This window comes from Gavia stellata, chromosome 7 (genome assembly GCF_030936135.1).
Source record: "Gavia stellata isolate bGavSte3 chromosome 7, bGavSte3.hap2, whole genome shotgun sequence".
Lineage (NCBI taxonomy): Eukaryota > Metazoa > Chordata > Aves > Gaviiformes > Gaviidae > Gavia > Gavia stellata.
The window spans coordinates 10,276,027-10,420,205 of record NC_082600.1 but is presented as its reverse complement, the minus strand read 5'-3'; the positions used below and the strand labels follow the sequence as shown (position 1 = coordinate 10,420,205).

Sequence of the window (144,179 nt, the reverse complement as noted above, 5' to 3'; positions counted from 1 at the left end):
CAGCTTAGAGGTGAGGAAAAAGACCTGGGGGTAGATAGCAGGGAGGGAGAAAGTGGCTGGAGGCAGCTGAGAATGCCAAGGAAGTCATGGAGGATCCAACAGGCTTCACCAAACTGCCACCTGGATCTGCTGGTCCCCAGCACGCGATCCTGAACTCTGGTGTCAGCGCCAAGGGAAATCTTTGTGGGAGAAAGGATCATGAAAGCATGGTCTGGGAGTCATAATTGCTGTTTGACTGCGAATTCTGGCAAACCCTGATGTCAGGGCAATGGAACCAGGGGAAAAATCCCCATTGGCTTTGGCTTGGGCCACACTGCCACTCTGTGCCTCTGTTTCCCCATCTGCATCTCTTTTCCCAGGCTCTGTCTGAGCATCTCAGTTAATGCTCACAAGGGGCAATGAGCCTGGAATAATGGTGACCCAGGTACATCACAAGCATAGTGCTTTTAGAAGAAAAAAGTGCTTCCTTTTGACAGTCTTAGCGACAAATTCGCTGCCAAAACATGTGTTTGCTGGACGGGAGCTTGCAGACACTAAAGCCTGACCTCAGCCATGATTATACAGGACACTGGTGCAGTTAATATCACTGCAGTTCACAGCAATCAGGCAGCAAATTAAATCTCTGTTTGCATAAGAGGCTGCACATTTATATGCCCCTATAAGCCAGGGACATACCGATTTTCCAGCCGGAGTAATTTCCAATTGAATAAATTACTACTGAAATGAGAAGAAAGAAGGTTGCTCCCATTCAGTGCAATTGCACACTAACACCGGGGCTCAGCTGGCAAGCCGGGATCTGCAAGGTGGTGTTATAGAGAGCACCACTCCAGGGTACACTTCTCCAAATTTTGAGGATTATTGCAGGTCAGATCTGCTCAGGACAAAGCAGAAAGGTGCGTGGCCTGAAACCCGGGCTTGAACACCCCTATCAAACCACCTACAGTCCACATTTCATGGCCACGGCAGTACCCTGCAGCAGGATGCACTGAGCACCTCTGGGTTTTCACCTCCCTGCAATGGCATACGCAAACATCTGTGCGAAGAGGTGATGGAGCCAGGCCCTTGGAAGAGGCAAAGTGACTGGACAGGTTTTAGGTAGCAGAGCATCCCCATGGCATCAAAGTTCACATGGCATTAGTAACATTTATTCATTAGCCATCATTTGTGGATTATTTGTTTTTTTTCCTAACGGTCCCTTGTTTGTTTTTTTTTTTTTTTTCAACTTTATTAAGTAAGTTATGCATGTATGGCGCGATAGACATTTAACAGGATGTTGGAAAAAGGGAATTAAAGATTTCAGAAAGGAAAATCAGCTGGAAAATTACATTTGCTCTTTTAATTGAGACAAATAGGGAGAAATGAAGAGATGTCAAGTGACGGTGTGGGGCTGGCAGGGAAGTGAAGATAGAGGCACTTAAATAGCACATGAAGTTGTACAGATTTGCTTTTCTTTGAAAAAAGAAAATACTGGAATGTTCTTCAAGTTTTGGATAATTTTCTGATAAATGCAATACCTGATTTGGCTTTATTGTTTTTTATAGCCAATGCACCAGGTTTCCAGAAAAAATGTATTTCTGATCCATGTGTCAGGTTCCCGTGTTGTCATTGCAGCAGCACAGCCTGTGACAGTGTCTCTGCCACATTACAGAACACATCTGCTCCGTGGTCTATGATAAATTCACTCATAACTGCTTAGAGGTTATTCTTGCTTAAAACATTCTCTTACATTTCATAAAGTGTCCAACTACATCCTGGGGGATTTTAGAGAAATAACATCTATAATATTACTAAATCGGATTTGTATTTTTTTGCTTAAAATGCTCTTTCTGCCCTAAATTTGGAATTTACGTGAAAAGTTTTGGATTTTCCTAAATATAGTATTTCTCAAAAAGAATCTCCTTTTCTGACAAGTGGAGAATTTTGGGTTTACTTTTTTTTTTCTTTCACATTATAGTTTGTCTTTGTTTTATTCTTTCTTTTATCCTTTTAAGTCCAGTCCTATGCAGTTACTGGAAAGTCACAGATGACAGGACTTGTCACCCTCTTTCTTCACTGTCTTAGAGTTAGAAGTCTAGTGAAAGCTAAGCTAAGCCTTTTGCCCCTTCCTAGAGAGCGTGGGATAAACTGCCAGCTGGGTCTCTCTCTGCCCACTGTAAAATGAACCCAGAAGACCAGCTCGAGTGAGTAGCTAACTCTCAAATGGCTAAAATTGCGTCAGATGATTTGCACCCAGACTGACTAGAAGAGAAACGAGACACGTGCAAACAGATGATTGTAAAAAAGCTGAAAAGAAAATGCAGCCTCAGATACTGTAAAACCTATGTGACATTGAGTGACAAGTGAGGAACAAAGGGACTTGGAATGAAGAGTAAAAGGGAAGAAAATTGTAGTTTCAAGCATTTTAATAGATCAATAGCAATATTTTAAATTAATTTTTTTTTAATATAAAACTCAATATTTCTCATAGGTCTATCTTCATCATTTTGGAGCTCATTTCTGGTTTTTTCCAATCTCTGACATTTATTGCTAAATAAATGAAACCCCTGTATCTAGCAGAATACATTCTGGCAGCACAAACAGCTTCCTCTGTCTTTCTCTGCTTCTCTTTTCCAGCTTCAGCTGTTATCATCTGCCTTCATACATGCTATGTGCTACTTTTCCTAGTTCCAGATGGCCAGAAAGAAGACAGTCAGCCAATACAGTGTGGGCATTACAGGACATCCCCACCAGTCTATAGAAGGGAGAATCCATTTTTCCTTTTCTGGAGTTGCCCTGTTAAGTGTTTCTTGACCGTGCAGGACACTGTGGCATGGTGTAGCTGATACTGGCCCTTATACAAGGGATTATATGGGTAACCCTGTCCTACTGCTTATTCCTGCCATGCCCTATCTTTGCAGCATGGAGCATGGCCCCATATGCTTGCATCTTCTCATGGCCTCTTGCCAGGGCATGCAATGCATAACTTCCATTTCAACCATTCTGACTGGCAACAGCATGACCCTGGTGCTACTGCAGGTAGTTTGAGCTGAAAAAATACGTAAAAATTATTAGTGTCGGAGGGTCATCACATGGGCCCAGAGGAGATCCAGTCCCAAATGCTATGGAGCATGGACACAGTCAATTGGTGTTACTGGGTGTCCCACAAATGTTCCCTGTCTTGTTTTAGGTATTAGTGCATTTGGGCCAGCCCCAGGCTTCCCCGTGGGAAGGAGCACCTTGTGGCTGTCTCTGCCCATGCATCTATAGCCCAATGTACTATTTTTTAAGCCTCCTGCGTGATGGGAGACCCAAGGGAGAACTGCTAATCCTTCCATGACCTTGCATAACGCACAGGTCTGGACAGGACTTGTAGCTGGAGGGAGGGCAGCAAAGGCTTTGCATGAAAAGTCCTGCTGATCCAAGAAGTGAGGGACCATGACAGATGAAAATGGAGCAGCTCTAGTAAGGGTTGTTCTGCAACATGCCACACAGGCAATAGTGCCGCAGAGAAGTACCTGTACCACTGGTACCCCACCGTCCATCTGGGCCTCAGTTGTTTACTGATGTCTCCTTATTTTTGAGTAGTCCCTCAGGAGCCCAGGAGTTCTCTGTCATGTGAGTAAGCACATCTAATGGAGCCCATCAAGTGAACAAATAGCCTTTCAAGACCAACCTCCGTTTTCCAAGGCAACCTTTATGGGTTTTTCACTGTTTCATTGGTTCCCATTGCTTGGTTTCCCTAAGGTTGTGGTAGATTTTCAGGAAGTTGCACCGTTTGAAAGGGTCACTGGACCAAAGGTTCAACTTGTAGATCTATCTGGAAGACTAAGTAGAAAGTGGACTTCTAGGCCCATATGGAAAACATGAGCAAGATGGACATGATTTCATGTTGTGCCAACAAAAATGAAAATCCCCCATCAGCGTTATGACTTGCCATCCTTCATAGTACAATGAATTTGGAAGCTGAAAGAAAAATAGGGAACTTTGGAAGTTACTGATAACTATTACTGGAAGTGGTATAGCTGTAGTCAAACAAATGTGTTCCAGTTCAAACATTTTAATATATTTTGTCATTTTTCTGGAAGAGGCAAGAGGAAGTAATGAAAATTGGGTTTTACTTTCCATTATTAATTTCTAGCAGCTCTAGTAATATCTGCAGAAAATGTGCTAAACCCAGCCACATACACACACAGAGACCCATATTGGTGGTATATTTAAAAATATTTCAAGCCATCCCACAGGTTATATTAGCGTTATGATACCTCCTACAGACACTAAGATTGGGCACATTGGGGTAGCCCTTGAATAACTGTATGTTGAGAAGCAGTGCTTGTGCCACACAACTGGCAGCCCCAGTAAGAAAGAGAGTTTAAAGGTGGGCAAGGATTAAGAAGCAGTGTCCAAACTGGAGTCAGACAGTATAAAGAGACGAAAATAAAATCCAGGTCTAAATACACTTTCCCTCTGGCATACTGGACCAAGTTGCCTACTCTCTTACATTCGTAAGTGCTATACGCCAGTCTGCCATAAAGTGCTTTATCCATATCTTCCCTTTGAAATGGATATAAACCCAAATACCAATGGACTCCTGCAAAGAATCTTGAGCCATTTCTGCTGGCTTGGTAACTTCTTCTGATGTACCAATGAAAGCAGCGCATGACTGATTTGATTTGGTACTAGCAGCCAGTGTTGCCATGACTCTTCGTTTTGCAAACTCTTTTCTTCTTTTCCCAAAGTCAAATATGGAAAATCTGGGACAGCAGCATGAGCAAAAGGATATTGGAAGTAATCCTCTTCATTCAGCCTGCATGCAAGATTTAGTGGTGCAGTAGCATTGCAAGGATGATTTCCATGCATCTGATAACACTGTGACACCCTATAATAAAACATATACCTTCTGTTTCATTTTATCCATTTAAGCCCTTTGAACAACCAGCAGTTGTTGAGTTTCCCACTCCTTCTATTAATAGTCGGGGCAGACCATGTCTGCCTACTTAGATTTATTACATTTTAACTAATCTTGATTGAAGTCTTCATATGTATAGGCTCCAGAGCACTCAGTCACCAGGGTTACACACAACACACACACACACACACACCATTTTTCCTGAAATTAGCTCAGTAGATCTTATGTAAAAACCATTTAATGTGAAAAAACTGTTTCTGATTCCCCTTTTTCCTTATGAAACCTGGACAACTAAACACAAGAATCACCTCTTTCATCACCATGGATGAATTCTGGACTTTACCCATGTGAAAATCCAACTGAAGTCTATGGGGAGATTTCCCTGAGCGGGGAAACTTGTGCGACTCCATAAGTTTTGCCTTTACCGAGCAGCCACAATTCAAAAGAGATCCCATGCAGGAAGACACAGAATTTCCTCCCTGATACTCTATATTTTTTGCTGAATATTTTTGATAATAGGCTTTATGGTGAGGGATTTGTCAGGGACATGTGAAAATCCACTCGGGAAAATTTGTGATGCAGTTTCTCAGCTGCAAGTATGAGCTCTAACAAGCCCTGTGTACGTGTTTCACAGGGATGTTGCAAAGGGCAATGCTCTCCCCACGGCTGAGAGGAGGGGGTTTGGAGGCTGCCACATCCCTGTGTCCCTCCTTCCTCCCCCAGGACTGCATAAGTAAGCTGGGTGCCTGGATGAAAAAGGACGGCTGAAGACACTCTGAACACTTTGCTTTAAATGCAACATTGCAGTCCCTGTAAGCCAAAATATTTTGTTTAATTTTCATTTTTCAGTTTCTATTACTCCAATATTACTTCCTGAATGGTATGTCAACTTCCAACGTTTCTCTGAGAAATGTCCAAAACCTAGAAATAAAATAAAATGAAAATACTTCCCATTCTGGGAAGGACAACGCCATTCTTAAATTCAACCTACCGTGAGTGGTTCCAGAAACTGAATTTTCCAGTTAACAGGCTCTGGGTGAGCTGTGCAACATCGGGAGCTCATTCCCTGGGAGAAAAGGCTGTGTCCCTTTAATAATCCTCAAGCTACCATTTCTTTTCCTTGAAGCTGATTTGCCCTGGATGCCTCTTGCAACTGGTGCTGGGGGCAGGCATAGGTGCCGCGGCTGCTGTGGCACAGTGCTGGATGGAAATGGGGAGGCAGTGCCCAGCGCCACGGAGGCACCCTGGAGCCATCTGCTATTATCCAGACGAGGGAAAACTCAATTGAGCAGGATTTCTTGCTGCAGAGCTCCAATGTTTCCTGAGGCAAAATTCCCATTTAGGATCCTCATGAAATGCCCAAGTTCAGATGGGTCTCAGCCACCAGCCCGGGCTCCCCTGGATGCTGGACAAAGCCCTGATCTCCAGAGTCCCTGGTGGGTAGTTAGCAGCTGCATTGGCCTTTCGCTCTCTGCTGTCCTCAAAGGACACGGCTGATAAGGTGAACAGGCATGAGCGTTGCTGTGCTTTCCACACATCGAAGGCATTAGCTCCTCAGCATCCCTCCTGGGTTAGCAAATGCTCCTGTTGCAAGAATAGGATACATGTCTTGGGTTCTTAAAGACTTGCTTCAAAGGTCCTGCAGCTGGGTCTACTGGTGGTCTGCAGCTCAGGCAGGGCAGTGGGTTTGCCCCAGCTGAGAACAGGCAGGAATCTGGGCAAGAAATGGTGGGTATGGGCAGAGAAACTGCGCAATGCAGGGAGGGTACAGCAGTGGTGCCGGATGCGTCAGGCTCCTGGCGCAAGAACCACGCAGGAAATCACGTGGAGCTTTCTGACCATATACAAATCCCCTCCAGCATCTGTGCACAGCAGGTCCAAGGTGTCCAGGGTACACTCAACGTATTCTACCACATGCTGCATGTACAGCTTGAAGGTGACCAAGGCTAGCCTGTGGGATCTGGGGATGCTGTCAGCACACTGCGGGCCCCTGTGTGCGAGTGCACATAAACTGCAGAGCCCTTCTCACCTATTTCTGGAAACCGTAGGAAGAAACCTGGCTATGGCCAAAACTCTGCATTTGGGGAGGGGCAGCAAGAGACTGATAAGAAACTGTTTTCTTGCCAGTTCAGCAAAAATCCCAAGGCGACTGATAACTAGGGAGGGGCTTGGGCAGTCTGAGCTTTGGTAATGGGATACGCCTCAGCAGGGACATTTCCACCTATTAAATCCCTCCTATTGTCTGGGCCCAGGACAGAGGTGACAACTTGTTTCCTCTTGCTTCCTTCCTCTGGCGCTTTGGGGTTTCTGGCCTTCCGTTGGAAATGTGTTTTGGGTGTTGAAGACAGCCCTGATCCTGCACTGCATGGCTGGGGCATAGAAAGGCAGTGCTGGAGAGCTGAGTGATGCTCGCACAGTTGTGGAGGCTGGACTGGATGACCCCAAATGCCTTCCTCTACTGCGTTGGGTGGTATCTTCTACATTGAACCACTGCTTTGACCTGCAAGCTGAGGGATGGACATTTGTGCCTGGATGTGGCAGACAGGTAGAAAATTCACCCTTTTACTGATCTTTCTGTCCTTGATTGTGCAACGTACCTCTGCCTGTCTGGCCAGAGAAGGAGCGTTTCATAGAGAACTGGCAGCTGGTGGCATTTGTCCTCAAGAACAAAGTAAAAGGGAGATGTGGGAGTCAGTGTTAGGTGTGGAAAGGTGATGTGGACACTGCTCCAACACTTGCATGGATGCTTTAAAGAGAGCAACTGGGTGGTTCAGTGATTTCTGCCAGGAGTAGCACAGTGTGTTTGGCTTGTGACAATGGCATACACCATACGTAGCGAAAGGGACCTCCGCAAACCCACTTGAATCGTACAATCATCAGCTGCAGGGGATTTGCGTCTAAAGTCTTTCTTGGCACAAACAGGACCTCCCCACCCCCAGCAACCAAATCAGCCCCTATCTGCTTTTGCCGTAATACGTAATGCAGATTAACAAATCACCACCATCAGAGAAACCTAAACATTTCTATAAGCGATTTCATAAAAACATGCTTCTCTGAGCCCACATTCAGCAGAAGCTGAAACAAGAGATACAACATAGTGACAAATCCATCCATCACCAGCAACGTGTTTGGGAAATTTCATGCCTTTCTCCGTCTCACGCACCTATTGCAAAACTCTGTATCTTATCAGCTGTTCTAAACAGTGTCCAGATTTCCTCTGTAAATAATTTTTAATTCACAGCCATCACTTTGTAACTGTTAATGACATTATTTACAAGACATTTTTACAGTTACCAGCAGCTTGATATATGTATATATTCCAGTGACAAAAATAATTGAGCAGCAGACCAAAGCGTGGAGATTAAAATGTCGTGTTAAGACTATTGAGGCACAACAAGGAAGGAAGCAATTCTTGGTGGGAGAAAGAGAAACCTCGGCGGCTGCCTTGGACCAAAGTCTTGGGGCCATGGTTGGGGTCCCTGCTTGCCATGCCAGGCTGGGGAATGGGCTTTGCTGTTTTCAACCAGCTGGGAAACCCTTTCCTTTTCCCTGGGCATGGATTTTCCTGAAACAAGCCTCTGTGACTACAACCTGTTCTCCCAGGGGTTTGCATTGAAGGCGCGAGCACGTGGAGCGATGCTGGTGAGGCAGCCGCTGCAGCCCTTCTCCAGCGAATGGGCTGCCCCAGTCTGGGACGAAGCATTCACCCCTCGGCGTAGCCCTCAGGGACATGCCAGCAGTGCCGAGCCCATGGGCAAGCCAGACCTTGCTTAGGGCTGAGCACAGCAAAAGCCCTCCCTGGAGGTACATTCCCGGGCTGACCTCAGCGTGTGGTCGGCCCACAGTGAGGAGATGTGCATGGGAGAGCAGAAAGGGAGGGGAAGGATAGCTTTGAGGAAGGGGAGAAGCTGAGAAGGAAAATCTGGGAGCACCAAGAGCACGAAGGAAGAGCCCCAGCGGGAAGCAGAGGGAGCAGAGGTGCAGAGGCAGGTCCAGATCCTGCAAAAATGACGGGGAAAGGCTGTTGCAATCAGGGAGAAAGCCCAAGACCTGGCAGAAGCGTTTGTTTGAGCCATGCTTCTTTGACGCTGCTGTGGCCAAAGTACATTTGGCCACAGAAAAAAAAAATCCCGTTTAAAAGAAAATGAAGGGTTTAACGGAGTGTATCAATTTGGTAACAACAACGCTTATAAAACCCTCTGCTCCCTGCTGGCCTCCGATGCTTCACTTAGTTACGAGCAATTACGTAGTCCATTTTGCTTTCTAAATAGCAAGAGTCCCCTGCAGAAAGCAAACTCAGGGCTGATTCTTGGGAGACACCAATATGAAGTGAAGCAACAGCCCAACTACTGAAACCCCTTCTGCAAGCCAGCACATCGGGGAAGGAGAGCGTTTCACTCGGCTTCTCCTTCCAGGAACCATTTTGGAGGAAGCCTTCATCACGAAGCCAGAGAGTGCCCCCAGCCTGGGCCCGCTCTTTTTAAACGTCACCCCTTTCCCCAGGCTTTGCAGAGGGCTTGGGTGGGCTCAGCTGAGCCTGGCATGACAGGAATTTCTTAAAAAAATGATCTGCATGCCTCCCTTGAGCCTCCTCGTGCTCGCGCTGCCCCCGCCCTGGGGAGGCAGGAGGACTTTGCGAGGCTGCCGTGGTCCAGACAGACTTGAAGCAGCCCCACAGGCATGATTGATGGGCACTCTGGTGGTGGGAGCGCCGAAAATAATCCCAACACATGTTTCCCAGTAGCACCTGGCAGCCAACCAGAAGACAGCACTAGCATTTCCTAAATACTGGAAAAATGACTGTCACCGCAGATGCCTCACTAAATATAACCCCAGTGAGGTGGCAGCCTGTGAAAGGCTGGAGACGGGCAGCTACCCAGGGACGTACGTACAACTCTGGTCCCATCTGAGCCCTGGCTGTCATCCCTGGGCTGCGAGATCTCCAGCACTTCTTGCTGCACAGGCTTCGAAGTCTCAGACCTGATGGGGAAATGTCTCTCAAGGAGTAGATGCCAATAAAATATTGGAAATAGAAAACACAGAGCTATCTGAGCAAAGCAGGCTCTTACTGTCCATGGGCAGGAGATGTGATTTTGGGTGTCTCTCCATCTCTGAGGCTCTCTAGGAGGGGGTTTGCCCCCTTTGAGGCCAGGCACTTGAGACCATGGGATGTGTGGTCCTTCATAGTGCCTATTCTCTGCCTCTGCAGAGGGACCCAGGCGAGTCCCTTCAGGTGGCACCTAGCTAAGAGCTGGCAGCTTGCACACCTAAAATTTCCTGGCTTTTGTGAGTGTTTCACAGAGCAAAGTGCTACCCGGTTTCAGAATGGTGGAACACAGCTTTTAATTTTTAAAGGAGATGGGGATTATCCTTCTCAGCGTGCCCCTCTCCCCTTTGCCCCCCAGCCTCACCTCAAGGATTAGTTTACCAGCAGAGTCCAGTGGTTCCTTGGGTGACGGCACTGCAAAGCATCAGTCCTAAGACCTGCTCTGTATTGTGTTACAGGGCGAGTCAAGGGGTAGTGCTGCCAGTGTTTGCTTTAGCAGCTTGCTGGGCCACCATATGCATACAGATATGTGGTCCTGACTCTGATACGTGAGTGTCATTTTCCCAAGTTGGCTTTCATAGGGGAGAGTAGAGTTGAAGGGACCTCTCAGGTCATTCTTGAAATCTGGCCTCTGGGACAAGCCCCTGTCAAGATGTTTCATGCTTCTGAGACTCAGTATCACTTTAAGAGGAAAATGTTAAATAATGTGCCTAGATTTGTGCTTCTAAGAGAGAAGAGTTTGTTTGCAGAGGTTTCATTTGCTCTTCAGCCTGCTATCACCCACCAGCATGAAGTGCATAAGGTCAGCCCTGGGCATGGCTGCTCAGCTGCAGACACAAACCTAAGGAACGTGTATCCTACCAGGGTAGAGCCAAAGAGCGGAAATCAGAATTTTAAACAAGTAGTATTTTTCTTTGCCACTTACTCCCACCATGGGACTTGTGAGCCATGGGGGGTGACAAGCAAGGTGGTGGAGGAGAACTTTCAAATCAGGAAGCACAGAAAGCCCCCAGTAAGGAGGAGTTATTAGCCAAGAGATGAAAGCCTGGGTGAGGCTGCAGAGCAAGGCGGTCACTGTAATATGCCCAGTCTGTTTTCATCTAAGTAGCAAGAAGAACAGGGCAATGAAAGCACCATGGCCCTGCTTTTACCTGGCTGTTACTCAGGTCCCCAACAGGTTTGTTCTCCTGTTACTTGTGCTTGATAAAGCTCATGTCACGGCATCCTTGCTAGAGATGCACTAGCAGTGTGCTAACATGTGCATCAGTCATACTTCATCCTGCTGTGTGGAAAGACCCACAGATAAGGCAAAATAACTTCACCCATTAAAAAAGTCTTTTTCGGGTTTTGTACTCCAGGAAATTATGGGAATGTCTCCTAGGAAGTGACAGGAACAATCTTCTTAGACACTAAGCCCAATCTTCTAGCAAGCATTGCCCAAGAACAGTCCTCTGCCAGATAGAGAAGAGCTAAACAGCATGTTTCCAGTCTAGATGCTGTAGTCCAGGCTGTCGTCCTTGGTACAGTCTAGGGGCATTTGTCTGTTGGCCGAAGAAAGTTACACCAATATTAGATGCCACTGCTGGAGTGTTTGCTGGTGCAGCAATCTTTGATTGCTTTTACAATGTTGGATGTTTGGCATCTAACACTGCCAGAATTTGAACTTCATGTTGGACCTCAGTTTAATTTCAGCAATGCAGAAGGGTCGTCCAAGGGGGAGATTTGTTTTTCTGGATTTGGCCTTGCCCTTTGATTCTCAGCTGTGTGAAGTGGCAAATAACCTTTTCCCAGCTCTTATTCACGAGCAGAATAGAAAAAGAATAATGAGAAGAATAGAATAAAAAGCCCATCCTGTGATGTTACTGTAAACTCTGGGCTGTGTCTTTTCTATATGTTTGCATAGTGCCTGCTACAGCAAGCCCAGGGGTCCTGGAGACTTGTGATCAGACAGGTAGTTAACAAAGGAAGGCAACTGCAGACTTTCATTTCAAATCCGTCACATAACATGCTGGCAGAGGGGAATTTTGGAAATTGTTATGTGAAGCTGCCGTCTTCTAGATGCAACTCGCCATATGCAGTTCGAACCGCTCTTTGGAAACTCTCGCTTGTCCCCTTTTTTAAATGACTCAGGCTTCAGCCCATCGAGATGAACAATTAATTTCTAAACCAAGGAGCGTGGGTTTTCAGGCTTGCAGGTGTTCTCTCTAATAGGAGCTGTCATAGGAACGGTTCCTACAGCAGAGTAGGTAAACAAACGGATATAGAACATAGTCCTCCAAAGGACAGCTGGCGAGAAAAGCTGTAAGGGCAGAAGTGTCATTTAAACAAAAATATCTAATTTGGGATCTCCTGTACAGGACACAAGCCCTTATGAGTTGCCAGTGTTTGCCCATACTAAAGTGAACGGTTATGGCTGATCCATTGTTGTCTCCAGCATTATCTGTACAACCCAGAATGGAGCATGTGAATTTTTTGATGCAGTACTTTACAAGAAATGGGCAAAACCAATCTCAGTAAAAGGGATGTGCAGCTTCATCAGCACTGCATGCATTTCTCAGTTTCCTTTTTTGCCGTGCACTTCCCTCCAGCCTGGCTGTCTGTGTCCACCTGTTGCCCCTGCTCTTATGTTTCGATTGTAAGCGCTTTGGGATAGGAAGCGTTATCTTCATGTGGGGCACTTGTGCAGGGCCCAAGCTGCTGGCCTTAATGCTCTGACATTATATGTAATGGTCTCCTATAGCACTATGGAAAGACTTAGGAGCTTTCTATATTCATAACCCTATAAAGCTCTGTCTGCAGGTACGTACGAAAGCGTGTGCTCACACACATGTGCAAACTGTTTGGTGTGGCATTTCGTGACCCCTGGAAGATGGTGTGTGAGCACATGGGAAGTGTTGGGGTGGGACTAACAGGCATGGGGCTGGATGCAGGGACTGCTGAACCACCCGCATCCCAGCTGGGGGAAGGGACATATCCTGCCCACAGTAACAACTCCTGGCTATCTCGTGGCTCAGCTGTGTGTCCAACCTGGAGCATGGTATGGTGCCCTCAGGCAGGCTGTTGGGAGGCTTGCAGTGTGGGGCAGCCTGGGGATGTGGTCAGCATCAGTGGGGATGGCGTCAGCAACTCCTGATCCAGAGTGAAGAGTAGGGTCTTTGGGAGTGAAGCTCTCAGCTGAGGCATGAGTGATGAAATTCAGTCCCCTTCCCAGCATGTCATAGGGTAAATCACCCTCTCAGGGCCTTGCTCCCACCCTCCCATTTGTATCTTCCCACCCTTCACCTCATCTCCTTCCAGTGTCCACCCTGCAGAGCCAGTTGTGTTTCATACCCATGTTTGTGGCATGTGGTGGAGTAATGAGAAGAAAAAGGGGTCCTTCAGCCCACCTTTTTGGTTCCTCCCTGCCTCCTGCACAACTGTCCTGCAGGCAATGGGAGCAAAAGCAAGTGGGTCTGTCTCCCAGCAAATCATCTGAGCTTAACTCTTTGAGACTTCATTGCACCAAACCTCATAACCATTAAGGAGATTTCCCAGGGTTCCCCCTCACTTCAGCATGCTTGAGGATGCTCTCAGGTGGTTTTGGAAGAGCAATCCTCCACAGCTGAGACTAAAAGCTCTGGGTCTCCCCACTTCAGCTGCCTTCCAGTGGGATGCTGGCTCTCGAGAGGCATTAGAGGGCATGAAGTAAAATCAGCTTATCAAAGGCTCCCTTACTCATCATACTCATCTTCTTTAGGAAGGCCCATTGTGTGTCTTCCATTCCGTTCAGGTATTAGCAGAGTTAACAGGCACCTCAGGAGCCATTAGGATTTTAATATTCATACACTTTCCTAATTGTTAACTTCCCAGTGCCTTTTCTTCCTGCTAGGAGATGATAATGTTCTTTGCCTAGAGCCAGATTCCTCCAGCTCCCTGACTAATTTTCCTACAAATTTTGCAGCAAAAGCAGTTGGCTGGTAGACCTGTTCAACACTTAAATGGTACCTAGAGAGAAATTAATCTGAATCTCCCTAGCTCCGGGTACTTCCATATAGCTGGTTACCATCTAGCCTGCTGTTGTCTCTTTAGAGTCAATGGCTTCAAGCGGGATTTATCTCATGCTAAAATAGATGCCCAAAATCAATTACATCCATCCTTCTCTAGAACGTATTACACGACTGTGAAGGGAGCTCTGATAAGACAACAGTGTTGTAAATGCCTAAAATACTGTGAGATGAATCCTACTCTTGTGCCACGAACATTGTTCTCCAGAAATTACAGTTGGTTAAAAAGAATGTAAGGAATTATGAAAAACCCACAGCTACACTGAGAAAGTCATCAAAAGATCCAACTTTCTCATTGCTCCAGATGAATAGTTCCTACTACCTCAGTCCCAAACCTGAACCTCCCAATCCCAATGGCAGGCCCCAAGAAATTTATATGAAGCTTCTCTATCAGCTTTCTGGGTGCATGCGCACAATTTGTTATCTTATCTGTAATGAAGTGTCCCTTTCTGTAGCTGAACTGCAGGTTTAGATACTGGCAACAGCAGCTTTCCAGTTCTGTAGCTGCGAATTTAGGGCAGACTGAGGAGCTGTACATGTGCTTTGCACACCTATGCCCACACCAAGACAAACACGGGCAAAAAGAGCCCTAAGTTCTCCTGAAAGCCTCCGGGTGGGGAGGAGAGAAAGTTTCACTTTGGCCATGAATTCTGCGTTTTCACTGTTCTCAGTGTCTATAAAAGCTTGTAGTCTTTAATTTAGTGGGACTTTGGCACATGCCAAAAGGCAGCCACCTAGTGAACTTCCCTCTTGAATAAGGAGACATTAAACACCAGAGCCCTTTGAACAGAGCGTTAGTGTTTATTTTAGGTCTTCGGGCAGAAGTTATGCTCTTGCTGTACGGTTGTTCAATGAACTGGAGACTGTGAGTCTGCAGATACACACATGCACAGACATACAACTGGTTTGCAAACTATCAATTACAGCACTAAAAAAGAAAGTTCGATATCTGCTGAGACACCCAGCTGAAGAGGAAAAAAAATTAAAAAAAAAAATAAAAGCACAGAACTGGCAACAGAACTGTCCAGAAGTAATAAGTGAAGTTTTTAAGCTAAGTTTGAAGACTAGCTGCAACTTGCCACACAGGAAAAAACAGAAGACAAAAGCACCATTATGCTTTCTTAAAAATGTAAGAGTACAGCACACACATTCCCTGACAAGGTCATTAAACATCGGTTCAGAGACCCACAGCGGCATATGCCCGGGTACAATGGGTGTTTACTCTTTGATTCAGTGAGGTGCTGGTATGCATAGGGGTTGCTGTCACCTGAAGAACATCGGTTTTGGCCCCATGTGGATCGTAACTGCTTGGTTTGGTTAGTGCACAGAAATGCGGCTAAACCCACCCCTTCAGATATCTAATTTGTTTGGAATGACAGGCATGTCCTGACTAAAAATTAATTCTGCCAGGTGATATAACTTGTTTGAATTTGCAGGAATTTGCCATTTGGAAAAAGGAAAAAAGAAAAACATTTAATTAGGGATGGAGCTAAAGCAGCTAATTTGATCTTTCAATGGAAAAAATAAATTACAGGTTAAAAATGAAGATTAGGTGCTCTTGGTGAAGCACGCTCCCTCCTTTCAGGTATGCTTTGATGAGGCTTCTTCCCCTGCTAAGAAATGCAGTGCACGCTTCTTTCGAAGTAATGGCAGTTCTAACTTGATCTCATTGTTTGTTATCCTCCTGCCTCGGTCCCCGAGCAGATGACCTGGCCATGCCAAGGATTTATCCGGGGAGTTTCCCTCTGCCGTTCAGCTCATTGTGCCATGCAGCACATCACCCATGAGGAGGGGAAAGGCAAAGCCGGCTGCTGTGGCTGTGGAGAGCAAACCTGCCTCTCCAGGGCTTTCCATCCCATGCATCGTCCTGGCTCAGCCTGTCCCCTCTCCTTCCCAGGAATGAGAGCCCATACACCCCTTCCTCTTCCCTGGAGCTGGGCAATCACTTTTATCCACACTGTTTTATCCCACCAAGACCCCGTGACACAGCTCCGGCAGGAGAAAAGGTGCGGTGAGGAGCCAGACTCAGGTGGGTACAGCGCCGTTGAGGTCTGAGCTAGTCCAAGCATGGCCACGAGCCCACTGCCTATGGCTTTGCTGTGCTCCAGAGAGACCCAGGGCAGCCCCGAAGGAGCAGAGGGGTTTGTCACATCGCCAGAACCACCTTGACCCTGCCCAAGTGCAAAACAAGCCTTGCAGATGGGCTTTTCCTCAAGCCCGCAGAAACCTGGGCAAGTTTCCTGTTGACTCCAGCACTGCAGATTTTTAATAATAGCACCAAGGACATGTCCCAGAAGCAATGGCTTTTGGGTTTGGGATTCCTGCTGCCTCCCTGGGACACCCAGCCCAGGAACACGATTCGGGAGAGCTTCAGTGCCCACGTTGGAGCAGTTTGACTGCAGATGGGTTCAGACCCACCCTTCCCGTGGCCATGAGCAGATGGTCTAGACCACTAAAACCACGTTTTCTGGAAGTAGGTTCTCAGATGGAGTCACTTCCTAACAGACCTCTTTGTCTTTTATCAGGAGGAGCGTAATCTGAAAAAGGCTAATTATTTACTGGAGAGTTTGGGGTTTTTTTAAAATCTTTTCTCTTTTCTTATTAGTGTCCTTCCAGTTTATTACTCATCTGTGGCTTTTTTACAAGTTGTCTTTCAGGTGAGGCGCAGTGAAGTGGTGTTACATTCCATACATGTAGGGGCTTAGCTGCAGTTTCATTGTGTATTCAACCCTATAATTAAGACTCAGATGGAAGACTTTATGCCTTTAAAGCAAAGAAATTCTAGGTTTCTTGGCAAAACATTTGGCTGAGTACATAGAGAGCACCTTAAGTACTTAAATGGTCTCTACGTGAGGAAACCTGATGCCAGAAATGATGTACCTTAAAGGCAGGCTGTTGGGAAAAAGCAAACAAACCAATGCTAAAACGCTTGATGTCTTGAGGTGCATTCTTCCTGCGTATTATTTTTTTCTTGGAAGATGCTCTGTGAGAGGGATTGTGTTCTCAGAAACGACTCATTGCTGGCACCCGATTGCTATTAATGTGAGCCGCATAAGGCGTGGGAGTCAGCAAAAACCACCCGGATGGTTTTCAATAAATTATGAGGGACTCGAACATTGCCTTTAAGAAAATCAATACAGCGCTGCTGCGGTGTGCCAACAGGCAGGAAAACTCAATGGGAGGAAGCCGGTGTCTTTCCTAGGGCATTACCACATATGGCCACCATGCCTGGCCCCTTGGAGGGGGAGGATGGCTGGAGCGAGGCACGGCGGCCGTGGGACTGTGGGATGAGGCATGCACAGGTCGGGTTTTCGGGTGAGTGTGGGGCATTGGCACAGGAGGGCTTTACCCACAAGAAAACCCCTGCAGGGAAGAGGAGCAGTGTCTTCTCCAGCCTGTAGCTCTGCAGGGGACACCCAAGGGCTGTGCCCCTGCCCAGGGAAGAGCCAGTGCGTCCGCGGGCGGGAGAAGAGGCTCTGCTGCTGCTGCTGGTGTTTTCCCATCAGGGCGTGCACCCATCATCTTCCCCCGCCTCTCCTCTCTGTGTGCTGCCCTGCAGACTTCGCTGCATCCCTCAGGGCCTGCGGATGTCTGAACTGTACCTGCTGCTGGAAGAAAGGCTTCGGAGATGGGGGTCGGCAGAGGAGCCCTGTGACCCACTACTCCATGGGGAGCACAGACCAGTAGGTCTTTTATTTTTTGTCTCCTGCTGCAAGGGAGTGCAGATCAGTGCAGACTTTGAAGCTGGAAACAGTAGGTAGAAAGAAGAACACAGTCATTCGGCTCAGGATAAGCAGCACTGGTCACATCTCCCCATGCAAACAGTGTCACCCTGCTTTTGCAAAAGGGTGTGCTTGTTCTCAAACCCCAGGGTGGTGCAACATGGGCTAGCAGTGTTAATAGCCACCACAGCGGTAATAAAAGGCAATAAGAATATTAATGCTAACAATAATGGTGTAGAGTTCAGGCAGCTTTTTTTCCACCAGTCAATCTCAAAATACTCCAAAAAGGGATCAATAACATTTTTTTATAGATGGAGAAACAGTGGCACAGAGCAGTGACCTTGTCACTGTCATCCAGCTGGCTGGCGGCAGAGCCAGCAGAAGAATTAAATTCACAACCCGTGCTTTTCTCAGCCTAAAACAAACTCAGCTTTGCCTTTTTGACTTTTCACAGTGCCATTCTAAAATTTGACAGAGAATCACCTCCCCTGTGTTTGGGGCCTATCAAATGTTAAATAAAATGACAGAACGAGAGCAATAAAGATTTCTATCAATTGGGGACCTCCCACTGCACAAGGAATTTACTTAGTTTGACCTTCAAAAGTAAGTAATTTGCCAAAAGTCAGCCCAAGCTTTTTAGGGGTATCTATGCTTTTTTCAAGGAGATGGCCTGCGTATCAGATGAGGCAGAATCCTTTGGGATGTGAAAATTACAACAGCCTCTTTTTCTTTCTTTTTTTTTCTTTTTTTTTTTGTTTTTAGGCATCAGAGTAAATAAGTATAAGCCCTACACGGAGCATCTTGTTGGGGCATACATTGTATATGCTCCAGGGCGCAAATATTTTACACACCCTGCCCTTTGATTTTTTTTAATGGAATATGCAAATCGTGCATGTTTCAGCTGGGATTGTCTCTCTTTGATCTGACTGTTCTCCATCCTGGAATTTCTCGCAGTGGGGAGAAACCGAACCGAGGCATGCAGCGAAAGGAAATTTCACCCTGCATTTTCTCCAATCCCGTCAGGAGCCAGAAAACTCACTACAAAGACCCTGGATGATGGCAAAAGGTTTGGAATAAAGCCCTTACAAAGGAAGAGCCAGAGAGCACTGTCCCAGGCCATTGCAAAGGATGAGCAGAAGGGCTGGGGTACCTCCCTCCGTGCGAGGATTCACCTACAAAGGGGACGGTTATGTGAAAGAAAGTAATGATTTGCTTTGAGTTGCAATGCTTCTCCTCAGAGTGAGATGGTGAAGGCACCGGAGAGCCGGGTCCCATGAGTGTGATGGGCGCATGCTCATGTGCAGCAGGATGGAGAGCGGCGTGTGGCTCTCCTGCCCAAGCGAAGAGCTGCAATGGCCAAATCCCTGGTGGCACCTGCGCTTAGTGTCACTATGGGGACCGCTGCCTTTGCCCAGCACCTCTTGGCCTGGCAGTGTCTAGAAAATAATGCAAGGTGCAAACTGTCCGGTGGGAGGACCTTCAGGCATCCTGCTGAGCAGGACATGAGCCGCTTCATCCACAAGCGAGTCACAAGAAAATGGTTTTAAAAAATGCACGGGGGGAAAGGCTGGCATGAGAGCCACCTGCATCCAGCCGGGAGGCCGGGGCAGGCGCCGCCAAAGAGGTCAGCTGAAACAACAAGCGGTGCCTAGGCTACGCTGCCAAAACAGCTCGCGCCGGGGCTTGAATTACCGCCTTTGTGCAAACACCCCGCGTGGCTGCCGTGATCAGCTCCCTTTCTTTGATGAAGCAGATAGGGCCGAAAGTAAAACAGAACAGGGAGAGAAAGCAACATATGGCGATATGCGTGGATTTGCCGGACGAAACGCGCTCCTGCTCCTGCTGGAGCCTGGGGAAGTTTTGCCTCTGACTCCAGTGACAGCAAAAGAGTAGCTCAGGAGACTGGAGGAGTGTTTTGGCACACAGGGAAATGAGCTGTCGATCAGGGACATATCCATGGCCAGGAAGACCGGTCACCTGTATGCCACTCTATGCTGCAGTAAACCAAGCATGATCAGGAGCTTACATGTTTTCAGAGAGAACGACTTGAGCTCTCTGGAGAAAATTATACTAATACTGGGGAAAAGAGGGAGGGAGGGAGGGTGTCCTTCCTGAATTTGGAAAGTATTCCTGTTTATTTCTGCTTGCCTGTGGGGGAGAGGGCAGCATAATGAATCATCCCAGCCACATAAAAAGCATAACTAAGATTTTACCTGAGCAAGAAGAAAGCTTCATAAATGCTTATTGATTTGTCCTTTTCTATTCGTGTGCCTCTGCATTTCCAGGAGCACAAGTGGAAAAAAAAATCCCTAAAAAACCCAAGCCCTATTAGCAGAGGTCTGACCCTCGGCCCCTTGACAGCGATGAAGCTGTTTGCCTCCAGTGATGGATTTGGTCCACCCTCTGCTGACAAAACCGAACCAGCCCCGGTGCGTGGAGCCCCTGGCCCGCAGCAGTGCCCTCCTGTGCTCCCAGCTGCCTCTCACCTGCACACATTCGCCTTTTCGGGCAAGCCCAGGACACTGCCAGGGGTCAGCTGGGGGGTAGCCAAGAGTTTGGCCCGCAGTGTCTTGGGGCTTATCAATGGACTGTTGTTCAGCTTGGGATTCCTGAGCTCCTTAGTCACGTCTTTGCAGGTAACTATAAATCACCTTCTGCAGAGCCTGGGATTTTGCAATACTTGGCCCTTTGCAATTTTGCCTCTTCTGCAAATAACAGGAGTGGCCATTTTTGCTCTGCTTGAGAAAGGCTTTCAAGTTATGGGCTCTGGCTTCACAAAGAATTAGTTGGGCTGATTCTGCTTCCTTGCCAAAGTTACTAAATTTCACTAAAAGCAGATAGAAGCACATTAAGTTTTTCTATGCTCTTGTTTTCCCATATAAGTAATAGTTGCCATCGGGCTGGACAATTGGCAAAAGCATCCATAAAAGCATCTCTAAACAGGCTTGGGAAAAGACTGGGAAGGGATCATATACCTGGTCAAGCTTACACCTCTAGTCCAGTTTACATCTCTGGTCCAGGACCTCCACTGGTGGGTGGCCTTTCCCCACAGGCAAGCTCACAAGTGTTTGCTGGTTGAAACCTTCCTGCTGTTGCTGTGACAGTGATGAGTTGGGCAGAGGCGGGTGACTTCTGGGGTCCCCCCTTCCCCCTCCATCAAATCCCATCCACCTCTATGGGTGATGGAATCCCAGAGGACAAACCCTGCACCCACGCTCTTCCCCTGTATTTCATGCCATGCAGTTTCACAGTGCAGCGGTTTGGCTGGGAGCACGGCTGCAGGGATGCACCTGCTCAGCTAAATGTGGGTCCCAGGATAGTCTCGGCTGGTGGCTTAGGAGTGCTGTGCCCATGGCAGGGCCCTGCTTGGGGCAGGGGGCCCTGCCACCACTCCCAAATGTGCTTCAGGACCAAGGGGGTGTGCTGCCTGGGGAGCCAAAGCTGAGCGGATTTGCACCAGCCATGGTGTCCCCCAGCCTCAGGTGCCAGCAATACCACCCCAGGAGCACTTGGCCAGGCTCGCAGCCTGTACATCGCTGTATGGGATTGCTCCACTTCTGTGGGGTTTGGCTCTGGGGCAGCTCATGCAATGGCAAAGTATTCCCACTCCCTCAGCCCTCAGCTAATCAGGACAGAAACAAGAGCATCGCAGGCTTTAACGTTTACTGCCTCATTTTTCACACAGGCTCCTTCCCTTTCTAGGAAGTTGCTAAAATCGTGGAAAAACCCCACACTATTGCAGCAAACCATCAGCATGGCTGTCATGTCTCTGTCTCATGTCCGGTCAGTTCTGCCCGTGAAAGCAGCTGCTGCATCAGCTACTGAGGCTGCTCGGGGTTGGACTTTTTTTTTTTTTTATTATGCGGATCGGTTTGACTCTTCCCCTTTTCAGGTTCACTCACCCTCTGGTTGGTGTCTTTCCCTCTCTCTGAGCTCACTTAATAATGCATGACAAGGAGCACAGGCTGCTTGCTGTGCCACAGCAGCAATAATGCAGCGCATAGCCGCTCCGTGCGGGGTCAGGTTTCTGCCGCTCGGGAATTCGACAGATGGAAACGCTGGGATTCTTTCCATGGCCCTCCTGCCTCCCAGGCCCCCAGGATAGCAGAAGATTATCAGGGGCATATCCCAGCACAGTCGCCAGCATGGGAGAGGGAAGACCTATGGTGAGGGCTGGGGGGAGGGAGAGGTGGTAGAAGTCGTTGTTTTAATTAAACTGTTGAAGAGGAGACCTTTTCCTCTGCCTGGGAAGGCATTGCATTCATAAATGTATTGCTAATGAAATCAGATTGGGTTCTTTAAACTGATTTTGTTTTCACTATCATGACCCAACTAATTAAAAAGTTCAGAAATAAGGTCCCCTCACCTCCATCCCCAAAGTGATGCTGGTGTTTCTTCTCCTTTGTTTTCTCTGCACCAAGTCAGGAGAAGCCCTCTGTTCCAAGGGAGTCTGAAGAAGATGCCCTGACAAGGGGGTCTGCCCAGACTCCCTCACGCAGTGGGGATGAGCCTGAGTGCTTCTGCATGAACATTGTGCTGCTGCTCCCGAGCCTCTGCTGCTTCTTGATACCCACTTCTAGAGATCTGGGGACTTGCCCATACGATCAGGCTCTTCCCCTGTTCATGCAGGGGACTTTGCTTTCAGATCAGTCCCATGTGCACCAGATGCCCCACAGGTGCCAGCCTGGTACAGCAGAAGAGGAGAGGGAATTTTGGAAGCCGCTCTTGTGGGGAGAGGGATTTATATCTTATTTCCCTTACCATGTCTGTTGACTGTGAGAGCTAGGGTCTTCAGGTGATAGAAGATGGGACAGAAAAACCTGGATTAGGAAGAATAAAAATACACATGAGGTCACTGAAAAGAGGAGCAACCGAGAAGGTGTCACAGCCAAAGCTAAAAAAGAACAAAAAAAGACAGCTCATGTGAACAAAGCAGCAGTGGTGGCTTTCTGTGTCATATGTCTCTGTATCTTTTTTATGCTGAGGAGCATGGACGGGAGCAGCAGGGTGCACAAGCCAGGGATTTCGTGATTTCAGGATCAAGTGTCAGCCCGTGCTGGTGTGTACGCAGGTGAGGACATCCTGAAAGACGGGCTGAAATCCATGCTCGGCCTTCAGCCCTGAGGCTGCTTCCCATCACCTCTTGCATTCATCGGCATTGTGGCATGATGATTTCCAACTATCCTTTCTATTTGGGGAAAGACCTGGGCTGCTTTGTCCCCAGGAGTCATTTTTCCTTCCAAAAACCATCCCCACCTACCTTCTGGATTTCATCCCAGGTTGAATGGACACTTGTTTCAGCAAGAGCCATCTGTACTGTAACAAAAAAAAAAAATCTTAATTGTGTATGAAACATTGCAAAAGTCAAAGCTGGTTCTATTGTGCAGTTATGGTAGATCTGGCTGGAGCAGTCTCACAAAAATGGTGTTGCTGTCAGAAATGATTGCTGGAATATGAAAACATCAGTGTGGCAGGTATTGTGGAGTTTTGGGGACCATTCAACTGCCTCTACAGGTGCTTGCAGTGGAGAAAGTGTTAAACAGGAACCCATTACTTAAAACCATACAATATCAGCGTGTACCTGGGATGCTCAGTTATGGCAGAGTAAGCACAGTGAGAGCCGGTTGCTGTGCCTGGGTGCGCTGGGTGCATGCCCTTGGCCGGCGCCGAGCCAGGGGCTGCCTCCCCAAGGGCTCCTCGGAGGGCACATGCTGTGCTCCTCCTTCTGCGTTTGCAACCCTCATTTCAACTCCTAACACTGCCCCACACAGCAACAAAGAGGCTAAATATGGGGCTTAGACATATCCATAGTGTGAAGTCATTGATGTTTGTCTCTGCCAGGACACGCATGGTGCTCTGGTGGCTGTGGGAGCGGAGCAAGTGGGAGCGGGAGTTGCAATGCTCCCGGGCACTCGGGAGGGCTGGTGCAGCCCCAGGTCTCTGAGACCAGCAGAGCAGGGAGGGGAAGGAGGATACGTGTCAGGCTTTCGCATCCTCAGCTCCCGCTCGGGGCGGCAGGGATGAGGTGGTGCGGCACAGCAGGGCTGCCTGGGGCCTCTCGCCGGCGGTCGGTGACGGACAGCTGGCGGGCAGGGAAATCACCGCGGGACACTGCGAGCCTTCCCTTGGCTCCGGGGAGGAGAGGCAGGGTAAAACGCAAAACATCAGGCAGGCGTATCGTTTGACTTTATCCCTTCATGAGGCCACTTTGTGGTCTCTGTCAATCCTGGATGACAAGATATGTCGATGGAAGCCAGCATTTGCTCGGTGTCTCAGTTTGCCCGCTCCAGCCACGTATGGAGGCTTAAAGCGCCTTGAGAACAGGGACAGAGACAGCTCCCGCACCAAAATATGTCACTGCTGGCTGACGCAATCCAGGCAAGAGACAAGGGGACTTAAGACAGCTCATGAAAAAAATGCCATTAGACTCGCCTTTAAACCTTGCCTTCAGGCTTTTGGACTTAAAAATAACACACACCATTGGCCATTTATGTTTAGCTCACTGGGGGCTTTCTTTCCTGCAGGAATGCGAGGATTAGATGGTCTTCTCCGCTTGTGCGGTGACTCCACCAGTGCCCTGCGAAGCGATCATGTTCTCCTCTCCTAAAGCCTGGGATGGATTGGCAGCAGCGGTGCAACAGCAGATGCATGAATGAGATTCCAGCGCGCCACATCCCGTCCAGGCGGGAAGAAGGGGACCGCTGTGCAGGACAGGCTCCGTGATGGGCTGGAGCAGGAACTTCAAGTCAAGTGAAGACTCTAAGAAAAATGTGGGCAGCGTTCAGCTCCATTTTATAGGCAACAAAACCTACTGATGGCAATGCCCTGATTTCTGAGGGTCAGATCCAGCTGCCTGGCTGAAATCAGTGACAAGCAACCAGCAGGTTTCAGGGAGTAAAGTGACTGCGAATGATGGTAGCAAGTGGCTGCAGAGGTTTGTTAATCAAGAAAGTGTTAGAAAGGCAGGTACTTAGCAGAATGCAGCAAAATCATCAGAGCAGAGGAGTGGAACACTGCGCTGCAGTTGAAGCTAGGACTGGAGCTGTGGCTGCTGATGTTGGGGGCTCAGAAACCTCAGTCTGCTCTCAGAGTTGAGTCTGAGCTCTCTGCAATACACCAAAATAGGGTGTGGGGTAAAACAAGGTATGGGTCCAGTGCTGGCTCCCCTCCAGTTCTTCTGCAGGACAGACACCTGAATCTGAAAGATGCAGCCTCCGGCCTCAGTCTAGGCAACAACTTGTTCTTTGATTGAGTGGTGAATATACGTGTGCAGTCCTGAGGCACAATCTCTCAGTTTGACAAGACAAAGCAACTGAATGCAATCTCCTCCTGCCCCTCGGAGAAGAGGCTACCCAAAACGGGCAGCTCATTTCTGGGCAACCTGGGCAGGAGCCAGCACGTTACACAAGGGGCAGAACAAGGTCTCAGACCCCACTGCCAAGTGCCTTGGCTGCTGCTAGCACCTCCGCGTCTCTCTGGTGCGCACCTTGGGGCCTGGAGAGCTTTCATTAGCCAGGACATTTCAAAGCAAGAAAAGCGTTTCCTGGGCTCACTCGCACATTTATTTTTTTTTTTAATATATTTTAATTAAGCAGCTTTTTGACCAAGTAACAATTTGGGGAAGGTGGGGAAGACAGGAATAAAAGAGGAGGTGTATTAGAAGAGGCCTAGAATTAGCATCCACACAACCTGAGAGCAGGTTTACTTCTGAGAGTAACCCTGAGATGCAGGCTCTGCATCACAGCAGAAGACTACTTTGGCACAGGGAGAGAGACTTGTGTCTTCATCCCTTAGGGGACGGATGAGTGATGGAGCAGTGCCCCAAAGCAAGGCTGCTATGCCTGGACACTGTCTTGCAGATACAGGGAGATAAATCTTGTTTAGAAGGAATTTCGTTAGCAGGGACAGTGATGTTGGACTAGGTGCTGGCTGCCATGCTGGGTACTGATATGCTTTCCCTCGGCGGTACCGGCCCTCTGTCCTCCTGCAGGAGCAGTCCAGCCAGGCAGCCAGCGGGATGCGGCAGCAGACACCGCTGAGCGCTTCAGGATATGATTCACAGAGGAGCTGGGTTTCCCCAGAGCTGGGGAAGTGGTTTCAGCCCAGATAATGCAATACCTCCCCATCCGTCACAGCAGCTCAGGACATCAGCGTTGCCTGTTAGAGGCTGCTGAGATTGCCATGACTTTCTCCTTCAGACAGTTTCAGGCTTCCCTAGTGCCTCCTTCTTGGGTCATTTCACCTGTTTTGGGGTCTAGCTGAAACACTTCTGTGGCTCCCTTCACACTAGTGCCTCTTAACACATTTGACCTCCAGCTGTGAGAAGAGCTGATGCTGTTACCTTTGCTTCACAGATCCTCCTAAGGTGCACTGCTTTTGGAGGCTCTGTTACAGTGTCACTACTACACATGGGTAATAGACACCTCCAGACCACGGGATTGCATTGAGATAGGCAGTCTTACTCCAAAGCTGTTTCAGCTTTCTAGGATCTTTATGGAGCAATTCGTTATATTAGGTGTAGGACATAGCATAGGACATCAGGGCAGTGGTCCTTAAAATGTGCTTGTTAGAGAAGGAACGTTTGCAAAGGTGAACTTGAGGTGAGAGGAGCACATAGCTCAAATGTCAAAGGCCATACTGAAGAAGTGTTTGGTGGTGAAATAAAGATTGGCAAACCCTCTTGTGATGGCTGGTTTAAGAGATCAAATATTGCCTTCGGGCTAACTGTAAAAATGTGGAGCATCTAAAGACACATGGGGGCTGGTGAAAGAGAAAAGTGGTGGGTGATTGGTGATACCAATCTAATAATGTTGGAAATAATTTGAAACAAATTAGCGGTGGAAAACAGAGTCAAAAAAAAAAAAGTTAGGAAAGAACAACCTGTAGGTATTGCTAATATTTCTTGTCCTGTATGAGCGAAAAGTTTTTCTTGTGAAAAATTGGACTCTCCAGCCAAGTGAGAACGTACAATTGTAATTCATGTGGAGAAGAAACAGTTGATTGTCATCATTAGTGATAATATATTAGTACTGGATGTTCTGATGAGGGCCCTCTATGGTCAAGTAAACACCTGCAAAGCTTAGCTGTAGTCTCTTCCTTTTAGAGAGCACCGAATTACATCTAGAGACACCTATTGCACCTTTAATCATGATGAATTGTCATTGCTATTCTTCTGACACTAGAGTTGCCTATCTGCTGAGCACTGGTAGAGATCAGGAGACTTGGCAGGTGGTTTCTTAGTAAAGTAGAAATCACTACCACCATCTGAGTGTACCATTAATGTGTTTTATTTCCACACACCTTTTCATCTCCTGGGTCTGAGCAGGCCAAATGACACACACAATTTTCTTTTCTTCTGACCTCCCAGACCATTGCCAAGATGCAGTTCCCAAGAGGCAAAACACCAGGAGATTGTCTACCACAACCATTGACCCGACTCTCAGGCTGAAAGGAGGTAGCTCACCCAGCAGGTCTTCACAGGACTGAGCCCGCCATGGAGATTCATGAAAAAGCCTATGTTCAACCATTGCACTTCAGGACAACTGTAGAGGTATTTACCAGAGCACATTCTCTGGTTGTGAGGGAAGAGATCATCTCTGCCTCATGGCTCCTTTGCAGAAACTAGCTTGAAGAACAGCAAAACCTCCTGGTGATCCCTCTGTATTTATGCAAATTAACTCTTAATGGGGAAAAAAAGAACTTCAGAGTAATTTTTCTGGTCACCTTTCTGATTTGCAGCCACAAAGTTTTATCCAGTGGTACCTATTAAAATGTTTCTTTAGAGCCGTTGGGGTGGCACCGTTCAGGCAGGCCAGGAAGCATTCAGAGAAGCAAACTGTCTCTCTCGATGTAAATGAGCCCTCTGAGATAGCTGGAAAGCTCTTTCTTGTGGGCTTTGCTAAATACCGTGGTCTAACGGGCCGTTATTTGCTCCTTTGTACTGACGGTACATGTTGAATGCACACCCTGGCATGACGTTACGCTGTTTGTCCAGACTGCAGGTTGGGCACTAAAATTAGATGAGCGCAGACGCACTGAGCTTGCAAAAACAAGAGGTTCAGAAACCACTTTCAGCTGTACACCAAGTCACACAGGTATGGGCCTCGCTTGGGCTGCATTTGCCCTTGTTTTCCACTGGCGTAGCCCCGATGACTTCACTGCTGTATAAACAGGGTAAGAATCACACGGTAAGTGTCTATATGCTTACAGTAGGACATGAATATATAATAGTAGTGCAATATATCTGCTTCTAAAATCAGATGTGTTTCCTTCAAGCAACTGTATAGAAGGGACTGCAGAAGCACAGTCCTGAGTGTGTCTGGAGCTCTCTGCTTTGGTCTGCTGCTGAGACAGCAGCTAAGCAAACTATAAAGCACCAGAAAGCACTTAGCTCACTTAAAAGGAAAGCGATAATCCCTCAATGGCTAGGGAAATCAGGCAGGCAAAACCCTGTCGGTGACGTCCCAATTCAGCACAGTCTCACCCCATGGGTCAGCACATGGTCTACCCTAAAATACCAATACCAGCCTGGCAATGATGCGCCTAATGTCGAGTATTCCCAGCTCAATGCCCATGCAAATGAACAGTCCCACAAGAAAAATGAACAGTCCCACAAGAAAACATCGCTGAGGGTTCCTCAGCCTTGCTTGTCCTGAGAGCAGGGACTGCACCAACAAGGCTTAAGCCAGTCTGCCAGCCAGGTTCTTCTCTTGCAGCCAAGCCAACAAAGCCCAGACCACACATGCAAAGCTGCAGAGAGCTTCTCCATGCACATTTCCGCTGGACAAGGTGGTCAGGCCATGGTGGTTTGGGGCTAGCTCAGGGCATGCTGGACTGTCACACTAGAGCAGTTGCGGCATCCATGGTGGAGCTGGGAAGAGCTGGTGGACTGAAGAACATTTCCATTGCTGTGAGCCTCAGCTCGCCTATAGCATCCAATTGCAAATTGCAACTAGGCAAAGAGAGACTCTTTCTCTGCAGTCTTAGTTGCTTTTTATCTTATTTTCAGCATTGGTTCACATCCTGTTCTCTTTCCACTGTACGTTTGAACTCCCCTCTCCCTGTCCCTTCCAAACCCGATGCAGTGAGGATGCTCTGCCCTGCCAGGACATTTCCTTGGGAAATCTCCCTGCCCTGAGTCCCTGAGCCAGCCCCCTGCATGGGGTGAGGGTACATACATAGTGATGTTTATTTGCCACAGGGCAGCAGGGCTTGCAGCTCTGGTTTGCTCCTGCTTGCCTGCACATTCCCGCCAGGGATAGCAGTATTGTCTCAAGGAGCGGCAGGCGTAGGTACGGGATCAGGAAACTTGTTTGGTCATGCTGTAATCACAGCAGGAACTCTCTTATCTGGTCTTATCATGCAGTGCTACAGTGTGGCTTCCCTAACGCAGCGGTCCCTCCGAGACCTGGCCAGTGCCGAAGGCTGCCAGAATGAGACCAGAGACTCCGGTGCAGCAACACTACCCAGAAATGGCTCAGGCTATCCTCCCTGAGCTAAATGGCCACATTTGGCTTCCTTGGGGATCCCAGAAAAGCATGTAGGGAAGGGAAAGAGTGCAGGGGGAAACCCGTGCATTCGTTGCAGCTTTCCCCCCGGCTGGCCACTGCTCCGAGGCTGGGGCCAGCCTCTCCCTTGCAAGCAGTGCTGCGTACAGATGCTGCACCCGGCCATGCTGCAAACCCCAGTGAAAGGGGTTTTGGCTACCCATGAGCCTGTACGGGGAGCATAAGGGCCTCCAGGAAGGGTGCTTTGGCATCCAGCGCTTTACTCTAAAGAGCACCCATCGGCCAGGAGGTGCCTGTTCTGCCTTATCCCAGCTTTCCTGTGCTTGTGTTATCTGCTTATGAGTGAGATTTGAGAAGGATAAGCCAAGGTTTTGGGCAGCTTGAGGGGTCCAAAATAAGACATAAACTTCATCACGGTGTTTGCCACCCCTCCAAAGCCCGGCTGGTGCTGCCTGCCTGGTTTCCGATCAGCAGCAAAGGCAAGTGCCAGGTCTGCTCTGTGCTGCAGCCCTTTGCACAGAGGATGGCCTGTTTCAGGCAGCAGCAACTAGGAGCAGCTAATTAACCCTGCCCTTATTTGAAATAATTGCTATGCAAAACGGATGCACACCAGGCTGGTTAATGCACATCCTGCTCTGCGGTCAGTCCTCTCCTGGTGCTCCTGGACGGCTGGGGTTCCATGGTGGTTCCTCTGGACCTCTCCTCTGTAGGGGTTTCTTCCATATGGAGGAGCTCCCTACCGCCCACCCCGCACACGCGTGTCATGATGAGGCAAGAAAATGAATCAGGAGTGGGGATTTCTGATGGCATTTGAGCAGAAGGAGGGACTGGTCTTTAGAGACTCTGGATTCAGGCTCATTTCTGCACTGCCTGTTCAGAGGAAGCGTCTCCAGATTTTTCCAAGCCAGTTAAAAAAAAAAAAGCTGGTGAGCTTAGCAGCCATATTTCAGCATTTTTTCTCAGACCTTGCTCAAGCAAAATACTGCGATACCCAAAAATACAGAGGCGAGCCAGTCGTCGCAAGCCTTGGAAAACTTTGGTCGGGTCTGAGTGTGAGCAAATTGATCCTGGGCTGCTGCTGTCAGAGCTCCAATTCTCTCTTCCTCACTTTGGTGCCATTGGGGCTGCTGTGGCTGACAGCATCTTTACTGACCTCCCCCAAATCCAAGAACAAACAGAACTTCTCCATGATGTGAAGGCAGCTGTGATTTATTGCAGCATAATCTACCAAAACGGGGTGGAGGAACGGGGCAGGACAGGGAGGGGGTCATGGTGTCCTGAGCAGGGGCTGAAAAAAAATGGGACAAGAAGCTTCAGTGCAGAGCCAGGACATTGAACCAGTACAGATGCAAGACGTAAGCCTTAGGTTCAGCAAAGAAAGCTGCTGACTTTGGTTTTGGGCTGCAGGATCGAACCCAGTGCAATTAAAATATTGCAGAGGAATGGGCAAAGACTGTTGTGGAAAGTAAGGTACCATAGCTTGTTTGTTTTTCTCCCACTATACTGCAAGGAGCATTAGAAGCTAAGCAGCATCTCATGGGTTTGTCCCACATGTGAGGCATTGACAACATCTATAGGCCCTTCTTGTATATTATCTTACAATAAATCACAGCAGATCTTCCCCCGATGGAAACTCTCTGTTTGTTCTTGGATTTAGGGGGAGAGGCATGCTGGGGGCTGGCCAGGCCAGAATTGAATGTGTTTGCACATTCCCTCCCCTTATAGGATTGAATCTCTGTCAGCCCAGTGATGGATGCACTGCTGAGCCAGTATATCTGATAACCAGAATCATTAACTAAATTGTTGGAGGGTCAGGGGTCGGAGGGCCAAACACCATTTTCGCTCCTGGTTTTACAAGGTTCCTTTGTCGCATTGTGAGCAAGCACAAGTCGCGTAGGCAGGGAAAGCCAACACAGAGCCCTGCAATCGTGGCCGAGCCACAGAGGGATGTGGCGAGCAAAGGACAAGCTGTTTGCACAGGGATGGGGAGAAAATTGCAGGGCTTGGGTCGCTTAGCCACCGGATCTGCCATATCGTTGGAAACGAATGCAGGATTTCCCCACTCTCGCAGCTTTGTTTGAGAATGGTGTTTGCCTTTCCTCTCTGCAGAAGGAGAAAGGGCACTGTGGTTGCACTGGCTTCCCCCACCCGCCTTCCTCGCCACCCTCCCCCTGCTCCTCCTCCTCATCCTCTTCCTCCTCCTCCTCCTCCTCCTCCTCCTCTGGGAAAGGCCATTTATGGGACACAGCCTCTCTCCCCACTCCATCAGAGCCTCCCTGCAATTTCTAGCTGTCACACACACGCCCAGCAACTTTTCTGGAAAATTGCCCTCCATTTACCTATGTCTGACGCACAAACGCGTGCGGATCCTGGGGAGGCAGCTACTTTCCCAGGCAGAAGTCTCCAAGTGTTAAAATAATAATCAGCTGCAAGCTGGGATGCTCCTATTCATCCTGGAGGGCAAACTGCAGTGGAAAGAAAGGGATGTGCCCATCTCCTGGCTCTTTATGGAGGGTCTGTTGCTTAAGAGACTGTTGAATCAGATTCAATACACCACTGAGGCATCTAAGAGGGGATTTAGGGACTTAAAATTTGCCTGCGGGCACCGTACACACTTTGTGAAAAAATGGCTGTGATCCCTGAAGAGGTTATCAGGCTGCCAAAAAAGAGGGAAGAAGCAATCGGCTCAGGTTGGGTCAGACAAGAGGGAACAGGATGAAATGGCAGCGGGAGGTTCAGAAGAGCAAAACCCCCAGGATGAAATTCCCAAGCAGAGACATGCGCTGCCCAGCAGCTTTGGGAAATACTCTGGGAAAAGTGCAGAGGGAAAACGTGTGATATTAAGTACATCCACTTCAGTGACCAAAAATACTTTTGCTCATTATTCAGTGTCACAAGAAGACATTTTTGACATGGCTTATTTAGACAGCTGCCTGCAAATATTCAGGTTGAGGCCTTTTCTGTCAGGAAAAAAAGGAAAAAAAAAAAAAGAAAAGAAAAGGAAAGGAAAAGAAAGTCCTATTTCTTAAAAAAAATTGAAACTTTCTGTGGGAACATAGAGCTTTCAACTAAAAGTGACTTTGCAAGAAGTTACACTGGCACTTTCCTGCTAAGGTCAAGATATTCTCTCAGCCTTTTCCAAGAGCCTCTTTCCTTTTTTCTTTTTTTTTTTTTTAAAACAACTTTTCATTAATTTTTAATGCATATTCTATTACAAACAGCAGTGCAGTTCAGGAAAGACTGAGCCTGGAATGAGGAGCATTGATTGTATTGATGGAGAATGTTCTTCTGACATCTGAAGTCCCACTTGTACCTCTGGAAGGAGATTTCAAACTTTTTTTTAATTACATTTTGGTTTGGAACCAATATTTCAAACTCAGATAAGTTTCAAAATCACATCAATTCCGCCCCCCCAAAGGAAATTCTTGTCCTGCGTAGCCTTACTCACTTCCCCCGCAGACCTGCGAAATGTGTCATCGCCAGTGCCGCTGCCAGGCGGAGGGGTGAGGAGCTGCAGAGCTGGCAGAAAGCCACTTACGGGCTATGGGGAATGGGAAAGCCTGCGAGAAAAAAAAAAAATCAACCACCTCCAAACGTGGACGTTCTTAAATCAAAAACTGCAGATATCCAAACACAGAGCAGAGGGGATCTTGCCCCTGGTGCAAATATATAGATACCCACTTGACTTGGCATCAAAATGATGGCAGAGAAAATTTCTTGGAGAACACCTGTGAGGACCGTGAAAGGCAGCAGGTTGTAGTGATCCTGTTAGCATCCTCCGGTGAAGGGGTTTCTGCAGGCAGCACAGCAAGGACCTTTTCTGGGTTTGATGCCAACAATGTCTAATGCTGTTCATGGCCTGGGCTCTGGCTCAGGTGGGCTGTGCTGCAGGTTTGCGACTGTATTAACACTCCTTGCTGACCTTTGAAAGGAGACAACCGGGCTGCAGTCCCTGGGGACGTGCAGGCAGAAATGGAAACAGGAGATGGCTGGAGACGGACCCCAGGGGATATACAGCTTCATGACACACTGCGGTGGGGAGCAAAAAATGCTGAAGAGCAGAATATGCAGAAGTGCTTTTCTTCAGCTGCTCTTGGCATGACTCCACTCCCAGAGATGTCAAAGGGGCATCGGGAAGCCCCGCTGCAGACTGCCCGGCACAGTGACACAATTGCAAGGAAGGACACTCTCTGCAGAGGGGATAACTGCTGCAGGACCAGTGCAGGCACGCAGTGGAGATCAGATTAGAGGGGACCCAAATTCCTGGGCCATGGAACACTTGCCAAACAGGTTCTCTCATCTGCACCACCAAAATTTGAGGGCTTCTGTGGACATGGTGGCTGCATACCTCAACATTTGTGGAAAGCGATGCTGCACGGCCACGGCCCATGCCAGGGGCTGGTCTCACACCAGTAGCACTGAGCTGGGCATGCTCTGTGGTCAAAGACAGGCTGGGCATCCCTCTCCCATGGCTGGCTCCAGACCCAAACATGAGCCCAGACCCAAGGAGCAAGCCTGGGAGCATCTCTGTGTATGGGCAAAAACCAAGCTGGTGCTCTCAGAAGGTCTTGTTGACTCGCCATCAAGTAACTCAGCTTCTGGATACACGGGGGAATGGCAGAAGAAAGAAGCTGCACTGAAGACTGGCCTCATGCAGTAAGTTTTTTGCACATTTTCCTCTCCTATGACATTCTCCCTCTGAGGTGAGATCCTGCACAAAAAGCCCTTTAGCTGGCTTACTCGACAGGAGGTTCACAGCTGGATGGTGTCCCAGTCCCATTTCAGATGTGTGGGTTCCAAACCCTCCGCACTTGACTCCCCATTTGGGAAACCACCTTGAGGTCACTTGGGAAATTTGGCACCCCGAGGTTTCAAAACTGTAGCTGACTCAGAGGTGTGCAGAAGTTGCTGCCGTGAACTTGGTTTGTGAGACGACCACACACATCATCTCCGACATGAGAGCTGATTAATGCCATCTAGGCCATTGCTGGAGCATTTGCTGAATCACTGAACTCCTCTGCCTAAGATGGGTCTTTTTTGTTATTTATTAGTCATAACAAAGACAGGTTTCTCGTGTTTGTAAGCCATGGGCTGCTCTGTGGCATTCAATTAGCTTTGCAGGAGAAGACTGCTGGGTCTCCTGTCCAGATGAAAAGCAACAAATTTTAAATGTTCCTCCTTCTGAAGACTGAGTGATTTACAGCAGGGTAGTAGAAAGGTGTGACTATTCCTGTGTGAAGACTTTATATTTTAAAGGAGTAATGATTTAATAACCAAACAGACCCCATGCTATGACCCCTTTTAATGACATCATTGTGTGGATGGGTGGATGAAAGGGTAAATTGCCCATCTCTGGAGTCAGCCAGCTGTGGGAAAATGATTCTTAAATTGTCATCTGAGACGCAACACTGCACAGAGGGCAAGAAAACACTTACTTCCAACCAAGCTAATAATTCCCAGCAAGGAATTTGTTTGGTGAATGTGAATGAGGTCCTTCTGAATTCCTTGGAATTATTGACCACGGGCTTGTGTTTTTCTTGGTGCATTGTAGGTGGGGAATTTTGCTGGGGTTTTTTTTTGGCTCATTGTCAGAATTTCAGGTGCATTCTGATGGGAAATGCAGGCTGTGGCACATGTTTCTCTCTCCTGATGAACCGAATAAAACTCCGCAAAGGATCTGCATTGAGAGAGGACTTTCTGTAGCAGGAAGGACAATTCAGTGGGGTTCAATAATTGTTCCCGGGGGATTGAAATGCGGGATGAAGTGAGCTGCTTGGGGCCCATGTGGAAGAATAAAAAGAGAGAAAGAATAAAATAATAATGATAATAATAATGCAATGAGTTTAGTTTCTCACGCAGTCCTGCATGTTTATATGAAGTCACACTGTGCCAAAACTGACAAGCCATGAGTTTGATGGTCCTCTGGTAAAATAAGTATTACCGTGGCTCCACGGAGGGTTTGGTTACAGCTAGCTCCAGGACTTTAGCATGTCATTGCTCCAAGACACTAGCATGCCATTGCTTCAGGGTGTCAGCATGTCATTGCTCTGGGACATTGAGACATCATTGCTCCAGGACATTAACATGTCACTGTTCCATGAAGTGAGCAAAGCCAAACAGGCTACTATCAAGTGAGTCTTAATGGGATATGCAGGCTCTGGGGTACGTTTCTGTTCTGTGATGAACTAAACCCAGCTCGGGGAAGGAGCTGCAGCTGGAAAGTGATTCCTGTGGACAGAAGGACAATCCCAGAAGTGTGGCCCACGGTACAGAAAGAGTGTGCTTTTTGCCTGGATTCTTACCTTCAAAACTGGAGGTGAGACCATGTGTTGCCAAAACCTGGGTCCAGACTGAGGTCCCAGGAGCCCTTTGACCTCTAATTTTTCTGTCCTCATGGGTACCAGGCCAGGCACTAGCTGGCCAGGGAGCAAGGGGTCTATTCTCCCTGTCCCTGGTGCAAACCACAGGTGCTCCTGGCTCTTCTCCACCCCGGGGCAAAGCTAAAGACAAAGAAGTGAGGTGAGCACAGCTCTTGGGCTTTGCCTTGGGATGGAGAGAAGGCGGAAGGTGGCCGTCTGCTCTGCACACCACAGGTTGAAAGCAGACGGAAGGGTGTATGGGAGGCTTCCTTTAGGTGCTGAGCTAAACAACATGTTGTGGAAAAGAAACCTCTTTCTCCAGTGAGCAGCTCTGGTAGTCAATGTCCTACATCCTGAACTTCCTCACCCCTGCCTTCTCTCAGAGCTTTGGGGCCTAAAAGTATTGCCATAACCTGGCATGAATACTCCAAATTTTAGATGGTGACTCATTTTTCCTCCAACGTTTGGGTGCTGTTGGTATTTTTCTCCTTTTCCTTTTTAAGGACATCTGAAAAGCCCCTATCTTAATGACTTGAGCCTGCTTCTCTTTCAGCATTTGAGTCAATACCCCTCCTTCAGCATGTGATGGACTCAAAACACCACTGATTGCTTCCCACAGCACTACCATCAGACCTGTCCCGGCTGGTCAGGGATCCCATCCGGGATGCCAGCCCCCATGTCCAGTGCAGTACCGGGCCCTGAGTTGTTTCTCTGCCCTCATGTTGTGTTTTCATCACCTTTATCAAATCGTGCCATCTCTGAACAGCACTTGGGTATTTTGTCAGGCTTCACATCGATAAGAGGCTGTTTTTCCATCTTTTAAAATCCATTGTTTGTTCTTTATTCACTTCCTTCTGCTGATTCAATCTGCCGCAGAAATTAGCCGTTACATGGCAGCTCCTCCGAGCTTCTGGAGGAGCCGTGCACTTGGGCAAGGTGCAACCGTGTCCCCCACCCTCCCACAGAAACCATCAATTTCTTGTTCAGTGGTGGTCACCCCCCATGGAAGTGCTTTCCCAGGATCTGCTGCTGGGAGGATCTCAGCCACAGGAAGGTCTTCAGTTAAACTCATCCCAAAGCACCTGGTTTGGTCACGGGCCCTTCCAGAGCCTGAGGAAAAATGAAACATCCTCAGTTTTGGAAACTGTTTGTGGGAGACCGGGTTTCCAATGCTGAATGCTGGGGATATATGTTATCCATCATGGATGTAAGAGGCACAGCAGCAATACGAGGACAGGGGAGGAGGGCAGACCTTAGAGGCAGTCTCCTAAGAAACTGAGTCTCTCCTTAATTTTAGCAAAGAGGACTGAGAGACAGCCTGATATACATGCTTGGAAGGGTTGAAAATATTCAGTGCTACTGGGATCTTTAAAATTACCAAAGACATAGGTGGTTTGAGAGTTAAGGACAAGCATATTTGAACCAGAAGGAAAGCACACGACTGAACAACAATGGTGACCAGTTATTGGGACAAAGAGAAAGAGGGACTCCATCTCCCAGGGCCTTCAGAGCAATGTGGGCTTTAGTGAAACAAACTGCTGAGCTCCAGCGATTGAGTGCAGTGATCTGGGTAAATCCAGATTTAGTAATTCCTTCTGGCCATAAAAGCTATGACCCTGCTGGTTCTCACAGTTTACCAGTGGGAAAGGGCTGAATTTGGTAAACTCAGACATATATGTCATGTGCTATATTTATACAAACCAGTGCGGCATTCTCCTTGTAGGGGAGCAGCCCTGTCCCTGCATGGAAGCAGTCACTCTTTGAAGGGTGGCAGCAGGTCTGGGATGGGGGGCCATCCCCTGGGAGGGCGGCTGGAAGCTGTCCACAGCTGTCCCGGAGTAGCGGTGGTGCTGGTATCCCAGACCGCCTTCTCCATTCCCATGGAAGCTCAGAGGTAGAGAGGGAGGGGTTTGTGCACCCAGAAAAGCACCTCTAAGAGGTCCAATGTCGGAAGCATCCTGCAGTGCCTGGACAGGATCCTAACACAGAGGGGTGTGCTGTTTCTGAAGATGTCAGATAAACAGCATCTGCATTGCTGTGACCAGATCTGATGATGGTCTGCTTCATCCCGCATTCATATAAATGCAGTTCTCTGGACACTCAGAGACCCCTAAGCTTTACCAGCAACCACAATAGCCCTAGCCCACTGATCCCCGCCGCAACAAAAAACCAAATGGGTTAAAACACTGCAAAAAATATAAGCTTTGTAACTCCCCAAACCCAGTTTGGTTCCAGGATGTTGCTCTTGCAAGACAGAGGACAATTTCCAGCTTTTGCCTGGAAGACAGCTTCACCTCCTGTGCAGAAATCCCTGGCACCAGCCCTCCGTTCCCCCGCAGGACATGCACACGGGTAACCAGAAACTCTACCCCAAGCCCAAAGTGGAGCTTGGGCACTAGTTTATTGTAAGACTCGTGGTATTAACCAGGCCTCCTATGAACGGATCTCGAATATGGAGGGTAATGCGGGCAGCGGCGTGAAACCCATCTGGGAGAGTAACCAGAGCAGCAGCATCGCTATGGCAATGGAGATAAGGGGCAGCCCTCACACCGCAGCTGATGAGTGACATGTTTTCTAGCCCTTTCAATGCCTTGAAGTGTTTTCCTTCTTGACTCAAACTAGAAGTAGCACAACTTAAAAACAATTAATGTCCCCTTGGAGAAAAAAAAAAAAGCAGCAATTTTTCCTTCTATTTTTAAGTCTCACTTCACCACAATGGCTCCAATATTTCACTCCTGACTCAAAGGCGAAGTCCGAGGGAGCAGGATATGCTGTGGGGTATCTCTCTTGCCACACTATTCGTGTTATTTTCAAGTTCCTCTCTCCCGGGTTGATCTTGGCAGCAGATCACAGCACCGGCGCAGCACAATGTAAACCGGAGCCATTGTTACTCCATCTCCCGCTCCTCATCTCTGCAACAACATTTCCCCACATGCCTCCCAGCAAATTGTTACTGTGTCCCGTCCCGCTTCCCCCCCACTCCAAAATCCATTAGGCTGCTGCAGTCCAGCTATTCATCTAGCCCCCTCGGAGGCACCAAAATAAAACGGTTTCCCTTTGTCGGCTGACATTATGCAGGGCTTTGACGAATGGTCTCGGTGACAGCGGTAAGCGACTGTGCTGCAGGGCTGCCCGACGTTTCATCTCATGTGTGCCGAGAGGGCAGAAAAGGGTAGTAGGGAAGTGGGCAGCTATCGAAATGGCCTTAAATCACTTCATCCCCTTCCATCACCTGGCAAAGGCCCAGCAGCGGATCGGATGGAGGGCCGGGGAGGTGAGCCCTTCACATGGGATCGGCCCGTTGTGCTGCCTGAGGAGCGTAGCGGGGTTTGGACAGGCACAGTCAGGGGTGGCTTTTACTGATGGAGCCAGAACTGAGGATGAGTTGCGATACCAATGGAGAGCTGAGGGCCTCAGTCTTCATCAGTGGGGACCAGTCAACTGTTGGGGCTTTTGCTTACAGATTGGTGGCTAATGAGGCCCTGATATACATAAATATGATGTATATATGTGTATGCACGTGGGCTCACTCCTTCAACAACACAAAGCCAAAGGATGCTGCACAGCATCAGCATGGTGCTGAACCTTAGCTAACCCACCTTGCTTCTAATGGGTGCACATTACCCTGGCCCCAGCAGCTGCAGCAGAAGGATGCTCAACCACCAAAGCCAGCCGCATCCCCGCAGAAACCCTCACAGCCACGCTCTGCCCACGCTCTGCCCAGGCTGACGGTGGACGGTACCCAAGATGGGCTGGGAGCAGCGATAAAAGTGACGTCTGTGGGAGTTCACCATCAATTTCAGTGAAGCAGGATCAAGTCTTCTGTCACTTGGCAATCCGCTTTATCAACGTGAACTTGTATCTCTCTCGGCTGCTGTTTTTCCAAGGGCTATTCATGGTTCAAAGCTGTAGACAATACCATTCCTTTCTTCACTCACTGCCACCTAGTTATCTCTGGCAGAGTGTGACTCTGGAGAGAAGCAATTTGAGAGAGGAAATACACTGGAGATGGAAATAGCATGGAAGATACAACAAGGGCTCAACTTTCTTGTTTCTATCTTACTCAAGATTATGTTTCCTGACTGCATCCCCAAAGTCACTTGAGTTGGTCTAAAAATTATGAAAGGCACAAAAAATTTTTTTCATGCACACTGCAGGAAATCCAGAATGATTCTGCTGAGTCCCACGGTGTGGAAGTGGGAAACGGGGGTCAGCACTTGCACCTTGGCTAAAGCATGAAATATAGGGAAGGTCCAGGGGCATGGAAGAAAGAGATGCCATGACCCAATCAGATGCCTACATGGGAACCTTTCTGTCAGCATCCCATTTCATAGCCCATCGGAAAACCCTTCTTGGTCTCTGCAATCATTCAATGTCATAAAAATTCATTAGGTGGACAGAAAAATATTAACATGGAAACTTCTACAAATAAGACTGTGTAGGACAGGTTTAGCTGGGACAAATGACTGATGAAACCGAAAGCCATAGGTGTCAAATCTTGGGTGTGCTCCCCTTCCCTGGAAGTCTGCTGGATCAGTTCACCTGTACAGCAAGGGAGTTTGTCTTCTCATCCTGGGCTCACCCCGAGTTTCCTAAGTTTACATTGGAAATTGGCTAAGAAGCTCTCACATTGTTTCATTGATGGAAAGGTGAAATGAAATAAGTGCACACAAGCACAGGACAATTTTTATAGTAATGGCTTTGCAATCTCAACGAAACTTTTCTTGAAAGGCTAAAGTTATCCTCCCATGGGTAAATCTGATCTGATTGATCTGATTTTCTGAAAAATGTATACATAGATATCAGGTAATAAGTTTCTAATGGATTAACAAAAAGGCAAAATGAAGAATAAACAGAATAGAAAGAAAATGACAGAAAAGTTGTAAAAACAATAACCTTGAGAAACAACAAAAAAATCCAATCAGATTTTTCCCCACTTAGCTGACCTGCAACGATTAAAGCTAAAAGGTCACCCAAGCCCTGGCGGGAGGGCGCAGTGCCGCTGCTTGGAGCGGTCCTCTGAGGCTGGAGGGGGCTCAGGGAAGCACCCCATGGGGCAGAGCTCCTGCCGCTGCCCCCCCACCTGGGACCCTTGACACTGGCCAGGACACTGGTCTACAAAGTGGCCCTGGGACATGAGCTTATCCCCTCCACACTTCTGGGGCCGTGTGTCGGAAACCCTCACCGAGAGAGTGGCTCTGAAGAGATCCCAAGCTGCCAAAATGCCCGAACTGAAACTTTCTGTCTATTTTGATCAAATCCAGATTGATTGCAAAGCTTTTTCCTGCCTGATCCCAAACAAATTTGCAGACAGAGAAATTTATGAGAAATAAACAGCTACAGTTAAACAAACACATGCAGGCCTCTGGCTATCCTATCAGGGGAAAAAAAAAAAGAAAAAGAAACCTGACAGCAAATATTAGCAACAGATTTTTAACAGGTGGAGGAATTATCGTATGTATCTAGGAAAGAAAGCAAAACAGGCACTCCTAAATCACCAGCACTGATTTAAACATGAGCTTTTAAATACAGTGTGTGAGCAGCAAATGAGTTCTAATTGAGGAAAGCTTGTAAACAAACAACAGCTTTCATCTGCAGCATCACGTGCAATGCAGGCTTTGTGCTGGGGGCTGGACCGTGCTGCCAAAGCCCAGGCCTGGGAGTCGAGACTGGCACAGGCTGTAATCCCCTTAATGAATTTCGAGGGCAGAAGCATCCTGGAGCAGTGAGGAACAGCAAACCTGGACTCACACTTCTCAGGGTGCAAAGGGAGCAGCGTCAGGTCAGCGACCAGGCACACACAGGGATCCTGGGGCTGCTCCATCTGGTCCAGGTGCTGCAGAGAACCAGAGCAATGTCTGGGGGCAGGCTTGGAGCAGTCAGCCCGCGATGAGAGTCACTTCTTAAAACCACCTTTGAGAGATGTGGTTTGTCTTGAAGTAAGAGAGTTGAGGGCCCCTTCCAGCGCCCGTGTGGGCATTTGATCCTTGCCACGTTCACTCTTCATCTCCTGCTCTGGGTAAAGACTTGCCTCAACATCCAACATCTATCGAGCACCGTGAAGAAGTATCTGGAGAGCAATCTGGGAAAGTGGGAGTAGCAGAAAGGAGGGAACGTGGCTGGAAGCAAGCCTCTGAAAGATATTTGGGGCCGTGGTCAGGAAAGAAAGGTCTGTTGCAGCAAAGCATGCAAAGTTCGTGCTCAGCCTGTGGTGCAAGAGCAGGGGAGATACAGCATGTCAGGAAACGTCTAAGCAGTGCAGATACAATCAGGCTGAAAACACACAGAGCATGCCAAGGAAGTAACCTTGAATGTCTGCTGGTATTTTTCTTTGGAAAGCAGCAACAGGATATTACAAAGGGACAGAAACATGGACATGGTTGCCAGTGCTTACCTAGATACATAAATTACCTGCGCTGGAAAGGAGCATGAAAGGGAAAAGTGTTTATGCCCGGTTCCAGACCAGGGCTCCTTAAAAGGCAAGTGCCGGCTCCGCTGGCAGCGGTGCCCCACCGAGCTGTCGCAGCCAGCTGGAGGTTTTGACAGCGGGATGGTTGCGTTCAGCGTTAGAGCTCAGTGTTTCCACCGGGTCTGCAGGGGACAGGCCATGAAAAACACTCCCGTTGCAAGAGAGGTGGACTGCAGTGCCTGAGCTGTGTGTGCACGAGGCATCTGCTGCTAGGAAAAATTAGTCTGCCTTAATTCAGTTTTTATTTCCAGAAGTTTTAGTCGCTCTCTGCTCCAATAAATGATTAATCACTCAGATGAGCTGAATCAGAAACTGGCAAATCAAAGCTGCCCGTGTTTTGAAAACATTTTGCCCACAAACCCCAGTTTAGCAGCATAACCCACAGCAGGAGAAACACAAACCCAAGCAGAATATAGCACCCGCAGCTCCCAACCCAAGTACCCAAATTTAGGCATGTAGATAGAGCAGCTTAACCCTGAGGATTGCTGGGACCCATATAGACCACCAGAGTCAATGGAAGCAGCAGGTGCTTGGAAACGCTGCAAATCAAAGCACTCATTTAGGGCACTAAATATAGAGCAAAATTTAAACACCCAGGCTGGAAAATGTTGGCCATGTAGTCCCTCTGCTGCATTTCGCTGCGGGTCCCACGCACCCAGGCTGCTGCCGCATGATGCCCGTAGAAGGTGCTGGGTCTCCGCTCCCACCACCACTGCTCATTAACAGGTTTTTATCCATGGTGACACAGTGCAAAGTAGGTTCTCCTCCTCACTTTTTTAGAGGATATTGCTGCACTTGAGATAACCTCACTGGTTTATCTGTACTGAAAGCGATGTCAGCAGGCTGTCAGAACACCTCCCTGCCGACCCCCCGCATCCATGGCACCTCGGGGCTGTGCACGAGGGCTGTCCCCGTGCCACCACGCCAGGGACCCTCACCAGGCTGAGGTTTGCATCCAGGCACCCCCCAGCAGCCCACTGGGGTCCGGGGAGCCAAGGCAGCACCCTTGTGCTTCCCAGTGCACGCTCAAGGATGTCGCAGAGAGAGCAGAGCTCTTTGCTACCATTTTTTTTTTTTTCCCCCTGTCATTTTATTTAAAATAAAGAAAAGGGAGGGGGGAGATAAATAGAGAAGAGAGCCTACTGATCCATCCTCACCTTTTAACTTGCCCGAATGTTCAACTCCAGCAATGCTTTATTTGGCCTCCTGTTGAGAAGCTGCTGCACTCACCATTTCCATTTGCTTTTGGGAAGTGGAGATTAGAAAATGCTGCAGCAGTTGAATCTTCAGTGCCCTGTGGAGGGGTCAGCCCTGCCCAGGGGAGTTTCAGCCCCACGGAAGGCAGGCCGGGTCAGGGATGTCACCTTGGCCAGAGCAAGGGCTGGCTTGCGCATCTCCTGCACAGGTTGACTTGGGGTTTTAGCACCGAACCGCCCTTTCTCACACCCCTTTACACCTCCTTGTAAGTAACACACGGAGAATTTTGGAGTGTAGCTCAGTTACGAAGACATACATCAGTGAAGGGACCACCAAAGAGGGATGAACTAGATAAGCCACATGGCAAAAGGAGAAACAAATACAAACTGTCCCTGAATTTCTAAACCTGACCTAGAGAGGTCAGGTCCTGGGGCTGCATCTAACAAGGGTACGAAAGGAGGAACAATCCCTGTCTCCGCTACAGCTATCATACACTATTTTAAAACGATGTAACTCTTACAACTTTATATAAAACTACAGGTCCTAAATATACAAAACTGTAATTTTGAGCCATTTCTGAATGGAGTTGTTTATGTTGCTGCTTTTTCCAGCACTGGCAGGTACCAGGACCTAGAAAAGCCCTGCCAGCGTATTTCCTCTGCTCCTAAAACAATGAGCTGTTTGCAGCAGTTCTTAGACACGGGCAAGCTTTTAATAACAGGCAGCCCAGTGATGAACAGGAGCTGCCGCTTGCTGCCAGATAACGGTGTGGAGAAGCCGCCCAGGCTGCTCTCCTCCTGGTTTGAGCAACCACGTGTCTGCCCAGGGCTGGGCACAGGACAACAGCCACCAGCCACCCAACCCTCCTTCCTTCTCCCTTTTGCCTCCCCAACAGCAAACCATGAGTGCTGGTGGTACCACACGAACATGGCCATTTTGGCCTCACCTTGGAAAGCATGGGGCTGTGGACACACCACTTTTGAGAAAGACTGTGCCAGCGGCGACTTGTTGCACAGCTCTTCAGCAGCAGAGAAATCAAAGAGAGATGAACCAATGCAAGGTGGTACCTACCCGACTCTCATCTCTGGATCTTACTGATGTAGCATTCCCCAAAACATAGTCCTCTTCCACAACTCACTGATGCCCATGTACTTTTCAGCCTCCTCCCTGCTGGGGAGGCTGCAGAGTTAGTTCTTTTACTAGCCTTGTGTGCACAACCCCTGGGCATTGACATATTCCCCCCAAACAAATAGGATCACAACATTCAGGCCCAGCGTGGACCCCCTCACCTCACCTCCCAGCACTGCTCTTTGTAGACAGTCATGGGTAGAGTGAGCTTCTCCAGGGACCCCGGCACTCAGAGCAGCTTTACACCCTCGTTCTAACAAGAACCAGGCACATACAGAGTGTCTTGAAGCCAGCAGGAGCCAAAAAGTAACCAGCCCACCAGGGACTGTCAAGAAAGGATTTGGAGGAAGTGGAGAATAGCGCTCATCCGTGTGAGGTGCCCACACATTAGATGCTGTTCAGTTTGGTTATCCTGACTTAAAAGTGACAGAGAATAATTTGGAAAGGCACAGGGCTCATACAGGAAAAACAGCTGGAGACATGGAACAACATCTCTGCAAGTGGAGACAGAAGATACTGGGACTCTGAACCCCAAGACTTAGGGAGAGGAGGGTGTCTGCACTGTAAATCCCAAATGTTGTGGAGATGCTGGAGAGGGAACGACTGCTTGCTGTATACGTCACCTTATCAAGGAACAGGTTCACATCAAACAGAAGGAAGCATTTTTCCACCCAATTCATGGTGCAGTTGTGGAACTCATTGCTACAGGATGTTGTGGAGGCCTAAAGCATAAAAGGGATGATATGATGGCATGGAGAAAAGGTATCTATCAAACATATCTGGCTCAGGAAGCCCCGAAAGTACTGATCGACAGAAATTGGATGGCTATGAGAAGGGCTCACACTGCAATTTGCTGCTTTCTCGCACTTTCTCTAAGCATCTGCCACTGGCCACTGCAGGACAGAGGATACTAGACTAGATGGACCTTTGATCTGCACCAGTACAGCTCGTCAACTTCCACCCACAGGTAGGGCTTTGTTGATTAATAGGTGGGGTTATGCCCAGAGTTATGCCTCCAGGCAGATGGCCAAATCTTCAAAGGGCCTGATGCATGCCGCTGCCGCAGCAGTTTCCAAACCTGCTCCACAGCTCCCTGCTCAACCTTCTTTCATATGTAGCCTATCGGCACAGCAAATCTGCCACAGGGAGAAGTCCCCTCCAACCCAAGCCTCCTTCAGATGGGTGGGAGAAAAGATAGGATAGCAGCTGAGAAAGATCTACAAGTTAACAAGTCTTTCCCTACCAAACAGGGCTGAAGGACTTGCATTTGGTTGGATTTGTGGGTTTTTTTGACAGAACATTTGAAAGCAATAGTCTCTCTTGGGAGCCCATAGGCCAGAAAACAGTGTGACTCCCTAGTCATGGTCTTTCATCCTTACAGGATTGTCACATTTACACCTGCAAAGTGATCCTTCTGCTTTATCCACCACTGGAAAAAAAAAAAAAGAAATCTTAGTCTGATTTTCAGAAAAGCACACATTCTTTGTGTCTCTGTGGTTATAAAGAGTAATACGGATTGAGTATCATCAATATGAACAAAAGTGTAAAACCTCTTAAACACTGCTGGTTTAAGGTTTCCATGATATTTTTTGCCCATCTAGAAAAATCTGAAGCAGCTTTGTTGCCAGGGAAAGAAACTAACTGAAGTTCCTCCTCTGAGTTTCTAAAGACCTGGGCATTCTTCACTCAAGCTAGTGGATTTACATACTCCTTTCATAAAGGTATTGCAAAGTACCCTTTGAGAAGATGTGCTCCATCTGCATAGTTATAGGAACAGGTTATAGGTATGAGCTACGGGACTCGTTGGCTGCAAGAATCACCAAGGTAGCGCTGTTCAGTCTTCGGGAAATCACATGCCTTGTGCAAATCATGCTGATTGTCTGCAAATAACCTGGATTGTTAACTTCGAGGCAGGAGAGTTGGGTCCCTGTCCAGGTCAGTTGTAAGACTGACTTGGTGCTATGAATACAGACACCACCCTGTACAACATCTGTTTCTTCTTGCTCCACAAGTAGTATATACAGCGTAAAAAGGATATTCATATAAACCACACAGATTTTACTGGCTTTTGTAAGGGAAAAGGTGACCTAACAAACCATGAAGCTTGGTGATTCTTGCAGAAATAATAAAGACATCCTATTTAAGAATATTACCTATGACATTCATTTATAAACATTTGATTGCAAGCAGATGCCTACAATCAAGTGTTTGAAGAGAGTTTTGCACTTAGTCTGAGTCCCTGTCAAGCTGAAAGAAATCACTTGTATACAGAGAAAAGCAAAAAGTTCCACATATCCATATAGAAACATTGTGTGCATGAGAATGGGTGCTGTAAAAGGGATGAACACGGGAAGGATTTAGCCATACGTCATTCCCAAGGGGACTTTCTGTTCCTTTACTGTTTTGTAAGCCCATTCTTTATTCTACCATCTGTGATGAAATAAGGACAAGAGGCTAGTTAGGGACTGCTTTGCAGCACAGAACAGAGCAAGTCTGAGATTCATGTAATTTTTCCAAAGCAAGAGCAAGATTCCTACCAAGAGTGACTCAAATACCTTCTTTGCTGTTGAGGAAGGAGAAAAAGCAAAGCCAGCCTCTACCCTCCCCACTCACAAGCAGCCCCCCAAAGGTCACAGCTAGACTGCCTAACAGAAGGGATGCTAACTGCCTAGGAAGGCTCACAAGCTACTTGAACTCTTCTTCAGGTTCATCCTTTCTCTGTTGCATCCAAAGGACTACGATAGCCCATCAGCACTCGAGAACAACGAGACGGAGATACCACGTGTGACTGAATTGTATCCCATGCAAGTTAATTCCATGCTACCCCAATCCCTTATTGTCCAAGCTACCTCACAACTAGCATTGCAACTAGAGTCCTCTGCAGCTTTCAAGGCAGTGACTAAAATGCCTTTCAACTTCTACGTTGTTCTTGAAAAAGTACAGGGCAGCAGTACGTTATTTTGCTATACGAACTAACTTGCCATCCAAGCACAGTTTGACCTCAAGAGGACTAATTACACAGTCTGCTGGAGAACAAACAGGACAACAGCAAATGGCCAAAAGAATCAAGCTCACAAAGTGTTTCAGGCTAGCATCAGATCTTGAAAAGAGCATCAGAGAAGAAAAATTAACCTGGAACTACTCATTGCTTAGGAAAATCTTAAGGAAGAGCCCATTTACTACTTTTCCTCGTTACATAGTTCTTGTAACAGATATGATTCAAAAAGTAACATAATGCTTAGCACATGTGCACCAGCAAGAAGTTGAGATGTAAAAGTTCCACATTTCACGTAAGTCAAAAGGAAACAAAACTACTGAATAAGGGGATGTGGAACAAGTAGAGAAGACATGCAATTAATTTAAGAGGAGCATAGAAATAAAATCTGTATAAGACAGATGAAGGTTAAACCATGCAAGTCAAAAAGTTTACTTTCGCACATCCTCCTTTTCTATTCGTTTTCATGTATTTCAGTCTACATAACTCACCCTTGGTCATCACATGAATGTGACATAAAATAATTCTTGGTTTTGGCAGGCAAACAGCACTACCAAGTTGAACACTTGTCCATGCTGGTTTTGTAAATCCCGAGGACACGGTATCAGCCATTGGGGAATGCACTGACCCTTTGTTTTCGGCAGTGGATGATGACCACTGTTGCAACCTTGTTACTGTATACACTCTTTCAGTAATATGAAGAGCAAGCACCTTCAGGAGCAGTGAGCCAGCTCACTGTTGCACGACTGAACAGCAGCAGCCTTATTCTTTATGTATATAAAAATCTATTTTTCCTTTTGCTTAGAGCAGCAACACCCACTGCATTTATTTGTATTCATGTAAAACCTCCAACACAGAGCATTCTCTCAGCTATTTTAAGTCCATTGTAAGTATCAGAATTTGCTCTCTGCAGCAGGTACTGACAAATACTGCAGTCCGAGAATAGTGCCTCTTACAAAAAGACATTTTTCTAACTTGGCACTGTCCTGAATAGTTATAGCATTGCTCCCACTATTCCTGAGGAGCTAATAGCACCCACTAAGTTTTCCCAAGGCACCATGGAGTGGATTTTAGAAAGTCATCATTGAAAAAGCATTGGTTCCTTATCTCAGCTTTGGATTTCCCCTCCCCCATCAGCCTTTCTTCAAGGGCAGAAGACAAGATTGTTGAGAAGTGGACAAAGATAACTATAGAGTTTAATTTTGAGAACTGACTTATAAACAGCTCTTAGCAACATGAAAACAAGCCAATACTCCAAGGAAAATAATAACGAAGTAACTGTATGATGACTGGAATAAAAACTCTGCTAGGATCTAGAATTCTGCTTTGGAGGTTGATAGCTACTAGGAAAACTCAACTTTTATATTCCGTATTATCTTATGTAAGAGTTCACCTTTCACTACAGAAAATAATCTATACAAAAGCCATTCAAGTCACCATAAGAAACAGGCATAGACCTTCTAAACTGAAATTGGAGCATGACAAGTAAAAGGCCTGAATGGCTGCAGAATAGAGGAGGAAGGCATTACTTAAAAATCCAACTCTATTTGGCAAGAACACCTCAAGCCCCTGCATGCTCAACAGCCCTCTTTTCACCCAAGGAAGCAAAACGATACTGCTCAGACAAGCCTCTGCTCAGCAGCTGGGAGGAAAACTATTTCAAAAAAGGCGCATCGTGCACACTATCAATAACCATCAGTAAAAACAGCCTTTGTCCTTTACAAAGAGGCAGTGCAGGAAGTCCCGGTTTAGGTACTGAAGGTGTCCACGTCTCTAGGCCACATGTGGGATAGCACCTCCTGCGCAAACTGTCAGTGGTGCAGTAGTGGGCAGGGGACAAAGCTGCCAAGCTGGCTCAGGAAGTATCAGCACTCGGATGCAGACCGCGAGCTCAGGTTACGGGAAGCACTCTGTGTGTTACATCAGGACTTTCACTCCTCCTGCGTTTAGCCTCACCATATCAGAACTCCAAACACTTAGAAAGCAAACACAATCTGAAGTATCTTACACACAATGAGGGAATCATTTTATTAGATTATGGAAGACAGCAGCATTACAGTACAAAAAGTTACAAGAGTAGCAGGAAAAAAAAGTGTTTTTGGTTTAAATACTCAGGATTATACTGGGGAACATGAGAAGGACAGTACCCTTTTCTAAACTAACTCCTAACCAGGTTATCAAAATAAGTTTTGAATATTTAGCACAAGTAAAAAAGTTACAACAAACATCATTATAAAATGCTTTAATAAATAGTTTCTTTTCTGAAATTTTTTTTTTTTAAGAACATGTCAAACAAAAATGTACTAAAACAGAAGATCCTGCAAAGCAAATCCTGTGTTCCTGTATAAAATAACTGGTTTCAAAACATTCATGTTTACATTTTCATGGGCCAGAGTTTATACTCTCAAACATCCGCTCCTCTCACTGGTAGGGTAACTAGGTGTATGTAGTATTACGCTTCTTCAGCAATTAAAATAAACTTATAGTTTGCCCAGTTAATAGCAATAATAAAGCCTTTAAAAAAAAAAACACAACGCATAAGCCTTCCATTACAAACAACCACTTCTAATGAGGTACTCCCATCTTCTGAGCTTGCCAGCCTTTTTTCTTTAGAGCGAAAGATGAATAAAGCACAACAGAAACAAGATTGAGGAAAATATTGTTCCCTTCATTAGGCCTGTATTTAAACGCAAAAAAGTAATACCACATGTAATTAACATATTCACAAAAGAAAAAAACAATGCCTCGCTATGTTGGTACTGTACAGTAGATGCACCCATTAGTGTTCTTGAGATGGGCCGAACATGGGGATAAACAAACATTTCTGGATCTATTTACACATAAGTGGTTATGTTCCTATGTAAATACAAATGACCAACAGATTCCTAACATTGATTGTATTAACATCATTTTCTAATCTGGACATAATACCAAAAAAGTGTTATAAACTGCCATAAAACCTCCTTTTCTGCAACATAAATTAAAAGGAATGACATGTAAAAAAACCAAAATATTTAAGTTATTAAATCAAATATACAGAGTGATTCATTTAATATGTACATATTTACAAAAAAGCACTTTCACTATTAGAAAATAAACTGTGTCAGTTGGGGAACCTAGAGTTCTCACAATTTTACTATATTGATATGGCAGTCTTTGACAGTTGCTATAGAAAAAGTTTAATCTCAAGGCACTTGTCACATGCTTCAATACTGCAATTCTAAAGTAATTAAACAGAAATAAAAAGGCCACTTTTAAACCACAGTTGAAAGATCTCTGATTTTTTTTGTTCCTATTACAAAGTGTGTAAGGCAAATTTGGAAAAAAAAATCTTACAGAAGCTACTAACGTAACAAGTGCAGTGAGCTGCCATTAATAGAGATTCAAAGTCAAGAAAGCAGTTTAAAGTTCACACAATTTCCTCAACCAGGAGGTTTTAAAGCCACCATTAAATTAGAGCACGTAATAAAAAAGAAATACATTCTGTAAACAGTGTACAGTCTTTTGTAATAAACTTTACACATATTGAAAATACAACCTCTCCTCTGCCACACAGCGAGTGTATTATAAGTAAACTTTACAAAAATAGCAACTATCAAAGATTACTCATTTTTTATCTGACAGTCATTGAATAATTTATACAAGGCTAAAGAAACAAAATAAATTTTATTTATTCTTTTTATTTATTTATTTAATTTTTTTTACGCAAAATAAAGAAACTATGAACATTTGACTCCAGATATTTTTAGTCCTTGATGCAAAGCGGAGATGTCAATTTTACCCCTCCCCAGAAAGCGCAGGCACAGTCTGCCCACATTCCAAATACAGGTTAGTCTCTACTGCCTTCAAAGTTTGATGCATTCACATTTTTTACAGATCTGTTGTCCATTTTGCCTATTTGATGGGATTTCTTTACTGGACTGCTCTCTGACGTGTCAGATGCCTTTGTCGGCAAAGGCTTTGTGAGTTTGCGAGAGAGGAATTTGTCCATTTCCTCATCTCTTTCCTCCTCTTCATCCTCCTCTTCCTCATACTCTACATACTCCTCTACTGCATCACAAGTTCTTTTTTGAGGAGATATGAAGTTTTTGCATTCATAACGAATGTCTTTGTTACTGTAAGATCTGTCTATAGGATTTCTTATGGGATTTAAGGGTGCCCACTGGTTATTGGCACCCTCTTCTCTGGGAGGACGACTTCTCTCTCTCTCTTTTCTTCTCTTCCGAGTCCACCACACGCAGACGATTATACAAGTCAGCCATACAATGCTAAATACTGCACAAAGAATTGGAACCAAATAATCTAGAGGGGAAAAAAAACACCAAAGTCTTGAGTTAACAGAACTAGATATATAGCACTGGACATCTGCAGAAGTATCCACTGTAACTACAGGTGAGCCCTAGAAAGATTTTTTAGGAAAAAGGAAATAAGACGTCATTACAGCACAATGATAACTGTCTGAATGCACTAGTCTATGTAGAAATGCTCTTTACTAGTTTAAATTAAGTTAGAGTTTTCCCTGCTTAATGATGATGGGGGAAATGCTACATTTGAGATGTTTTTTCCCCTCCAACGGACAAACCCGTTATATAAGCAGGTGCTTGAGAAAGAGATGCTAAGCTAAGTTGGCCCAGAAAACCTCAGTAATTACTATCCTTGCAGGAGGCACACTATGAAGAGTACTATGCCTCTAAGTTGCTCTAAAGTTACTAGCACTTGCATCAGAAATATGTGCTGTTTACTATTAGAAAGAAGAGTCCTTTACCATCAAGTCCACAGACAGTTATGTATCAACTATCGCAAAAAACATTCAGGTTAGAGCTATGGAACCAACTCAATCATGCATTCTTTAGGATGTTCCAATTTTACTTCAGAGTAAAACACCAGAATATCATCACTAGAGGTAAGAGTCTTCACTGCTCAATGAATAAACAAAAGGAGTTGAGACAATGGCTTTTCTCCACATTCCCAATCACAAACCCCACTAGTGCTCTCCCAGCCTCAGAGACCGAGGTTCTTTTTCTAGGAAACCATTCCTGAAATTTCCCCTCCTCAAGGGCTTTACTGCTAGGATAGGAAACCAACATTTTTCTACTCTTCTTGATAAGCAAGAATTCACACGTGGTCAGAGGCAGTAAGACATGAGGTGCTTTGCTTTTTGTAGAGACAGCAGGATTGCTCAAAAGCTCTGCAGACAAATGCTGTCAACCTACCACTCCAAAGTCTGATCCAAATGTAAATTCCCTTTGCAGTTTTAAGACAATTGCTTACAGAATAACCTGCTAACGGCTGTACAAAAACAACCGACTGCTTCAACACCATGGTCATTCATTCTAACATTGAAGTGTCTTCTGAAAATATTCTTACGTGTAATATGAGACATTCTCAAACATTTCCTTCTGGTAAAGGGGGATGAATAAACTGTAAACATGGTTGGACTCAAGGGATGTAAAAATTGTATTTTAGCAGTTTGGGGAAGGATGGTACTGCTATTCTCTCCTCATTTTTCATAAGCAACCTAATACTAAGCCATGAATGGGGGGGAAATGCTTCAAGGAAAAAGGAGCTCTTCATACCAGCTTCTCCAAGATCAGAATACAAAGCTTGCATTCTCACTGCTATCACATCTATTATTTTGTCATATGACTGTGGATCGAAGTTTACTTAATAGAAGGTTCTTATACAGAGAGCTGTCTGTATATAGATTCCAAATCCAGAATATTTTTTTCTTAAAGCTAGAGGAAATTAATGAAGTGTCTAAATGATCATCTCCATCTACACACTTGAGCATCCCACAGAAATGAGATTCTCAACACAGACATAGAGCTTTACACCACATTTTGTGATAAGTTTCCACCTACCTTACCCAATTAAGGGGTAACAATAAAAGAAATCAAATCAAAGAACATGGGGTCCAGGCTCAACTTAATTCATAACAACTCCACTTAAAGAACTAGGAGCCACTGGTCATCCACTCATCATCCATATTAAAAGTGGATGGAAACCATTCTCTAGCACTAGCTGCAAGAGAAATCAAAGTCTCTCCACTTTCTTAGGAGAATCTTTGAATCATATTGAGGTGGGATGCAAAGTAATCCCCATCCCGTTCGCCCTAGCATTTAACACACAATCAGAAGAAATAGGCTGAGGTATGTCAGAATCTCAGCTCAATTCTTTATCATCTACGCAATTTCTCTTCAAGGCAAGAACAAAGCTGGTACACTCCTTCAGGGCAGCTGAGGAAATGCTACATTTGCCAAGGCTTTAACAGATGAAAGGCATTCCCTAGATGGGAAATGCAAGGGAAGTAGAACCAGGCAATTCACTAATTGTTTGGACTATGGGTGGAAGATCTTCCAGAAGATTACATTGTGGAGGTCTAGGAAAAAGTTGGGAGAGTCTACCATTGTAAGATTTCCACTCTGGGGCTTTGTTGAACTGAAGCCTACCAAGGGTCTTCCACAAGACAGTCTCCTGCCTCCCCCCCAGGCAGGAACACAAGCACGCAAAACATAGGAAAATTGGAAAGAATTTGAACAGCACATGAGAAGAACTCCTGATATTGTGAAAGGTATGCTTAGACTGGAGAATGAGGTTGGAAGTCAGAGCCAAAACAATGGCAAGGGTACATGGGGATATTATGTTAGGGACGAGGTTAAGTTTAAACCAGCACACAAGCACAGAATCTTGATTTTTAAAGCCACTTTCTCTTCCGTTAGAAATACCAATTAAAGAAACAACCCGACCTATCATTTTCCCTAACATGTAAAGAAAGATAAGAAAAGACTGACAGTAAGGGAACAGAAAATGCTTACACCCACACAGAGCACATATGCATTGGGAACCTTACCTGATGATGAATTCCCAACAACGATGGTCTCTACTTTGACTTCAGTTACTGCCAACATAACAGTGCTGTTTTGCCGCTTAGTGATTGCATTTACTATTGTATTAGCAGCATTCTGTATGAGACTATTATCTTGTTCATCTCGATGCGGGACAAAAGACTAAAAGAGAGTGAAGGGGAAAACCAAAAAGTTATTGCAATCACCTAAGCATGGAAATCTACTTTTTAAAGCCTGCTACATCTTAATTGAATTCACTAGGTTGAATTTACCTTACAGTAGTTACAAAAAGAACCCTAGAAGTTCACTGTAGCAATAGCATGGCTGGCTCTATCCGAACTGCAGATGCAGTGTCAGACTTGGTGGGTAACACACCTACTTGCTAATCTAGCATACCTCAAATAAAAGGCAGCTGATTTCCATGTTACTTACACTGCTAATCTAAACTTAGTCATAGTTTGGAGCACTTCAAGACTTGTGGATTACCTAGGTAGAAGCTGGGACTACTAACAGTCTGCTCTATACCATACACTTTGCTTCCTGCCTCACAGCTCAGCATGTTCTTTATGGCACTGGTAGACACAGACAGTCCAGCTTCTGCCTGGAGAAATGCTTTACTATGAAAATTAACTCTTTCTTGGAAACTAAGCAACAGGTAAGCATTGAATAATTGGGCTGTAAATGCCTCTAAAGCAAGTCTTTAGCTCAGTAGGGCAACAGTTACTTTCATCTGATCAACATGCACGTTCTTCCACTTCCCACTTAGCACTTAATGTATTTAATGAACTACTGAAGCAGCCATACTCTAAATGCATAGCAGAAACTTCTTCACAAGATCCAATCCAGCCACCTGCAACTGTATCTCCTTACTGAGGAGGTCAATAGACCAAGTTTTGACAGAACAGATAGGCACTTATTCACTAGTTTGGGCTGAATTAGTCTTTAAAGTCATTTATCAGGAGGTTGTCTGTCTGTTCTGTCATTAACAAAACCGGCAGTTTCAGCTATCTAGCATTATAGGAAATTGTGAGATCACAAAATGGCTTTGCAGTCAGACTAAGCCACAGATTACACTACCTGCACTGAAGTGAAACAAGCTTAAACCACCTCTTCCCGAGCTCAAACTATTAAGAAAAAGTTTTCCTATATATATTAATACAAGTGGCATACTTACAATAGCAACTTCCACTGCATTCTCTGTGGAGTAAGACAGATCACATAATATTATCAGAGTTCTGTCCCTAGAAACAGTTCTAGTAGCTGGTAAATACCGGATTTCAGAACAGATATTTTCAGTTGTAGTGCCCTGTTAAAAGCAAAGGAGATTGTAAGACTTTAGTTCAAGTAAAAAAATGGTACATAAAAATCTTCAGAGGTTTTGCAGCTACTGAGACCTGATGAAGGCAGCAAGAAAGGGCAGAAAAGTGAAGAACAGGGTTTTGGAATGATGGACAAGAAACTGAGCTTGCATGACTATCCTAGTACAGTCTGAGCCCATCTTGAAATGTAAGAAAGTAGTTCTCCGAGATTTAAAAAAGAAAATACAACATTCAGTACAAACCCTAGTTTTGCCTCGCCCTTTAGACAAAGCACAATTAATAGCAACAGAGGAATCTAATAGTAAATTTTGCAAGTTTATGGCAGCAAGGAGTCGTATTACAAACATTAATCTTCCATGCTTTGACATGGAATATATCCTTACATATATTGCCATACTTCATTAATAATCTGTTCTCACCTGGGGGACTTTGTCTCCATTAAAAATTAAAGTAATTCTAGCACAGTCATTGTCCAAGTATCCAGAATTAGGCAGACACTTGATATTGGCAGGCAGAGGTTCAGAGGCACTGCATTCTCCCCAGTCTGTGCATGGTGGCTGAAAACATTTCATATACTTCTCCTGGCATTCTTGACCCATGGGACACTGGTTATTTGAATTATCCCAGTGTTTGTGTAACAGACAAGGTTTTTTCCCACACCACACCTAGAAATTAAAAAGAACAAAGTACTGTTACAGTTAATTGCTCTTATGCATCAAATCAAAACAAGCAATTCACATAAGATGGTCATGATCTACTACTGACTGAAAAAAAATCCATTATTTCAATACCGCTGTAGTCCCAGTAATAGAGGGAGCTGCTCTTTCACAAAACAAGGACATTTTGTATGGACAAAAGAGTAAAAATTGTGCAAAGATTACCTGAGACACCAATGACTAGGCATACCTCCTTAGACACTTACAGATTTGTCCCACGTAACTGAGTTATACAGAAGTTTAAGCATTTACTTTAAACTAGTCATCTAGGCTTCTATAATCTAGAAAGAGAAACACCTCCACAAGGATTAATTTCGCTTCAATATTTATACTGAGATCCTTGCCACAGAATGCTGAAGATGTTAAGAACTGATGCACACTGGTGATAAGCACTGTCACTTCAACCACTGTCCCAAAAGAACACAGTATGCTGGTATCCCCACGTTGCTGAGGTGCAGCAAGCTTCCAAACACAGCTCCATTTCATGATGTAACTTTTAAGATTCTATATAATACTACACAGCTATTAGTTTTGGAACTTACGGATTTCTTAAAGCACAACTGTCAGCAAGAAAGCATATTGTTACATTACAAAAAAGAACCAAACACCATATATGGATAAGCTGCATTTACCACACCACCATTTCTGAGATTCTAGTTACCTTCACGTACTGTTATCTTCTGAAGACATCTCAAACTTGAAATCACAACACCATAAAGGGTCTAAAATAGCATTTCTAACTAAGTGCAAGATTTAGTTATTTGTCTACAGTGCATATCTAGCTAAACAAATTAAGATTAAGGCTGGATAGGTTAATAAGACCCAGAGTTTTTTAAACTGGTGCTTCCAGTGAAACGTGGGAGAACTGCTGTGTGAGGCAATGTTTTAAGTGCTATTAGTGCTCATCTGAAGCCACCCACCCAGCCCTACAACTTGTAAGCAGCACTGATCTTGTCTCTCTCCAGCTGTGATGTAAAGCTGCACAGGTACCACAAATCCACTGAGAAATGCTATCTCAGGAGGGCTGAAAAGCCAGTCTTACTTTTTCTAGGTCACAACCACCAGGATATAGTCTGTAATAAATATACAAAGGTTGCAATTTTCAATTCATAAACCTACTGAAGGACAATACAAAAAGGCGATTATTACCCACTGAAGAAATATTTCTTCCTACATGCCCTTTACCTTGGAACTAACATTTCAAAAAATTAGGAGCTCTAAAACAGTGTTTGCAAAGCTTTGGCAGAGTGTTTTATTTATCCTTTCAAGGATCATTATTCCATTCCAGTTCATATTTCCTCTTCTGCAAAAAATGCCTGTCTGCTTCTAAAGAGCTTGTTCTAGCAGGTAGAGAGCAGGACAGTAGCTTATGATTATAAAGACAATCCCATAAATATTTTTTACAGGAAGTCATTAGACACTTTTTTTTTCCCCAAAGGCAGTTTGGGGGAGACCTATACAAGAGTCTAGATGGAAAAAACCAAAAATTAACTTCTGCATGAAGAACAATAATAGGTTTGTTTCAGCCAGAAGGATTTAAGAAAATAGGTCAAAATGCCTACCTTGGTGCAGTCAATACGGCCATCCAAACAGTGGCAGTTGTTGCATTCTTGATCCCACCTGCTGCCATGGGGAAAGGTCATTCCTTTATGCCAGCAAGGTTTTCCAATTCCAATAACTAAGAAAAAAAGCACACTCAGACACTTCACCTCTTCAAGTTACTGAAGCTATACAAATTTAAATCAAAAAAATACTAGCTACTGTTCCTTACACAGACTACTGTATATAAACTCTATACTGGCTACATTGTACCCTACTGTTTTTTGGGTAAAGGTTCATAGCAGATATACCTTCTTGGCACCTCGGACCAATTCTTCCAGGGGGACAAGTGCATCGGTATCCATTTATTTCATCTATACAAGTGGCACCATATCCACAAGGGGAAGACTGGCATTCATCAATATCTAGACAGAACACAGGTAAAACTCAATAGCAAGGACATAGGACATGGTAATTAAACATTTATTGAGATGTAAACTGACAATACCTGCTTTCTTAACAAGCAAAGGACAGTTTGGCTTCAGAATTAATCTCCTAATTGGATAGTTCTACCATTTCAGCAGTAACCTCTAACAGATTTCTCATAATTGCACCCTAATTGAAGTTCTGGTCATCAAAGCAGCAGACATATGCTGACTCATCTCACAGAGCAGAGGTGTCGGACAGCTGAAGGTGCTTATGTCTTCTCCACATTCAGCTACAGAACTGAAGTCCCATAACCTGTTCTGGCACTAATCTCAGACATTTAGGCTTCCTAGAAAAGCACATGCTTTCAGGAAGTTAGCACAGTGCAAGAGCTAAACAATGAATTGGCTCAACAGTGCTCAAAAAAAAGTGACTTACTGCAATACAATTCACCATAAGAGTAATAGTTTAGTGTGTAACAGACATTTGATATTACTGTTCTTAATAACCTTGAAATACTGAGTAGATTTATTTAGTACATACACTCTTAGCACAGAGGCCTCTTAAAAAACCCAAAGGCTTCGAAGATTTAGAGACTTAGCCACAGAAATCTATTGAAAAAGGCAGGGAAGCATGGTCCATTCAGATGTGTAGCAACCTGTTATTTGTTATCCTGGGGAAGTGACCAACACTAATTTATGCAACAGTCTACCAAACGCAACAGAAACCACCTGTCAAGTTGTGAGCCACAGGCACCAACTGCTTAATTTTCAACCATAACCATTCTCTTCCAAGACATCTTTCAAAAGGTTTCCATTGTAAATGAATGCCCACTTCAACCCCTCAGAAAAACTGTTTAAACACCAGTTCTCGACTGATGCACAGTATCAACTCATCTCCTGTGTTTAAAGGGCTGGACTTAGAAAGTGAATATCATAAATGGTAGTAGTGACACTGTTACTCATATAGGCAATGGAAAATACCAAATGAATGTGAAAGGGCTTTCCGTTCTATTCTAGCTTCCTTCAGAAGTGCTCCAAGATGAAGTTTTATGCAAATACAAAAGTATCTAAACTACTACAGGGTTTAACTACTCTTTCCTCCTCTCTTCAAGCTAGTTGGTTTAAGATTCTCTAGTCTCTGTATGCTGAAAAAAAGCAACTGTTAACTCTATTTTTGTTACTGCCATAAAAGGCATTTTTGTCAGAGCTACTCCTTTTTTTCTATACCAGTCTAAACAAGAAAAAAAAAAGAGTCTGCAGTCCCATTACAAATGCACAGTATTTGCCTTTGACTACAAATAGTCCTCTCTGCATTTCTTGTCTGGAAAAGGAAAACTCAATATCCCTCACTGCATGTCTCGATCTATATACATGATTACCTGCCATCCCTGGTTCTATATCCAGAGATCACTAAGTTGACGCTACCACAAGTGCTACAGTCACCCTCTGACTAGAGGTGTTGGTTCATTTACTATCTGCCAGAATGAGGATGAAATCTCAACCTGAAAGCACACCACCATACTGATGGAGTGGAAGGACCAAGCCCAACAGCCTTGAGGCTACAGAAGACAAAGTCCGAGCTTCTGAAGAGGTAGAAATAAGACAAAGTAAAATTAAGGTATCTATCACAGGCAAGTCAAAATGGTAATACTCCATTTCAAAAAAAACAAACAAAACCAAAACCTCCCGCAACACTTCAATGCAGTTTTAGGGTCTTTTGCTCCCCCTTCTTTTCAGTTTCTATCCTTCAGAATAATTGCAGTGTAACAAGTTTGGTTTATAGCTTTGAAAGACCTCTATCATACGTCTTTATGCTAATTCACATGCCAGCACTACACTCCTGATGCCTTTGTTTTAATTTGCAATGTCTCAGTGGGTTTCACTTTCTAATGTTAAATGGAACACCTAGTGATACATGTCATCTTTAACGACAAGTTGCTTATCAAGAAAAATACTTAATAAGCTTCTATGATGCCAGCACCCTAGAACCTTCAGAAATGTCTGATAAAATCCAGCAACCAAGTCTTTGAGTACAATTTAAGCCAACTCATTTCAGTTCCATTTAATGAAATGAAGAAAAGAACTTAAGTTGCCATCATTTACAAGATATCAGTACCTGGCTGACTGACAGGTGGCTTCTGCTTCATTATTCGGAATTCAGCTAACATAATGCTAAAAGGGTCACAGGGTATTCTTTCCTATTTGTGTGTCAGAATAGTACAACCTTTCAGGTCTTTACCCATACAGGTACTTACTAATTCTGCAGTCAGGACCAGCAAACCCAGGCGCACATTCACATCGAAACCAATTCACACCATCAACACAGATGCCTCCATTGTAACTGTAAAAATAATAAACTTACCATCACACCAAGCGTTCTCAGGGTAGATTCACTGTCTAAAGATCAGCAAAAACCACAGGCCTCGTGCAGCGTGTTCAAATGCAGATTTCTATTGTCCCTATTCACAGTACTTTCTCACTATTCAACAATGCAGAATTAAAAAGTCCCTGCTAATTCATAATACAAGTCTACTTAATAAGCCATCTACATTGTTTCATTGGTCTCTAATTAAAGCTTTGTTAAACCTTCTGCTGCTGTTTAGGGGGACGATCTATCGCCATCAACACAGAAAGCATAATGTTACATAAACAATATTGCTTAGTAAGTCACCTGTTAAAACAGCAACATCCTACAAAGTGTGTGCATGTGTGGGGAAGTATATCAACAGAACTCAAGGAGATAAAACAGCACTGTAAAGTGAATATGGAGAAAGCCTGACCTTTTGCAAGGTTTTTTCTTTATTTTTTTTAATACATGAAGTACAGGTTATTGCACCAGAATGGACAACAGAGAAAAATAAAGGTAGATGGTTTGCTTCACCCACATCAGTACTTTTTCCTTGCAACCATGAATAAACCCCCTCTATATTTAAAATCTTCTCATTGTATTTTCCAAAAAATTAATTTTGTTTTTAAAACACAGTCATACATAGTATTTGATCTAACAGGACATCTTTATATTATCTAAAATGATTTATTGAAAACTAATGGGTTTTGATTTCTCATTTTTTATTCTAAAGCTCAATTGTACATGCTTGAAATGTTATCAAGTCTGATTCATTTCATGTCCCAGTAATTCACTAGTCAGTTCTGGCATGAAGGCTACACTAAAATACTTTTATCTGTTCATATATGAATCAACTAAGGATTGTTTTGTGGCCTTTGTTGCTGTCAAGGAATAGATAAGGTATGGCAAAAAACTGTTTTAAGATTTTTACAGAGGCTGGCTTCAATTATTTTACAGTAGAATTAGTTCTAATCTTGAATGAAAATCCATATTACTGTGCTCACTTTTATTTTCACAATAGGTACAGAACTGCAGTTCGCATACTTACCATGGATGAGGGTTGCAGTCATTGGTATCTATAAAAAAACAATACAGACTAGTGTAACTAGTGGCATGTTTCTTTTCTAATGTATAGTATTTAGTTCAACAGACACTATATTTGATAAAGAAAACAAAAGAAAAATACCGATTTGAACATTTTCTTCTGCATTTGCAAAGAAAGTTCAATTAGACCTGACATACAAATGAAATACCTTAAATTTTATGAATAGACTGACAAATGCAAGATTTTACAACTTTGGTGTATTTTTATAGATCAACAGCACAGACTGATATGCAGCATGATGGCAACATAACAGAAATAAAACAGGGTATCGGTTGCATTGGTAGTAGGTAATTCAACCAGGCTCTAAAAGCTTTCTAAGGGATTGCTGCTACTTTGGCACTACATATGTATATGTGCAACTAGCCAGATTTCTTAAACAAATCTTTCAAATTATAAACGGCTCTGAATTATTTGTTAGCATTTATACTAGCACTGTCAGATTTAAACAGCTAATTAGGACATACGTCAATACTACAGTAACTTCACACTAGATTTAGAGCTCAACTTTGGATTTCCCTCCCCACACACACCATGTTACGCCTTGGAAAAGAAAATAAAATCAAAGTTGCAGGCTTTACTCCACCTAAACAATTCATTGTATTGGTATTTCAAAGTAGTTAACTGCTATCCTCAGAGAAAATGATGGAATATACACTACTGTCTGCCTTTCCACATACTTTTCATTATTAAAATCAGTATTTTTGTGAGGATTTTTTTGCTCTGCACATGTTCCCCAAAATTGTATTTCTACAGAAGGTTGAAAGGCTTATTTTGGCAGATACTAGGTGCAAAAAGCAGCATGAAAAGTTCTTCATTCATTACTCGAGCATCATCATCTTTACCCACCTCCCACCCTGAATGATTCAGGTATTTTGGCACATGAAACTTGCTTTGTTTCAGTTAACAGCTCTGTGCCAGACACTCCTAGTATCCCAAGGGAACGCAGGGGAAGAAAGGAGAAAAGCCTTACTCTGAGTGCATGTACGTCCTTCCCATCCTTCTTTGCAGATGCAAGAAAAGGAATCGCCACTGCCAACGCATGTTCCGCCATTCATGCAAGGGTTTGGAATACAGCTGCTGTTTTTAGCTTTGAAAACAGAAAAGGTTTCTATCTATCATCTGGATATGTCAGTATCACAATCCTGAACAGCATTTAAGTCAACAGTGCAAGACTTACATGAAGGTCAAAAGACTCCAACAATAGTCACATTGCATGGTAATCTCTCACCTACCTTCACCATCATCCCAGTTCAATTGTTTGATTGAACTGTGAAGTTTTATAAAAAAAAAAAAATATCTATTTTTTCCCCATCTGTGAAGCATCCTTAAAATACTGCTACATTCCTACTTTGGCAGTGAGTTACATGGGTCGTGAGGTGTACTTCATAATAACATACTAATATTTAAGTTCAGATTTTTATTAAATGCTGCAATTGTATCTAAAAAGTAGAAAAACTATACTAAATTACCTTCATCCAACTTCTTGGTCCTAATGGAAGTTTCATATTCAGAAAAATGTACCAGGGAGACTACATTCAATCCACAAAAAGATCAACAGTAGTTCCCTACAGCAGGCAGTAACCCCACAAATCTCCTAGGAAGAACCACTTCATTTCATTTTTCCTGAGTATGTCTGCTCATATGCCTCTCGATCACAAACTTATTCACATGATGCACCTTGCAAAGTGGGGGACTAAGTTCCCAAGAAAACCCTTACACAGGGTCTCTAAAGACTAATAGAGAAGTCAAGACACAAGTCCAAGTGTTCCAAATCTGCTTAGGAGAAGCTATGTAAAAGACCGTGTAGGCAGCCTGCAGAGAACAACTTCCTAAAAATCAGTATCATGTCAGGTGAGTAGAAGAAATTACTCTAAACTTCAGTCACCAGCCAACTGGAACAGCTTTGAACTAGCCAGCTAGAAGAACAGTGTGCCTATTTACTAAACAGTTAAGTATTATTTAAACACTTCTCTTCTACTTCTGGCTTTATCTGTAGACAATTTAAAAAGCTTACCAGTGTTGCAAGTACTTCCTATCCATTCTGGAGGACATGAACAGCGGAATGTGTCTCCATCATCATAGCATGTTCCACCATTGCTACAAGTATTCGCATCACATTGGTATTCACCTATGCATCACAATAAAATGGTTTTAATTTCCACTGGTCTTGCTGAATTTTAAGACTAGGTACTTTTTAATCACAAAATTACTTTTAAAGAGGCTTTATATTTAAATGCAACAGTACTAGAAACACATAGTTCCACTTGCTGTACTACATTAAACAAAAAGGAGTGGAATCTAAGGGCATCTCTTACAATACTATTTCGCTACATGAAGGAATACATTTTTAAATGTTCCATTTTGTTGCTGGGAAACTGGAAGAAGTAATGAAAATATGCCTATTATTGCACTGCAATTGTTTTATTTTAAATTTCAGGAACTCTAGTCTCATGAGAAGAAAGAAAACAAATCTTTGGGTAAACTAAAGATCAAAGTAAAGAACACTTACGTGAATGGCAAGTTTTGCCTTTCCAGTCATTCTTACATTCACAATAGAAGTCATTTACCAAATCAATGCATCGGCCACCGTTGTGACATGGGTTAGGAGAACAGTCATTGAAATCTAGAAAAAGCATTATTCAAATTAGATGATCTAGCCTAGCCAAGGCCATGAGAAAGTATAAAATACTTCTTTATAAAGGAAAGAAATTGTGTACTATTTGGGAAGATGAATTTCCTAATTGTTATGGGGTTATCTTTATATAAGCAAGGACAAAACTCTGATTTAATACAGAACACCACAAACTATGAAAGATTTTCTGACAGCTTAAGAGAAAAAGTTTCATTCAGTATGACTCCTATGTAGAGCACCAAAGTAGTTAATTTTTCCAGCAAACAGCTGTAAGGTGAACTTCAGAGAAAACATTCTAGTAGGAACCACAATGTCCTGAAAAGGAGCCCCAACCCAGGACATTCACATGACACAATTAAGGCTCCCTCTCCTGCTTTGTATCTCAAAATACAGAGAGTTAAAGCCATTAGATGGTTTGACCGTACGTATACATATTTATGTGCGTATACATACACATAAATATATACATACACATACATGAATGTTAGAGAAAATTCTTTTCACTCAGAATCACAGAATCACTAAGGTTGGAAAAGACCTGTAAGATCATCAAGTCCAACCTTAAAAAAAAAACAACAAAAAAAACCAACAAAAAAAACCCAACAACAAACCACAACACACCAAAAACCAACCCACCCAACACCACACAGCACCATGCCCATCAAGCTACATCCCACAATGCCACATCGAGACAAACATTTTAGTAGACAGCACATAATTATTTCAGACCAAACTTCATCTAGACCACACAAAAAGTTCTTTTGACAGTGACAGCTGCCAAAAGCTTCTCCGTCTTTATTTCATATCTCAATTGGTGCATGTACTGTAGTAAGTCTCAGCAAGTCCTTGCCATCATGTTTTAGAAGGGGCTTCATTCAGAGTAGAAAAAGAACCAACTGCAGTTTCCTCTGAGGTAACTTAACTATGAACTGACACAGTACACTTCTTTGTCAACTAAGGCCCAATACATCTCAAGCCAGAGCAGCAAGAGTAAAGGCCTGCTCCCACTGAATCCGGAATACAAAACACTGACTCATGATATTCATTGCGTAAAAATTCAGGCTTCCACAGATCTCTTCTTACTAAAGGAGCAGATAGTAAATTTATAAATTCCTTCAGTAAGGTGGATGCACATTATAGCTTGCACTGGCTTAAAGCTAAAAGGCTTTTCAAGTTTTGAAACTACTGTGTATGAGTAGATTAGGTAAGGGACAAACTTAGGTACAGTAAGTAAGTACATATGCTTATAGCAATAAAAGCAATATAATGAGTAGACCCCCTAACACAGTATATTCACTTTTACCTCTCTTCAGGAGAAAAAGACATTCTGTCCTCCTGAGATATATCCTGTACTATACCAAAGAATCAGATTACGATCCTATTAAAGGAACTGAGCTTTTTAGAGCTGCTACCCAAAAATCTTCTTGAAAATATCTTTGCAAACAACACTGGGTAGACTGTAATTATAGAACAGAAAAACTACCCCATTATTATTAACCACGTACCAACCATCACTAACGGTTACAGCAAAGTTACAATATTGGCCTGTATCAGAAATAGTGTGGCCAGCAGGACTCGGGAAGTGATCGTGCCCCTGTACTCAGCCCTGGTGAGGCCGCACCTTGAATCCTGTGTTCAGTTTTGGGCCCCTCGCTGCAAGAAGGACATTGAGGTGCTGGACCGTGTCCAGAGAAGGGCAGCGAACCTGGTGAGGGGTCTGGAGCACGAGTCTTCTGAGGAGCAGCTGAGAGAACTGGGGTTGTTTAGTCTGGAGAAGAGGAGGCTCAGGGGAGACCTTACCACTCTCTACAACTACCTGCAAGGGGGTTGTAGAGAGGTGGGTGTTGGTCTCTTCTCCCAAGTGACTAGCGACAGGACAAGGGGAAATGGCCTCAAGTTACACCAGGGGAGGTTTAGACTGGGTATTAGGAAAAATTTCTTTACCGAGAGAGTGGTCAAACATTGGAACAGGCTGCCCAGGGAGGTGGTGGAGTCACCATCACTGGAGGTGTTCAAGGAACGTGTAGACATGGCACTTAAGGACATGGTTTAGTGGACATGGTGGTGTTGGGTTGATGGTTGGACTTGATGATCTTACAGGTCTTTTCCAACCTTAATGATTCTGTGATTTGACCCTGAAATGCTTAGCGGTACTCACTTGTGTCACACAATTCTCCTTCCCAGCCACTTGAGCAGAAACATCTAAATGAATCAACTTCATCGATGCATGTCCCACCATTCTTGCAAGGTTTCCCAAGACAATCATTGATATCTACGACAAAAGGTCAACAGTTATTGCTCAAGGCTGTCTTCACCTACCTAGAGGAGTGATCTACACTTGGGTCTCTAAGAAAAGCAGCACGAAGTTATACTCCATTTGTACATACATAAAAACAAATCAAACATCCATTTTCAGACCTGGTAAGGTTTCTAGATGTATTTTCTCTCATGCAGCAAGTCGAACCAGAGCATTAAGTTCACCTAGCAAAAATATCCAGGTGTTCAAAAAAATACCTGAAACAGCAATACACATGCTCCTAAGCTGTGCTGTCAATGTGTCTGTCCCTTCTTACCACCTGCATGTTGGAGAAATTCATGGTTTCTTGTAAGACTGTATGTAAAGGTAGTGGGTACAGATACATTCACATTGAAGTTGGACTAAAACCAGTTTTATTTCACAGAGGAAGGGTGAACCACTACAAAGACAACTGTTACCAGAAGAAACTGGATTTCAAGCAGTACGCCTGAAATAACGCTCTACGCAACTTTACTAAAATCTTTATGTTTTCTTTTATGTTGTAAAGCTTCATAACAAGAACTTTAAGGACTTTTTAGAGCAAGAAAATAATTTAGAAAAAACTCCTACTTACTTTCATGACAATATATTCCAGTAAAACCTCTTTCACAGGCACAAGTAAAATTCCCTCCTGGCTGACTAATACACCGTCCATGAGGCCCACAAACATTAGACGAAATGAAACGGATTCCTTCTTGGGTAGCATTAGTGAAGACTTCTATTGTACAGCTGTCTATTACTAAGAATGAGAAGTATATCATCAGAGGAATAATATGCATCACCAATCAGCTCTTAGTTTTAAAAGAGTTATCCAAAAATTAAGACTAGTCAAAATTTAAAAGTTAACTATCAGTTACCCCCTACCTCTTTATAAATAAGGACTGTTACAAGCATTTCTTCTCACTGCCTCACTATTTCACAAAGTCCAAGTGAATACAATAAAAATGTTTCTGCTTTATGCTATTTCCAGAAATACTACTTTTCTTTTTTAATATACCACCAATACATTAAGACAATTTTCTGGACAACAGCAGGTACCTTTACAAGAATTGTTCTTGCAGTGGTCCTTGAGATGAGAACAATTCTTTCCATCGTAGTCATCAGGGCAGGCACAGTAATAATCTCCTCCCAGATCATAGCATTTAGCCCCATTCTGGCAAGGATTAGGTTCACAGAAATCAATATCCATCTGTAAGAGAGAGCATAGTTAGCAGCAGCTGCTTCATTTCCCAGGAGTAAGCAGCATTATCTGTGTTGCCAAAGACACAGATGAAGCTAATTTACAAGGAACCTCGAGTTTTAAGAAGGTTTATGAATCATATATATTGCATTCCATCCTGCAACACAGACAAACTCCAGGTTACTTTAGTCAATCCTAACACAAAGCATTTCTGATACTGCTAAAAGATATTCCTTTGCAGGAAGCTGAACAAGCACATTTGCAATAACTTAGGTAGCAAAGAACAAGCCATTAAAAGACATCTTACTGTGACTACTCTGGATCATTAAAGTATCTTCTCATACTTCACACCCACATACTAAGTGCTATAATGCAAGTTAAATACCAGTGCACTTGTCAGCTTTGTGTCTGCCAGACACTTAAAATACACAGAACCTTAAAAAAAAATCGTATTCTCTAGAGCAACTTCTCTTCCCATCTCAATCAACACATAGAATTTATTATAGAACCACACAGCTTGGAAGGGACCTCTAGAGGTCAGCTACTCCCACCTCCTGCTCCAAGTAGGTCTAGTTAGACCAAGCGACTCAGGGCCTTATTCTTACAAATACTATCACCATGCAATTTACACACAGAAATACTAGGTATATTTTGAACACTTCTTACCACCTCATTCAAAAAAAGCAAAATTTAAACCTAGCTTTCATAATATAACCCTTAACACAGATAAATTGCTGTAGCAAAGCAATTCTGCTTCTTCTACATCTTAGATTGACACACAAGATCACTGACTGGTGATGCCCTAAGTTGGCCTCAAAATCCACAAAGCATCCCCCAAAAGGGATATTGTTACATCACAGTATCTTTCCTCCAAATTGTTATTCTTAAGGATTGCTTTCCTCCCCTCAAGTGAATTTTCCCCTCTTCACATCTCTTCTGTGAGAAAGATACCTTTCTCAACCTTACAGACAAAAAATTAAGTCTGATAGTTGATTTGGTAGCTACAGAACTACTAAAAACAGCGAAATAGGAGAAAAATTCAAAGCTAACCAAAACAGAAAGAACAGAAATGGTGTTAAGTAATATTTCCTTCCATTAGTGTAAATTTCCCCTTCCCAATGCAAGTTCAGTAGCTGGTACTTCAGCGTCTGGAATCAATGGTAGATATTTCCTGCAACACACAAGGCAAGCAGCCAACTCCCCCATATTATTCAAACAGATTTGCTAAAACTTTAATTCACAGTATGGTATGAATTAGCCAAGTGTAGAGCACTCAAGGTATGATCCTTATGTAGAAATTGTACATGAGCTATGAGGTACTGCACCAGTTTTATTAAACTGGGCAGTATCCGCAACCCTTTTTAATGTTGAATAAGAGGACTTTGTTTCTTTAACAATGCCAATAATACAGAATAAAATTACTTCAGCATTTAAGAGAGATCACTCCAACGTCCTCCACGAAAAATTCTGCAGCAAATCCAACCAAATTCTAATCCAATGCCTCCAGTTGATGCTGCCTTTCTAACTGTAACACTTATGTGAATTTGGCTATCAGCAAAAGGCAGAAAGTACATGTTTCGTGCAGTATAATTTTACACTGAGAAGTCTAATGTCCTCCCTAGAAAGAGGTAGATCTTCATTATCATTAAGTACTTCATGAATTATCACTAGCACGTCAGTATTTCAGATCTGAATCCTTATTTAAGCACTAGAACTACATGTTCCTAAAATGATCTCAAAACAGAAGGTTCTCAGAGCTAATACTTGCGTTTCTGCCTGCCTTTAACTATGCAGATACTCCTACCAACAGCAGTAGGATTACTTGAAAGGTAATTCAATTATGTACTTCAGAGTTATTAGGATGAAGACCTAAAACATTCTAGTATAACAAAAGGACGCAGGTCCTGAAAACCGCAAAGGAAAATGTTTCAAGCTTAAGGAATACTTGCAGCCTTAAAAAATTTAGAAGAGCCATCACCTATATGCAACAACTTGCAGTTTATCAGGCTGCAAATTCAAGTGTTACAGCTACTATGACAGTACTGCACAACAAATTTGCTTATTCAGAGTGTCAAGTAACAGCTACGTTAGTCAGTAATGCTTTAGGCTTGGATTACTCCCATTCAAACCCAGAAATAGGTTTCTTTCAAGAACTCAATCCATGAAAAGTATTGCAGTAATGTCACCACTGCCCTCACCTCACAGAAGACTCCTGAGAAGCCCTGTGAACACAGGCAACTGAATCCATTCACCAGGTCTTTGCAACGGCCTCCATTTTGGCATGGATTGCTTTCACACTCATTTGTTTCTGTCTCACAGTTTTTTCCTGTGAAACCACGAGGGCATAAGCAACGGTAATCATTCACTTCATCCTTCACAGAGGGGGGCGTGGAAAAAAGCAAAAGTAGAAAGATTTGCTTATTGAGAAAACTTGCACACAAGAATTCAAGTTACTTCTATATTCTGGATTTGTGAACAGCAGTAGCACCACATAATTTTATTTTGTGAAATGGTGCAAGAGCCTGCAATTGCAACACTACTAACATTTGACCTCATTTAACCAACCTGTAATTGCAAACTATAGAATTCATAACTAGCCAGAACAAGATTTATTTTCAACATGGCATATAATAAACAAGAGTTACCTTACAAGTCCCTCCATGTTGACATTGTCCATGACAGTCATTTATATCTATGGATAAAATATGCAAGGCATTAGAATTTGTACTGGAAGACTAAGCTGTAAAGTACAGGTCTAACATAAAAATGCAGAACAAATGATTTTCAGAAAGGGTTTTTCTAGATGTTTCAATGGAAAGCAGGTACACTTGATGTCTTAAGAGACTGTTATTTTAAAGAATATGTAATAGAAGATTACATATTACATTTTTCTATTACAGTGTAATAGATACTAATCAAATGCTAACAGCTAATTTCATATCTAACATTTTAGCTAAAAAGTATTTTAAATTGAATCAGTACATGATCTCATTCAGAATCAGGGATGAGTGAGTAGGGAGAGATTTTAGAGTTATGTAGGTGTATATCTAAGCTCATTTTAATACCAATTACTCCTCTAAATAAATTTTCAAACAGTATTTTCAATTTACATTGCTGGAAGTTAGGAAAAACCTGACAACAGGTATTTCTTCCTTGTACAAGTATATATACTATCATTCATCATAAAACCTTTTTTTAAAAGAATAAAGCATCCTACGGTCAACATATATACTAAAGAAATACTAACTGATATGACAATTTACTCCTGTCCATCCTGGAATGCAGTCACAGTAATATCCACCAATGAGATTTTTGCAAGAGTAAGCATTAACACAGGGTTTCCCCTCACACTCATTAGCATCTGTGAAAGAAGATAAAAGAAAGAAGAGAATAAAGAACAAACCCAGAAACAGATTACCACAGCACCAAGCAAAGTTTCCATGCAATCCAAGCATGAGAAGCTCATATTATACATTGGTAGGGCACTAAAACCATTTACATACCGCAGGTTTTTAATGCACACTTGTCTATAGCAGCACATGCATGTTATCTTACTTTTCCCTTTGCCAAAACTCAAAAAGGTAATATGTTAGTCAGGGCAAATCCCTTCCTTGCCTCCGTAAGCTTATAGTCACTGTTCTGCCACCATGAAGAAGGAGCTACCATCACCAATGCTGTATTTTGAAACAGAAAAGTTATCGGGCATTCTAGAAGAACTATTATAAGTAAGCTTAAGTTGGGGCTTAAATAGTTACAGGTTCACTTGAAACTTCTGGCTTTAAGATCTACTAAAGAAGAGCTAAGATACCAATAGCAACACACATCTTCAATGTTTTCTTCAATAAAAATCTATCAGAAACACATTTACAGAGTTATTCATTATTTAAGAATAATCTCCAGTGGTATTCAAAACTGTAGAAGGTAATTACTTACCAAGCTGACATGTTGCTCCAATCCACTGTTGTGGACATATACACTCAAATGCATTAACACCATCAATACAGGTCCCTCCTTGAGCACAAGGGTTAGATGCACATTCGTCAATATCTGGAAAGTCAAAGTGTGCCTTCCGTTACATGATTTAAAATTTGGCTTAACCTGTAGTTTGTATTAAAGGTTTTTTTGAGATGAAGGGGGAGAATGTACAAACAAATAAGCTTAGGAACAGACTAACATTTCAAACCTAATTTTTACTTAGGCTTTTCTCCTATCTTTGAGATAGAAAATTTCAGAGTTCTCCTCTCCCCTATCTAACAAGATGATTCAGTTAATCTGCTAATGATTAACACATTCAGCGAAAGTCATGTTCCTACATCATGGCAAGTTTAGCCAGTATTTTTTTCTGAGGATAGCTGCTGTTGAAAAATGGAATAAAATCCTGTGTTCCAAATCACAGGCAACATGCAAGCCAATTACAGAGGTCCGTAAACATTTCAACTGCTTCCCAATCTTCCAAACCAGACACTTAAGCATTTAAGTGAGTAATCTAGTCTTCTACTACTTTAAGAAGGGGAGAACTTTTCACGTTCACATTTATATCTCTTAAAACGAATCCATTCTGTATTCTGCTTTAGATCAGCTACAGAGTCAGAAGTTATCCTACAAGCTTTAGCAACAGAGTATTTTTTTGCATATGGTCCAACTGATAACATGTAGATCTTAACAGCATCAAATAGATACTGCTGGCTGCACAGTACCATTAACCTTTTCAGAGGCTCCCAATACATAGCTGTTAAACGACAGGTAAGGTAAAAGACTACCACCAAATTCCATACACACAGAGCATGATTATCAAGTAAGCTGTATCAACCCTTCCAACCTAACGGGTCAGTCATCAGTAAACGCATACCCACCAATAGCACATGTTGGTCCACTCCACCCTGATGGGCAGTGACACTTGAAGCCTGATGAAATTTCGTGACAAATTCCACCATTAGCACAGGGATTTGATACGCAAGCATGCTCCGCTGGGAAGAAAGACGGAAAGAAATTCTTGCTAAATACTCCTCCAATATCAATTAAGGAGAACATACATGGTTAGAAATTGCGTTCTGATTAAAGTGACCAACAGCATGAGCAGTAGAGAGGTGCCTGCACAGAAGTCTGCACCCTCCCTCTCCCAGCTGCAGACAGTAAGATTCCCAGTAAGAGACTGAAGCAGGATTTTACGGAAGGTGCATAATCCTTCATATCTACTGACTAGAAAGCCTTAAGGCAGACAAGTCACTCATATCTCAATATCCTAAGAGCTAGAGAAGTTCCCCATTAACCTACTGCTTCCAGCCACACAATTCCACCTCCGGAGTGCTCCAGCACTTTTTTTCTTCCTTCAGTGAGACAAAACAGATATGCTGTATGCAGAGATCTGAACAAGTAGGAGTAGTTTGAGTATCAAAGGTCTGTTTAACTTCATTCTAATACTGTTCCTTGGAAACAGCAAAGTATAGAGCTACTTGCAATTATAGTCAGTACTGCTTATTGTCACTCCACATAGGGCCGTAACACTTGCAGAAGCTGCACTAAGCAATAATCAAGTTGAGGAGGGACAAGTTGTATGCCATCACTTTTAATATTTTCCCTCTCGGAAGCTTTTGGAAAGAAGAAAACAATTCCCTTGCTAGGTAAGACTTTCTAATTGTTGCTAGCATTTATATTTTGGAATCTTTCTTTCAGGGATATTATCTAGTTTGCAACTGAATTTACATTGTCTAGGATTTTTGGTACTAGTACCTAAAGCAGCTCGTATACCAATCTACTGCTAGTAATTAGTATAGAACTCATCAAATGTATGGCTCCCTTTATCACTGCCTCCCTCATCTGGAGCGCCAAAGTGTTTCCCCACAACTTTTGGGGCAAGCTAAGACAAGATTTCATCCATTTCAGCTGAAATTTTACATCACATTCTACCAGCTGAAGCAAAATTCAAGTTTTGATAGTATCATTAGTACTACACAGCACTTTATAGAAGTTCAAAGAATATCTACATCCTGATAAATGTGAAAACCTTCTGCTGATAATAGTTTAGTGAACTTAAGGCCAAACAGTTATGTTAAAGAAAAAATGGGTTCTTTCCATCTACACTTATAACTATACCAAGGAATAGCAAATTTCCAAGTGAGAAGACTGGCAATATCACATTTAAAAAAGGATTTAACAATCCATCATGGCAAAGGAAGTCACTGCAGAACACCCAACTGAATACTACAGCTGAAAAAGTTGAATCAAGTTTCCATTTTTCTCCAAACCTCAAATCTTTAAAGCAAAATAGGAGAGAGATAGAAATTGCACACTCGCCCTTTTATCTCCAGAGACAGATTAGTCAGGAAAAGTCTCCAAATACCAAAATTGTCTCCAGTACATGAAAATTTTGGTCTTCGTGTAACACATACACAGATACACATGAAAAAAGCAGTCCGCTATCTTTGTAGTGCAGTTGAGATAGGAAGCAGTTTTTCATGTTGGATAGACACAGATCTGTTAAACTCTAGTCAAGAAGGCATACTTCATCAGAAATTTCGTTTAAATGCTTTCCTCCATTTTGCCAATGGTAGCAGGGAATACACTTAACTTTTCATTCGGACTGCTCAAGGTGACTCTGTAGGAGAGCTTGAACACATTTCCATAGTAGTTAACAACTGCGTCATTAATCCAAATGTATTAAGAGTCCCATATTAAAAGATTATTTTAAAAATCAAGTTTCAGTTGATCAAAAAGGATAGTCAACACATTCAGGCAGCTACAAATTGGGGCAAAACCCCACACCAGAGTTAAAACTGAAGCGTCCATCATGACTACCTTCCTTAATCGCCAGCTTGTGTAAGATGCATATTTGCAAGCAAGCCAGAAAACAAGAAAATGGGTAGCAGGGAGAAAGTTAACAGGGAAAGGTGCACCTGTAACTTATTTCCATGAGACTATAGCCCAACTGCATCTTTGGATTAAGGAAGTGAAGAAGCCAAAGGGAAGAAATATTCTCAGTCTTATCTAAATGCAGCATTTCTGTTGTCTTCAGTGGTGTTTTGCATAGCCAGCTTAAGGCACTAGACAGGAGAGACAGAGCTGGCATATCCCCACGGTCACACCGAGTAACAATAAAATTGAAAGGACAAGTTTCACGCCATCACTTTTCACACTTCCGCTCTCAGAAACCAAGCTAGGTTTTGGAAAGGAGAAAATAGCCCCTCCATTCTACAAAAAAAATGCAACAATGAGCATATAAAAATGCCACCTGGTTAACTAGAACGTGGCCATGCCTAAAAGAGTTTCAGATTTCTGAAGAAACATGCAATATCCAGAAGTACCAATTTCGCAGTTCTTTCCAGAGTAGCCATCTGGGCAAGCACAGCGGTATTCATCTGGTTCAGTATTCATACAGGTTCCACCATTCAGGCAGGGATGGTGATTTCCACAGTAATTCAGATCTGGACAGAGAAAAGCGTCAATCAACAGTGAACACAAATCTCACCATTTTAATCCCTTAGTCAGACATACAGATGCCTTCTGGGTTGAACATCATTCACCCACATCATCCCCGTATTCCATTAGCTAGACTGTCATCTCATTACTATCCACAGAACAGGGAAGGATAAGCAAGAGGCAACTGCATGAGTTAGAAGAGTCGGGACCATTCCAAGCCTTTTGTCTTAAGCTTCCTATACTTATGATGTTTAGGCACCATCTGCCATAAAAGAATTAGGCACAGAAATACGCAGGTTGTTGCACACTAGCAGGAAAAAATGGTTAATGAGTTATCAGTTAATCATGCAACTTCACTTATTTTTCCTGTACATTAATGTTAAGTACCTTTGTTACAGAGCAGGCCACCCCAGTTGGTTTCACAATTACACTGCCATGGTTCATTACAGCTCCCATGAGCACAGCCTGGGTAGCGGACACACTCATCACAGAACTGTCCTTGCCAACCATAATGACACCTAAGATGTAAGTTCACATGTTAAAAGTTAGCAACATGATGCTTAATTATCAGCATTACAGGTATTTAGAACACTACACTTACCGTTCTCAAGAACAAGGTCAACTGTTCAATGTGCAACAGATAACAAAGCTTTATTTCTCCTGTTTAGAAGGGACATACTAGTCCTGTTGAACATCCTTATTGGAACTCATCTTACCCAACCATATTACACACTATGGCAACAAACAACACCAAGCACTATGCGTTACGAGAACTGCAAATAAATTAGTTGTTCGTTCACAAGAAGTCCCATAATCATCTCACACTAGGATAAAAATTCTGACTGGTATAAAAGAAGTTGAAATTACTTTTCAAAAGGAGACTGCTGGCTTATTGCAACAAGCACCATAGCTTTTTTTTCTCGCTATGAAGATAGCTTTCAAGGTATTAGCTAGTTTGTTTCTGGAGTGCTACAGTCTTGAAAGACATGGGCAGCCAGAAAGGCAACTGTCTTGTCAATTTTCTCAGGACTTAGTTTCAAGAGAACCCTTTTTATAGATTTATTCTATTATATCCTCAGTGTTATCTAGTGACATTATGAAAAGGGTGCTCTCTGGAGAAAGGAGGAGAAAGAACAGAAACAAAAGCCATTAATAATTCATTTGCTTTAAACAGAATTGAAATTTTGTCACAAGATTTCTTCAGAGACTAGTATCTTTATGTTATCTGTAGCAATTCTGCGAACAAAGGCAATTGTTTATGCTACAAGGAAAAGTGTTAAAGTCTGAACTTTAAAAGAAAAAGGACATAGGCTAATGCTAACCTAAATCTCCATCCATGCCAAACCTGGCACTACTGCCAGTGATTCACCATGACTATCTTAGAGCCAACTCCCCACCCACATATAACAAGCATTTTGAAGGTCTGAAAGTCTGCATCACAAAGCAAATAATCACAATAGCTCAATTTGTTTTCTATACCCAATGGTAACAAGTTTCTTTGTTTAACACTGCACTGGTGGATTAAGAGTGCAAAGAAAAAAACAGCCACCTTCTTAGAATTTGAAGGTATCTTAAGCATACCTACAAACTCAAGTAGGTGCTTGACTGCATTAAAATTAGTTCCGCAAAAAAGGGTTGCTGCTTTTTCACGATATTCAACACAGTCAAAGTTTACTGTTAAAGATACCAAGCCCAAGGGAAACAATTTCTAGAGGCTAAAAGCAGTCCAAAGGAACACAGTGTTTACAAGTCAAAAGGTTACTATGTGGTAAGCTGATCAGCCTTCAGTTTACAAGGAAGAGTAAATTAGGATTTCCTCTTGAACAGGAAGTCTGGTCGCATCCTACATTAGCAGGTGCTAGAGCAGCTTTAATTCCACTTCCTTCTAAAAGATAATGTTTACATGGATCTCAGCCCAGCCCTAGAACAAGATGTGATCAATAAAGTGGAATCAATTCAGAAATGGGCACGTTGTCATTTATCAGAAAAATATCAAGTCACAACACAAGGATGGAAAAAGGTTAATGATCCACTATGAGAAGCCCAAAAGGTAAGATACAAAAGCAACATCACCTATAAAAAACCCTACAAAACACCAAATCAAAATTCCTTTTCAGGTAACAACCACTTGTGTAAAAGCTAAAAGGAAGCTGCTAGTGCAGTTAATGGTGGGCTAAAGTTACTTCTTCTCTGCCCCCCCAGCTGAGAATAATTTGTTGGAAATGAAAAATTTAGGATTGCAGAAACATCTGAATAAATAAAAAAGCCAAATTTAGAGAATTCGTAAGGATTCCCATTGTTCACTGGACAAAGAAAATTCTTATTGGAATCAAGATTCTACTTCCTTTGTCCTTCCCCTCTGCTGACTTCATCGGCTCTAACTCATCTTTACAACCAAATGCATGCAAAACAAAATCAGAGATGGCTTAATCTTAGCCCTTGCTGGCTTATTAGCAGTACAAAAGAAGCTACCATAAATAGATTGTTATAGCTTAGTAACTTCCTGATGGAAGGTTGAAGTACAGGCATCTGCTCCCAGACCAAAGCATCCCTTCAGGTCAGGATTAACACAGAGAAAGCGCAATAGCAATTGTTCTTCTATTCCTAGTTATCTTGAAACCAAGAACTTGCAGAAAAGATCCTGATAATTCTACAGACATGCTTCACAGCTTCCATTTTCCTTAGGTGAGTCTGGTGGCAATAGAAAAATGAGAATTTAAATACAAGGCTGGAGGAAGGGGAGGTGGCAGGAGTTAACATTAGCAAAGCTTCTAGATAACATTTCAGTCTTGAGATTAGAGAAACTGCAACTGTGCAGGAAAAACACTCTTGTCATTAACAAGTAGATAAAGCCACAATAATTCAACTCGTAGTATGTACTTGGTTACAATACACAAGTAGGACTTCAAACAGCTAAATACCAGGACAAGGAAGAAAAATCTTCTACAGTAAATCTCAATGTGTTTAAAGTAGTAAATTCAGTATCAAGAAATCCTACAGAAGCACCCATCATTACAAACAGTTCAAAGATACCTATGTACTCAGAGGCAGGAGCAGGGAGGAAGCAGGGAAAGGAGAAAGAAACAGAAGATTTGGGGGTTTTTTGCTTTTCCTGGGTCTATTAAAAAAGCTACACTGGTCAAGTTCAATAAAATAGAGATTTATTTTTTTTTCCTACAGAACCATGCTTTCCCTGTGTTCTTCTGAAACAGTTATAATTAAGAAAAAAATTGATAGTGGTCTTTGCTTTCCTCTGAGGATGTTTGTGTTATAAGTTTTTAGTGAAAGCTAGGTTTAAATTGAGCATTTCCGAATCAGATGGCACAAGGCGTTCAAAAGATCCCATGTTGCTGTATGTAAACTGACACATTATTTGTAATAAGGCCCTGAGCAATCTGGTCTAACTAGACCTCCTTTGGGCAGAAGGTGGGACTTCCCAAACCCCGTGATTTTACAATAAATCCTACAATGGCAGTTATGGAAGTGATGTGGAAAGGCGAAGAGACATACCCAGATCCTGATGGCCGGCAAACCATGGTCCCTCAGCACCTTGCATGATTAACTCCTCCTTATCAAAAAGGAAGATGCCTGTTACATACCAAACAGTTAGGGTGCTCTTCAAGGGTCAGTATTAACTGAGCTGTTTTGTAATGTCTTCACACACAGTTTATGCTCCTGGTTCAACCACTTCTGTTTGAGACTCCTGAACTTTCTGTGCAGAAAGTTCACCTGAGAAACTTCGTATTGCAGGCCTCATCCAATCACTAATCTACTCTGGTTAACCTTATGAAAAGGCTTATAATACACGAAAATGAGGGGATACCTAAATAAATTCTGATCTACATCTAGCTACAGAGCTCTGTCAGCACTTAATGCACAAGTACACCTAAACCATCAATGTGAAGGAAATCAAAACCAAACTACTTCAAGTCTAGGTCAAAATATGGGGCTTAAAAATAAATCCAAAAAAATCCTAGGGAGGATATAGGCAATGTGGTATAAGCCTTTAATGCCCATAGATTACACATTACTGGTACCTTGCACACCCTACAAAAGCTGAAGTGAAGATCATTGTACCATATTTACATGTCATTTAAGCAGGCTTTTTAGAGAGAGCTTCTCCCACTCATATTTCAATTGGAAGCTGTGGCCAAAACACTCAACACAGGAAAACAAAGCAAAACAGCGACATTAAGAGCAGAAGCAAAATGCATCATTCAGGGGTGGGGGAGAAATAACCCTCTTAAATGGAAAACCACTAAATTTTCTAATGACGTGAACAGGATGGTGTTGCATAGGCCAGAACAATAGCTTTATATTAGTTATTTACTTAAAATAACTATAAGAAAGTCTGTTTAATCTTTTAAGAGGTTAATTGTTGCATAGCAGGCAGCAATATGGTCTAGCTGTTAGGAGATCCTACGATTCTGAGCATCTGTATTCAATGTTATAGCTAATACAGTACTCACTCGCTAAGATTTGTCACAGAAGCACTTTCTCCACTTTCCTACCTTTGGAATAGGCATGATGGTTTTGTGTATAGGGAAGGAAAAGATACTCATTAACGAAGTAAAATAATTTAATTACCTGAAAGCTTGTCATCTTTTCCTCTCACACCCAGCGTTCTTATTAGACCAAAAGATACAAACCTTTCCCTACAAGCTTTTTTTCTCCTCTAATAAAGGAAGTCATTGAAAGCCAACGTTCTCACTCCAATGCTTTATTCAGAGTTTTGTGAAGGAGCTGATAGAGGGGATGGTTCAAAATCGTTTACCCAGAACATATGGGGAAAGGTTGCTCAGTTAACTTGCAGTAAGTGGCTCTAAGGGTGTGTCTGTATTTGCATTATTTCACACCAGGAACATGCTTTAAGTGAACTGTCTGATCATTCCTGTTGATGGTGTGTTGGTTCACATCACAGAGCTTTTTTGGAACAAAGGAATTGGATTCCTTTTAGGTTAAACTAAGGTAATATAAGACAATGCATGCCAGGAGCACACCTAATGTGTTCCAGCTGCAAACAGGCATTCAGTCCACAAAAACAGACTAGAACTAGCCTAAAACTAAAAAAAAAATGTTTTTAGTATGGATATGGGTTTCTCAGCACTGCTTTGATCTATGTTGTAATTTGTCTGCACTACTTGCTATTGTAGACACAGGTTAAAGTATACATGTTTTTACCTCCTGTACACCAGGTCACATTCTCCTGGAAGCAGCACCCACCTTTAGGGTATATTCTGTGCCTTTCTACCCACTAGCCATCCAAGAAAGTGAGTGCAGAGTGCGCTCCTTGACCCATAAAGAAACAAAACATGGGATTCTTTTTTGTCTAACTTAATATGCCTACTTGTGAAATACTTGCCAACCACCCCAGTAGGCTTATCACTAGGACATAAAAAAACTGTAATAAAAGCATACTGGTTATGATAACAGGCAAGAGAACTTACATGATGAGACACACAGCAATTGTAGTAATTTTGCAAGTTCTTTGAAACTCAAAGCTGTGATACAATACCTTACATCAAAGAGGAGACAGGACAAGATGTCCAGGTACTGGTACCAAGTGCATTCCTAGAGGGCCAAACAATAACCCTATGCTCTTTAGGACCCATAGCTAGTCCAAGTTGTAGGAATTGAAATAGTCAGATGCCACAGCAGCTAGCACACTGCTCAAAAAAGACTTTCTAGTTTACTGTTCAGAGCGGCTCATGAGATTTCTCCTCATTTGAGAACTTAGGAGATTTCTCATAATTCCATTCTGGAACACTTGTGAGAGGAAACCGTATCATTTAGATCTGCTCTTGACAAGTCCTGCTTAGCCAGTAGCTTATCTGTGAGCATTTTCTAGACATTTAGAAATGGTATACCTCTTTCAGTGTTCTTTTGAGATTTCTATCTGAGCTAGCTAGTAGAGAAGTTCCCCATCTCTTACTTTCTCCCCATTTTTAGAAGCAGGCATTGTATTTCCTTCCTTTTTCAGTCCTCTAAGATCTTTTATTAGTCCCCTACAGTCTTTCAATAACAATCTGCTTTGAGATGCCTCACCAGATCTCCTTGTATCCAAGAATGAGTTTACAAGAATCCAGCTGCCTTTGGTTTTGGTTTTTTTTTTTAAAAAAGTTCAGGCAGAGTTCCCAAATGTTGATGTTAACCACGTTATCCACCCAACTGTCGTGAAAACACAAGCAAGAGATTAGTGATATTGGTAGGCCTCCTACTGAAAAGGATAGGAAGACTATGCAAGCCTTTAACATTTAACAAAGGATCTCTAGAACACTATTACACCCCCAACACTCCAGGTAGTTGTAGCTCATTTTGGAACTCTGGGGTTTGTTCCTACACCTCTGTAAAGAAAGTACTGAATAAAAGTTGAGCAGGTTCTGGCCCCTATAGTGACAGATTAAGGAGCACAACCACTTGGGAGAGGCATACAGCACCTGCAGGCACCGCTGAACACAAGAAATCAACCTTGCAAGCAGGGCTGAAGTGGAACACAAGGACTACAAAAGGCATGGCACTGGATAGGAAGCTTGAGAAATCTGTTTCAACAGGACAAACACAAGATATGTGATTAAATGAAAACAGTCACCAACATTGTAAAACCAAAATTTTGTCAGATGTAGTTCAAAAGTAATTCTAGAGTAACACAGTTCAAAGCACACAGATTTTAAGTAAATTAATTGTTTAAAGTTTTAAAAACTGTATGCTTGCTTTGTTCACCTTGCAAGAATTCACATTGAAGTACTCTTAAAGATCCCATTTCTAATTAATTTCAGTTAGTCTACACATTCTGAAGAAATTTTTGTATCACAGTTGTGTGAAGCAAGCCATAACCTAGGTCCTACCATAGCTCCAAAAGCTGAACACAAGCTTAGCAGTGTTAGGGGTTTGACCCCTTTTGTTTTGCTTTGGAAAGGAAATTCAAACAATTCAAAGGCAACAGGAAAAGTAGAAAGACTTTTGAAAATACCATCATCCTGGCAGGAACAGGACAATGTTGCCCAGATACAAGGCATATCTGGACTTCCGCCAAACCCATACCACCCTGGGTCACAAGTAAGTGAAAGATTAAGTTGCTAAGCCTACTGACAGTTTACGAGTGGTACCAAACATACTCAAGTCAGCAGTTTTAATCAAGGAAGGACACTGTCACTTGTGGTTTCTCTGTATTCACTTTGATAACTTCATAAGGTGATTGAGCCTAAGCCAGCTATAAGCCATTAGGATCAAACTTCATTCTTCTCTAAACATTTTAATAGAATTTAACGAAGTACTTCAAATGATGCAAAAATATACAAAAAGCACCAATCATCATGGCTTGGCAGTGTTGCTGCTTTGACAATCCCTCCTACTACTTTGGGCTTGTGAAGTCAATCAGTAATACCATTTGGTCTGCCACTGCAGGCTAAAATAAGATTACAGTGGCCAAACACTTTGAGCCTAGATATGGATAAAGGTGGTTTTGTTTTTTTTATTTTAAGAAGATTGCAATTTCGCCTCTTTGCAAGATGCGGCTAAGTTACTTTTGTTTTCCTCAAGGATGTAATTTTGCTCTTTATTCAGTAAATTATTACTGTTTCTGAACTGTCTCCACAATGACAAAAACCTATCACCCAGACCCAGCCATACCACAAAATCATTTCCCACATCAGATCATTTTGAGACATCAGCTCATCCCCTACTTATTTTCCATTTCTTTGATGAAAGCTCAACAAAAGAAATGGCAAACTTCACAACACTAACTTCCTCAAAACAAGAGCTACATGAACTTGCCCAACAGATGATGTACAGCTACTGCTAACGGCATATCCTTTATTAGCAGTCTGCAGTTATTTACCTACTTTTAAGATCTGTTTTTAGTATTATCTTTAATCCGAGAACAGCTCTAGATCACTTTGGAACATTAAAGCATGGAGGGTAGATCCTTACTATGAGAGTTAGGCTGAAGCCTCAGAGCCATTGCTTAAGTGACCTGCATGTTCATGCAAGTTGAAGATGGAAACCATTTTCCAACTTTTCTATTTATAAACATATCACTGCAGATTTTGGCAACCAAGTAGCTATTGGCATTAGTAGGTTTCCATACATCTCACACCCGTGTTTTTCCTCACATTTTCATTTTCTTTCTGAATTAAAAAAAGGACATTGTTTTCACCTGTTAAATGACAGCGGCAACGGTCCAAAAATGAGGATGAAGGAATCTAGATTATAATTCAATAGCACCAAACATAGCAGTTTCTTTTAAATAACAGCTTCCTTTGTACTGCTGAAGATAAAGGTCACGTCTGCAAGCCTTGCTTATTTTTAGTTCTGCATCTTTTTTTTTTTTCCAGAAAGTATTATCCATTTGGGTTAAAAGCAACATTTCTAATGTAGCTTAATAACTATTACAGAATACAAGCTAAAGATACCGGTGTGAACAAGCTCCAGCTACCCAATCACATTTAAAGAGGTAGCCAAGAACCTTCTGCAATACTGGAAATAGAGTGGCCATATATAGAAAGGCCATTGTTTTCCTTTAACCTCCTGATCACAGATCTATCACTTCAGCAGACAGGCATTAAGAAACAAGGCAAATGGCATACAATCCATCTGAAACATTAAGTCTCTTATTCCTTCCCCTGGTACTTTCTTTCAGATGAGAGAATCCATCCAACAAAATAGTGATATTTCTGGTCAGCCCTTCAATAGACTCAGTGTTATTTTTGTGAGCTTTATTTAGCTGGGCAGGTTAGAAGGGGGACCCTAGACTTACAACCTTAGATGCTTCTTCACATCAGTGACATGCTGTAAGGAAAGGCTTTGCTCATGTGAGACTACCTACTGACAGACACCTTAAAAAAAGGTACCAGAGCCACCCAGCCCCCCATCTTCAAAGGTTTTATATTCCCTTCTTTAAACCTTCCTCCTCTCCAATTTCTGTCTTCCCAGATACAGCTGGTATCAGAGAAATGAAAGCTAAAAAGGAAACTGCACCACCCCCTCTCACCCCCCCAAAAAGAGAGTACTGGTTTGCATTTGCTTAAGCCTGTTGCTTTTTCACCTTTATTCAAAGGCTCCTTGCATTCAGAAAGCAAACATTCTCAGGCTCCTAGGACACTCCTTTGATACCTACAGGACTCCTTACATGAACCAAAATTCATTAGAGTAGGTTCTCAAGGGGAAAAATGTGTTCTTGGAAGGCTCAAGCAAAGGAGTACTTCTTATTCGGGCAGAAGTGATACTGGCCCAGCTCTCAACCACAATCTCTACTTGTAGCCTAAAAGATCACCAACAGCAGTAGGGGCATGCAATACTTGAAATCACAAGCGAAATATTTAATTATATGACAAGATCCCAAATAACATTAAATAGAAATATTCTTTCTTACAAAAAGGAAGCCATCGTTTAAACATCTGCCTTGAAAAAAATCTTTTAAGGAGGTTTTATAGCTCTTCAGAAGTGAAACTGCAAATGCACTGAAACACTGCACTTTATATATTGAATATAGACATTGATATAGATATTGAAAACTGTAGCTTTCAGTCAGATTTGAGAGCTACAACACACCGAATCTTCTACAAGTCAGCAGCATCTGATGGAAGTTTTGGGGCAGTAAGAAACCACTCTGTGGTGCAATGATTTAGGACTTACTTCGTTATCTGCCATACCCCACACTGTCAGAAACCTCAGGCTCTCCAGCAGGATGAGACTTGTTTGCATTTCAGCTGCCACAGCTCACAAACTGGCACTTCAACCCCAGCTTAGCTCCAAGCCCAGCAAAGCTAAGCAACCTGCATCCTATTTCTGCCACTTCGTGACGGTTGTAGTAGTTACTAGTGGAGGATGAAGCAGAATTGCCTTAAACTATCACAGCTTGCCACAAATGGTATTTGTCAGCTCTCAGGGGTTCTGGCAGCCAGTTCAGTTTCACATCATTCCAAGCAAGCAGATTCAATACAGCTTACAAAGGAACCACTGCACAAATCCACTTTTACAATGACACATACAACTCTGACCGCAAATAAACTCAGGAACATACACAGGGATCCCAAACTTGCAAGTAGACCTGTCCCATTTCTTCAACAGCCAGTGTAAAAATAACACCCATTTCCCCTAACCTACTGCGTTGGATGCCTGAACTTTTACAAGGAAACAATTGAACTCCTGTTGCTACCATAGAGGCTATGTAGGCTTCATCACAAAGTTAAGGGAACATTTCAGACTGTTCTCTCAGACTTAGGGACCAAAGAACATTCACTTGGGGTAGAAAGTTTCGGTTGGGGTTGCTACTGTTATCCCCTTTTTTCTTGGAAAAGCTAAGTTTACTATATTTTGGTGATCAAATACATATATTGAGCATTCTAGCACTGTGAGCATTTCCTAGTCATAACAGTCCAACGATCAAGTTCCCCCCTTTTTTTTTTTTGAAAGGGACAGATAGTACATAGAGATCAAAGCTCCTAAGGATTTTGAAAAGAAAAAAAGAAAAAAGATTATTCTCATTTGATAAAGGCATAATTTTTGATTACATGAAGCAAATCTGTTCAGTCATATATGCACAAAAAATACAGACTAGGATTGCAAACCAATATGAAGTATATGCAGTTCTTACACATATGAAATGTACTTCAGATCTATTTCCATCTGTGTTTCTGTATAGAATTTTTTTCATTTTAAAGTAGACTTTTAAAAGTAGCAACTAAAAATACTAGAAAGATCAGTACTCCTAAAAAATACTCAAGCATGCAGACTTACTTGCATTCCCCAGGTGTACTGCAACCCCCATGGAGCAAATTACATCCTTGTTTACATACAGCTGTAAATAGAAAAAGGTTCAGGCATCAGTCTGGGCAGCTAGGTATCCACTAGTACACCAGCAATCTGGAACTGTTCAGCTAGGGCTTCTGTCATTTAGCCTATTCGTCACTTGTGCAAAGCAGACCATCTTTTGCCATGTTGCAATAGCTGTTGCTTCCAGCTAGCTATTTCACAAAACACAACCCCATTACACCTGTTTATGAAAAAAAAACCACCAACACCACTTAAGGTAACTCCTTGAAAAAGTTGCTACCAAATAGAGGTTTACAGCAAGAGTGTCAGCAAGGAAACATTTATCAAATATAGTTACTTTTTAAACCTGGTATTAGACTGGTATTATACTGGAAATCCCAAGCTTCAAAAGATACACGACCTTGAGTAATCCCTAAAAACGGTCTCCCCTCATTAACAGGCTTTTTACTAAAAAGGAAAAACAAAACAAAAACAAGGAAGCCCTCAACAGAAAAACGTGTATGGCAAGTAATTTCAACACTAATTACACTGAGACTGAAGGCAAAATGCAAAGAGATTTGATTGAGTGGTACATTAAAAAGGATGACTACACTTGAATTTCTGTTCACATTAAGAGCTAACAAAAAGCTTTCAGCTTTGCATACATTACACTTAAAACTTTTTCATTTGCGAAAATAGCATAACAAGGGCATTTTTACAGGATAGAAGTCTACAGTATTACTGGTATCATCACTGTTCAATAAAATCTTGTATTAACATATGTAACACATCATTTTGCTTTGAAGTAACACCACCATTGAATAAAGTCAATTAGTAAAAATATGTGTTAAAATTAATATGCTACAGCACTGACACAACAGAAAGACCTACTGCAGTTTATACCTATTGTATATATTAGAGATTATCTAAAATGAAGCAAACAGCATTACCTTGTTTACATTCTTCTCCCATCCAACCTTCCATGCAGGCTTTGTTTCCATTTTGATCACATGTGTAGTGACCAACAAAATCATCTCGAGGACCACAAAATTTATTGCACAGAGCACTGTAGTAATTTTCATCACACTTCACTCTTATTTGTACTTCAAAATGGGCAACAGGACCATTAAATTGTAGTGTCTTCCATCGATCTTCTGGGTTGATCATGCCAGCATGTGCCACTCGTTCTATTAACAAGTCTTCACCTTTTTAAAAAGGTAAATTCAACAGGTGGTAAGTTTGATAGCACACAAGAGCATATAAATTCAAATCAAAAGTATTCAACTGGTTAAGAGAAAACCTAGTAAAGAAAATGTTAAGATGATAAAGATCTACTGTATAACTCAATTTTCCTTTGCCTTGCAAATTCATTACAGGAAAGCCAATTTAAAAAAGTGTCCCAAAGGAAATATTAAAAAACCCTGGAACATAATCCATAGGAAATCGCTTATTTTTCAAGGCAGCCAAACATACCACACCCGCATGCTGACAACCAGCAGCTTTATCTTGATGTGAGGCTCTTTTTGCCTCTTTTTTGTTCTTATAAAATTGCAAAATCTGCATAATGTAGTAGCTGAGATATGAAAGTTCTCTAGTGCAAGTTTAATTTTAAAAATAAAGCAAAACACACTCAATTTTCTGCAAAATTACTAAACAATAGTAAATGCTTTGGTGGGCTTGAATTATTTACATAAACAAGTTTTCTTCCATTTTATCATTCTCTCTACAGTAAAGGCAAAACATCTTTAACAAGCATTTCATAGACATAGCATTTCATAGACATAGCATAACATAGCATTTCACTTTGTGCAGCTAGTCTTTGACATTTTAAGAAGAAATATGCAAGTGAACCCAGGATTGTCAAGGGCCCATTCTCAACACTGTATCCTGCTTATCCCTTATTCCCAGTGGAACTACTGACAATTATGACCACTGTTAAAATACACTCTATAAGCGTCCTGCCTTGCCCTCACAGCAAGCAGCAGCACAGCTATCGCCAGGCTCCATTAACTGAGACCAAATGTGCACAATTAGCTGTCACATGGGACAAGAGGATTCTAGGATATAAAACTTTGGAACTGCCAACACAAAGTATTTTCATTTTTATGAATATCCGTTTTGTATTTATCCATTTTATTCTTGGTATAGAAGCTTCAGTACTAGGACATGAGACGCAATTATAGTCAGTACACTGAAATTACACAATTGCTTCAGTAAATGTTAAGAATAAGCAAAGCACAGTAAGGGTAAGGCTAGACAGTGAGTAACCCCAGTGATGAGTCTTCAAATGTTTTCACTATTCAAATCTGGTAACATCCTACTGCAAGAGTTTTTCTAGGTGACTCTGCAAGCTGCAGCTGGAACTCCAAGCACTATTTAAGGACAAGAAAAAGGTACAGAAGCTCCACTTGCATACATGAATTTCATACGCATTTATGAAACAGCTGTAATATTGCCAGCTTAGAGCTTCAGCATCCATTTTCTTTAAGTAATAAAGATTCTTTAAAATGCATGTTAAAAGAAATGAAGAACAAAAAACTTGCACACAGCAAGAGGCTGTAGTGGTAGTGAGATAAAGTCTAAACTTCAGATTATTAATAATATAAAACACGCCAAGCTGGTAGCAAGCAATGCTAAACTATCATTTTCAGCAAATTTGTTGCACCTACTTACTTTCTAGAATTCATTAACCTAATTGGTTTAGAAAATAAAACCGAAGGAGTGACTGTTTCTCACCTAGGAAGTTACTGACAGCATAGAGGTATCCTGTGCAGCTGTTACCAAAGCTGCACTTCCCCCTCAACACGTAAAAGGACTCAAGCGACAATTTTCAGTCACTCCAACATTAAAGGAAAAGGAAGCTACAGAAGTAGTAAGCTCTGCAATGCATTTTGTTATCTTAGTATCTTTTTTAGACTTGCTTCTACCATAAAAATCTTTCCTCTTAAAATTAAGGAATATTGAACTAAAGCAAAAAGCTGTTTTAATTAAGCATTCAAAGGGTCTCCAATTATTAAGAATTCCAAGTATCTCTCTGCTTTAATATTAAAAGTGGTATTGCCATGTATAGGCTACAATTCATGCTTGCCTGGATTAGTCTGAGTAAAACATTTTATGGCTAGACAAGACACACTGAAGTCTATCCCTGTTCTTTAATTCTCAAATCCCTATATGTGAACTCATCTGTCATCCAGCAGCATGTGGTCAGTATAAGAGTGGACAAGAAACCTACCAGCTAGAAAAGGCTGCCTCCATTTTATTTTTGACTGAACAGGATACCAATCATACCACCAGTCACCATTAAAAGCTTCATTATTAGATTCAACATCCTTTCATAATCTTATTCTTCTCTAATGACTAGTGATCTGAAACCCTTGATGAAAAACTAGAAAGCAAAAATGCTGAATCATTGGACTGTCAAGGAATTTGAACAAATAGCAAATATGCATTATAGAGCTATTTTCCAGCTATAAGCAACACAGGCTCATTGAAAACATCTGCTATAAAAGTGTTTCCCCAAAGTGCATCAGATGGACTGAAGAACAGGTCCTGAGATTAAAGGAGTGGCTTATATAATTAAAATCTTATCAAACATCTTCAGGCTAATATAGATTCAGACACAGGTAAACAACTGGAACAAGTATTACAGCTATTGCAAATATACCTATGCAGAACAGTCCTCTTAATACCTGGGGTCGAGAACAGGGGAAATAACCCAACAGTGTCTTTTTCTTTTTTTTTTTTAATTAAAAAACCCAAACTTTATCTTCACGAACTCCTCTGAAAAAGAATGTATTCTGAGTCTTAAGAGCTTTTCCTCTAGCTTGTATCAGTAGAAGTAGGGCTTAACAGCCTAAATAAGCAAGCCAAATAATTTACCCTGAACCACAAAAGGCATCAGGAATTCATCTCCAAGTCATTTAGTTTCTAATACTAAATTCTTAAGCACTAAGGTATGAGAATTCTGCTTTACTTCAAATTTAAAACCCAAATAGAAGGTGCATCTTCCAAGGAGATCTGCAATCACATGGAGGAACAGTGTTTTTCAAGGTTCCTCTTTCCTCCCCCACAATGCCAAGATGTTTCTGAAGATACACAGTTTCTCACATCTAACTGTTTTGAGATGAGACAAGTTTGCTCCCTGCATCTGGTTTACCATTTAAATTCACATTAGGAACCCACACACATTACTTTTAGCCCTCAGCAAAGGCAATGAGCTGCATAACTGAATTTGTCTGGTTATCAGTCAAAAAAGCAGCATACACTACTCTAACTTCCCCCCCTCCACCTCAGATGCAAAAGGGCTTCTTGATTACTAAGAAGTTTTCTACAAGTCTCTCTAGAAAAGCACAGATGTTTGCATAAAAGGAGATGATGGCTAAAAGGTGGTTCTTTAATTAAGCATCTGATTTTTGAAAGAGGAATCCTTATCTTAAGAGTATTTAATGGTAACTGTGCAATCAGGAGACATGACTACACTTAAATTTAAGACACTGCTCATCAACACACTAACTTTTAGCAGAGGTCAGACATTCCCAACAAGCCACTCACAGGGCAATACAAAAGGTGATGCTGGTATCTGTTTGCAAGGGAACACATGCATGGCAGCGTAAGAACCTCATGCCCAAAGGAACAGGAGGTGCCTTTCTCAGGAAGCACACTGTCTTCAGCCTTTTTCAAGCAACCATTTCAAAAAGCCATAAGGACAGATTAGTCTCCTACAGACTAACATGAAAGAGGAAGGCAACCACTGCATCCCTGCAGTAGACATGTAGTCAAATGGAAAGTTACTTCACCCATGAAGATGCCAGCTTGCTTCATGATGGCAGCACTGGGTTAGGCGTTACCAAAACCCCTGCTATACAACTAGAAGTTTGCCACATAAAGTAACTTACCTGGAAAGCAGCACAACTGCAGTGACAGATGACAGAGAACAGGCCCTTTACAGTGACTTTGTATCTAAGGCAGTTTCCTCTCCCCCTCCTCCACCCTCAACAAAGCAAACAAGTAGTAACACTATACTGCCATAAGCTTCCCTCCCAGCCAACCCTGCTGCGCCAGGGAGGAGAAAAGTGCAGTAGTAGTTCAGGAATCAGGGTTTGAAAGTGCCTCTTAGAGTTTGTAGTTTGAGGCAAGTACTGGGGAAACATCTGCCCTGGCAGACTTGTTCTTGACAAGGTACTTCACAGATCTGCTCTGAGAACCTTCGCCTTGCTTTTGATGGGTGCAAGAAGAATACAGGATAATGGAGGGAAGAATGACAACTGTTCTAAAACCTTCAAGTTGTTCACTGGAAACCCCTCTTTCCAGATTTTGGGTTTTTGTTTCTTTTTTGTTTGGTTGGTTGGGTATTTTTTATAAATACCTGCTTGAAAGTCCAAGTGGGAACACAGGACCTGCATTTAACTTTCAGCCTTACTCATCCCCATTGAAGGAAAGCAAAACCTGACTTCGGAACTAATTAATCAGCTTATAAACAGACTCCGGCAATTACTTTGATTAAACTTTCTTACAGTAGCAACAGAAGACACATGTAACCTGATCCAGAGATCAGCTCAGTGTTCAGGATATGACAGGGAGTTCAGCTTTCCACAGATACTCTCTTCATCTCTCTGGGATGCAGATATTGTTTGTCTTTTCTCTGGAGGAGTTTCCATATTCCCCTTCCTATTCTCTTACATATAATTTTTTACTGATCTGTCCCTGTTTGACCATCCAGCAGTCCTTCCAGAAATACAAAGGAAGCATCTTTGCATCTTGACAGATTCACAAGGCAAAACGTGCTGGAGGACTCCCTATCAAGACCACTCAGAAAAAAAAAAAAAAAAAAATCTTCAGTGTTAAGGAATTCTTCCTAGAAATTTAACATCCAAGTCTAAATTGCAGCATGGCAAAGCAACAGGTCTTTATCATGGAATTAGTAAACAGTCTACAGAAACATTTAACGAAGAAAAATGTTCAGCTAGTCTTCTGCCAAATTATAGGCCAAGAAAACCTTCCTAAATTCACAACAACCCTTCTAAGTTTCAAATACAATACAACTTAACAGGACCTCTCTGGCAGCCTATATTAAAGGGACATTCACCTTCCATTAGCCGTTCCTTATGAGAGCTAAGATGTAATCTGACACTTATATAGACTCCTGTAGTTCATGGAAAGTGTTAATTAAGGAGATGGCCCACTGGGCCTCCAAAAGACACTATATATCCTGTTGTCCTCAAGTTCAGGAAAAAAAATTACATCAGTGTAAGCAAAAAGATTTGTTAGAGCACATTAAAAAACTGAAAGGCATAAGAAAGATGACAGAAGCCTGAAGTGACTGCATCCTTATCAAGCAGATTTTAAAAGACCTGGATTTTAAAGCTACAGATTTGCAAGAGGATTCTGCCGATTCTAAGACATAAACACAGCAAGTTAGGAGAGCATTATTTATTAAGTAGCTTATTAAAACCAGAATTCAGTACTTAAATGCATACAGATCTGTTTTGCAGTATAGGTTCTTCATGTTCACCCCCATCTACATCATCTCATGAGTTGATCTGCCATCTAGAACTAGGGCATGAATATTCCAATATTCACTGTACTAGCTGCCCCTAGGTAAATTATTCCCAAGCTGGAAACTATTTAAAGGAATTAACTTCATGTAGTAGTTTTTGAACAAAGCATTCAAGAGGACGCCTCCAATCTATTGCTATGTAGGATACTTAAACTTATTCAAGACTCAGGCTTACTCTGCTCAGCACAAAAGATCATTTTGAATACCATTTCCAGCTTTGGGAAGTGCCATTCAAGAAGGCTGTGGACCAACTGAAGGGTTGCAACAACATAAATTACTGAATCATAGAATCATTTAGGTTGGAAAAGACCTGTAAGATCATCAAGTCCAACCATTAACCTAACGCTGCCAAGTTCACCACTAAACCATGTCCCTAAGCACCACATCTACACATCTTTTAAATACCTCCAGGGATGGCGACTCAACCACCTCCCTGGGCAGCCTGTTCCAATGTCTGACAACCCTTTCAGTGAAGAAGTTTTTCCTAATATCCAATCTAAACCTCCCCTGGTGCAACTTGAGGCCATTTCCCCTTGTCCTATCACTTGTCACTTGGGAGAAGAGACCAGCACCCACCGCGCTACAACCTCCTTGCAGGTAGTTGTAGAGAGCGATAAGGTCTCCCCTCAGCCTCTTCTTCTCCAGACTGAACAACCCCAGTTCTCTCAGCTGCTCCTCAGAAGACGTGTGCTCCAGACCCCTCACCAGCTTTGCTGCCCTTCTCTGGACACGGCCCAGCAACTCAATGTCCTTCTTGTAGTGAGGGGCCCAAAACTGAACACAGGATTCAAGGTGCAGCCTCACCAGGGCTGAGTACAAGGGGCCAATCACTTCCCTACTCCTGCTGGCCACACTGTTTCTGATACAGGCCAGGATGCCATTGGCCTTCTTGGCCACCTGGGCACACTGCTGGCTCATATTCAGCTAGCTGTCAGTCAACACCCCCAGGTCCTTTTCTGCAGGGCAGCTTTCCAGCCACTCATCCCCAAGCCTGTAGCGCTGCATGGGGTTGTTGTGACACCAGTGCAGGACTCAGCGGTTGGCCTTGTTAAACCTTGTATAACTGGCCTTGGCCCATCGATCCAGCCTGTCCAGATCCCTCTCCAGAGCCTTCCTACCCTCGAGCAGATCAACACTCCCTCCCAACTTGATGTCATCTGCAAACTTGCCGAGGGTGCACTTGATCCCTTCATCCAGATCATTGGTAAAGATATTAAACAGAACTGGCCCCAATACTGAGCCCTGGGGAACACCACTTGTGACTGGCCACCAACTGGATTTAACTCCATTCACCACAACTCTTTGGGCCCAGCCACCCATTACCAAAGATCTGAAGAAAACATACCTATTAGAAAAGGTTGAAGGAGTTGTTAAACAGCAAGACAAAAGAAGCTTTATTCTAACAGAGGGAGGGCTAAGGTGCAAGTCCTCATTAGTTTGTCTATCATTGGAGACAGAGTATGTTAAGAAAATCTCTAAGTTAGGAAAGCCTGTCAGGAAAATGCAAGTGTGACTGATCCTGATCTTCAAGGAATAGGACCTTGAAACTCTAACATAGTCTTAATATCAATTGAGCTTTGCCAATTTTTTTGTGCTTGATGCATCTTGATAAGGATGGTCAGTGAAGCAGCAGAGAATGGAACCTGTAATTAGAAACTGATGATGATTTTGGACATAAGCCTTTGCTATCTTAATGTCCAAACACTTATCTTCCTCTATATTGATCCCAGCCAAGATTAAATAGTCCATCATTAACCACAATGAAAGTCTGAAGTTCACTTAACACTTGTAGCCAAAACCACTATTTTAAGACAGGTTTGTGAATCATTACTAAAGAGTAGGTTCAAGCCGGAGTCCTACTTTAGCAACAATATGGCAACCAGCACCTTTATATGATTTTGAAGTAGTTATACAATAATCTTGTTTTTCCTTCAGACCAATAGCCCTGCTCTGATACCGAGCATTAGCATTTACAGACCAGAAATGCAAGGTAAATTTCAGTACTTGAGAAGAAACAAACAGAAAAGGAATAGCACCATGATTTAGAATACTTTCATCAAAAACCATCAAGCATGGTTTCTTTATAGGGAGCAAGAATGCTTATTTGTTTACCTGCTCACGAGAAGTATTGCACAATGTGGTTATGGGTAAACTGAGAAGAATTTAAAGTGCAACTCTACAGCACAGACAATTTTCCTTTTAAAAAAAGGGCCTACCACGATTTTTAAACATTTTTTTAAAGCTGATTCTTAAGAGCCATGTATTACAACTTTCACTTACTATTGTTCATTCTTTTTGGTATCAGTAATAATTTTTCATGGTTTCTAACCCAATATTCACTGCTTTGATTTGTACATGCCCTTTACTTAGATAGCAGGTTTGCATTCAGACTGATTTGGAGGTATAACTAATTGCAGCAGCATACTACTTCCCCCCTCCCCAATCCATGTACATACAGCACAGAGTAAGTGAAAACTGCAAATTTTACATAAATACTCACCAGCTTTTGTATCATTATCCCAATCCCATGCTTCTATTATTAATGTGAACGATCTCTGAAAAGAAACAAGACACCAATTAGATAGTAATAAAAAAATCTGTTACACACCAGACAAACAGTGATTTGGAATAAGCAGATATTGCTGCTACAAGAAAGCCAACTGAAAGCAGTTAAAAATTTCACTTCTCTGGTGTCATGTGAAAGCCCTTGAAGGCATCTTCTCAAAAGCATGAAATATAACAGCATTAAAAATCATGGGGCAAAACATGCTAGCAGCAAAACAAAAAACATTCCCCCACACGCACCAAGGACTGAATTATTATTATTATTCTCCTCCCACTGCATCTAATTTTCAGCTTTGCTTAACCACAGAAAACCTTTTCAGAAGTAGCCCTAAAAGGTTTCAATGAAGTGAGGGGTTCTGAGCATTGGGAAACAGCTAGCATGTTTAAGACTTAAGCAACTGAAGAGCAAAGAAAAGGAATAAAATCAGAGCCTTCCTTTGGGAAGCGCACAGAAGATCAGTCTAACAGGTGTTTGCTGTTTTCTAGAAAAATATATCTAAAGAAGAAACACACAAAAATCCACCCTGCATCTATCAAGAATTTAAACTTTTTTCTTATGAAAGGGGTAGTGTGAAAAATGGACTTGCAAAAGACACGGCAGAAACATAGATTGTTAATGGAAGCACACTTGATAGTATACTTCCCCTGAGGAAAAAGCATGATTTCAGACAGTTTTAAAATTATTTCAAAAAAACATGAAGGCTTTACTTCACTAAAGCAAGGCTTCAGGCTTTTTTCTTGGTTTTATGACCAAATATACAGGATAGATGTTGATATTCAAATACTAAACTTATTTAGGAAAAAGTTACCTTACACATACATGTAATGTTTACCTGTTTTTGAGTTTAACCAGAGTAGCTATCAAACCCTTCAGCTTTGATAGTTTCCAGCTTGTCCAAATTAACACTGAGATTCTCACGTACATTTAAAACCAAGGAAAAAACCTCCAAGAGCAGAAAGAGGTATTGCACCGCTATCCCAAAACCCTCATGTATACATCTTTGTGCTCAGAGGCAAGCCACACCAAAAACTGACTCGTTAAATACAGCAGAGCCAAGCCTTAATGTGCACAGAATTCACATGCTAACAATCTCTGAATTCACCTGGACCTGGGGATGTTCAGCCAAAAAAAGTAAGAGCACCATCTTAGGAAGAAGATTATGTAAAATTTCAGCTTTCATAGGATCTTTAGGACTATTTTACTGTTACATCAAGAGATGTACATTTTTACTTGGAGATAGCTCATAACTGCTTTGTATGCCCCTCGCGAAGAAAGATCAGTGCAGCACCCTAAGCAGATGGGCTCTGCCTGAGGTCCTTCATGGCTACAGCAAGGGATCAGTCTATTCAGAAATGCACTTGACTGAGCGTGTATTTTTCTATTGCTTAGTTACATTAACATATAAATCACCAGGTATGCCTTTGAAAAATGTTTCTTCTGTACTTTCAGCCTTCAGACATACACTAGGGAAGATTTTCCATCATTGAAAGAGATAAAGGTTTAGTGGTAAATAGATTACACTCAAGGAAGGAGGGAAAAAGGAAGCTCAGAGGCATACTTGGGTTTGAACTGCCTTTGTAAAGAACTGATGGAGATCAGCTGAGAAATTAAAGGCCTTTACTTCTGAGGTATGACAATATAGCACAACTCAACTTCACAAGTTTTTTGAAAACAAATGTTAGTGGAGCATTTAAGCAGCTTCACCCTCCAATTCTCTGCTCTCCCCTGCCCCCCAATCTCAGCATTTAGGGAAGCAGGATATTATTTTTATTCTGAAAACACTACCTGCCACCCCTCTCCTAAACTGCTACCTGAAAAATAAATGTAAAGTGAATAGTATCAGAAAATAAGTACTATATAGTATTGCCCTAACATTATCTTCCGGCAATTGCAACTCTCCTTATTTTGGGTCAAAATTGAAGTGTTAACCTAGGCACAATTCTGCAAATCAGTGCACGATACAAAGCTCTGTTATCCATCACCCTCCCCCCCCCCCCGCTTTTAACAACCGATCTTCTAACATATCCCTCAGTTTTCCTGTGTTCCATTGATTTCTATCAGAAGTACAAAATAGTGCTTAAGTGCTTCCAGATGTCTGCTTACTCGTCTTATGTAAGTGCTGGTCTTTCCTACTGCAAATTGGCTGTTGCATCTGACTGCCCACACAGACTAAGGCAGAAAAAAAAATTTAAGCTGGACTTGCTGTCTTAGGAAACAGATCGGTCAACTATGCCTTCCCGTCATTCCACTTGAAAGCAGATTTGTATCTTTGCCTAGGATGCTAGGGAATTTTTGTGGGTAAAGAGAGCTGCACGCAAGGCACTCTTTCAGCACGCACATGTTGGAAGGTGTGAATGGGCATAAAGAGGCGTTCTACCAATTTTAAGATGCTCAAAATTAGGAGTCCCATAGCTCTGGTGGCAAACATGACCATCTAAGCTGGCATAGACTCTGGAGTTGAAAATATTCCTCTACTACCTTACAGAAACTTAATAGTACATTACAAGCAACTATGACTGGTGCACAGCTCTTCTTCCAAGATGTGGAACAATTCAATTTCTGGCCAAATAACTGACCTCTGCAGCCCGCACAGCCCGTGCTGCCTCCTGGTGGCAGGCAGGGCAAGGATGTGGCTCTGCAAGCCCCAGGTTGCACCGGCCTGGTTTCAGGCATTTGCTTTTACCCTCCTCGCACTGGTGGCCATCAAGAACGATAAGCCCATCTATAAAAAGCCTAAAGAACATACACAACAAAGACAAAACCCACACTATTAAATCCTTTCACTTACTGGCATCCCATAGCCTCAGTTTCCCCACGTCTAATTCTGGGCTAACAGGCAAGCACTTGGCCGTTTACACGTGAGCAAGCATACAAAGTGTAACATTTTAGGAAGGCTTGTAGTCACACTTGGAGATTAGAGATGTTGTTCAAATGGCAGTAGATGGTATTGATAGACAAATGCACATTTACTGGACAATCAATTTCAGCTGACACAGTTCTCCCTTGTGCAACTTCCTGCTCTCTGCTCACCCGTCAAAAACCCCTGACAGACACAGCAAGAATGTAACCAGAAGAGAAACTGATTTTTGTGGCTATTCTACCTCTAGAGAAGACAGTTAAGGTTACCAACCCAACTTGCCATCTCTTCCTCACCTACAGCTAGTCAACAGCTTTAAAGAGGAATTCCTCTCCACAGTAGTGTGATGGATCGTCAGGTTACAATTACTACACCTCAAAACAGGAAACAGATCCTTCATCTACAGGTTCAAAATACACCCTTTCCCCCCAGTATAAAATCTTGCACTAGATCTGCTTAAATTCTTTTGAATTTTGCACTTCACTTTATAACAACAGCTGAAAACTTAAGAAGCATCCATGTTACTGAATATGTTAACGGTATGCTGCACTGAGAGCTTTCCAGTTATTGCTCAATTATCAGAGACATTTATTTGACTATCAAAAAAATTTATCAGTGGAAATTTTAAAATCCATACACTCACCCATACCGTAAAACTGCCCAATAACCAGAATAAGAGCTACAGGCTGAATAACACTAATGGATATAAATTTTGAAGAATACTTTTAGCTTACATAATGGACATACTCATTTTATAAAAGCTTTACCATTGGCTTGCATTCGTTCCATGTGTACTCTTCGACAGAAAGTCTAACGTAGACTACACAGCGCATCTGCTAGCACCAGCTGCAAGTAACTTTGTAGCACAGATACTTATACCACACAACATCTTTCTTAAATTGTGCTTCCAGAAAATAATTACAGAACTTGCATTAATTTAGCTCTCGTCCAGAATCTGAGGTCTACCCCCACTGCGAATCTTTAAACCCCTCACATCGTCCAGTAGTACACTGGCTCTTTGATAGATCTTTAATAAGAACAGGTTAGCTTAAAAGCTATTTAAGGTACGAAGTTCTCCACGGAGGCTATTGGTAGATGTGTGTTAAAGTTCCCACATAAATTTAACAGGAAGCTGTGTAAAACTCTGTAGTTTTCTAACAACTATCCTAAGAATGCCCCAAATTCATGAGTCTTTTATGCATAATACACACAAACACCACCACACCTGCTTCTTTTCTAACGCGCAGAACTCTTGTAGGCTGATACAACTAGCACCTCACAATAGCAGGACATGCACATTCCAGTCTGTTCTTGAAAAGCTTTGTAAAGTAGTACCTGTTGTTTATTTCAACTAGTACTAGCAAAATATTTAGAAAAATATTTTAAAAGTGACCATGGGCACAGATTGGTGGGGGAGCAGATGGGGATGAACATGCAGCACTAAAAATACACTTGTTTCTAGGTTTATCTTCCAGAAAGAATTAAACACAAGACAGCATTTGTGCTCATCAAATCAAAAAACAGAAAGATGTTAAAGGCTACAAGTCAGAAGAGAAGCATCAGCACACTTCAGCAGAAGAGCACAGCTTTATGAAAGAACCATTTCATAGGAGTTAACTAAATAGATATGCCAACCACTTTGGAAAGATACAAATTAAGCTTGCTTATCCTGGTGATGCTGCTTCAGTTGTGTTTTTCTCAGGATCGGTGTTGACAAAAGCAACTTCAAAGCATTATTCCACTGTTTACACTAAACAAACCACGCCCCATACTATTCCAGCGACCTCCTTTCTGGGGAGTGGGGAAACAAGACCTGTAATACGGTTTGGCATTCTTTTCCTGAACTATTACTATTACCTTGATATTTGCAAATCAAAAGGTTTATGGGTTTTTTGGTTTTTTTTGGAAACCAGACATGTGAGACTTCTCATCCCAAGGAAGATGATCAATCTGCTGACAGCACTTTCAATCAGGTATAGAACTTATATTCTCCAACTCAAAGTCTGAAAAATGCAAAAAGCTAAGTTTGAGCTGAAATCAATACTTGACATTTTCTGCATCAACTACAAGCTCTTGTGTATTAAAATACTTTTATTCTAACAGAGAAATAATTATCAATTTCATTTGAGTAAAAGGACTGACTAGAGTTTCTACAGGGAAAAACCTCGGAAGAAGTCAGGAATCAGCTATGAAGTAGGAAAAAAAAAGTAGCTCCTAAACAAATCCAGAGCCCACATTATCTTCCTGTTCCACAGTCACACAGTAAATGCAGGGTTTCATCACCAGTAAGTACTATTTCCTTTCAACCCTCAGTCAAGGATAGGCAACATTTTTATGGTTGAAATGTTCAAATACAAACAGGTCAAACAACAGCAGCATATCACTATGCTTATTACTAGTCTAATTTTCGTAACTTCTGGAATAAGTCATCACCAATATTTCTTGCAACCAAGTCCATTAAGTCTTGATCAGCAGAGTCAACTCTCAGATTTGCTTTCCTAAGAAACTTCTAGACAAGTGAGGCAAGCACAGGTCTGAGGGTTCCCCCTCCCCCAAAACAGCCTGTTTGCCATGGAAAAAGCTGACTTAAAGGCAAGCATATTCCATTTCCTTCCCCAGGAGCTCTGCAGCTTAGCAAGTTCTTTCAACTTCCTTATGAATAAGCCAGAAGTGCAAAGGGAGTAAGGAAGAAATGGAAGAAAGATTCTGAGAAGGTCCAGGACTCATCTTCAACACAGGTTTAAGGGCAGACAGATGGAACAAGCCTGCATATTGATCTTTCGGAAGCAGACACTATGAAGACATAAATGAGACCTTTACTGAAGGAGTAAGTGTTCTCCATTTCAGGGGTGGGGGGAGGGAGGGCAGGGAAGGGGGCTGTTTTTTGAAACTTGGCTATTTCAGCCACACTCGCACACAATAACTTGTCTGCTGAACGCAGAGGCCATTCCACAACACAAAATCATAACGACGCCCATCCTCTAAACCGTCATTTTTCATTTGAGAAGTAAGCACCACTGGCATAGCAAGTCCTAAACAAAAGCCTTCCCTTTGGAAACCAGGGCCAAACAATCCCATTTTGTTAGGAGTGCTGTAGAAGACCGGGTCGGAGTACTGCAAACATAGGCAGCAGATAGCAGAAAGCAGTTGAGCAAGTTGAAGCCTTCTATTTGAGAGCAATTACTGCAGTTATACTCCTCTTGGCCCAGTCACAAAAGCAGGATGATGTTTACAAACTTTGGAGCCCTGCTGTTGTGTGAGGGGAACTCTATATGAATTAGCCCCACCTGACAATCTTCAGGAAGTCTGCAAGACCAGGGGGGAGAGGGGGGTATTTTTTGCCACAGTTAACAGCCAACAGGCTGATATCTCCACCTACATGAGTTTGAACGCTTCATTCCACTCCTCCCCCAAACTAAGCGAAGTCAAAACTGGAGGGGTGTGTATGTGTGTATGCGCATATGGGGGTGGCAGGGGGAAATCTAGATGTCTAGACTATTAAGACTCATTTCATTGCAAAAGGAGCACAAATGAAAACAACAGGTGAATAAGTTAGAGTCAGTCTTGGAATGAATACATCAAATTTAACACCCAGGTAGAGACTTAGCTCCAGTCAAAGAAAGTTACCCAGCAACTAGGTGGAAGAATCCTACCAACAACCAGCTGCATGCATCTAAAAGATAAAACAACTTCAAGGAGCAACTCAAAGGGGTATTACAACATCTATTTGGCAGTGCCCAGTGCTTTGTGAAACAGAAGCATAGTATGCTTCTCTCCAGGGTGATCAAACTACTAGATCATGACATATCTTAGCAGATGATATACCTGTAGGAAGATCTTCCAAGTGAAGGTTTAAAGATACTCTGATCCTGCTGTAATGGCAGAACGCAACAGGAGTTTCTCGGTATGAGGGGGTCTTGATATATCATGGGACAGCAAACATTTTAGCTGTGGAGTTGTAAAAATCATCTGAAGTCACATATTAGCTTTAGCTAACCCCTGTAGAAACAATGACCCATTTTCAGGAAGCTCACAAGAAGCCAAAATGCCACATCTCCGACTAGAGCTCCTCAAGGGAGAACATTAATGCAATCACCTCAGACCACATACAAAGCAAAGAGAAAGCTCTCTGGAGATCCATCTACATATGAGAAGCTAAACCATCAGAAGAAAGATTCTACAAGCTTCTCTTAACTTAGCACCCTAGACAGAAACTCCAAGCGAATCTCAGCCGATTCAACCTTGTGACAAATGATGTCTTAGAGACAGAGTATTTGTTCCCAACATCTCAGCACTGGCCCTGACCTTTGATAGCACCCTCTGTCAGACAGCTGCTGCAGAAGAACAGCAGCATCCTCGAGTAAATGGGAAGCACACACCTCACTAACAGTTTTCACAGTGCCAAGTCATTAGCTTCTTATTTAGAAAAGCTGCAGGAGATCTGACCCAGCAGTAAGCAGTAGTCATGTCAAGACTTATCTGAATACAAGCTGATCTGCTAGCTACTCTCAGCTCAAATGACACTAGAGGTTCTAGAAGAGCCTGTCCCTATTTTCAAGCAGTGCCTTTCATCGGTACATGCATAGCAGCAATGCTAGTCCTGTGCAATAGAAGTAATTCCTGCCTCTGCTTTTTATAGCTATCTGCTATTCATCCCCATCCTACTCCATTCCCCCTCCCCTGATTCCAGCATATACACATCTCTGCTGTACTCAGGAAGATTAAGTTCCAGCTCTGAAGTCCAACCTGTCAACTGTGGTCACTTAAATTTGAACACCATAGGATTGATTTCCAAGTAATTTATTTTCCTTATACTTCCAGAACTAAAAAAAAAGCATCAGTGAAAACTTAGCTACTCCGGTACAAGGGTTCCTGTGATAACTTGCCTTTGCTGAGATTTTCCAGCAAGAAATGAGAAGAATATCAACGTTTAATAACAATCTAAGCTACCACATCTACCAGTTTCGTTAAAACACTTCTGTTTTACTGCAAATGCCTTCTGCCTATGCCACCTCTAGGCATCTCCTGTATACCACAAGTCTCAAAAAAAGTATTGGTTTATAAAACTAATCAATACACCATAAGTGACAGATTAGTTTTTTTATTTTTGCCAACTGGCTGAGCAAGCATAATGCTCATGAAAAAAATAATCAATTTAGTATTAGGTGAATGATTAGTAACTACAATTTTATTCTAGTGACTGGAATAGGAGGTCTTGAAACTAGTTCTTAAACTAACATATACACAGTTTAATCTTACCAATGATTTCTTTCCCTTTCTACGGTATCTTTAAGAATTCTTTGTACCAACTGTCATAATGGGTATTACAAATAACAGTTATTTCATAACAGTATTTCAAATCTTGTCATTTAAACTTCCAACCTTGCTGAACGCTGGCCGAGAGCCTCATATAATCCTGAGATAATGACACTTGTGACTTTGTTCTTCTGTGCAAACTTGTATTGGTAAGCAAGGTTTCACGAAACATATCTTGTAACCTGTTAAGTCCATAAATAGCTACTCCTTCAATCCACCAAAGCCAGCTTGTTTCTAGCTAAGTGAGTTCCCTTCACGAGCTCAACACAAGTTCTTTGATTAAGAGATCTGCTTCCCACTCTCATCCATGGGTTGACTACTTAATATTCCAAAGTCAGTTGGAAAGCGTACCCTGGCTAGAAGGGGAGGCTAGAGAACAGGGGGGAAAAAAAGCAGGAAAAAGACATTCACTGTTATGCCACTGTGCGATTCTGTAACTGAAGGTGGAGGGAAGCAGTGTAGTTCTCCTGTTCTCCCTCTTCCAAGAGATGGGATGAATAGCATGCCCCAAGAGGGAGATGTTAGAAATCAAAGGTCCAGAGAAAGGCAACAAGAAGGAACGAAGAACCAAATGATCTCCATGAGAGGAATGAAAGAGCTGGTCAAAACTCCTCAGCCTGGAAGAGAGACAACTGGAGTGTGTGACAGAAGTCTACAAAGCTACAAAAGGCCCTGGGGACGGTTAGGAATAGATCATCCATTTTCTTGTTCTTGACAAGAACTAAAGTCCATCAAATTAAGCTAACAGGAGCCAGAAGAAAAGAAAGAAGATGGCACTTCATGTAAAGCTTGGCATAATGTTACACAGGTTGCCTAAGGGCAAAGTGGTTTTAAGAGCTTTGCAGGTCCAAGGGCAGACTGGCACAAAAACTTAGGGGACATCAATCACAACTAGTTCAGAAAGTTCCCTGGTTGAAAACAAAGCTTGGGAGAATGAAAAGACATTTTCCATATTCTTGCCCTTAGATTTCCATGAACATTTACTTAAGTTCCCTGAACTCTAGTTTCGGTATGGGTGCTGTTCTGAAGCAGTATTGCACTTTTTCTGATGGCTGACATTAAAACGAGAGACTACTAAAAAACCATAAAAATTTACGCTGTAGAATCTTGCATGTCTGCCCAAGCCATTAGTATCTATACCATGGTAACCAAAATCATGACCGAGGAATGTTAGAGGAAAAAAGGGAAGCCAGGAGAAACTAAAACCAGTTCTGAATTAGATTTATAATTATACCTCAGAACTCCTCTTTGAAAGCCATGACAGAAGTCATAACTGAAAAATCTAATCAAGATTCTCCTTTCTGCAATACTGAAATGTCACATGAAATAAAATAATTGCAAAAATCAAACTGTGTAATACAATATATGCATAGCAAGCCACATACCTGTTGCAGTAGATGCAACAAATGCTATTTGGAAAAAAGACACGCTGAGCTAGAGCTATTAACTGGGAGATCTTACTATTTTGAATAAAGGTTTAGAGGACTATAGGCTGCTGAAACTTCCCCAAAGGAAAACGTAATCCAGACAGTTTTTTAAGAGTGATTAAGTCAAGTGACAAAGCAGAACATACTGTCATCCACGGCAAGGTAAGAGAAATGCACAAATACAGCAAGCATTTATCGACTTGAAGATTGACAAGTGTCAAGTGAAATACTAAGCTTACTGATTTTATAGCATTTTTTCCACACAAAAATTTGTCACCACATTTGTGACAAAAATCCTGGTTTAACTCTAAGAAAACCAGTATTTGTCTTGGAGAAGACTAAACTGAGCTTTACACAGAAAGGTAACTGATATAATCAGGCAATTCATCTCCAAACTTTAGGTATTTACAGTAGTCAAAACCAATCCCTACTGGCACTTGTGTAACATAGATGAAGGCTAGTGCTATTCCTAGTTACCCTTACTCCACCAACAAAGTGGATCTGCACTGTCTACATGTGTCACTGAGCCAAGTATCACAGTTCCAGACAGACATGTTCTTCCACACCAGCTGAATCACAAGCAAGACAGACCTCCTCCATTAAAAGATGGACCTCTCAGTCACTCAGGAACCAGTGTCTCTAACAAGGAACAAACCATCTTTCAAATCATCACCTATATTCTCCAGGGGGAATGAGGGGAATAATACAATAGGAAGGGTGAAGATCAGGGTAGCATGACTGGCACAAAAGCTGTGAAGACAAAAACATCTATGACAGTCTGGAAATACCAGCTAACAAGAAAAGAATGTTAGAACTTTAAAGCTGGAAGGGGAAAAAAAATAAAAGGAGTCACAGACTTACTGCAGAAGTTTTCCTAACTTGACTGAACCACCTCAAATGCGACACTGCCACCCATAAAACCTATCTTCAAATATTGTAAGGAATCCTTGTCATTACTCAAGATCCCAGACACAAACTACAGGAAGAAGATCCAGTCTCTTCAGAGCAAGCCAGATTGATTGCCTAGATTTCTAACAGATGCTCCTAGATACTCTGCATGGATACCTAGAGTACTCCTGACAAAGGGAAACAGCAGATATATCCGCCTAGCCCTTTGGATCTGCCTTGGTAGCTATGTACCACACAGTCACTATAGGCTCAGTCCAGGGCTCAGACAACACAGATTCAGAATTTGAGACAAGATCAGAATGACCTTGGTGACCTCAGGAAACACATTTTAGACCAAAAGGAACAGGGGTGGGAAAGCAGGAATTAAGACATCACAGAACTTTCAGAGCCATACCTATTGATGTAAACCCATTTCAGGTAAACTTTTTGATTTGAACTTTTGCACACTGTCCAGTAGGGAAAAAAATGCCTTAAACATTTTGGTCAGTACCCACAGAAGACCTTCTTCTTCAGTTCTCTAACAAGTCAAGGGAAAAGACTTCCAGAAACTCAGTACCATCGAGCAAGTCAGTAAAATTGCTTTTCTTCTACGTAAAGGAAGCCCACCCCACTACACATTCCAATCTGCAACAAAGAACATGGCAGATTTTGCCTGCATCTTGGAAGTGAACCTTGATCTGCTGGACAGAGGCCGAGGGTGCCACAAAAAGCTTTAGGCACGTGGAAAACAGGCCTCAAAAAGGACAGCTTCTCCCAATTGCCAGCGCTTCCAGAGATGCCTGAGCACCGCAATGCTCTGTTCATACATGACCGCTGTGGAAGAACAACTGACACTATAAAGAAGGATGATACGTACACAAAGTCAAATCCACCTGAAAACAGAGTCTTAACAAACGATCCTGCTCATTACTTAGCTTGGTTTCAATAGCTGATCAGAGCTAATGATGAGCACAGCACATGAAAAAGCTAATGCAACGAGCCAATACTAGTGCCCAGAAGCATTAGTCATCCTTCCTTCTGCAACAGCTCCCCTCTGCTAGTTCATTTACTTAACACCTCTATATACACACTAAAACTTTATGCAATCTGATCAGAAGTTAGCTGATCTTTAAATATCTTTTGATATAGGTGCTAATGCGCCTGTTCCAATTAGGTTTTCTGGAAAGCAAATTGGGATATAAAATAGCATCAAAAGCTTTCCTTCTGTACCTTAGAAGAAATCAGATAGTAGAAAAGCCAGACAATTACCAAATCAAAACTATTTTAAACATAACAGCTACCAAAACAATCGATATTGGTATGCTATACTACAATCATGCAAAAAGAAGAGATATCCTACTAGTTTACCTGAGGGTAGTCAAACAAGTGCCACAGTTTGTATTGTACTGGTCTCTCAGATGGGAGAACCTAGTGTAACCTCCCCAGATTTCACTTCTCTTTTTGACAGTTCTAGAACAGAAGCAGCAGGAAGGAAAATGAAATTAACCCCACGTGCATCAACCCTGCAAACTCGCTAGAACCTCAAGTAACAGCATTCCATCCTATTTAGGGAAAACACAAGATGTTGATGTTTAATTGAGATGAAATCAGAAGTTGTATACAAGAGGAAAGAGTAGCAATTCCAGCAGATGTTTCTCTGCTAGTATCTGATTTTAGTGGACAAAAAGAAAAGTCAGAAACTTACCATTTTAGACAGAGGGTCACAGGATTAAGTTTCAATAGACATTTTGCCTGATCATTACATAAAAAGAAATAAACAAGCTATTTACATCTTACACAGCTTTTAAGATACAATCCTCTCCACCACAGCTGAAGCTAGCACTAGCAGTTTGCAGCAATCCACTGAGTTAATCCAATAGCAAAGAACAGAAGAAAGTATTGATGAAATTAGAGAACAGAGAAAAAAGCCTTTTAGAAAGAGATGTGTACAACACCATGCAGACAGTTGGGTACCATCTTACCATCATTTTATTAGATTTAAGATGAAGCTTTCAGCTTTGCTACCACCTTTGAACTGTTTCAGACAAACTTGATATTAACCAAGTATCCACGTCCTACTCCTTTCCTAAAGTTTTGGAAGAAGTCCAAGAAATTAAGTGTACATTATATGTACACTTTCTTGTTGCATTAATGAAAATGTAGCTAGATTGTCTCTTTCAAAGTGTATGTAACAACCATGAAGACCCATTAATGGTTAGTGCAAGACTTGTTTTATGCTAATATTTAGAATTCAAAGATGAAGTAGTAATTAATACTGCTCTTCCCCTCCCCTCCGTGCTCCATGTGGCATGGATATTAGTGTCCTCTGGGCACTTCAAGCCATGCATCATTATAATTTCAACCTGAAGTCAAGAGGGAATTAAACTAACTATGTAATAACATACTTTAATTATTGTTCTAAACACAGAACACCTGCATGCACTCTCTTTTGTATTGGAAATACGCATACTAAGAAGGTAGGCAAATATAGGGAAAAAATAGATATGCCCCCAAGTTCTATGTATGCAAATTTCCCAGGAAGAGAGAGTACTGTTTTAACCCTTTATAAATAATGTTAGCTGTTGATAGTACTGCAGTCTTTCCTTTTCTTTCTGAAAAAGCAAATGCCCACAAAACCAGTTCAAACTACTGAGCGTAGATGTCTTGCCCTAGGAAGATGAGAGGCCCATACTCAACTTCTGTTCCTAAGGGAGCACAGAGATTATGGCACTGTTTTTCCAAGTTCTCTTCAACTCTCTCATCAGTCCTACCCAACTGAGTCAACTCTAGAGCTAGCTGGGCAGCAGCAATCACATTTGAAGGAGGACATGGGAGGCAAAGTCTTCACTGCCTCACAGTGATGGCAACAGCTTACTGATCAAACATTTCTATAGCCCCAAACAAGATGCATCATTTTTCTCCAATGGCATTGGCTTTGAGCACAGGTGTCATCATGGGCCTTTTCACTGTAAGGAAAACAAATGTGTAGGTATTACTGCTCCAGGAGCTGCATGACCGTTTCAGTCAATTCAATCTTCACATTTGGACAAGAGACTTATCAAATAGATTGGAGATTTCCTCATGGCTAGTAACAGAACTATCATTAATCCAGAAAAAGGGGATAATGCACTTAAGCTGTCCTTCATTTCAGCCCCAAACTGAACACCAGCTCAGTTTTGAGTTTCTGCACATGCTAAAGGGGCTGGCAAAGAAACAAATAGAAAGAAAACACCTTATTTCAACTTCATAGATAGCGGCTCACCTTCCTTTACAACCTCCTCAGCTCTCTGAACCAGGACACTGCAGACACAACCAGAGCTATATCTGTATCTTGCTGTTCTCCGTAAATATACAGGAATAAGTTGAGCAGAAAAATAAGTCACCACTGTAAAAGGTAGTACAAGTTCTTTCATGTAGATCAACACACACAAGGAACTTAAATAAAGGATTAAACAGGGATTCTGCACACGCACTTAGTTAAATATACATGGGAGCACCAGAGTTTAGTTGTGAAAAAAGTAAGTTCATAAACGTGTTCCTGAAACAAATGCTTGTATCATATTCCCGCAGCAGGATTGAATCTTCTGATTAGTACTTTGTGGCTACAGTAAAACTTTATCCCATGTTTGCAGCACCAACCATTATGCTGTATTTAACTACTATTAAAAATTAGCTGCTTACAGCAGTAAATAAACACAGCATACAACAGGCTACAATTCCAAGGTACCTATTTGAATATATGGCAACCAAGACTTGATCAGTCCCACCATAACAAAGCAGCATCAGAACTTTGGTATCAAATCATATCTTTCAGATTAATGTAAACTGGAGGGGATCTGATATAGCTTTATGTTACTACAAATCAGACAAACCCCACAAATTGGCATGCCTTTGGAAGGAAAGCTTTGTAACAAGTGTAGCGAAGTACATGGAACAACCTTTGAAAGCAGGCACTTGCCCTGTAAATCTACTCTAAGCAAGTGAATTAAGAGCGCTTTTCTATTTTTTCCCCCTTCTCCTCCCACTGACATGAATCTAGAAGCTATGAAAGGGAGATTATCTCAGCAAGTCCTCATTTCATTATTGACCCCCAGTTACTTCTCTGGTGGGTACCAATGTTACAAGCTTTCCTCATGAGTACCAATGGAGAATAGAATGAAGCCATGTAGAGTAAGCTAACATTAAAAAAACCTGGAGACTAATTTTGCTAGTCCAAAGCTGGACTCATAACTCAAGAAGGTGTACTAGTGAATACTTTTCAGTTTCTTTAGTACTTCATTTGCCACTGACTCTTCCGCTGTCCTGTCTTCTCCAGATTCCTTAGCAAGCTGAAGTTTCACAGACTACCAAATCTTGAAAATCCATCCTAAGGGCTTAGGGACAAACAAATTATCACTGATAGCAAGCTGCCACAAGTCAAGACTATATTTTCCTGCCAGCTAAAGCGTATTTAATTTACCTTGCATTTGCAGTGATCTGGGAGTAGTTATGAACAGGTTGAGAAGATCTGTTGATATGCAACAGCTTGTTCTTCTGTCTAAGCCCTGTGACAATTACATTCTGACAGTCTGCAGTTTAAGTCTGGGACATGCAGTGTTAGAAAAAAAAAGGTATTCGAATTCTGGAAATTAACCTCTAAACAGTTGCCACCAACTAGGTTTGAGCAACCACTTTACCCTTCTCACCTCTTACAGAGCAAGAGGAGATGTGAAATGACTACAAGCTATAAACCATACAACCCTGAAGTTATCACAGCTTAACGGCAAACATCAGAAGGCACTGCAGGAGCACTAAATATTTGATGACCAACATCTTAAGCGTGTAGCATGTCTAAACATTTCAGTTTCTCTACTTCCTTCCCTTCCTCAGTTTCTGACATAAGAAAGCACTGGTCTGTGTGGATGAATCATGGAAACAATACGCTGTTCTACAGTGGTCTCCAACAGCCAAATACAACACTAAAACATTCTGGGCCTATATATAAACATATGGTTTAAACAACAGTTAAATAAACCAACACAGGAGGTGCTATCAGCTCACTGTTGTATAGAAAAAACAGTCATTAGTACGGAGCAGCAGATGGTTATACTTGCTCTTAATAGTCCAAGTAAACATAGTCTGACTTTTAGACTTTGCTGATTACATGCAGCCAGTTACAGTAAGAAAATCCATGTTGCGATATAAGGAAAATCATGTTATTGTAACATAAAAGAGAATTAGAACTATCAAAAGCACCCCAAAAAAAATTTTTTGTACATGCTGTAAAAGAAGGGAACTGCCACTAAAATCTATTAAGCAGTAGCACAGGTTACCAGACCAGTGCTATTAATATTGTCCTTAATCAACAGGAAGAACAGTAAATGATACCAAAAATTGCACTCCCTAAAAAACTTCTACTTCAGTCTTAACTGGAGTAGATCAATAATTAAGCTATTTACATATTTCTCAACTTACTGCTTAAAGCACATGTCAGTCAAGCCTTCCAAGTATGAACAAGGTCCCTAATTAGAACTTAAGTTCTCCAGCTGGAATTCCAGACCTTTAACATTAAAAGTGTAGACTGTGTTTTAAGGTAGACATTTCAACTTTCCAATGCTAGAATTATACATATTCAGGGGAAAAAAAGCCTGAAAGAATCCCATTTGATGTTTTAGGTTAACTGCCAGCTCATACAGTATTTCACTACAATTTGCATATACAGAACTGCTTGAGAAGGAGTAAGGAAAGCTAGCTCTACCTGAAACTAACAGGATACTGCATCAATATTAATATTGCCTACTCACCGAAAGTCCAGAAATGTAAAATTTATCCAATTCAAACGTTAGATGCTTAAAGTTACTTAAGCTGGTATGTTCAGAGTATTAGAAAGCATAGGAGAGACTAGAGACCTAGTGGACTATCTGGAAGTAGAAAGAGGCATTGCAAGAACAATTTAAAAATGTAATAGTAATAAAATAATAGTGTAGTGAACAAAAACCACCAGAACACATCCTGCTGGGAGCATGATATATATAATCAGGACTTTCAAGCCCAAAGCAGGATGTAAACAGATTGCAGTTTATGTTCTAATACTCCAGTCTTATCTCAGATTTAAAAAAAAAACTTCAGAGAATGAGCACCTGTGCATCTGTCCAAGGGGCATATAATTGGTTACTCAAGGACTATTTAGGCTGTTTCTTAGCAACCTCTGCAAGCTCTAATCAAGACAGACTAAGATTGTCATTTAGCCTTGAAATGCCTTGCCCCATCCATCTAATATAGCATTCTAACTACTACTGAGGAGCAGTCATTTCAACCACAGATAAAAATCCGTGCCTACTATGTGTTTCAGCTGAGAGTTCCTCTTAGCACTTGCTATCAGAAGATCTTCATGTCAAATATGCTTTTTATACTTTATTTAGTATCTGAAACATCAATTAATAAAATAAACCTTTAAATTTCCTCCTTTTTATACAAAATAAAGGCTAACTAGAACTCTAAAAAAATGACCTTGGGAATAAAGTTTAATAAATGAGCATAAGCTATAGTCCAACTCTTAAACAACATTTTATAACAGTAAAACATTCTCCCAATATAATTGCAAGGAAAATGCTTTATATCAAAAGCAGCAGCAGATACTTTTCAGGGAAATAGCGAGCATTTATCTCACAGAGCTGAGTGGTATTTAAATCTTTGGTGATGCCGAAATGTATCTACTATGTTGCACACATTGGATTCCTAAAACCAAGTATCTTTCAGCAAAACTCTGGCCACCAGACCAGAAAAAGGCCAAAGGAATCTGAGTAATCGAAAAAATAAACTCTTCAGTCCTAGTATAGCTTCATTGCTCATCTATAATATCAACACACATATGATAGTCTCCACTTAAGACAGTGGTGTTAAAGATTAAGTTTTATATAGAGTACTTTTCCTTACACAGTAAGCAAAGGCACCAAAAGTCTATGGTTAAATCAGGGATGGCCACTCCCCCGACTCAAGATGATCTATACAAGAGCCATCACACAGCTCTCTTCAGCTTTCTCCCTCCCAACAGGTCTCCCTGAGTGCACAGCAGGGGAAGGCAGCAGCTCTAAGAGGGTCCCACTGCCCCATGGGAGGCAGAGGTTCAGCAGGTGCCCAACATGACGTAGCACAGATGGTCTTAGCCACCCACGCTGGTTCATTCCACAGCCATGGGGGCAGTGGCAGGGGAAAGTGGTCAGGCTACATGTCCACCTCCTGCTCACATGACAGCTGAACATGCAGCTCAAAAGCCACCAAGTGAGTATGGCAGACAGTACTGCCAACGGTCATCTCTGGCCAACAACCAATCAATTTTAGACACCCAACTAACCAGAAGCCAGAGCAGCTTTCTAGCAAGAAGCCATCAAAGGCATACCCAAGTGCTGAAGAAGAGAACAGTGGAGTTACTGCCAAGGAACAGCAGCAACTGTCCTTTGGGTAAGCACCTGGCTAAGCATTAAGGAGTCAGAAGCAATGCCAGTATTCCCTTATTCCTCACTCCCTGAAGTAGCCTCTATCCTTCCAAATTGCCGCTCCCAAGCTTCTTCCAGATCAGAGGATTACTAGCAGCTAGAACTGGAGAGGACTAAGGGAAAGCAAATTGATGTGATAGCAGGAAAGTGATCCTCCCTTTTTAGTGTCCTCAATAGACTGAGAAGCTCTGAACTAGAGCAAACAACGCAAACAGGACCCACACAGAGTTGACAAAACATTGGCCTTGTTTTCAGAAGAGAAGGGAGGGAAGCTTTCAGGCACACAGTAATTTAAAGCTTCTGCAGATGATTAAGTATACAATGCAATCATAGCTGCTTTATGAACTTAATAGAGTAGTTTCTAAAGTACGTTCATAGCATGTATTTCAGAGCCAACACTTGCACAAAGCAACACCTACAGGGAAAACAAGTGAAGGAGTCAGACTACACAGAAAGGATGAATTCCACTCACCTCACCTACACATACTGCCTCAATTGTGTTGCTCAGAAGAGAGGCCAGACAGCCACTGGCCCACAGGGATAACACAAATGAAAGTAATTTTAAAAGTTAAACAATTAATTATCATCATTTACCTTGCACATCTGTCTCAAATACAATCCTTTTCATACATGAAAAACTTTGTGGCAACTGATTAATGACAAACAGATTAAAAATGCACTAAATCATTTTTGGCTTTTTTTACACCCAGAAAACATAGTTGTTTTACATCATTTATTATTTGACAGAAGCTTGATTTTTTGCAGCTTTTGTGCTAACAGTCAACTCTAATAGTAACTGAAAGCAAGCTGGACTTGCACAAGGAATACAAGCAGTAGCATCAAACACAGAAGGTAGCTTTTACAACACAAAGTTTCTCAACTTCTTCACCAACAGATATCCTTGCACTTCACAGAATCACTCAGAAAATCTACAATACAGTGGGAACACGGCCCAATTAGGCAAAACATCACAAGTCTGATACAAACACAACCAATTATGGCTTTACCCCAACCATGTTAAAGATAAACCTGATTGTTTAAGATTAAAGCTACAAGTAATCATGTCTTTAGCAGACCTTTCATATGCAGACTTTTTTTTTTTTGAGAAAACAGTGTTTGAAACATGTTCAAACAGCCCAAAGACAGCGCTACGAAGCCTCCATCACACTGCGGTGAACTGAACATGCTCTGTTTCTACCTTGCCCTCTTCTCCAGCTCACATCCTCTAGTGTAAGAGTAATCCCGACTACTTTAATACCTATTCCATTTTCAGTCAAAGATTTAATGCCTGCACCAGCTGTGTGGCTAAGTGTAGCATTTCACTGATAGGCTGGCAGGAGTACCTTCTGGAATAAAGATTAGAAAGTTGACAAGAGGTATCTAAGCATACCACTCTCAGTGTCTGGGAGGTGAGGTTATTTGTCTGCAAGTTTTGAGTTCAGCCTCGGTGTTTCTAATAAATAAGCAAGTGTTTATTTAAGGAAGCTTTCAAGGAGTATAAATAGAAGTGTTCTTTACTATCTGACCATCTCTGTGACATTCAAAAACACCTCCAGAACTTTTAAGGTATAAAAGCTTAAATGGTTAGCAGAATACTGTCCTCTGAGGCATATTTATTTCAAAGACATAAGAAATTCTACATTTAGTGACATCAATGTATGAAAGATTAAGAGTGCAAAGAACATTCCTGCTTAAAATTAGAAGACAGATTTTCTATAGTTACATGAAACTTAAGTCTTTAGGCTTTCTATTCTGGGCAAGCTGCAAATAGTTGCTGGCACACACAGCATGCCAATAATAAATCCCTTTTTCAAAGAGAGGTTCTGAAGTGCTCACCATGAAGGCCTTGATTCTTTTTTAGAGGTGACACCTGCAGCTGCTATTGAAATCAACTGGAGTTGTCACTACTCAGCATTGCTGAAGTCACTCTCTAAAACATCACCCGATTATCTTCTTTTAGGAAAGACTATAACAAAACCTGCAAGCTACTCTTTGCATTTGTGTAACGTGAAACTAAAGGGATATCATTTATATAACAAACCATTCCTCCAACCTCAACCTTTCATTTCTCATCAAAAAAGTTTGAAGGCAAACGCAGTACTGAGCAGGTAAAAGCACATGATTCCCTGATCTACCTCCCCAAGACTGAGGAAACACAGATCCATGTTTTCTGATCCACAGTACATCTGTCCATGAATTGCAACAGGCAGGGGAAGGGTTTTTGAGCACAAGGACTGCAGGTGTTTTGTCAAAATAAGACAGTTTGGCATACCAATCACCACAGCAGTCCTAGAGCCTACGAACAGCCCCATCAAGGCAGTTAGTAAGCAAGCAAGCAGCAAACTCGGGGGGGGGGGGGGGGGGGGGGGGGGGGGGGAAGTGGACAAGTATTAAAAAGGAAGCTTTGTGCTATCAGCAGAGTCTTTCACCTGGGGAAAAAAAGTTAGGCTGCTAGCAAATACGACATTAAACATTTACGTAGTTCATAAATATATGGCTATCAACTACATTATTTTTTCCATGCTGACTTCCTCTGCTAACAAAGTGTGATGCATGTGCATTATAAGCCATCACTATACCAGGTGAATTTTACATTTTGGCATAAGGTCTTGCTCTCACTTCTTATTCCCTGCCCTCTGGTCTTGCTTGGGACTGTGCATCTGCATGCACTTATTTTTTTTTAAAGGTAGTTTCAATGGAGCAAAGAACAACTATTTAGAGGTAAAGCTTGCTGTGTATCACTTCATTTGTGAAATTCTGATCTTTTTCATGAGAAAAGTGTACATACTGTTCCTTGGGTACAGCTGTGTACAAGCACCTTTTTCAGTGCTAAATGGCCTAACTTTAACCTGCTTAATTTAAGCATATCTGTCACTATGGGTTGTCATTCAAGCTGACAGGATGAATGTTTACTCTATCAGGGAGCACGGAGTAATCTAATCCAGGATGTTTTTATTACAAAGCCTCAAGATCCTGATCAGAGGGTAGTGATGGCTGTGTTAAGACAGAAGGTAGACCAACTGTAGATCTATCAGCCAAATAAAAATAGACAAGAATATTTCCTACAGTCAAGCTATCTAGTTCCCTACAGGCACCAAGGATCCCGGATAACGCACCTAAAGGCTAGATGCCTTCCAGGGCCTAACCACCTCCATTTTTCAAATTAGAAGGATTGAAAAATATTGATGCAGAATCCTATACTGAAGTACACAACATCTGAAAGTGCCAAACAGAACACTGTACTCATTAAGTAATAAAAGCTATAAGGTCAAGTATTCCTGCTCAGGTTTTGGCAGGGGACGGGCTGCTTTCTAAGAAATTCAACATTTACTGCTGCAGCCAAGTTAGCCTCTCAACAGCTTTACGTATTTGATGGTTCATGCTCCTGTGTATGTTTTAGATCAAGACTGAACCCTTCCAAGCATTTGGATGAGACTCACATGTAGACTGCACATGGATGAAACTCACACAAAGCCTGGATATTAAATACTTTCACACATTTTTATCTACCTGAAAGTTAACAGTACTTCAGAAGTTTAGTGCTACAATCACACTCTAAATAGGAAAAACTTAAGATCAGTACCTACAAAAATAATAAATTAGTTGCCCACATTCTAGTGGGGAAGGCACCTTTTACCCAAGCAAGTTGTGAGGGCTGCCTGAACCTCTACTATCCCTTCTTCAGATAGGTACACAGAGTTCTAGCTAAGCACCAAGGAAAAAGAGAAGTGAAATTACTTGTTTCTCCTACTTATCTCCAAGGCCCTGAACTCTGAAGTTCACCTGTGGAGTTCAGAGAATACTTTATGCATATGTATACTGCACTGTCAGTCACACTAGAATCTCAAAAACAGAGGGGCTGAGGGCAGATAATGATGCATACTGTAATACATGATTTCAACATCCACAACTAGTCAGAACAATTCCTCTATATGACTAATTAACTGAAGTAATGAATGCCATACCAATATTTATGATGCAGCAAAAGCTGTGAATTCCCTGAGGGAAGGATCAGCGTGGAAGGAAAAACCACACACACAACTCCATTTCATGCCATCTTGCAAAGGAGTATGAAAAATGGTTCCACATAACCCATCCAGCAGAACACCTATAACTTTAAAACATCAGCTTCAGAAGCAGCCTTCAAAGTAATCCCTCCTTTATTAAAGCCAAATCTAGTGTTCTCCCAATAACCTATTATTGATAAATGTTGCTGTGCAAGGCATTTCTGAAGCTTCAGTTTCTGAACAAACAGCTTTTTGCTAGAAAAAAACGCTCAAGACTAATGAACCTAAACTGTGTAAGTGATCAGAATCAATTGTTCAAAGCTACTTGAGTTATTCCATCTTTTTTGTTTTAAGGTTGCACATAAATTTTAATTGCATCAATTGTTTGTTAACAATCTCAAACAAGCATTAAGCTTCAAGTTTTACAGCAGGAGGCAAAGAAAAAAAATGTGAGGTAGGTGGGTGAAGAAGACAGCTGTATTGTTCTAGCAGTTCCTCAGCCTCTCCCACTGCCAGATTTCTGTGGATGATGTATCCCAAGGTAGCAATTTTAAGAACTTTTTGGCAATATCCCAAGCTTCTCTTGCAAATCAGAGATCAGACTAATGATATTAAAAAAAGACAGGAAACAGGAATAAACTGGATAACTGACACTGTATCAAACAGTGGAAGTCACTGAATTCTGGTACTGCAGCTTTACAGAAGAGACACTCGTCCAAATTTTAGCATGTAAAATTAAAGAAAAAAGTAAAATAAAAATCACTATAGCAAAACCAAGGCAATAAACCACCTTTCAAGATACTACTTGCCTTACAGCTACTGCTAGCTGAGGACACTGCAATATCAAACAGACATCAAGAAAACCTCCCTCGAGCAATTTAAACATTAATACATCAGTCTCCTTAAGTGAGGGAGTTATCATTCAGATGAGGTTCAGTAAGAAGTCCACATATACCAATGCTGGCTTTCATTAGGGTTGGATTTCTCAGTCTTAAACATCCAATCTAGAACTACTGAAATAAATCCTTTGCTCACTGCCAGCACCAAGGCAAATCCGTTTCTTAAGTGAAGGACGCAATTTCCGATTCTCTTTAATCTTGTCCCTTCCCAGCATATTCAATAAAAGAACATTAGTTTCACTACTGTTGCATAGCAAAAAAGAAGTCATATGAAAAGACTATGTCCATATTGTTGTTTCTTGTTTGCAAACTTGAGTAGAGAGAATATTATTTGAGAATAATTTTGAAGTTACCCCAAGGAGTTGAAACCTAACCCAGGAACTCAAACCTACTTCAAAAAACCCTTACGTTATACTAGCATTACAATTAAGCCTCTCCTTGCAGAGTCTATATGGCTCATGTACAGTTGTGACAAGGATGCCGCATTCCCCATTAACAGACTGAACATCCAGAGTTCAACATACAGAAGGGACTTCCTTCCATAAGTGCATCCACGGACTGTATACAGGGGCTGTTGTTAAAAGTACAACTACTCCACAACTTATTTTTAGAATCGAGGGTGGGCGGGGAGAGTATTCAGTAAACCTTCCAAAAACCAGCCAGCCACCCACTAAACTGCAGTGGCACTGTTTAAATAAATTAGAGGCTGCTTTGCAACAGCTGCAAAAAAAAAAAAAACACCACACAGTAGAAAAAAAGACCAAATATTTCAAGTCCTTTAAAATGCTGGAGGCAATGATAAAAAGAAACAGCAGCAGACTATTGTATGCTAGAGACACTGTGGTAATTTACCTGCAAGAGGTAGGTCAGAAAGGCCTTTCTTAGTACTTGATGAGCATAGAACAACAATATCCGGCAGCTGCAAGGTAGGAATGTGCTTATTCCAACAGAGAAAAGCCAAAGAAGGCTGGGCTTAGGGACCTGCATTGTAAGGATTATCAAACCCTCCTCTTGTTTCAAGCAGCAATACTAGAAACTGGCAAAATAAAAGTGTGAGTTAAGTTACCTTTACTTCCTCATGCAAATAACATATAAAGTTTGAGGTGCTAATGTTACCAAAAGCTCCTACTGAAGAGTTTATGATTTCATCAAGCCTGTATTAAATGGTCAATAAAGAGGTGAAAGAATCTTAATTTTCCCTTTGATCTTATAAGTTAAGAGCAGACTTCTAAATACCCTGTTTTTACAGTATTGGCTATACCCATTAACAGGGATCTTTTAAACTTCTACAGGCCACAGCACCAACAAATACAATCAAAACACCCCAACTTGGCAATCAGAATGTAAACGCCTCTGTGCAGAGAAATTTATTGGTTGTATCATTTTTTTAACCATTTAACTCGAGCAAAACCCCTACCTTCAAATAGTGGTCAGTTCTTAATTTGAGGTGTGTGAGCATCACGTTGGAGCGTCCCTGGTAGCACAGAAAGTTAAGTCATTTATGGGGACTGCCTTCCTTTACCACAAAATACAAGTGAGCAGTTTCGTCCCTGACCATTTCTAGCAGCAGTTTTCCAAGTAACAAAGATCCTGCAAGCTACACATCTCAGGTCGGCAAGGGCCATTTCATCTGTTAGTCATCAGGTGCCAAACGCAATCCGCAGGTACTGCTTCCGATACTCATCTCCCTCCTGAGCTAGGACATTGCACCATCCCCATTCCTCAGCGCCTCGCAACTTGCCAGCTTCCACCCCGTGGCCCACTTGGAAGGGCCAGGAGCAACAGCTGTGAAACTCCCTGCAGGATCCTACCTGCCTGCAGCCAGGCAGGAAGCCCGGCCTTTCCTCCCGCCCGCCGCTCCCCAGCCCGCCCCAGCACAGGCCCCTCTCCGCACCCAACACCCCCGAAAAGCAGAAGGAAATAATATCCTATTCTCCAAGAACGTAGACGAGCGTTGGCCTGCAGCCCCTGGGGATGTGCCCCCTCGGTCAGGCGGCGCACGGGGAGGTGGGAGCTGAGGTAACGGACTGGGGGATGAGTCACAGAACCCCCCGAGATCCTGAGGGGAGGGAAGTGCAGGGAGGGACGGGGACAGCACCAGGGTCTCGCACGCACACGCCCAGAGCTCCCGCCAGCACACAGCCGAGGCACGGATCCAGTTCCTGGCAGGATCAGAGCAGGGCTCCGCTTCGGACGCTCCCTCCCGATTACTGCGCCTGGGGGCGGGGGGGGGGCAGCTCCAGCCTCCCTTCCTCCCTTCGCCACCCGGGAGGCGGAGAGCGCCGCGCTCAGCCCTGCACAGGTGTGGGGGCTCGCTGCGCTTGGGACGCGGGAGGCCCCCGCCGCGGTCCCCGCCCGAGCCCTCACGCCCACCGCCGCCGGCGGCTCCCGCCCCTCCAACCCCCGCGCCAACGGTCGCCGCGCGCGCCGCCGCCGAGCGGCCCCGCCCGCGCCCCAGGAGGGGCGGCAGCTCGCGCCCTGCGCGAGCCGCGGCACGCGCCCCGCGCCGCGCCCCCACCTGCGCCGCGCGCCGCCCGGCGGCGCCCCCTGCCGGGGACAGCCCCGCCCTGCGCGGAGCCTCCGCGGTCCCGGGGTGCGCTGCTGCCGTCGGGCTTCGGTTTTCGGGGGCGGGTTTTCGCTGTTGCGGGGTTTTGTTTTGTTTTTAATTTTTCACGCACAAGCCGCTGCGAGCCGCAGCCTGTGCGGGAGCCCGTCACGCGGTCAGTCCGCAGCCACCGGCCATTCCGCAGCCGCTCCCCGGCGCCGGCACCCCCGGGCCGTCCCCGCCAGCACCCCGCTGCCGGCAGGCCCTTGCGAGACTGTCGCGGCCCCGCGCCCCTCCGCGGGGCGAGGGCAGCGCACACCCCCCGCACCCCCTCCGCCGGCCGTGCTCCGCAGCCCCGGGAGGCGGCCGGCCCCGCCCGGGCGGCGCACCGGCAGCTCGCCCGGCTTTCTAACGGGGGAGCGGGCAGGAGCTGCAGAACCGACGGGGACACACACACACACACAAGAAAAGGGCGAAAACAACCGTGCGATCATCAACCTACCGGCCACGCAAACTGAAAGGGAATAACAATCCTGCCCGTCTCGGGGGTTCTGCCTTGATGGGAGTATTTGTGGCTGTTCAAATAGAAAATATTTCCACCGAGAACGGGGGTAGATCCGAATCCGTAGTTGCAGGGTCCGACCGGAGTGATCTTGGCCTGATATTCCTTGAGGCAGACTTTCACGTAAGTGTCGCACTCGTCCCGGGTACAGTCCAGGTTCTGGGGGTTTTTCATGCCATCGCAGCATTCCCCATTTAACAACTCGCCGTTTACATTCCGCACCGAGTTAAGCTGCAGCTCGAAATAGCCCGTGGACCGGGACACCTAAAAATAAAAATCAAAGGGGAGACAGCCTCGTTACTACCGCGGCCGGGGGCAGCGCAGGGAGCGCGGGGCTGCGGCGATGCGCGCCCCGCTTCCCCCCTCCAACTTTCGCCGGCTGCGGGTTTAGCCCCGCCGCGGCGGCGTAGGTATACGCAAAAAAATACGCTATATAAGATATGCGCAAGGTGGCAACGGAGCGGGGAGCAGGCAGACGAGACGCGCCGCCGGCGCTCCCCGCGGCCGGGAGCGGAGCCCCCCGCGCCCCCCTACCTGCACGCAGGAGGCGAGGAGCAGCGCCAGGCCGAGCGCGACGGCGCGGGGGGCCCGGCTCCGCCGGCCGGCGCCCCGCATGCCTGCTGCTCCGCGCGGCCGCCTCAGAGGAGCCCGCCGAGCCCACCGGCCACGGACCGGCGGCCGCTCGCGGCATGGGCGGCGGGGGAGCCGCCCGCAGCGCGCCGGGGGGCGCAGGGCATGGGCTGCCGGCGGGGCCGCCCGGAGCGCTCCGCCACCGCTCCCCTCCCGCGGGCTCCGCTCGCCCTCTGTGCGCCTCGGCTCCGCGGACACCCAACAAGTAGGTGCCGGAGTGACAGCTTCATTACCCATTCGCCGCCGCTGCCGCCGCCTTCATATTAATGAGGGGGACGGCCCGGCCCCGCGGCCGGCGGGTGGGGCCAGCGCCGCTCCCGCCGCGGCTCTTAAAGGGCGGCGGGCGGCAGCGGCCCCCGCCCTGCCTTGTCCTGCCGTGCCTTGCTCTGCCTTGCCCGGCCCCGCCGGCAGCGGGGGGCCCGCGAGCCCCCGGTGGTGGGGGACGGGGGAGCGCCCGCGGGCGTGGAGCAGCACGAGTGGCGTACGGGCACCCACGCGGGCTGCGGGCGCCTGCAGCCGCCGAGGAGCGCTGGGGGTGCATATGCTCACACTCGCGTGTAAGTGGGTGAGGCGTGTGCACGCGCCGCCACCGAGGAGCGCGCAGGGTGCGTGCACCCACGGTGTTGGAGGAAGAGCGGTGGGATATGTGCACCCACGGCTGTGGAGGGGCACGTAGGGCGGGTGCATCCCTGGCTGTGGAGGAGCACATGGGGTCCTTGCATGCACACTCATGTAGGACTGCACAGGGTGTATACACATACAGGCATGGAGGAGCAGATGTGGTGCAAGTGCACACAGTCAAGGAGAGATGCTTGGGGTGGGGGCACCCCAGCAATGTAGGAGCATGCATACTTCATTCACCTACAGCTGTGGAGGAGTGCACAGGGTGGGATCACCTACAGCTGTGGAGGAGTGCACAGGGTGGAATCACCCACAGCTGTGGAGGACTACGCACAATGTATGCACTTACAGTCATGGAGGATTGTGCTGGCTGGAAGCACCCACAGCCGTGTAGGAGCACACATGGTGCATGCAAATGTAGCTGTGGAGGGGAACATGGGGTGGGATCATCCACAGCTATGGAAGAGCATGCATGGTGCATGCACCCACAGCGGTGGAGGAGTGTATGGGGTGGGTGCACCTGTAGCTGTAGGGAAACACGGAGGGTAGGAGCACCCACAGACCCAGAGGAGTGTGTAGGGTGCATGCACCCACAGCTGTAGAGGAGCACACATGGTGCATGTACCCATGGCTGTGGAGGAGCACATGGGATGCGTGCACCCACACTCATGTAGAAGCACAAAGGGTGGGCACAGCCACGAAGGAGTTCGCACGGGATGGCTTACAGAGTGCTCTCCGTGACATGTGCGGTACACAGAGCAGATGGTCAAGTGGTGGGATCGTGTCCTCCTCCAGTGGTGGCTCAAGCAACTATGAGAGTAACCAAGCAGAGATTTCTTCTTTAGTTTAAGCACCCTGTGATTTTGATCCCTGCTGACAACTATGAAAGCTATACATCCAGACAACTGCATGCTATGGATACGCTATCAAAGCCCAGATCTGCGTTTAGGACCTAAGTTTTCCTTCTGTTTCTCTCCCTCCCCCCTCTCCCCTTTTTAACTCTTTAGTACTGATCATCCACCGGAGTGGACAATTGGAGAACAAACAGCTCGGAAATCAAAGGGCTGTCATGTTCCCCTGCGCGGAAAACCTTTCACAGAGCCTCCCCCTGCCTTTCAGCGCCCCGGCTGCCTCCCGTCCCTCCAGCAGCCAGCCGGCACGCTGCTCCTCTGCTATTCATGGCCAGCATGCAGCTGCAGCTACTCTCCTAGGCTGACACAGCAGCAGCTGCTATATGTGTGCCAGCTGGCTAGCCGCTCTCCAAAATCCTCTTGTCCGCCCCGCTCCCCTTGCTTTCCTGCTTCCCCACCTACAGACCTGCTTCTCCTTCCCCACCCACGTCTCCCACTCGCTACAATCTGCTCCGGTTTCCTACCTCCCCACTGTCCTGAGCCTACCCCTCTGCTGTCCTGATTCACCTTACTTGCTCTCCGGGAAGCATCCCCTACTTTCCCTCTCATCCCTCCTGAGCTCAAACAGGAGGTCTCTGAAGTGGAGCGGTGAATATTGCTTTTAATTATTTTATGTGTCCTCTCTTTGAAACTGTGCCTCCCAACATAACTGCACTCAAGCATTTTTTTGGTTAAGATAACCTCTGCTATAACCACCTTTAGAGGCGGCAAAAGGAAAGCAGGGGGAGCTGAGGGAGGGCACGTACCTTGGTTTGAGGTGTCATTTTGAAGTCACTACGTTTTGCTAACCAGAAACATTGCTGGGCCCCTACCCTTGCCCAGCCGCGCTGCTTGCTGGCTTCCAAATGGACAGGCAAATGTGCTTTAGTTTTTAATTACTTTTTCTGGTGGCTGAAGGGAAGGAGTTTCTTAGACTAGCTTTCTGCCTAACGATTATTTTGCAGTGGACGGCAGCCAAAATATTTTGCAAGACAGGTATTTTGTTTGCATGTATCATCATAAACAAACATAAAACCTCATAATCTACGTTCAGTATTATGCGGTCAATATGCCTGTGGAGGAAGACGTATATTTTTATCACCAAACTAAGCAAATGTAATACAGAAGAAAGATGATCCAGTAGTTACAGCATATGCTCAGTCTCTACAGAGCCAAGCTCGGTTACCTGCTGTATCATAGAATTTCTTTGTTACCTTGAACACGCTGCATGGTCTTTTTGTGCTTTGGTTTCGCCTTTGTAAATATTCTACAGTACTCAAAAACTCTGATGCCATTTAAAAATGCCTTTTCTCTCTTGACAGGAGCAGAGAGGGGAGGTGCAGCTATTTCCAGGCATTCTCTCTGCTCAGGGAAATTTTCATTTTATTCTTCTTGGTGCTGCAGCCCCATTTTCAGCCTGAACTCTTCAGTTCTCTTGCTGTGGTTATTATTTCTCAAGTGCCATGGACTTTCACTCTATTCTTCTTCAGGTGTGGAAAGTTGTTTCATTATAGTGATGCACACATAGTGACGGTTTTCAGGAAACACAGCAAAAATATTTCTTAACATATGAACTCTGAGCTTTTAAAGAAGGCCGGTGGCCAGATCAGGAGGTGAATTCTGAGCAAGGCTAAGAGGAGCCATCCCTTGCAGCTTGGACAACCCATGTCAAGACCGTTCCTGCGGGACCAGCCCTGATGGGGGACGGTCCAGGTTCCTGTGTAGTCCCTGCCTTCCCGCAGGGGCTGCCTCCCACTAGCATTACTTAGATAAGATGAAAAGCAAAATGTCCTTTGCAGCCCTTGGGGTGCCTCGAACACTTCCAACAGGCCAGCGAACTCTCCTGCATCCAGGGGTGCGGTGGCAGGATTTGCTCCCCTTTTGCTCCAGCATTTCCCTGACTCCGGACCACTGCTGCGGGGCAGCTCACGGGACCGGGCTTCGCCTGCTCTGAGCAAGCACGCTGGAGGCGTCGGGCCCCATAACTCATTCCCAATCAGCTGTGCTCTCCACAGCCCGCTGGAGGCCCTGGCTGCCAAGTGTAACATGTCTCCTCTTACACCCGCACCTGCAGCCCAGCCTGCTGTCACCCAGCCCGTCGTCTTTCCCCGCCATCCTGCATCTGGCTGCGCCCTGCGCCGGCAGCCACCCTTTCCCCAGCGAGTGAGGCCGGGACCTTTCCTTCCCTGCTGCAGGGTCATCATCCTCCCCTTGCCTTCCCCAGAGAAGGGTTCCTGTGCCTTTGCATTGAGTCGCAGGGCCACCCGTGCAGTCCCGTGCAGGCAGGCACCTGCCTGCTGCTCAGGGGAAGTTGGTATGAATTTCCCCATGCTGAGCACAAGCTTCGAGGCACCCTCCTTTCACTCCTGCCCCACCAAAACAAGGGCTGTCAAGATCCAGATAAAAACCCCATGCATATCCTTCCATTGCTGCTCCCTCGCTTCCTCCTGCTGCTGCTCCTTGTCCTTTCTCTGGCAACCCCTGCTAAGCATAACAAGTGGGAATGGGGGGCTGTACATGAGAGAGGGGTGGAAATAGGGCTGAGGAAACTCATGCTTGACTTTAACCGGAGTTTGAGCTTGCAGTCAGCGGTTACTCATCCTGCACAAGGGACATGACTGGAGAACATCGGTCCCTCTGGCAGGGGAGGGACGTGCTCACCGCCAGTCTCAGGCAGGGTGGAGTGCTGGCATCCCGCACCTCCTTGTTCCCAGCCCTCTGGGCCAGGATTTTTGCTTTTGTGCTCTAGCTGTGCGCTTCTGCTAAGTTTATGCCTGTATGCAAATCCTTTGCAAGTACGCTCATTAAATCGTTTGCATAAAATACCCCTGTAGGATTGTAGCAGCTAGGAAGGAGCAGGGTTTATCCATTTGCCTTTAGAGACAACAGAGGTATAGGGATGTCATTTGTCAGTATGCATATGGATATGGACATATATCTCATTTATCCAGGCCAGAATGTGTCCGCTTGGGAAAGTTAAAGGCAAGAAGATAATTTTGGATGTTGTCCATCTGAAACTTGGCAGAGTAGGAGTTAACCCTCCCTTTCTGGCCAGAAAGGCTACAGCTGCCTGTCCTGAGAGCAAGGCATTGCAGGACAGAACCAGCTGTGAAGAATTAATTTCTCTCCTTCCTCCTCCATGAGAAGCCTTGTGGGCTGGGGCTAACAATATAAATGGAGAAGACTGCTCAGGAAGAGAGCTAGAGGGTAACCAGAGAAGAAGGATTTTTCTTTCTCTCTTCTTTGAGGAACTTGGCTGGAGCAAGGTATTTTGAGCTTTGCTGTGGACTTGGCAGGGTAAAGACATGTCTTCTCCCTTGACTTTGACTGAAAAGTCCTGTTGGATTTGTATGGCTCGTATAATGTCTTTAATGAGTGTATACATGCACATGCGTGCTCTTCATGGAAGCAAAGCAGACTTGAACTGCAGGGATGTTGTTTTTAAATAACTTCCAATGTAAGACCTGGGAGTGGTTTCTCTTAGTTAGGATTGAGCTACTAGTACAGCCCAAAAGAAGACCAAGTGGAGATGGCACAAGGTAGTGCTTGTATCTGTTTTCCTTCTTGACTACTACTAGGAAAGTAGAGTTACGCTTGATGGAAGTTGTGTCAGGAAAGAAGCTGAGATCCTGGCACTACCATACCCTATTTCAGTGGTTGCCCAGCTCTGAGCTGGTGCTGGTCTCTGTGGGCTCCAGAGCAGAAAGAGGGTGGTTTCCTACCATTTCAACCTTGCTGCCTGGCGTGCTTTCTGCTTTTGGGGCCTGGCATTCTGCCAGCAGAAGCATATGCTGAGTCTGGCCCAAGAAGTCAATTGGTCTAAGTTTGTACGCCTTGGTACTAAAGGCCAACAATATTAATAAATTGAGGGAGCTCTACTGAACACCGTCTTTGAGAGTTCCTCCCAACTGATCGCCTCCTGTGTTTCAAAGCTCTGCTTAAAATGTTAACACTTGGGGTGGGGGTCGAGGTGTCAACTGGTCACTTGGGGAAAAAAATTAGAAAACCAGCTCAGCTGATCTGACTTCTGGGACTCAATCCAATCCCTTAAAAGTGATGTGCTTGCTCTCCTAGTGGCTTATCTTTATGGATTTTTCAGAAGATAACCCACCTGAGAAACCTTCTCAAAACTGACTGAACCATGCTGTACCCACTGTCTGCAGCTGGCCTTTGCTCTTAAGGTTCATTGCAGTCATCCTCAAAGAAATCTCTACCTATGACTTTCCTGGTGCACAAATCACAGAAAATAAGGTCAGAAAGGATATCCAGGTATTATCTCGTTTATACCCTTCCACAAGGAAGGACAAATTTTGCCTGCTTCTTGCATAACAAACGGGTATCCGACCTCTTCTTAAAAACATCCCCAGATAGAAATTTCATAGCTGTGATAACTTGTTCTAGTCGTTAACCATCAGAAAACGCTTTGATCCTGCTTCTTGACCTATTTGCAATGGATGTAGAGCATGACATATTCCTTTCCTCTCTGTTGCTACCCTGTATGTATTTGAAGACTATGGTTGTGCCTCCCTCTGATGTCTCTTCTTTATGATGGAAAAAAATAGTATTTTTCTGGTCTTAAATTATCGTAGACCATATTTTCTAGGCCCATGATCATTCTTGTGGTCCTACTGTAGTCTCTCTGCCATTGTTCCTCAATTTTTCTTAAAATCCAGTGCCCCAAGTTAGACACAGAGTTCCAGTGAGATCGTAGCAGCCCTGGATGAGGCGGGAGGAATACATCACAGACCAGGCAGAAATCACTTCTGGCTATGCATGCAAGCATGATGCTTGCTTTAGTGTTCCTTTTTTTAGTTATTTCTGTCTTGCAACAGCATGATGTTGTTGACATCAGTTTGGTTTGCCCTCCACTGAGCAGCTTTTTACCCTTGGAGCTTTAGATCATGTTTTCTAGTTACAAGAATGTGATGCAAGTGTCAAAATCCCTAATAAAGGGTAGGTTTGTTGTATCTACTAGTTCTTGCGTACCCTGCTGCCCCAGTGACAGGAAAAATATCTGGGTGATTTAACAAATTTGTGTTAGCTGTTACTCACTTCCTTGTTATTTTCCAGATGTTTATGGAACATGTCTTTATTTGTTCCAGTTCTCTCTGGGAATTCAAATGAGGTTGCCTTGTGTTTTATTCTTCAGCTCCTCCCTTTTCCAAAAAAGCATTATGTCTCCCTTCTCCGGTCTTCTGACACCTTGCTGGTTCTCTGTTGCGTCCCAGAGAGCTGCTAACAGCTGTGAGGTTGCTTCAACAAGCAGTCTAAACACAGAATATTTAATCCAGCTAAGTGTTCTTCACTCACTCTTTCTTCTTTCTAGACTGAGATCTTTCTCTGTCATCCATTGCACTAATTGTGTTAACCATTTGAGTGCGAGTGGTCTTTTTACTGAAAGCTGAAGTGAAAAAGGCAAGTACTTCCACTGTCTTCACAGCATGCATTGCTCGCTTTCCTTCCCTTTGGGTAGTTCTTCCCAGGCCTTCATGTCCCTGCTAATGAATTTTATGTTTTCTTGATGTCCTGTTAGTTGTATTTCTTTTTACATCTTGACTTTTCGGATTTGTTCCCTACATCTTCAGCCTATGCATTTACATTCACATACAAGTGAATCTCTCTTCCATTTTCTGAATGCACTTTCTTGCATTAGAGGTCAATAAAGTGGTCATGATTTAGGCAAATCGTCCATCTCTTATGACAGTTGCTTTCCCTTCTCTGCTGGGATTGTTTGAATCGATGTCCTTACCATTGTTTCTTTAAGGTGCTGCCAACTTTCCTGAATTCTCTTTTCTCTGAGACTTGTTTCTCATGATTATCAGTTCTATGAGGTTTTTGAAATACGGTTTTTGGAAGTCCATTGTATTTATTTTGCTGTTCTCCTTCCTTCCTTTCCTACGACTTGTGAACTCTGTTGTTTCACGGTCATTCTCACCCAACCTGCATTCCTCTTGCATGTTATAAGCGGTTCCTTCTCTTTGGTTAGAGTCAAATTCAGTTCTCATTTTGATTATGTATCAGTCTTAATCTCTTCTTACTTATTCCTTATGCTGTTTGCATTATTTCATCAGGTGATCCATTATCTTCTTCAGCATCCCTCCAATGATTTTTCTTATGAGTAATGGTATTTCCCCTAGTTTATACACCTTTGCCCAAGTACTTGATGTCTGTATTTCCCTGTTCGCTTTTGAAAACAGTCCTTGCAGATCCTAGTTGCATTAATTCAGCAGGTCAGGGCACAAGAGATGCTCTTCCTGCTTTATGAGTTGAATGCTAGCTCTGATCACCAGTTCTTTTTCTTGGAACATCCATCCAGGTTCAAGCAAGTTAAAACCTTCTTGGTGATACCACCTGCACAACCATGCATTCATTTCTAGGAAAACAGTTTTAAGTAGCTGATGCCACTCATGACCAAAATAGCTAGTGCTTTATTCATGGAAGGAATTTTCCCTTCCTCCTTTCAGACATGAACTGGTCTGACCAATGCTAAGAAAACCCACTCTGGATATGCTGGTTCTAGCCAACTGTCAATACGTCAGATCTCTAACCCCTATGGAAAATTCATAGGGAAATTATCCAAGATGCAGTTAGAAGTTTATCTAATTGAAACCCAATCTGGATTCAGACTAAGCCACTGATGTCTTGGATAATCCACTGTCAGAAGAGGGAGGCCTAACATCCCTCTCCTGTGTCTGGACCACTTGGCAGAGCAGAAGCTGTTGTTGACCAGGAGGTACTGTTGTCCTGCCAAGAGGAGGTGGCAGAATTCAGGAAAATGCAATAAAATAACACATCTGTGGAAGGGAAATACTCAATGATTAGGGAGGAAAACAGACATGTATCTATACAATGAAGTGTTAAGGTGCAATGGATTGAGGTATCAGACATATGTACATGGATATAATCATAAATCATAGAACAGTTTGGGTTGGAAGGGACCTTTAAAGGCCATGTAGTCCAACTCCCCTGTAATGAGCAGGGACAGCTTCAACTAGAGGAGGTTGCTCAGAGCCCTGTCCAACCTGACCTTGAATGTTTCCAGGGATGGCGCATCTACCACCTCTCTGAGCAACCTGTTCTGGTGTTTCACCACCCTCATCATAAAAAATTTCTTCCTTACATCTAGTCTGAATCTACCTTCTTTTAGTTTAAAACCATTACCCCCTGTCCTATTGTTACAGGCCCTACTAAAAAGTCTGTCCCTATAATGGTACATTTCTCTTCATACGGACATTAGTTCACCACACTGGCCATGTGATTGGCCTTGACCAGCTCACAGCTTGTTAAACTTAAATGTGAGTAAGGTGGAGAGTATGCTAGATGACAGAAGAAAAAATAGGAGGTGTTTAGAGCTATTATTCCATCTTCTTTATTAGAAAGCATCCTACTCACTGTCTGTGGAGTAGGGTTCATGCATTCCTCACTGATATTAGGCTCTTGCGTAGCAGCATCCTCAGCCGATACTGTCCACTATTTCTGGTCACCAGAAAAACCTACCCAACGCTGGAGGAGGAGGGATTGCTTTTTATTAGAGTCCTCTGTCACGTAGGAACCAGTGTAACACAATGTGCTTGGAAGTAAAGCAGTCAGACCTAAGGAAATGCAGATTTGTACGTGGCACTGCTGAACAACTCACTGGTGATGTCCCAGTGTAAGCATCACGCCGGTACAGCCCAGCAGTGGAGATGCGCAAGAGAAGGTCTTCCAGCGCAAAGATCCAGTAATGCGCTTACACAGTGACACTGATTAAAAAAAAAAGAAAAAGATGACCAATAGTTATGACGTTCCTATAGATTTTTTCCAGTTACTAATGCATTTATTTGAATTGCTGCTTGATGCATAATTTGATCTGATGTGCATGTTCATGCAATCTTTCTTCTCTCTCACTGACACCTCCACCCCTTATATTCTGATAAATAAAATAATATTTCTTTCCAAGGGCTTCTGTATAGCTGAGGGTGTCAGATAAGTGATCATCCACATCAGAGCTCTTGAACCAAAATACTTGTGCCCCTGTCTCCGTTAACACTCGGATCTTGGTCACTCTTTGACCTTCCTTTCAGCCAGTGCCTTCCAGTGCTTTCTGTAAGAAGGCGATGTGCAGGAGCAGACCTCTAGCTTGCAGAAGACAGCTCAATTCATTTGAGTAAGTGACTCAGAGCCAGAGCCATGCCATCCGTTGTGCTGGATCAGAGTCACATTCACAATTCATCTGCTTATGCCCTGATTAACCATTCAAATAAAATTTTTATCACTCCTAGTTAAAAGCAGACATAAATGAGAGCTTCCTCTTCTGAACAAAAGACCTTGCTCCGAAACAGAATTCCTTCTTCCTGGAGCCAGGCAAAATAACCAAGAGGGGCAACAGATGATTCATCTACCAGCGCTCTCCATCAAAAACTGTAGCTAAAACAAGATTACTAAGAAGAAGAGTGCTATTAAAGGAGGAAACTGCTGCTGTAATTTTGTTAAGGAACCTGAGATTATTTAAAAGCCTTTTTAAAAGTGTGTTTGTTCCGGGAGAGCAAGGGTGAGGGAGGATTTTAGAGGAAGGGAGAGAGATTATTAGTCTTTCTTGCCCATAAAGATTCACGCTGCTTTCTTTGCCCTAGCCAGCAAGGGTAGCGATTTCAGGAGCCATTGTAAGTCGTTATTCCAGCCCTAATGAATAGGACACAACCTGCACCTTCACTTTGCAGAGGCTGAAAGCATGGAAGAAAAAAGGTTGAGGGGCGTAGAGGATTTGGTGCTCTATACTGCACGTAATTGCAGGTTAAGATTTTTTCCAGCCTGTGTTTTTGTTCCTGGCCCTGATGATCCCTAGCATATTCACACAGCGGCAATCTCACATTCTTCAGTATTGCTTTAGAAACTCTAAAAGCCATGAACAAGCGAGGCTCAAAGCCTGTGCCTCACTTCGCTCACCGACAGCTAGTTTTGCACCTAGCTGCTTAGCACACGAAGCAGCGATGAAGCATGTAGTGAAACAGGCTGCCACCACTTTCAGCAGGCTCCGCTGTATCTTATTCGCGGCGAATTACACAGCCCATACATATTAGTGCAGTGACCCCGTAGGAAGCGGTGCAGGGACCTGCGGGGCAGAATCCCACAGCTGGGAGGAGCGGGGATTTGGGTGAGCCTGCTGGGACGGATCTGGCGCTGGCTGCAGACCGTAGCCGGGGACTGCTGCCGGATTTGGTCTGCCCCCAGTGTGCCGGGTCCCCCACGGAGCCAGGCCAGCACAGCTGTCCCTGGGATCAAGGGCAGAGCCGTTGCCTGGAAAGTTGGAGATCCCATTCTGCTTCTGAAAGTGGCTTCTTCACCTACCAGCTGGATGAATTGTAGGTGATACTGAGAGAGAGAGAAAGAGGATTTGTGCCCTGCAGACACAGATCTCTGGCCAGGAGTTACACGTAGGCACTCCAAATGTGATTCTACATAGAAAAAGCTAAGGGACCAAAGGGATCCATTAAACCAGATGCTTCAGTTGTGCAAAAAGCAATTTGTGTACAGTGTCAACTTGCAGTTAGAGCTGTGCATTTTGATCAGATTTTTCAAGGTCAGATGGAAACTTCATGGTGATCCAGTCTGACCTCAACTGGTTTTCAGGCTTTCACTCAGTTTGCTGTTATTAAGAGAGGCTGTGCAGCAGGACTGCCTCAGTTTAGTTCAGGAAGGGCCACTCACTGGGCAGGATTTGGCCCGGGGGCTGCACAGCAAACTGAGAAAACACTGCTGAGCAGCAGAGAAAAAGCTCCAGGACCTGGCACAGGTTGTGTCTGCATTTCTCCCAGACAAAGGAAAAGTGCTCTGGAGTGGAGCAGATACCTGTTCGTTAACCTCATGTTGAAGTTGCGTTGCTATCATAAATTAATGGTATGTTTTAAACACAGAACTCCACTGAGCTGAATGTTATAAAACTTTGGCTTCGTAATGTGGCAGGATGGGGGGTTTGGGGAAACTGCGGCAGTTCTGGACTTCAAGAAAAGAAATGTTACACGAAGGAGCGTTGAGAGAGGTTCCAGTAATGAAAAATTCTGAATAAAAAGATTGAATTCAAGCTGCAAAAAATGTTCAGGATGTGGCTTGTTTTCTGTAGTTAATCCCTTCTAAATATTTAAGGAAAAAAAAAGAGAGGGAATGGAAATGGTGTTTTGTTTAAAAATAGGATCAGAAGTTCACTAAACACATGAAGCAATCACACAGTTTATTGTACCCTGGGATCCCTCCCCTCAAACAGGCTCACCCTACTCGATGCAGTCCTGGAAGAGCCAAAAATGAGTTTGCATTTTAAAAATGTGCATCTAGGACTTGGTAGCCTCCGAATTTGGTTTTAGCCCTCAAAGTGTATGTCCGAAGTGTATGTCGCACGCAAGCCACGATGTATGTGTGCAAGGAAACAGGGAATCGGACCTGCTGTTGCTTTAATGTGCAAACTGACCCCCATCTAGAGAGACACCCCCCCCCAGCTCCTGTGTCAGACCCACCGTACGGCTGGCGCAGCCTCCCCTCGCTGCCATGCCGTATGAAATCCCCCACCGCAGGCCAGCAACGTGCCCGGGGCCTCTGAAACCCTGGATCCATCCAGCATGGACCAAAACACACGGAGCTGGCTGCACGCCCAAACGCAGGGTTTTGTGGGTGTATTGTGTCCTTGCATACATTTCCAGGCAAAACATATTACACCTAGCTTCGGATGCCAAACTTTTCCAATTATGAGAGAACAGTAATTCACCAAGGAGTAAGTATTCCTTCAATTTCCTTTGCTTGGAAATGATACTGAGAATCTGTTCTGAATGGAGGCAGATGAAAAATGCTACATGTTAATGCATATTCTGGGTTAGCTATCTTTGTTAAATTAGAATGAATGCTGCTCATTTCCCATCTGGTCCTCTTTGACATTACTTCCAGAATATATTCACAGCTCTTATTTGTACAGTACAAATGGCTGGCTGTGGTACCAACTTTACCTTTTATAGGCTGCGAAAATGTTGGTGCCAGATCGCAAAATAACATTCTACTTCTAGGAAGCATCTGTGGACATTACTTGCTCCAACAGCTTTCTTTTTTTCCTCCTCTTATTTTCTTTAAATGTAACCATATATGTGAAGTGAGTTTGTTGTCAAACCGAGTGAAGGTTGACGGTTTGACAGCCCTGGAGCCTGCAATCTTCCTCGCAAAGCGAGGATGCAGCAGGCAGATCAAGCAACGTGCTATCAGCCTTCTCATCTCTTCTGCACAGCCTTCCCTGAGGGCTGAAAGAACAGATATTTCTCCATCTGCAGCTGCTCGGTGGTGCTTTTGCTGGTTGCTGTGCCGAGGGATTTTGTGCTCTGGATCCCTGCGCACTCTGGGTTGCCCTGAAAAATACCAATGCAACAGAAACCAAACAGCTCTCAGCCAGTGCTGAATCCGGTGCTGCTGACCTGAGCTGGTTTTCTGATTACTCCTCAATCTTCCCATCCGTGAGTGTTTGGTTTTGGCGGTTTCCTTAGCAGACTCCCTGTTCCAGCAACCTCCGCCCCTGCCCTCCGATGCGTTTCAGACCTACCTTGGTAAACAGAGTGTTGTGATCCGAAACGCCCACGTTTGTCTGCCTGGAGTGACCAAGGGCTGCAGTGCCGTGCTGGGAATTCTCACCATAGCAACTACCAGCATTGACAGAATTCGGTACTTATTAAATAGGCTGTTTGTTTACCTCTCGGGCTGCGAGAGTAGACTACAACCTGCGGTGATACACCACGAGCTGAACAATGTCGGGCTGCCGCTAGTATCTTCACGTGTAAAACAGATAATTACTGTGTTCTGTAAATGAAACAGATATGGAAAGCCTGCGTGGGGTAGGAGTGTTGAAGATGTAGGGTGACACGCTATTATTATCGGAAGATCAGCAAGCATGCTCGTCAGACACTGCTAGGCTGTCTTGATGGATCCAGCAGAAAGTGAGTCCTGCCGGTCACTTCTCCTTGACAGATGATCTAAGTGACCGTGTTCACGGAGGTCAGTTCATGGGCTTAGCAAGCAGCAAATGAATGAGAAAAAAAAAAAAAGGAAATTATTGGTATGCCAGTAGAGAATAAGCAGGGTTGCTCATAGATGCTCCCAGGGATCAAACGTGTGGAAATGGTTTTTAAGATGTTTTTCAATGCCCAAAATGCAGAATCCTATACCAGTGCAAAAGTGATTTTCACAAAACACCTCCTGTCATCTGTGCAACTGTTTCAGTTCCAGCAATGTGGCATCTGCCAGCCTCTGTGCAACCCCATGCTTCCAGTGGACCATAACCTGGTGCGGGGCTGCTGTAAGCTATGTTCAGCAAAGGATATAGGTGATAAAAATAGGGGGAAGCACCCAAGGCAGAACGTCTTCTGCCCGCCCCAGAGCTGCCCAACCTCCTTAGCAGTGCCTCCGTCAGGGCGATGGCTTTCAGGACCTACACAGGGGTGCTGCTGGGCACCCACCACTGCCCGGGTGGGAGCAGGTTGATGCCCAGCCTTGGCACAAGCTCTCCGAGCTGTAGTGTCCCACGGGTGCTGCGCTCTGGATGCGAACTGCCCATGCATGCACTCTGGCAGCAAAGCCTCGGGGCAGCCCTGTAAAATCAGCTAGTGAGTCCCCAGCACAGCCAAATCCCCGGAGAAGGGGCACGTCCAGGCATAGCCAGAGCACAAACTGGGAGCATCGAGCACTGAGCATCAAGCATCCTGTGGCACGCAGCTGTCTGGCACCCAGACGCGTTGCCCGCTCTCCCACCCGTCCCCTACAACCCTGCGATCTGGGTGGGAATTCCTGCTTGCCCCTGCCTACCGGCTGCCTGAGCCCCACTGAGGTTTAGGAAGTTGTCGGCAATGAGGGGCCCAATCCAGGCAGCAGCCTCACATGGCCATAAGACACTGAAAAAGGAAAGAGAAGCCATACTGCGTAACCTCCATCTGGCATCCCCATTAAAAGGGACAGGGCTGCTGCTCAGCTCCCTAGGCAGGGAGGGGAAGGGAGGTGGGCTGGAGTCACTTTCCATACCGTCACTTAATTAGAGCATTTCTGTAAGAGGGACAGGTCCAAGCCCCATTCCCTTCACCTTTTAGGGGAGCACTGTAGCTGTCTAGTCACAGATGGGGTGCTTAGGACTTTCTGCAGGCAGGTGCTTGTAGGAAAGGAGAGAAATACCTCTGTGACAAAGGTGAGTCTGGAAAGCGGATTCCATAGCTCTGCTGACTGCAAGAAACCAAGAACTCCACTGGCTTTTATTAACACTTTACCTGAGGTCTTACCTTGAATTAACCTCTCTCCCTTCCTTAGGCAGTAATTCTTGCTCTTTTTTCCCCTAACCTTATCACGTTGCTAATAGCCCTGTCTTCTGTGCAGGTGCTAACTCCTCTTTTCACTTACCTTAAGTAATTAACAAAATTAAACTCAAGAAATTGTGCACAGATATCCCCAGACTGGAACTGTTGCTTCTCTTTCAAACCCAAAGAAGGCTTTTTAGGCCTGGAAACCTGCCTGATTTCTCTAGCCGTCTGAGCTTATCTAATGAGGGGTATTATTTCTCCATACAACCCTGGCCTTGCCTAATGGCAGGGAGAGGAAAGCCCTGTGCTCTTGTCCCTGTTCCCCCAACTCTTTCAGCATCTGATTAATTTTAGATGCAGAATGCTTTCCTTAGGGGTGCCCTGTGCAGAAGGCTGGGGAGCTGTTTCCGCTCCTCATCTCCTGGCTGATGAGCGCCTCAGTTATTTTTGATTCAGCATCAGTGGGAGGAGGGATGGAGAACGCCGCTGTATCCCAGCCAGGCGTGGGTGCCCTCCTGGGGGACTTGCAGTGGGTTTGGCTCCTTGTCTGAGTGTGCCCATGGCAGGAACCAGGGGGTCTGGTCCCCACAGCTGGGCTCCTCCCTGCTTACAGCAGCAAGGAGATAGCCCAGAAGGCAGCGGGGAATAAATTGCTGCAGCAGCAGTGGTTTCAGCTGGTGGGATCTTGGGAGGGCTGGTGCAGGCTGGGCCACCACGGCTTTGCTGCCACCACCCAGGACGCAGCTCTGAGCACAGCTGATCTCACCCAGACCCACACCTTGATGTATAGGGTAGCATTGCGCTTCACTTGGACATCACAGCCCCTCATGACTTCAGTATTCTCCGGTTCTGGGTGCTTGACTTTAGATGGCAAAGATGTCGTTTTCAGAAGTGCTGGACTCTCCCTGCTCTTGCTGCGATCCGGGCAGAGCACAGCAAAAGCGTGGAATTAGAGCCTCCAGTTTGGTTAAAGAATGGGGATAGCAGCAGCAGCGTAGCCAGAGGGGAGAGGTTATTGCTCTCCCTTTGAAAGGACAAGGATGGAGTTCAGTAAAGGTATGAGGATTAAGCAAATGCTAATGGTGAGCATGTAAATGGGTGATCAGATTAGAGGGAGAGCTGCAGGCCCTTACATGTGGGGACAAGCAGAGTTATGGGGCAGCTACTGGCTATGGGGCTACTGCATTGGCTGCTCCTGCCTCTCAGAGAGGTGCTGCTGGGCCTGGTTGGTTGTGGCAGGTTGGTATGTTGCTCTTGTTCCAGCCTTCCCACTTACTATGACCAGGCACATTTCACATTTCAAAGTATTTTTCTACTGGCTGTCATATGAGTGGGAGTATGACCCAAAATGTCACCTTGACTATTTCAGGATGACCATATGAAAGAACTTCAACAGCTAAAATTTCTTCCGTGTCAGACATTTGGTGGTGCTTGAAGATACAGAGATGTTGACAGATGGTTTCCTGCCATTCAGTTCTGCAAGGAGAAGGGTGATGGCATGTGTTGGGCTCTGATGGGGTGGTAACTCCCCAGTCACCCAGAGGACCTTTCAGTCAGCCTTGTGTGGGACTTTGTCAGTACAGGATAAAATCATGGTCCCTTGGAAATTCACCATGAGTTCCCATGGACAAAAGGACACTTAGAAAATGTATCTTTGCTCAAGAAGTAAGCAATGTGCAGAATTAATTACATTAAACAGAAAAAAAGATTTGTATGTTAATTTTGTACATGAATTAGCTAGGTAAGAGGGAATATGTGTTTTTTCACCAGATTATTTCTTTCTGCTTTCTTACTTCCATGATTTCTGATGAACTGCAGTTCCCCAACTGCGCTTCAAAATATTAAACAGAAGAGTTGTGGAAAGTGTGGAGTTGAACACCAGAAGAAAACTGGCCCATTTTTCTCCGTTCATAAGAGGGTCCCAACCTGAGTCTTTTGCTGAACTCAAGCCATCCCAGAATGCCAGCAGTCATTTCTGGTTACTGTTTTAGAATAACACCGGTGGCTTTCCCGGGGACCTGTTCAAAGTGGGGACTGCTCTGCATCTGTATGTGCAGGATTTCCCTGTGGGGAGGGAAGGACCCAACTTAGTGCATATTAATCCTGCTATACCCTTCCTCCCCCGGCCACGGTGCTGGGCTGCGAGAGAGGCGGAGGTCAGGAGCTGAGCTTCTCCCCTCCCAAACCCTGAGCTATGGGACTGCCTGCACATCCCCCTGCCCACTGCTCCTTCCCACTGTGGAGCCGCACACCCATGATTTGGGGCTGAATCAAAACTGGGCTTCAGGGGCAGCTGAGCCCAAACCAGAGCCGAAACCCCAAATTTATCCTGGTTCAAATACCTGGGAGATGGCTGCTACGGATCAGACAGTAAGTCCCTTTGTTTCCCATTTCTGACTCGTCCTTTTTTACTGCCTCATGTTTCCAGCAACGAATGAGTCCAACTGCCAGTTCAGAGAATTATTTTTGTGGCAGAGCGTGCCTGATGGAAGAGACACCCATTGCTATCCATTTCCATTAGCAGCCTGTCAATAGAAATTAAATTACATGAATAAGGCGCTATCAGTGCCAACATCACTGCAGGAAAACATTAATTAATCCTCATTTACATTAGTCAGTGCTACCATCAAATAGACTCTTCTGTTGCTACAAAAGACATTTCCACAAATGATTGTTGCTGTCTGATAAACAGATTCACAGAACCTCACTGACTCACTTGTTGGGCACTTGCCATCACATTCGGGGTCTGAACGAAGCAAATGCTTTGTGGGATCCTATTCAAAGCCCAGGTTGAACGTTGAGCCTCCAAGTCCTATTCAAACCAACCCAGACACTGAAGAGGTGGGGCTTTGGGCTTTAAAGAAAATAAATCCCCAATTAACTTACAACAGTCAAAGCAAATGTATTTTTCTAAGGAGTTCGTGATGTGCCCGTCACCATTATATCTAAACATCACGAAGGGTCTAATGATCTTTCAGAGGGTGCCATATAATAAGAGGAAAACAGAGAGGACTCATCCTTCCCTTCTGGCTCAAGAAGGAAGGATTAAGAGCTAAACTGTTTCCTGAATGAACGTTTAAGTAAGACATGCCCTATTTAAATCACAGGATGTCTTTCCTTTGGGATTTTTGAGCCCTGCTGAAATCCAGATTTGCAAACAGGCTCTGTCTTCACTGCAGACTGAATGAAGCTCCTACATCCAAACACCGCTGCCCTTTGAGGGGCTCCAAGCCCCAGCTCTGCAGTTTGGTCTCCTCAGGGGGCCCAATCCCTGGCTGCCTGCCCTCCCTCCGGCGGGGGGAAAGCAAGGAGCAATGCTGCTGCCTCAGGAGAGCCATCTTTCGCATCCAGCTTTTGGGGGGTAAAAACCGCAAGGTGCGTGGCCAGATCCACAGCTGGGGCTGGTCTGGTGCAGTGGAAGTGACAACAGTGTCACCGTAAAGAGTCCCCACATCCCCAGATGCTTCCCTGATGCTCCCACACTCTCAACCATCCCATCCATCTGTTGAGCTGGCACAACTGACTTCACCACCAAACAACATGGACGTGGATCTGTAGCGTAGGCATTGCAACCCTGTTGCCAGCAGGCCTCAGTTTCCCTCCAGGGCACCAAGGAAGGGTCTGCAAACAGGGACGGATCAGGAAGCAGTTTGGAGGGGCCAGGTGCCTGATTTGGGATTGTAAGCCCTGTTCCTGGAGCCAGGGATCTGGATACTGGACGCAGCAGCATTTACGCTATTTCCAAGTCCTCCCATGGATGTGGAGGGAGCACTGTGACCTGACCATCAGTCCCAGACAGTGCACGTTGTTGCTGCAGGAGCTGTGCAGGTATCGGCTCGGGCTGAGCGACACGCCAGAAATAAAGACAGCAGTCCTGGTGGCAAAAAGCAGAGGGGTGAGGAAGGAGGAGTGAGGAATAAGGAAAGAAAACACCAGAATGTCTCTAAATCATGGCAGTGACTCTCTAAATAAGTTGCATTGTGTGGCTGGCTTTGCTGGCCACTGAGGTGACCGTGTATACCAGCGCCTCAAATACTTTATTCTTCTACTTTGCTGCAGGAGATAAATTGGTCTAATGGGAGGTGGGAATAGGTGGAAATGGAAATTGTGATCACCACCAGCTTTTGCCAAGAGATAAGAAATGCCATTAGCGGTTCTCCTCCATGGCAGACTGCTGGGTCATGGGCACTGCTCTTCCTCCCTGAGTGTTCAGGAGATTGCTTCGTCCAGCCGCCACCACTGCTGGGGAGCTGCTTGGAGGCACAGAGCTGCAAGTTCTTTTCTCCACTGGAGACCTGTGTGCTTGTGCTTGGGGTCTTTCTTTTATCCATGTGGAAAAGTAGCGCTGGTACAGGTCTGTACACTGAAAAGTGCTCTTTTGAGCCAGTAATAGGGGATAGAGAAATAACAGAAAAATCAGCCTAAGATCTCTGGAGTTTGGTAGGCTTTGAAATCCTATTCAGTTCTTTGGCTGTATAGTGTCTGGCTGTATAGTGTCTGGCATGAACTGCTGGTTATTGTAATAAGTCTCTAAATCTACTGGAAATGTCCTTCCACTTCTTTCCTTCCTTTCACAAGGCATGTGTTCAGCTGCCAAATGACTATGTGGGGATGTATTAAGCAATAAACAGCAAAGTCCAGATAAAAAAGCTTAGCTGGGATAAAGATAAGGCAGTATCGACACAATCAGTGCATGCACGGGCAAAACTGAGAGCAGGAAACGTGGGATGCACCTCACGAACACTGCACACGAAAGCAAAATACACCTCCAAACCCTCCGGACATTTAGAGTGAGGAAGTGGAGATGTAAACAGCATCTATTTATTGGTCCTGCCCCAGCACGAACTGTCCTGGGAGCGCAGGGATGGGCAGTGGTTTCCACCCTGGGTAGGAGGAGATGCTGCAATGGGGCTTTGAAGCTTTTCTGGTCCACGTCGAGGCTGCTTTCGGCAGTGCCCAGCTGGGTCCTGCTGGGTGTAGGTACGCAGATCATCGACCACCTGCTCCATCTCTCTCTACGTCTATTGATCTATAGGGAGAGAGCATTTCAGTGCACGCTCCCCCGAAGCTGATGCCGGAAAAGATCTGCACAGAAGATAATGGTGAGCAGCCCTCAATGAAAGCATGAGCTAAATGTGATTCACAGCGATGGTTTGAAATGTGTTACCCAGTCATCTGCTACCTTCTACTGCGTGCCAACACTAATATAATGAACTGCTGATCATTCACTTAATAGTTACACTGTGGCTGAAAAGCTGGGGACTCCTACATCATGAAAATTTGCCTAGATTTCATACGCCTACTGATGGCCTCCAATCCCTTTTAAAATGGTTTAGTTCCTCCGAATAGAATGAATTTATTCTCATTTTTTGGTGAAGTAAATTAAAGGGGAGTCAGGTCCCTAATGTTATGTTAAACTGCTTTGAATTACCCATGGCAGAAAATCTCAACTAAGGTAAAATGGCAAGTATTTAAGATTTTTAAATGCTTATCTCTAGCTTTCCTTGCATGAGCTGCTTTTTTTTTTTCTCCCAGTAAGTCTTTACCCACTTTTCCAGATCATGAACCTTTCTACTTCAAAACCACAGGTGAGGATGCGAGGGCTATTCATCCAGGGAATTCTCACCAGGCGAGACAAGTAAAATTAGGAGTAATCAGATAAAAATCATGTGGCATCATGAAAGACTGATAGTGCTGAAGGCAGAGAAGAAACTGTATATTGTCTTACCTCGGGGGTTTTAAAAAGCAGTGATTTAAAGAAGCCAACTCCAGTACGTGCTAAGACATCAAAGCCAAAAATCACCTTCAAATTACTCATCACCTTAGAAAATGCCCATTTCATTGAAAACAATTTCCTTAACTAAACTCAGAGACTGGTTTCAGTCAAGACCCCATGCCATCTGGCCAAGGCTTTATTTGTCACGCAGCTGGGATATCTTCCATGTGGCCATGTGGCCATGGTGGACAACCTGATGTCCATGTCCCTTGTGCTCCCCGGTTTCTCCCACAGCCTGGGGCTGGGCAGCTGAGCAGGGCATGAGGGGCGAACCCTGTGTGGTGGCAATGGCAGAGGTGATTTTCCCATCATTCCCATTGCACAAAATACATGTCAAATTACTTGCATGCAATTTTTTAGTGTATTCCTCATTTCTACGTGCCCAGCATGAGGCACTCATTTATTTTACTGTGTTACATTGCCACCATGCTTTATAGCACCTGAGTGCCTTCCACGTGAAATGGAGAGCCAAGGTGAAGTCCCTGGACATCAATGATCATTGAGTTATTTGCTCTCTGCTTGTGACACTCCTGTCCCTCCATGGGTCTGTTGAGCGTGAGTGTATGCGTGCACTGGGGGAGGGAGGAGAGGGGACGGGTGGAAGATATCCATTGACTTGGCTGTGCTTCAGTAGGGATGTAAGGGCACAAGGACTGGATTAATACATGACTTCAGTTTTCCAGATGTCTGAGTGCTCACAGCTGGTACAAAGTCTTTATGTTCAAACCACAAAGTCTGCTTGATGCTATAAAACCTGGAGCATTTAGAAAAATCTCAAGCTGAGAACTCCTACTAGTTGGGAAATTGGCAATTTTGACCTTAATCACCTAGTTTTTCCTTTTTCCAGCTTTCAAAAAGTGGTAATGCCCACCAGGTCTCTCAGGGGTTCATGCTGGTGGACTCGTCAATGCCAGCAAACAGCTCAGCTACTGCAAGGAGCAATTGGTAGCAATGGGGCAAGAAAATTGAGGTGATGATGTAGTTAAAGACATCCTTAATCCTGCTATTTTACCTGTGCAGTACTTGGGTTTCTGGTTCTATTTATGGTTTCAAAGATATGAACAGTTCCTTACCTGTCCATGAGAAATAAGAGAAAAAAAAAAAAAGATCATCCTCAGAGATTGCAGCTTCATGGCTTGATCCTAGGATGGATGTTCATTGACTCAGTTAAAGTAACTTGAAAGATTTGATAGCTTTAATGTGAGTTACATCTCAAATTAGACACAGCAACATGGTGGGGTGAAAAGCTGGTGTAGAAAGGAGATGGAGAACTGCCAGGATGGTGAGATACTGAGTACGTTTGGTTACGCACACTCCTTATTTGTGTTGCTGTAATCCTTCAAGGCCTAGCTGTGGTTCAGCACCCCATTTTGCAAACTTCTTGCTGGTTCTCCTCCTTTGTTGTACATTTGCTTTGAGATAACAGGTAATTGCACGGGAAATAGAAATTGGGCAAGAGACCAGGACAGGGTTTTTGCTCTCAAAGGCTACCCAGAGAAAGTGAGGCATTTCTATGGATAAGTACATGCCAGACATCCCATCAGGATCGTGTTTAATCAGTCAACAGTGATGACCCCCCTAAAAATTGCCATTTGCCTTAGATAAGACATATCTCTCTGATAACCTCAGTATTTGCCTTATTCAAGATATTTCCCATAACGAGTACAATGAACCAGATGCTATTTGTTTAAGCAAAATTATTTACGTAGGGAAGGCTGGCCCTGTGACTCTCATACTCACAGGTGCTCTCGGGAAGCTGATGGTCCCAGCGATGTCCTGTTTCAAAGGAGCCATTTCCCACCGGGCTGCGGTGAGCCGCCCCGGTCCCCTGCCCATGGGCAGCCCTGCCAGCCTGGGGCAGCGAGCACGGCTCCTCGCCGCTCTTCCCACCCAGTGTCCCCAGGAAGCTCACCCAGAAGTCTGCTACAGCCCAGCTTGCCAGGAGAGG

General features: G+C 43.7%; 1 protein-coding gene across 1 annotated transcript; it reads right to left on the bottom strand.

Annotated features, from left to right (window-relative positions):
• Positions 1–51,010: 51,010 nt before the first annotated feature.
• On the bottom strand, positions 51,011–121,892 carry JAG2 (jagged canonical Notch ligand 2). The gene is made up of 26 exons (XM_059819563.1): positions 121,560–121,892; positions 120,966–121,289; positions 94,984–95,038; positions 86,878–87,132; positions 85,913–85,973; positions 75,563–75,693; positions 75,061–75,180; positions 72,613–72,726; positions 71,693–71,806; positions 71,007–71,120; positions 70,405–70,451; positions 69,958–70,131; positions 67,618–67,768; positions 67,154–67,318; positions 66,442–66,555; positions 64,161–64,274; positions 63,666–63,779; positions 62,622–62,738; positions 61,595–61,622; positions 60,455–60,540; positions 58,083–58,196; positions 57,795–57,910; positions 55,936–56,181; positions 55,372–55,503; positions 54,203–54,359; positions 51,011–51,654 (listed from the first exon to the last, which is right to left on the bottom strand). The coding sequence occupies exons 1-26, from the start codon at positions 121,890–121,892 to the stop codon at positions 51,182–51,184; spliced, it is 3,969 nt and encodes a 1,322-aa protein (XP_059675546.1). The 3' UTR covers positions 51,011–51,181.
• Between the last annotated feature and the right edge of the window lie 22,287 nt (positions 121,893–144,179).

Coding starts and splice junctions, on each gene's coding strand:
- JAG2 (XM_059819563.1), bottom strand. CDS start 121,892: ATGGGTAATGAAGCTGTCACTCCGGCACCTACTTGTTGGGTGTCCGCG. Junction 85,974..86,877: donor GGGAGAAGAATGTAAACAAG/GTAATGCTGTTT, acceptor TTCTATTTACAG/CTGTATGTAAACAAGGATGT. Junction 71,807..72,612: donor TGGACCAACATGTGCTATTG/GTGGGTATGCGT, acceptor TTGACTTTCCAG/ATATTGACGAATGTGCATCT.